At 32.7% G+C, this 144179-nt stretch overlaps 4 protein-coding genes across 5 annotated transcripts in view; 2 read left to right on the top strand and 2 right to left on the bottom strand.

The window, feature by feature from the left end:
* The window catches only part of LOC127708730 (uncharacterized), a 10411-nt gene extending 5289 nt beyond the window's left edge, over positions 1-5122 (bottom strand). The window contains exon 1 of one of the 2 annotated variants that reach the window (XM_052213854.1): positions 4994-5122. The gene's annotated coding sequence lies outside the window, so the exon portion shown is untranslated. Of the gene's footprint in view, positions 1-4850; positions 4966-4993 lie in introns of those variants that run through there. The other variant, XM_052213853.1, reaches the window with a different exon arrangement.
* Positions 5123-6890: 1768 nt separating this feature from the next.
* On the top strand, positions 6891-14398 carry LOC127708697 (NAD-dependent protein deacylase sirtuin-6-like). Its single transcript, XM_052213814.1, has 7 exons — positions 6891-6956; positions 7302-7483; positions 10527-10766; positions 11160-11246; positions 12413-12750; positions 13310-13503; positions 13869-14398. The coding sequence occupies exons 2-7, from the start codon at positions 7360-7362 to the stop codon at positions 14059-14061; spliced, it is 1176 nt and encodes a 391-aa protein (XP_052069774.1). The 5' UTR covers positions 6891-6956; positions 7302-7359; the 3' UTR covers positions 14062-14398.
* Positions 14399-50840: 36442 nt separating this feature from the next.
* Positions 50841-95476, top strand: LOC127708646 (A disintegrin and metalloproteinase with thrombospondin motifs 3-like). Its single transcript, XM_052213690.1, has 23 exons — positions 50841-51187; positions 53410-53437; positions 55076-55389; positions 59764-59866; positions 62262-62425; positions 62899-62982; positions 66533-66674; positions 70239-70344; positions 72424-72567; positions 73191-73323; positions 73971-74081; positions 74742-74887; positions 77129-77192; positions 77544-77652; positions 78192-78328; positions 80468-80594; positions 81645-81734; positions 82063-82229; positions 83335-83473; positions 86088-86220; positions 89138-90329; positions 92114-92252; positions 94669-95476. The coding sequence occupies exons 1-23, from the start codon at positions 51152-51154 to the stop codon at positions 94782-94784; spliced, it is 3924 nt and encodes a 1307-aa protein (XP_052069650.1). The 5' UTR covers positions 50841-51151; the 3' UTR covers positions 94785-95476.
* On the bottom strand, positions 95468-140623 carry LOC127708711 (uncharacterized). The gene is made up of 4 exons (XM_052213829.1): positions 140202-140623; positions 103891-103995; positions 100359-100496; positions 95468-95781 (listed from the first exon to the last, which is right to left on the bottom strand). Exons 1-4 carry the CDS (start codon positions 140620-140622, stop codon positions 95471-95473), a joined length of 975 nt encoding a protein of 324 aa, XP_052069789.1. The 5' UTR covers position 140623; the 3' UTR covers positions 95468-95470.
* Between the last annotated feature and the right edge of the window lie 3556 nt (positions 140624-144179).

Genomic DNA, 144179 nt, shown 5'->3' with positions numbered 1-144179 from the left:
AATACACTAATTCAGGTTTCATTCTTTATCAGACCATCGTCTTGATCCCACTCATCCTTTGGTAAATCAGGTACACCCTCCGTTCATTGGAATCATTTAACAAAAAGTAGATGTATCCAAAGACAATTTGGGCAAATATTGCCTTTAATATGTTTATTATCTCCAGTGATATTCGAGGCCAAAATATTTGAAAGTCCAAAACATAATACAAGCATTGAAACCAAAAAGGACCAAAAGTAAAGCCAAATCTGGACAAGGAATCAGAACTTTGTATGAAGAAGATACATACATTTGAATCCGTTACGTTACGAGTTACGTTTGTTTTATAATTAAGGCGAAGTGTACGTAATTGCACGCCTCTAGCGGAATTTAGGATAAAAAACGTGCGTCGTTAGTTACGCGGGTTATCTCACCTACTCCAAGAAAGGAAAAATGGGCACATGAAAGAAAAATGACTTCGTGCGGTCTATCATGAATCCAAACAAGTATTCATGTGCTATCTCAAAACTTCAAAGAAATTATTAGAATGACTCCAATCAGAAATCTGAGTATCCTATTGTGAGTTAGTCTGACTTTATTACCACTGTTTTTGTTTTAGACACGCAGGAGCAGGTACACAATACGACTCGTGTTTTTTTCAACAGAAGGTAAAAACGCATAAACAACAAAATTATAACCAAATAAACAAATAAACCAGTGACAATTCTGCTTCTATTCGTATCAAATTCATTAAAATCAAACCAGAATTGACCCCACAATATTTTTTGAAAAACCATAGTTTTGAATGAAATTCACAGTGTAGCGTAAAATTGTAGGTAACGAATAATTATATTGCATTTGAATTTGTGTGTTGAACAAGAAAGACGTTGGCATGTCCGTTTTTATGCAATTGAAAATTTTATGATGTTTTATATTTTATTATTTATGTAAAAAGTATAAAAGATACTAAGGGGTAATCGACAACTAGTACAACATAATGAACATTTATAAGCCGAAGGCGAAGAAAAAGCCAACAGCAAAAAAAAACCATCAGATTCCGTCCACAAAACATTACACACTCAGAAACTAAGAATTGAGCACTATTACATTTATCTCAGAATAAGTAAAATATATGTCATCCAAATCTCAGTTTTCAAGGTGCAGAAAATAAACAGGTGTCTTCTATTCCGTCCGCAATTTTTGGGGAAAGTAAAATCTGAATTTAGAACCATGGTTGAAACTGAAACTACACATGTATGATAAAAATAGAACGTGTTATTTTTTCTTTATCAAATATCAATTTCGAAGGGATAGCGAAATATGTTTTCTTTTGTTGTGCTTTTGTGTATCATTCAGCAGTAGTATAAGGTAGGGGAAGAAGGGGTAGGGGTGAAGAAAATAAGGTCTACAATGTCGGGGCTTTTTATAACCGACTATACGATATGGATTTTTCTCATTGTTGAAGGCCGTATGGTTGCCTATAATAATTGCTTACATCCACATCATTTAAGGTAGCTGTCTAAATGTTGGACGATAAATTTTTCTTAAACTTCTGTAAAAGACTTCTGGGTCAATGTAATTTCATCAAATTTCAATATAAAAACTGGGGATCACGGACCTTGTTTTTTCGTAATAACAAATTGAAATTAACGAAATTTGGGTTATTTTATATTGTTAATATAGGGGAAACTTAAGTTTTCCTTATTGCGGAAACATTAAACGATAGAATTGGCTAAAATTCGATGAGAAAATTGCTTTTCATTAATAACTCCGAAATATCAAATAAAAATAGGGGGTCACGGGCCTTATTTTCTTGAAAAAATCCCCAAAAATTTTAAATATACTTTACGACACTTAATTTTTTGATAGTTCAATCTTTAAATTTCAAGTTTTAGGTATTTTGTTGTATATTAAATGATACTTGGTAAAATATTTTTAAAACAAAAAAGTATTTTTGCAACATGATCAGAACGGACGCTCAGAAAAAGACACCCGATCTACCTTAAACTGTGGCAGATAGTTGTCTCATTTGCAATCATACCACATCTCCTTATTTTCATATTATATTAACAAAACTGCAATTCATTTGCATTATATACAGGGACAAGTTATATCAAAAACTCCGATCTGTTTTACTTTGCTAAAATTCATATGCGGGTTCTTCTTTTGACCTTATTACAGCCATAAAAATTCTCAAGATAATATGCAGATGCAGTTTTCTTATTTTTTGGGAGTCGTGCATGTGGATATTCAACAAATAATGGTACAAGAAATTATTTCCTTTTTTACTTAAAATCTCCAGCAAACATTATATTATGCTTTGTCGTGTAGTTAAAGAAAAGGGAAAGCGATCGAGACAGGAAATTTTTCAAATAAAATTGCAGAGTTGTGTCACGTGCACGTGTGTGAACCTGACAAATAAAATGGGTTTTGTGCGCAATACCTCGAATAGCGCCGGAAATGGTGAGGATGAAAAGATGCAGCAAATTATATACACTTTTTTAAAATACAAACATGCAGAAATAAGATTTTAAAAAAGACGTGTATACGCGATCCCAATATTATAACCGATTATTAAAATACGTATAGAATCATTCTGTCAACGCTGTGTTAACCGGGACAATTTCAAACTTGATATTTGATTCATAATTATTAGAACAATACAATATAAAAATAAGAAGATGTGGTATGATTGCCAATGAGACAACTCTCCACAAGAGTCCAAATGACACAGAAATTAACAACTATAGGTCACCGTACGGCCTTCAACAATGATCAAAGCCCATAGTCAGCTATAAATACAAGCATTTCAAAAAAGATGTGGAACCCTGTCTAATTAAGAAAAGATGGAGTTAAAGTCTATACAGTAACTTTCTTTCACTTGCAGTATATTTATTTGCCAATTTGCTTTTTTTTGGCAGCAGAATTATCCTTAAAAATACTCAGTTTATTTCCTTATCAATTGATTACGCTTGAGCATTTGCAATAATTAGGAAAATGGGTTATAAATAATTCGTAAATATAAATCAACATGTAGACATCTTATACGTTCAGGTATTTCACATCCAATATTTTTTGGTAATATTCTTTACAAAGCACAAAAAAGTCGGCATTCACCTCAAAAGCTAACCAAAACTTTAAACAGACTTATTTAGAAAGGATATAGTTACGATACTGTTGTCAGGTCATTAAGGATTGCATATTTTGATATTAATATTGATTCACTCATAGGGTCTTTGCATCGGAAATAAACACTATTATTCTAAAACCAGTTGTTGGCATGATACGGGTTATGTTCTTCTCATATATTTTATGATTGTATGATACTAAACCCCTAACGGGAGGGATTGTACTTGATTTTCATATGATGAAGACATAATCTTTCAATCAGTTTAATTGAGGTCTGGAGCTGGCATGTCAATAACTGCTAGTAGTCCTTTGTTAATTTATGTATCATTGTCTTTTTGTTTAGTTTCTTTTGTTACCTATTCTGACATCGGACTCGGGCTTCTTTTAAACTGAGTTATACTGTGCGTATTGCTATGTGTTTCTTTATTCTACATTGGCTAGAGGTATAGGGGAGGGTTGAGATCTCACAAAACATGTTTAACCCCGCCGCATTTTTGCGCCTGTCCCAAGTCAGGAGCCTCTGGCCTTTGTTAGTCTTGTATATTTTTTTAATTTTAGTTCATTTATATGTTTTGGAGTTTAGTGTGACGTCCATTTTCACTGAACTAGTACACAATTTTATTTAGGGGCCAGCTGAGGACCACCTCCGGGTGCGGGATTTTCTCACTGCGTTGAAGACCCATTGGTGGCCTTCGGCTGTTGTCTGCTCTTTGGTCGGGTTGTTGTCTGCTCTTTGGTCGGGTTGTTGTCTCTTTGACATATTCCCCATTTCCATTCTCAATTTTATACACACTCACGATTTTGTTTCGACACTGTACGGTATAATAGCGTTATAGAGTTATATCTATGACGTTACAGTAGACATCAATAACGTCGCCGAATGTTTTTTATTCTTTCCGCTAAAAATCAAACTTCCACAGGATATAGCTTGAAAACTAGCACGGTTGCTAAGGACTTTCTTTGCACCAATGGGTTCGTCGTTCATTTTTGAATCGCATATCGATTTTTAAAAAAATTCTGTGGACCAACGAATTAGAAAATCTTGATAAAGTAAAAATATCTGCCGATTTTTATGATTTTCCCTATATATCCTTTGTATTTTTGGCGTATCATGCTGTTAATTTCAACAGCTTGTATCTGAAAAACGAAAACGGTTACCCCTTTTTTTATTTTATTGTCTGATGTATTTTTACAAGCAGAATCCACATGTAAAATTAAAAAAAATTCTGTGGAGTAGTTAATTACGTACACTTCGCCTTAAAATCTTTATAATGATAAATAAAATTTACACAATATAAACAAGTTGAAAGTAAAAAAAACACATTTTACTTCATAAACAGAACTATATCCAGTAAACAACACATACAAATTAACATAATCAGGAATATGTCTCCATTAAGCGGATGACATATTTGTATAGGTATTTACAATGTTTTAACAGGATTCTAAGAGCAATTCAACCAAACATATCATACTTCCTACTAATGGATGGAGGGATGCTGCATAACGGTAAACACATTGCAACATTCGTATGACGAATAAACCAAACCATAAAGTAGGCAGCCATTAATGGTATAATGGTTAAAACTCTATCGGATTCAATACCGTTTAAATTCTTTTCACTATATAAATGTTATGGTAATGTCTTATAAAACGAAAGATTATTTTTCTCTTGTTACCTGCCGGTCTGTTCTTTCTATATACAAACACATTTGCAATCGTGATAAATTAAGGTGACATACCTGAAACTCTGTTGTCTAATTATGAAGATTGTCTTCTAATAATTAAACCTGAAATTATTTTAGCGGTCATGATATAGAACAAGCTTAAGGAGTCATTTAAGCGTGCAATTATTCCAGGTGTTTATAGTTACTTTGCAATTTACCTGTAATATTTCCGTCTCGCGGAAAATATAAATAATATGCCGGTCAACTCATTATTCTAAAGATACCGGATAGAGCACTTTGACATTTGAAACTTGTATTTACAGAGCTTATGCTGCATTGTTATATTTATACCCACTTTTAATTAAATATTTTGCTTAATCATGGAAGGGGGGATAATTACGTTGCATGAAAAACAGAAAACATTGTCAGTCCGTAATATAATGATGTGAGAATTGTTGAAAACAGAGGAAATAGAAATTTTAGTTTTAACAATATTTCATTTTTCAAAAGAGCATAAATTACAATTATTCAATAGAAATACAGGGATTCGAAAACAATAAGAACTTATATGTAAGTTCGCCTTCCTTAACAAAATACAACGTGAAGAAACACGCTATATTATATGTTTGTTTTGTGGTTTGCCAGTTATTCAGAAGTATATTTGATTGAAAGATGGGATCAACTCATTTCTAATTGTGGACTTAGCTGTGAATATGATGTGTAGGTCTATATATGCTCGACAATATAAAGTTCAACTACAAAGTTTCAAAATATACATCGAAATAAAAATCAAAAGATTTTTACACCAAATATCCCTAGCTGTTTCCAAAATAAAATCTTGTACAAATCGAAATTTTATCTAGGCAATAGGAGAATGTATGATAAGTCCACATTTTTGGCCCCTTGAATTCGAGAATCAATTGATTTCAGATGTTAATAAGACATTATTCCGTTACTGTATTGGCGTAGAATATCAGTGTTTATAATTTTGGTTATCTTATATATTTGCATTAGGGCTCCAAACTTCTTACAGTAAGTACAAAACATCAATAAAACACTGCAAAAATAGCCTGATTTTAAGATCTTTTCATTAATATTTACGTATGAGCGACAGCTTTACCCTAAAAGATATTTTGCTATGAAATTTTACAAAGATGTTAATGCTTGTAAAATATATTTTTGTAAATAGATGTTACTTATATATATTTTGAGCAAGAACCATGCGTGAAATGACCGTTTTAGGTCAAATACGTAGAGTCATAATGACTTCTGTAATAAAGTGTCCAAACTATATTAATCTGTTCCTTTGTCAATAAAATTAACATAGTTTTTTCAAAGGCTTAACTCAATTAACTGTTTTTGCTATTACAGACCTGTGCCAAATAATGGCTCTTATCTGAAAAATAATGCTCAAATATAATCCACGACTTACTGGCGTTAATAAGCTACATGCCTTTCCTTCTGTCTTTTAGTAAGTATTAGATAATAAGCAATGCTTGATTTATATTACCAATAACAATTTTTAATATGTTTTTTATCGACTGTCTCAATCAGAAAGATTTTTAATACATTTTAGATCTAAACTTCTTTAACTTTAAGTGGGATATACGCATATTAAAATGCCCAATCTAGATGTATCTGATATTAAAACTAAACAAAATATAATGTACCTATAATTTGTCAAATAATTTGTTTATCCATGTTGATATTCATCAAAGCTATGATCCGCAAAGGGGGGAAGGTAAAAAGGAGAAACTCAATTTGGGGGATCAAAATAATTTTAAGGCTGCGTTTTCAAAATGACCAGCCGTCACCCATTGTATATCAATGTGCTCAGAGTTTAGGAATTTATAAATTTTTACCTAGGGAAAAAAGGGGGAAGGGATTTCCCAAGCAAAAAATACTAAATCCCTTAATCATAATCACATAGATATACAATGGTGTGAATCTTCAATAATTTGTGCTTTTTATACTTGAAAAAATATCTGATTAATGAGTCATGTATTACGGTTTCCAATAAATAGATATTATGATATCCAAGATAAACTGACGTCACTGGATACTCAGGTAAGGTATTAATAGTAGCATTACAATTATATCTATTAATAAATATTACACCGAATATATTATATATCGAACTATATTTTGATCTGAGAATAGAACACATCGAAAGACTTGAGTGTGAGTATATAATTGTTATATGGCGAATATTTGTTCCTCAATATTAAATTCCACAATAGTTGCTAAATTAAAAGTTAGTTTGGAAGTTTAAGAAGATTCGATAGGTTGAAGGAAACTAATGAGAATATATTTGAAAGGATATACATACGTATTATGTATACTAAAGACAGGTAGTGTGTTTGTTTATTTTTGTCAATACTCGCTTAGTGAAGGATAGTTACTTCGCATTTTTGCGAAAATATTATTCTTTAGTGCTGCTTAATTCAATTATTCTTCAAGTTCATTAAGCTCACTAAAATGATGACAAGCTTTAAAATGGTTCACTTAATCTCCATCTTCTTATAGACATCAAGAAATTACATCTAACGAAGTATCAGCACACGTCTTGCAAGTGTAGAGAAAGATGGCATCAAACGGAGCACAGGTGAAATGTTCCTACATTAACTGCGACCAGGGAAAAGTTCTAAATCCTGAGTCTGATAGGGCAGATGTCAGAGGTTTTCATGTTCCGAAGTCTGGAAGAAAAGGTATGTAAATTAGTCTCGGAAGCCCATACCGGGTTGACCGAGTTGAAGGGTGGGAAATTTGGACAGCCATTGGAAAATCACATAATAATAATAATAATAATAAATTCTTTATTTAAAGAGGGTAAACTCAGTTAGTTACAATAAACTAATCTTCCCTGAGGCCCTCACGAATGCTGGATAAGGGCAGAAATTTTACCTTGCAACAATCATCTACGGATATTTCAAGTGCGTATTTATACATCCCGTATCATAAATCCCACACTTTTTGCGGGGTAGTCGTACGACTCAGACGGAGAAAATGGTATAGTTTCTCTATTACACATGGCTATCATATCGTGGTAAAAAGACAAAACAATCATATAATAGATAATAGAAAACCAGGAGTAAATATAAACAGCCTATAACGCTGTAAGTAACAAAGCAAGAAGTTATTTCATAATTTACATAAGCAACACGACGGGTGCCACTAGTGGAGCAGGATCTGCTTACCCTTCAGGAGCATCTGAGATCACCCCCAGTTTTTGGTGGGACTCGTGTTGCTCAGTCTTTAGTTTTCTATGTTGTGTTTTGTGTACTGTTGTTTGTCTTTTTGTCGTTTTTCGTGTTTTGTCATGGAATCGTCAGTTTGTTTTCGACTTAGGAGTTTGAATATCCCTTTGGTATCTTTCGCATCTTTTTTAGCAAAAGGGCTTGGTAATCCAAAAAAATATAATTAACCCTGTAGATAGATATATAAATAACTTCACATTAAAAGGATTCAGAAATCTGTCATTTTCATATGGACGGCGGGATACTTGGAAATTGTGTAACTCCAAAGTAAATATAATTGTACAAGAGAAAAAACAAGTTTGAATAATCGATGTGTACGTTCATAAAAGAACATGTAATGCAATCTTCCATATGTACTTAATGGAAAACCTGACGGGGAAGTATATACGAATCCTGTGGAAAGTGAGAAGTGGGTTAAAAGATTGAGAAACTGAAAAGGGAAGTGAAATTTACGGATTCCCTTTACTCGATAGGATAAGATTATACTGTTTTACACCATGACCTAACTTTCTATAACCATAACCGAAATCGGAGCTTAAGGAAAGGAATTGTGGAACTATTGACATCCACTCCTTGTCCACCACCCTACATGTATACTAAATTATGAAAATAGAATTAAAATGCATTCTTAACGGACTTTAATGTATAACTCATTGTTCTTGATGTTTTCTCAAATTGACAATCTAAATAAAATATAGAACTCGGATTTCGTTATACTACATACTCGTATAACGAAATCCGAGTTCTATATTTTAATTAGATTGTCAAATTGACAGAGCGATATATATACATGCACACGTATAAAAATTGCGGTTTTTATCCAACGCAATCATAGGTTTGAACGTTGTTTTCAATTTAAACTTGTTTATATATATATAGCGCGTCGGATACTGTGCAGGCGATTTGGTGTCACGATATCTCAGTAGCATGAGTTCGAATCCCGGCGAGGGAAGAACAAAAAATTTGCGAAAGCAAATTTACAGATCTAACATTGTTGGGCTGATGTTTAGACGAGTTGTATATACAGAATGTACACAGCCATGTATCACCATCACTGCTGGTGATCCGATGGATAAATCTGTTGTAGAGTTGTCATTGGTTCAGACGTACTTATAACTATAATTATTTCTGTGACTGTATCTTACATTAATTTGTAGGATCCTTTACAATAGATATTTCAGCTGATCTGTAACAATTCCATCTTCATGCCTTATATATCATGTACTGTATTACGACGCTAGATTAAAACTGATGAGGAAAGGTAACACCCGGCCACCGAAAGCTTTATTTTGAAGCCTAGGCGGTCGAGTGGTCTAGCGCGTCGGATACAATGCAGGCGATTTGGTGTCACGATATCTTAGTAGCATGAGTTCGAATACCGTCGAGGGAAGAACAAAAAATTTGCGAAAGCAAATTTACAGATCTAACATTGTTGGGCTGATGTTTAGACGAGTTGTATATATATATGTTTCTCTAATTCTTCGTCAATTTATCCCTTTCTACACCCATTGTATACAGTGGTAGAATCTATATATATATATATATATATATATATATATATAGGATTACAAGTTACAGATGATTTCACATTTTCTATATTCTAAATAGGGAAAACGAATCATAAAAAAATAAATTGATGGATAAACATAATATTTTCCTGTTTTCAGTTCCTAAATAGGCTTCTTTGACCTCAACATCACTGGCAAAAGTGTACCGAATACGCCATTGCTCTCTATTAATTTAGATAGACACAATTATATTACGATTTGCTTTTATTGTTTGTTGAGGTTTTTTTCTAATCTTAAGAATAATAAATTGCAAAGGTGCTAAGCTTTAAAATAAATCATATAAAACTGTGGGGTACTTTTATTAATTAAAAAAAAAACCGCTGAAATATACGTTTTTGTGTTTCAAAATTGTCACTGTAATTAATATGTTCTGTCTACCTTTTGCTTGTTTGAACACAGTTAGGCCTATGTGTGAAGTTCGTTTCATTCTAGAAAGTTTGAGATACTCAACAGTTTTATCAATGGCCTAGTGGTCATAAAGTTTTGAGTACGATTATCGTCAGAACCACCTGCTTCTGGTCAGTTAACACCGACAATTCACTGAAAACAATGACGATCTTTTTCGTAAATTTTGATTTTTCACTATGATCGCAGCTTCGGTCCACTTACATTTTGAAAATACAAATATTTCCCAGGAATGATGCACAAGTCATAAGAAAACTTTTAACATCAATAATTCATGTATTTTACCAGCACAAATTTAAAATGAGAATGACAAAACGACAGTAGAGGTTCAAACTTTAAAAAAAAGTGGGTTTTACGGCATGACAACTTTAACTTATACGAAATTTTTAGGGTCATTTGCTGATATTCATCCCACCATGTCCTCTGTCGGACTTTTATTTTCTTCACTTCCACGCCACTCTCTTATTATTACTTCCGAGTCCTATATAACAATTAAATAATCACATTTTTGCTTTAAACAGGAATGTTGGTTGATTGGACAGACGACGGATCTGCTTCATTGCATCTCTCCTGTTGGCGGAAAATTTGCAGAGCTGCCAAAGATGAAATACCAGAAATAAAGTTATCTGCTAAAGAACAAGAGTTAGTGAAAGAGGCAAAGAAAACAGCAGAATTTCATGACTCTGAAGCTCATTTTCAAAGCGAGGCTGTACGTATAGCAGCGATGTTAAAAAATGCTAGTTACTGTATAGGTTTTACAGGTATTTATAACTGTTCATCCCTTATGTCAGTGTATCTGCGATTTAAAGAGAATGTATATATACATAATGTAAAAATTACCAACATGAAATTTTCTTTTAAATACATTATAAATTCTTTTGCTTTACAAAAAGTTTCTAAATGTGATTAATAAAGATAAAACAAGTATCAATAAATATATAAGTATAGGAATTAGAAATGTTGTATAATTGCTAGTGAGAAATGGTTTTGCTTTTGCCAAGTTTTTTTTCAACGATTGATCAGTAGCGTCCAGATACATCATGGTTCACAATATGAAATATGATTCCATCAACATTTTATATAATATAATATATACATTAATAAAAAATAATCTCACTATAAACAAGCAAACATGTGCATGTTTTATATTTCAGGTGCTGGAATTTCAACTGCAGCAGGGATTGGTGACTTTAGAGGTATTCATGGCAAATGGACTAATAATGACAAAACTAAAGACTATGGTAAGAAAATCGTAATTTGTCTGTTAGAATTTAGAGTTTAAATCAAAAGTTAAAGATCACTACTATTATTCTCTAATTTTGTAACGTAATTTTTGAAAGTATATTAATACAAATATGTAGGATGTATTTTTTATACAACCGCAAAAAAAATTTGCGGTCGTATATTGGTATGACGTTGGTGTCGTCGTCGTCGTCGTCCGAAGACACATTGGTTTTCGCACTCTAACTTTAGTTGAGGTGAATGGATGTCTATGAAATTTTACCATAAGGTTCAATACCACAAAAGGAAGGTTGGGATTGCTTTTGGGGGTTATGGTACCAACAGTTAAGGAATTAGGGGCCAAAAAGGGGCCAAAAATAAGCATTTTTGTAACTTCCAGACATAACTTGTGTGTTAGTGTATGGATCTCTCTGGCATTGTACCACAAGGTTTCATATCACAAAGGGAATGCTGGGATTGATTTTGGGGGTAATTGCATCAAAATTTTAGGAATTAGGGGCCAAAAAAGGGGCAAAAAACAAGCATTTTTCTAGTTTCATGACAATAACTTGTGTGTAAGTGTATGGATCTTTCTGAAATTGTACTACAAGGTTCCATATCACAAAGGGAAAGCTGGAATTGAGTTTGGGGGTAATTGCCCAAAACGTTTAGGAATAAGGGGCCAAAAGGGGGGAAAAAATAAGCATTTTCTAGTTTCCAGACAATAACTTGTGTTCAAGTGTATGGATCTCTCTGAAATTGTACTGCAAGGTACCATACCACAAAGGGAAGGCTGGGATTGAGTTTGGGGGTGATGAATCATAAGGGGGTTCAAAAAATTTGGGGTTTTTTTTTTTCCCTTTTTTTTCTTTAAAATTTCCATTTTAAATTGGTTATTTCTGATTTATATATAAAAGCAAATAATAATGATATGGTTTGAATAGGTAAATTAAAATTTTTTAAGTTCTTAGACCACATTCATTCTGTGTCAGAAACCTATGCTGTGTCAAATATTTAATCACAATCCAAATTCAGAGCTGTATCAAGCTTGAATGTTGTGTCCATACTTGCCCCAACTGTTCAGGGTTCGACCTCTGCGGTCGTATCAAGCTGCGCCCCAGCGGAGCATTTTATTATCTTTCGAACCAGGTAAATTTTCAGTTGAGATGAATTTCCCTTTTTTCAGGTTCTAAATCTGCCTCATCAGGTCCAGGAAAACAAAACCAACGAGGTTATCGCCTTCCAACTTATACTCACGAGGCAATTTGTAAATTACTGGACATGGGAATTATGAAATACTTAATCAGCCAGAACACGGATGGACTTCATAGACTTTCTGGTATTCCCGCACAGAAGATTTCCGAACTTCATGGGAATGGTTTTGAAGAGAAATGTGAAAAATGTGAAACAAGACGTATGCGCAACACAAACACAAGATCTACTGCTCAGAAACAAAAAGTGCCACCCCGTAAATGTGAACGATGTAAAATTAACCACAGAACTGGAAACATGTGTCAAAAACCTGTAGGCATTTACTTATAAGTATATTTGAAATTTGTTTTTCTAATATTACAAATAAATTTTTGATGCAACCATGATAGTGGAAAACGTGATTGCTGTTAGAAAGTGTAAGCTTGTTTATATACATTTTTAAAAAACGTCAATACTCAACGCTGGTAGTCAAATTGCCAGTGTATAATATCGCACCTGGCTTGTCTGAAATATTTCCCCAAATACTTGGAGCTACCAAATGGAGCATCAAAATTGATATTATAACACACTTAAAGCTCAACATAATAGAACAAGGAAATGAATTAACGTAAAAATACCAGTCGATTATAAAGTGACGCAAGATAAAGTACCGAAGGCCAGTGTAGTTGTACTTTATACCACACCTGTCTGTCATATCATCATTTAGAATCGTTTACTTTTTCTTTATACAAATATTTACTGTCACTGATGGTGTTTAATAACAAAGCAAAATCACAGCAGAATTTTTGATGGAATAACACAGTTGAGTTTATTTAAAATTGGTAGTCCATCTTCATTGCACGGGTAATATTTTATATAATTTGTTTTATAGGGTTGTGGAGGCTACATGATGAATACTATCATAAATTTTGGAGATTATTTAGAAGGCCCGGTTTTACGTTCTGCAGAGGACAACGCAGAGAAAGCTGACCTTGTTCTTTGTTTAGGGACAACCTTGAGAGTAACTCCTGCTTCTGATCTTGTTGCCATGGGAAAGAAACCGAGCAGACTTATTATTTGCAATAGGTAGCTAGCACATTCTGTCTAATTCGTTGTCTTTCAAGTCTTTTTGGATATTTGTAAATTAAGACATATTTTTGATGAAAGTTACAGGAAACAGATTTATAGTAATTTTAAAGTAATTTTATGCAAAAGCGGTCGTACATACTAACTGGTGCAATGTGAATTATCGTGCTTGAGTTTTAATCTCTTGTTATTATTTTTTGTAGCTTTCTACTTTTTGCGAAAATAATATAGAGTTTTGTATCTATATACTCTTGAAGAATCTAGAGTTGAGGTGAAGTTTACTTAGCGTGTAATGTTCTCAGATTGATCTAAGTAAAATTTGAATATTTTATCTTATATGTAAACATTTCACTTTTTATTTACAGACAAACCACCCCTTATGATGACTATTGTACTGAAACAGATAAAGACGGAAAACTGATAGGTTCTCGGATGTATGGCGACTGTGACCGTCTGATGAGTCTGGTCATGAGGATAATTTTAGGTGAAGATGCAGCAAAGACTTGGGAGGATGATAGGGATCAAAGAATTGCTACATACGACTTGTCAAGAATGTAGATACAATTATGTTATGCTTTTTGCAATATTTAAGCTTGTGTTCAAAATGAATAATAATTCCAATATATTGGAAAGACAACACGAAGAACATTCTAATGTACTTGTTTCAACAGAGGTACGTGTTTTTAACAGAAATAGACGTATACATGGATGCACTGCCGCTTATTACCTTTATAGATGATGATAATTTTACACACCTTCACATGTTATAATATATACATGTAAATGTTAATTCACATTTTGTCATTTACCTTACTATTTTCTTAATAATTGAATGTGTAAATCACCATCCTTAAGGATACACATGTTTGCCATAAATACATGCAGACCGCATAAACACTTTTTGTTGTATTTGTATTGTGATACAGTGCTGTCATCGTCTCTCTATAAACAATGATTCTTGTGCGATAACCGATCATCTAAAACTTTATATGCACAATAATCCTTGCTTGGTAAGGAATGGTTGAATTGCAGTTAGATTGTTACACGAGCCTGTTTAAAGCAAGAGGACCATAGGATTTTAGATATTGTTCCACTTATTTTTATATGAAACGTTTACATTCCAACTTTGATTGTGAGATTGGTATGATACATGTAACACTTCATAAATATGTAGTTAAGCAGCCGATCTAAATCTTGACTGCCTCAGGAAATGTTTGGAGAGTATTATAGGCTTTGAAACTTTATGTTCAGCATTTAAAAAACCCTGTCGTACCCTTCCGTTGGAAAAAACTGGGTACGATTTATATACCTCATGGTTTCTTGGCGACATACAAGCATTTTTGTGTGTGGTTTGAACAATAAATACATTACATACAGGGATGGCAAAAATGATCATGACATTATATCACGTTATGTGTTTTTTTTTTGCCTGGGAGTACATCAGTCATTACCGAAAATAGTTATATTTCTGGATGATTTTGCGTACTTTTGTTTGTCTTTTCGTCTTTTTAGCAATATTGGTTTGTGTTTCTTCAATTTGAAACTTCTGTTTGCTACAATTTATATACTGAATAGCACTCTTGATATGTTTGTAGCACAACGAAATTAAAAGAAAATGGAATTTAATTAAATGCACCAAAATTTTCGGATTTCGATCATTTATTTTCGCCCGCAGTGCGCGAAATCAATAAATACTGAAATCCAAAAGTTTCATTATATATACACGAACAATAAACATATTATACAAATGTATGAAAAATAGTTTCAAAGAGAAATCAAATAAGAATGTTTGTATATATAATTATTTACATGTATTCAGTTTAAGAAAAAAACTGTTCGGGTCCATCTTTGAAATATATAACATATATTCTCCCAGTAGTTAAGGCATATGATTGTGTAACTTCTTTTTTTATATGCACGGTATGAATCGAATGTGGATTCTAAAAAGATAAATAAGTCGTAGCCAACAATTGTTTGCCTTTTCCACAATTAGGACAACACCGAATGCGACTTATCACTGAATGTTTACTTGCCATTGTAACATGACGGGTGCCACTAGTGGAGCACCATCTGCTTACCCTTCAACAGCACCATCTGCTTAAACTTCTGCAGCACCATGGTTTTTGTTGGATTCGTGTTGCTCATTCTTTTGTTTTTGTGTAACATTTTTATACTGCTATTTGTTTTTTGTCGTGTTGTCTTTTGTCTTATCTTCGAATTATTATTTTAATTCCCCACTTGGTATTGTCTGCCTTTTTTATTTTAATTTTAGAGTACATATAACCGAAATCCTTCTCATGTTGCAATACCTCAGTATTCCTATTTCAAAAATTTTAACAGATTGGAAAAAATATTTGTAAACACAACAATATTGGCCATCTATCTTACAGCGTTAATCTGGGTATTCCGTATCTCTGCAATGGGTTACTAAACCTCCATGCAGGGAATAAAAGTTTAGCAAAAAATATATCAACAATATACCAAGAAGAAAGAAGAATGTTTTTTCGATCTGCAATTTTCAAGCATTAAAATTAAGTATACGAAATTTAAAAAGATATAACAGAAGGAATGACTTGTTTCAGATGAAGTTAGACTTTATAAAACAGGGACATAACTGTCCTTTGTTCCGAAAAAATTGTTTTCCATAATGGAAAAAAGGATGTGATATAGTTATAAAAGGCATAAGATCCCTATCAGAACTTGACAAAACCAAAAGTAAAGAAACGACACTTTTATTGCTGGTCTTCCTCTGAAAGGCACAGTGAGGTGTTCGACATTGCACAAAAGATAACAACTCCTTTAAAATTTAGAATTTGAAAGGATTTTCTTTCATACGGATATTTATTTTTCTACTTGTTCAGGGGGAAAACTAATCTGCAGTGCAATTTCAAGTAAATTTATTTATCTTTTGTTTTGACATTTATCAAATTCATGCAAGTATTGTTGAAAATGAATCCGGAATTACCTACTAGAACGGTTGTTTTGCGTATCTCTGAAAAATTCGATGCAGGATCAGTAATAACTAAAACGGTTTTTTTTTATTAGTATTGCTGATTAGTTCACAATATTTTGTTTTATTTTAAACGCTCACTCCTTTGCACTCTGGAAGATTGATCATTATTGCCTTTACAATTGAATCGTTTTGTTATGGATTGCTTAACAAGACATTGACATTTTCCTTAAAGGCATTAAAAGTCGCAATTCTACTGCACGCAGTACATCTGGCAAGGACAGATCAGAACTTCTGGCGCTCCTCAGTAGGTTTAAGTTGGGGCTTCGTGGAATTAAACAATCAAGTTAAACATATAGTGTAGATTTGTGTCCGAAGTCGCAGGTCTGAGTGGTCATCTCGTTTTTTAATGTGAAGACTTTTGGCCCTTGAGCGGTATTCAGAATATTTGCATTTTATCGTAATGGTCAAACACACATCCGTACCGCGGGTGCAATTAAGGCGTTTAGTGTGTTTATTTCAAATTTTAATGGAATTCGTTTATAACCACGATTTTGATTGGACGACGTCATATATTTCGATTGATTGATTGTTGGTTGATTAACGTCTAGTGGCAAATATTATCTGCATGTTCAGGACGAGAACAAATTAACAATAAATACAATAGGTAGATGCTTTCAAAGCGGCCATCCAGGATGAAGGTCAGGGAAGTTTAAACTGCCACTGGAAAATGAGGGTATATTGGATAAGGACAGACATTTTGCTTTGCAACAAGGCCACCTACGGACCCTTCACAGAGTTGTTGCGAAGGTTTTTAACGTACAAAGAGCGTGGCACTCTCTCTACATGAGGCATCGGATTTAACGTCCCAATTCAGACCGGACCGGACGTGACTGCGTACTTGCACATCCCCCACAGTCAAACGGATGTCCCACTTGACAAGGGTTCGGGAAATGATTAATTGATGACATTTTTACACCGAAGTAATGAGTGAAATGGAATATTTTAATTTTATTTTGTATTTGAATGGAGATAGCTGTGTATGGTATTTTAATCTTGCCCTATGTACGTAGATAAACTCATCATAGATACCAGGCTGAAAATGTACGCCAAACGCGCGTTTCGTCTACAGAAGACTCATCAGTGACGCTCGAATCGAAAAAGTTAGAAAGGTAAATTGAAGTACGAAGCTGAAGAGCATTGAGGACACAAAATTCCGAAAGGTTTTGCCAAATAAAGCGTAGGAGATAACTGTATTTTTGTTTTACCTACATTTGTACTGGAACATAAACTATACTATACCCGGTTATTTGTATCAGATTGAACACATTTCTTTAGAGGTCAAAGTATTGGTGTGTAAACTGGGCAATTAACTCACAAACTGAACAAAAGTGTGAAATTACAATATTTACAGTTATTTCCAAAATATAAGAGATAAGGAGGACTGCTCTATCGATACATTCACAAATAGTACGATTCTATATAACGGAGTACTTTCAACTACGGCGTAGAAGTATCTGTATATGTATTGGTACGTGTAGAATCCTATTTAGGCTTTTATACACGGCGGAGAAGAGCGCCGTTGTTATGGGCGGTGTTTCTGTAGCACGGTCTTGAATGCCTATACAGAATCTGCACGCACAACTTTATCTGGCAGTTGGTTCCAGTTTATAATTGTTTCCACAAAAAAATGTATGTTTATATTCTGGCTTATTGCTGTCTGGCACTTTAAGCCTTCGGGTGTAGTTTATTATGTGCCGTTTAATTATATTGTGTTTCAGTTTGTAAATACTTTGGCTTTGATAGTTCTTTTCGGTCTTGCTGGTGTGATAAAATTGTCGGCTCTCAGAGCCGTTACCAGTCCCCCAACCACCTTGTATATCAGGATCAGACGGAGGCTGTGTTTTCTTTCCTCTAGAGTCGCAATATCTAGCTGACGTCTCATGTTGGTTATGGACCCTGTTTCTCGACTCCCGTAGCTCTTCTTGGTGAATCGTATGCTTTTGTTTTGTATACGCTCCAATTTGTCGACATACCCTTTCATATATAGGTTCCAGATGGTTGCGCCATTTTTAATTGTAAATCTTATTAGGGATATGTATGCTGCTTTTCTACACGCTTCTGGAACGTTTCATAAGTTCCTCCTAAGAAAGCCCAAGGTAGCGTTGGCTTTCTTGCTGATGTTATTTATGTGGGTACTCCATTTCAGGTCGTTTGAGATTTAAAGTCCTAAGTATGGATTCACTTGTACCTCCTGTAGAATATGTTTATAGAGCGTGTAGAATTTGTCTGTTTTTTATTGATGGATAGGACATAGCTTTTTTTGGTGTTGAATCGCATCCCCCATTTGTCGGCCCAAATTTCTAGTTGTTCCCAATCCGATTGAAGTTTGTGGGGGTCTTGGTCAGTTTTAATATAGTTCTGTATAATAGGCAATCGTCTGCAAATAGTCTTACTGGTGATGTTACGCTGTCTGGCAGGTCATTGATGTGGCAAAGAAACAGGATTGGTCCTAAGACGGTGCCTTGAGACACATCAGAGTCAACTGATGTTTCGCCGAATATTTCCCCTTCCACGATGGTGTGCATTGATCTGGTAGTCAGGGAAATTGATAGCTATTTGTGTGTATTTCCTTAGATTCTATAATGGTCTAGTTTGTGGAGTAATTTGTTGTGTGGTACTGTGTCAAAGGCTCTGGAGAAGTCTTACATGGCTATGTCGATTTGGTGTCCCTTGTCATGCTCATGTAGAAAGTAATTGATGGTAGAAATGAGTTGTGTTTCGCATAATTTATTTTTCTCCAGATGTTTTAAAATGTGCCTACATATGACGTGTTCTAGAATTTTGCTGGTGACAGAAGATAATGATACAGGTCTATAGTTCTCTGCGAGGTGTTGTCTCCTTTTTTGAAGATACTTGATATATTTGCATCCCTCCAGTCTTTTGGTAGTTCACCTGTGTCGAGCGAGCATTGCATTATGAGTTGTTCAGCACATTCTTTGAGTATGCGGTTTGGAATGTTGTCGGGCTCAGAGGCTTTGTTTGGATTGGTGTTTTTTAGGAGTTTCTCATGTCCCTTTTGGTCAATCGTTATTGATGTAATATTGTTTGTTTTGGCTCTTATTCTTGTTGTTTGTAAGTTAGTGTATGATGCTGTTGTAAAGACTGACTTAAATTGTTCAAATAGTAGTTCAGCTTTTCCTATACTATCGCTGATGAGGTTAGGCCCCTTTTTTAATGGTGCAATTCCTCCAGAGTCTTGAAGTTTTGATTTGATGTACATGTACTTCCAAAACGGCTTTGTATCGTCGTTATTCAGGCCCTCAAAGATGTTTTGGTTGACAAATTCGTATTCTGCTTTCCTGAGTTGTCTCTTGCTTTCGTTTTGGTAAGACCTGTAGTTGGACCATTTGTTTGTTTCCATGGCTTTTTTGTATAGCCTGCATCTTTTCTTCAGCATTTTTCTCTCCTTATTTTTGATCCATGGGATGTTGATCCGTGATCTTATTTCGTTATTAGGGATGTTGGTGTTCATGGTGTTTTGAAGCTGACTTTTGAAGGTGTTCCAAAGTTGCTGTACCTCAGTTTTTTTCTTTGACCTCTTCTAGTGTGTGTTTAAGGTCTATGTTAATTTGGTCCCATTTTTCCTTCATATATATATAACATTTTCTTGGTGAGTTTTTTTGGTGGTGAACTTTCCAGGTCTGATATACCTGGGACAGCTTTTGATTATTTAACTAGAGTTGGGTTTGTTACAAATACGAGATCTAGGAGGTTTCCTTCTCGGGTTGAAACCGTGTGTATTTGTGTAAGGCTGTATGATTCAGCTATGTCAACTAGTCCTTGTTTGATTTCTCTGTCTGGTCCATGAGCTGTTGCTATGTCCCATATGATGTCAGGGCAATTGAAAACTCCTGCTAGTATGACATTGGTGTTCCCATTGGCCCTAGACTTCTCTAGTGATTTTTGCAATTCGTTAAGGTGTTTTTGATCTCTGTGTGGCATATAAAAAGATCCAATTAGCAAGTCTTTATTGTTTTTAACTTTTATCTTTACCCATTCAATTTCTCCATCGGTTACTAATGATGGTTGTTCAACCGATGTAATTGATTTCTCCACGAGCACGAATACGTCTCCTCCAAGGATACCTCCGTCATTTCTATTTATGTTGTAGTTTGATGAAAATATTTTGCTTGACAATATAGCATCTTTTGTGGGATTTTATCTTGGTTTTACTTCTTTAAGTCATGATTCTGTGGCGCATACTATGTCTGGTTTTAGATAGTGGAGGGAGTGCTGTTTCAAACTCCTGTCGTTTATCATTAATGCTCCGACAGTTTATTGTCATAATACAGAAGTTTGTTTTCTCTGGAATCTCGTATGGGTTGCTACTAAGGTGTGATTGTCTTGGGTTTATTGATGATCGGGGCTTGATTTGTGATGATATGTTTCCACTCTTTGGACTGCTTGACTTCAGCGGGCTGAAGACTGTTGGTATCGAGTCCATGGTCGAGTCCAATCCCGTTATTTGTTCGTATATATTTGAGGTTTTAGTTCATAACTTCTGACGGTGAATGAGCTTAGGTTTATGCTTTTGTATTTACAGCAGATCCACTATACATTGGATTTTGAACAAAACTCAATGCAAGAGTTGTGGTGCCAGATGTTACATCCATCGCAACATACTCCTCGACAGTTCCATGTGACTGGATACTTGCAAAGTCCACAGGGGTATACGTTTTTTTTTTTTTGCGGTCCAGGATTCAATTATATGTCTTCACTTAAAGTTATCTATAGTAGGAGCAAATATTTACTTTTGGTGTTACAAATAGGTAGGCAAATTGGTCATCTACCGGCTGGGTGTAGTTTAATATTTAGTATTTGTTGGATCAGTTGTTGGCGAGTCCATGATTTTGTGTTTTGTGTTGGTATAATAAGTAGTGCGTATATGAAAATAAAGGTCTCTGCAAACATGGTGATTCACTGTAGTGTTGAAAAACCCACGCTGACTAAATATGTCTGTATTGATCTTATGTTGAGGATTTATTTTATGTATAGCTTCCCAGCAGTCTCTCAGGGTCTGTTCAGAGATTTTCTTTAGCCAGTTCTTTGCTAATAGCTCGCCTGGGTGTGTTCCATCCTGGTCTAGTCCGAATTTGTAGCTTCTCTTAGTTATGAGCTTCCTGTCTTTCCCGCAATGCTATTTGCTGGTGTTACTGATATCTGAGGAAAATTACGGTGAGTAGCTTACTAAATGTCTGTTTATTTCTCGTATTTTCCCGTTCAGTGTGTAGAGTTATCTCTCTAGTTCAATGTCCTGTTCTCCAAAGGAACTTGGATTTTTGTGACATTGTTTGGTATTCCAGTCTTAAATCGAGTAGATCGGTGTTTCTAGGATAGTGACTTTTGATCCTGGATATTTAGTTACTCTTTTGATAATTTCTTCGTATTTCTCTTTTGTCTTTTGCGATCGATATATTTTTTTTTTTTTGAGTGGTTAAGTTTCATGTTCCAAGCCATGCAATAGCTAAATGTCGGCGTGCCTTATTAGTTTCTTTGCGATGTTTTTCTTCAAACAAGTAGTACTCTGTTCAATTGTTAATCCTCTTTTGGTCCACAAAATAATGTCTCGTTCAGCGTTGTGTGTTACATGGCGGTTTATGTTGCCTATACTATCAGTCAACACGACAGGTTAGAGTTTCCTGTTTCTTTCTGTAATAAGCCTGTGTTTGCTTAGTAATTTATTTAATTGTTTTCTTATTTTCTCTGTCATTAGATCTGATAGTGGTTTGTTGGTGATTGGGTCGATCTGTGCTGACAAGATGGCATCTGTTTTTATGTTTTGACAAGGTGATATGTTGGGGCTGGGTACCGATTTACCAGATCGTATTTAGCCAATGATATGCATTTTACTAGTGTTATTGGTGTTCCTGTTACTAATTTCTATTAATAATTTATTGGATGTAAGAAATATGAAAAATCGAATATTATTTTCGGAGGTCTGAAGGTTTGACTTTCCCTTCTTCTTCAGCATAGGAGATAAAAAGTCGTTTTTTTCCTCGCCTTGACGAAGTCAAAAAGTGAGACTTAGGTGTGCTGTTTACGACGGCTGCGTCAACAATGCATTAGTTTGTGATTAGGTCATTTTCTGGGGAACCACTAGTGATAGATCAATGATATTTGGGGTGCAGTTGAATTAGCAATGACACATCTCATTTCCATTATTTGGCCCCGCCCCCTCAGTTATGGTCTATTGACTTCGAAACTTTTGCTGACTTTACATGTATTAGTTATTGATTAGGTCAGTTTAGGGGAAACCACTAGTGCTAGGTCAATGATATTTGGTATTTAGAAGCATTAATATGGAAATTGCATCAGTCATGGTCTATTGAATGTTCAGCATAGTTTACGTGTGATTAGATCAGTTTAAGAGGAACCGCTAATGTTAAGTCAATGATATTTGGTATGCAGTTGTATAAGAATTTGCAAGTCTCTTTTCCGTGATGAGTTTATGGCCCCATCCCCTCAGCATGGTTCATTGACTTTGAAACTTTTAAAATGTTTACAAATTAAAGTTTGTGTTTATGTTATCTTAAAGGGAACCAGTTACTTTGTCATTGGTATTTGATATGCAGTTTTATAAGCATTGGCATTTCTCATTTCAATTGGGTTATTTGGTCCTGCATCATAAATCAAGGTCCATTGACCTTTAATGTTTTGCATAGTTTCATGTTTAAACATTGCCATTTGGATTCAATATTTGCATTATACTATCAAAATTACAAAAAGGCGAGACATACCTCTGTGTAATCAATGTATATCAATGTGGTAAATATAAAGCAGTTTGATTTTCCGTTTTACGCATTTTTAATGGGCGATGGAACATGTTACACGCTTGAGTTATCTTTCGTTTACCAAAATACTAGTAATATACTTTATTTACCTTGTCTTAGAAAACACATAGCTGAGAGGGTGATAGATCAATTTGTTACCCTAATAAATATAGTCAACTGAGGCGAAGCCAAGGTTGACATTGTTTTTCAGGGGGTAACAATCTGCTCTATCACACTCTAGGCTATGTGTTATTTAATTTATTATACAGAATGCTCTGTCGTTATTATCTTTTATATTAAAATTTGAAAGTAATCAACTATGACGTCATGTAGTCATTAAAAAAACAACAAAAGTGAAGCAAGATGTATTTTTTTATGTTGATAGTCTATGCATAAAAAAGGTCTGAGGCTGAAACGTAGAACTTGAGCATCGTCTTTACAATTATTGATGCAAATTTAATTCACTGTCCTATAAAATATCGATTTTTGATTGGTCTGCCTCGTATTAACCAATCAAAATCTTGCATTCTAACGTGAAGTATAATAATATGTTTTGTTCAATATCACGTGAGACAGTCTCAACCAATTAAATACTTATTTATTTATTAAATTTCTATATATAGTGGAATAATTTTATTTTGGATGTAACACGTCTTCTGATTGACTGAAAGTTTTATTTGTCTATCAGCTCATAGACATAATTTTGCCATGTGACTGTGACGTTATCAACATTTTTTCATGATATACTCCTTAAAAATTGAATTTAGAATTAAATTATAAGGAATGACTGTAATATTTCTTCATAGACAGAAAATATATTACAGTCATTCCTTAAATAAATGTGAAGCAATATGTATTAGAACAATGCCCTCATTATTTTGACGATACTAAAGTTATAGCAACACGTGTACAAACACTATAACCGAATGATGTATTGCATCATGATAATCACATTACTTTTTGTAACACACTCATAAACCATACGTATAAATAGTTTCCTGCTTGTTGTTTTTAAAGTGCCATGATAGATAATAGTACAAAAAAAAACATACAAAAACAAACAAATAAACGGATAAAATCGATGTAAAATTACCACAAATCATCTTTAACTAAATATTATATATACCAGAAATAGAAAGAAAAATTTAACAAGCAATTTTCTAAACAATATGTCATACTCTAAACCGCTATTCCGTGTTTAGACAAAACGAGTCGTGAATGATCTAACAGAGAACATTAAATATCCATCTTCATTCCATAATTCTCAAAATAAAAGACAAACACTGACAAGTCCTGACTTAGGCCAAACGCATAATCTAAGGCGCGGTTTATAATCTATAAATACCGATGGTTTATGACTTTAGGTATGTCTTAGGAAACTTTAAACAAGAGCCATTTACCAATCCGCTATCGATTATGCCTAATCACTTGATACTACTCAGAAAAGTATTGAAACAAGAACAACATGGTGGTTGGCACCAGGAAGTAGGACTTGCTGACTCTTCTGGAGTCCAAGTGTTTACCCCTAGTTTTTGGTTTGGTTCGTACTACTCAATCTTTAGTTTACTGTTTAATGTTTTGAATCCTGTTTTACTTTCCGTCTAAGTGTCCTATGTTTTTCTTTGTATTATGGTTTTTGAAAGCCCCCCCTCCCCCTTTTGGTATTTTCTCACTCTTTTTTTTCTGTCTTATTGTTTATTATTGTCAATACGGTAAAGACATTAAACTATACAGCACAAGTGTTTTAAACAAAACACACCTGTTTAAGATAACGCACGACACCTATCACCGAATTCTAATGATATTTATAGTAAAGTTCACGATATATAGGAACCTTACGGATATTACGTGTGGAGAAGATATTTCTTGCCCTTCCTGAGCATTCATCATCAATTTTTTTTCTGATTTAGTAATTGTAAGTCTATGTTTTCTTGTCAAATGAAAAGTTTCTGTGACGATTATTTGCCTTGGATAGGCACGAGATATTTGCAACTGGACGTTAAGCAAAAAAAAGGAACTAAAACAACTTTGCAAACGACACCTACAGAATCTTCAAAGAGTTGTTGCAAACGTACATGATTGTGCAAAGATTGTGGCATTTTCTTACATGAGTCTTCGGATAAAACGTTCCAACTCAAACATGACGGAACTGCGTATTTTCACACCCCACACGAATGCCACTTAGCAATGCCACTGTACCAAGTTACAGTATGACATTTGTTTTCCATTCGTTTGATGTTTGAGCTATTGACTTTTCCATTTGACAAGGGACTTTCCGTTTTGAATTTTCCTTGGAGTTCGGTACTTTTGTTATTTTACTTTTTACACATTGGGTATGGTTGTCCTGCGATAGAATGTTTGGTGCTGGTCGGTTTGTTTACATTTGATCAGAACGACAATAAAACAACAAATCTTTTAATTACTTTTTCACCAATTTCTGAAGAGTAATTCGTGAATAACATTAAAGGTACCAATTCTATTGCGCCAGATGCACATTTCGACAATTAATATTTTTTTCTGCGATGCTTAGGCCAAAATTTAGAAAATGCAAAACCTAATACAAACGTTGTATCTTTCCAAAGTCGTGCGAATTTGTATGGGAATTGTCCTGTTACTGTGATGGTGATAAGAGAAAATGTCTTGGTAAAAAGTTGCAAATTTCCAAGACTGTTGATGCAGAGCATCTTATAAATGATAGAAAAGACTTCTAGCACAAATTTTGACAAGCAGCAGTATACAAAAACACAACATGGAAAACTAAAGACTGAGCAAAACGTACCCTAACAAAAACCAGAGTGGATCTCAGGTGCTCCGTAAGGGTAAGTAGATCCTGCTCCACAGTATTTAGAATATAATTGCCTAATGTAAGAGAACAAGGAGAAAGGCTGTAAATTTTCTATAAAATTTCCGCAGTATTATCATTGAAACACGAAAGGGTACACAATCCTTAAAATACAATACAGTTATCTCGTAAATATAAGGGATTAGGAGGGCTTATAAGGTAATAGAAAAATGCTGTTTGTTTATTTTATTTTCATACAGTTTATTAATTAATGCATGTGTAGTCTATTGTAACAACGGTGACTCATATATCCAAAAGTCGGGTCTTAGCGATCAAGAAAGGTTTTGTTAAGAAAGTGAATCAAAATATTGCATAAGTTAATGTCCTAAATCTAAAGGAGGTCACTTTGAAAACGTGATATCTAATAATCGTCCGGAGAAATATTTGAAGTATCCCACGCTTTCAGGAATATTGACAAGGAAATGCTTGCCTTTTCTAAGAACATAACAGTTAAGCAATAATTGTATATAAAATACTTACAATAAACCATACATACATTAATTAATAAACTATATGAAACAAAATAAACAGCATTTTCTATTACAATACTTTCCTCCAATACATTTACAAATAGTACGATTTTATATAATGGAGTACTTTTAATGACGGCGTAGCAATACACGATGATAAGTCTTTTTGTATATAAATGTGGTAAATAAAAAGCAGTTTGATTTTACGCTTTACGTCAAAGGGCGATGGCACATGTTATGCGTTTGAGTTATCTCTCGTTTACCAAAATAATATACCTTTATTTCTGATATTATGTTTTGTTCAAAGTCACGTAGAAAAATTTCAGCCAATCAAAAAGTTATTTAGTACTTTATAAGTATTTACATACAGTGGAATAATGTGAAACAATATGTATTAGAACAATATGCCCCTCATTATTTTTACGATAAAAATCTTCCCATAAAAAACAGTGTTTTACAGCAACACTTGTACAACACTATTAACGATGCAGTATTTTTATTGCGTCATGATCATCACAATACTTAATTGCTAATTGACGAGACTAACACATCCATAAAGCATACGTATAAATTATTTCCTGCTTATTATTTTTAGAGTGGCAGATTACTAGTACAAAAACATCCAAAATCAAACAAACAAACGGATAAAATCGAAATAGAACTATCACATTCCTTAGTTTAAATAAATATTACCTATACTAGAAATAGAAAAATTTGACAAGAAATCGAGTACAATGTGCCAGAGACATATAATACATATCTCTGAATGTGCCAAGCTCTAAACAGCCATTCAGTGTCTAGACAAAATAAGATGTGAATGATCTAACAGAGAATATTTCATATCTATCTCCATTCCATAATTTCCAAAACATTAAAAAATATGTATAGACAAACACTGGTATAAAGTCCTAAATTAGCCCAAACACATCATCATAAGGTGAGGGTAAGAAAATATAAATACCGATGGTGTATGAACTTGGGCATGTCTAAGGACACGTTTACATGTACCAATCTGCTATCAATTATGCCTAATCACTTGATACGACCCAGCAAAGTATTTTTAAAAGAGTAACCGCGACAGTTGTCACCAGGAAGCAAGTCCTGCTGACTTTTCCGGAGTTCCTGTGTTTTTTGGTTTGTTCGCGTTACTCAATCTTGAGTTTACTGTGTAATGTCTTGTAGCCTGTTTAACTTTCCTATCTAATTAAAATATTTATCTTAGATTTCGTAATGCTCATATGAGCCTCGACGAGTACGCGAGTTCCGATGGATCTGAATTTTAATCAGATTGTTTGACTTTCTGTCTTTTTGACCTTAGTGTCCTTTGTTTTTCTTTGTATTATAGTTTTTGAATGTCCCCTTGGTATCTTCTCATTCTTTTTTTCAAACTATATTTTCGGCTGCAAACCTTCCCCCATTTATTTCCGATTATTAAGTCAGTTTGGAAAAGGCACTTAACTACTAGTATACAACACTTTTTTTTAAAATAAAATAACACAGGGCACTTATTACCGGATTCTAATGATAATTATAATGAGGTTCACTGTGAAAAGTAACCTTATGGATGTTATATTTGGAAGAGTTATTTCTGACCCTCTTCAATATTTTTTTCAGGATAATATTTTGTAAATGTTAGTCTATGTTTTCTTAGCAACGGGTTTGTATGTTTAAAGTTTCTGATTGCTGGTTACAATTGGAATCTAATTTTGGCAAAACCATAATTGAGAAGTTTCTGGGAACAGGACCTGTCTGGACACCGCAGGGGTTTAAAGTTGCAACTTTGCTTATTTTTCATCTTTGGATACTTCTCAGGAATTGCCTACGGAAAAGTTATTGACAATCTGGGGTTAGATTGAAAAAGTTTGTCCATATACTGTAAATTCAGAAATTATTGCGTGCATTTATTATTGCGATTTTGTCATTTTAAACTAAAATGCGATTTAAATTTTTGCGATATTGAGAAAAATCCTGTTTAATTCATATAAAAAAATTTCCAAATGCGAGTTTGAATTATTGCGATTATAACCCTGTCGCATTTTTCGCAATAATAAAACATCGCAATTATTTCAGAATTTACAGTATTTAAATCATCTTGATTAATAATCACCTGGTGGAATAATGCACCTCTTGTGCAAAGCGGCGTGCCAATGTGTAAGTCATCTATCTGTTATTGGTCATTTCCAGGTTTGAACTAACCTATTGTTATTGTTATTGTTATTATAATTCAATAGGTCATATCACCACAAATCACAAAATTTTCATTGCATATGCTTATTAGATAACATTATTCAGACGACCTCAATATTCAATTCTTATCCATTCTGTCCCTAAAATACTGAAAAAAAAACAAAAAGTTTCTGCACAGCCCAATCCTTACACATGATTGATACTGATGTATGTTATGAAAATCAAGAACGGTGCAACAACAATGGCTTAAATATTTCACATGATAGATATAACTGTATTAACAGGATAAGCGCTTATTCTTGGAGTTCGGTATTTTTGTTATACTTTTTAATACAATTTAAGTTATATTTATTGACCAAGCAAATCGGTATGTCATTTAATCTGCACGGCTCGGGTAACCCTACTTGACCTGAACGACGTAGGAGTTTCTCAATTTTTAAGTTTCTTAACGGTGTTTTGTAAGATATTGTTTTTGTTGGTCGCTTAAATATATATAAAAAAAGGATAAATTGAACAGAGAAGACGAAATGAATAAAGTTGAGATTCTTTCGACAACACCAAAATATTTTATTGAACTTCAATCTGTATATTAGTATCTTGTTATTTTACTGTCTCTGTGTCAATCTATAAAGTTTGTCCATAATATTTTTGTTTACTTGATTTTTGCATTTCAGATGCCATTATGGCTATTATATATATATCATTTTATTTACATCTGCACTTAATGTCCTCTGGCCTAATGATAGTACTGCGAAGAATCAGTGTGTATCATCAATTTTACAAAGACAGTTTGCAATAGGTTATCAGAAAAACAAATAAATAACGTATGTATCATATCATGTACGTAAGTGCTATTATGAAGTCTTTGATATACTATCTACCATAAAATTATTGAGACAAATATACTATAAAACACATATTTGCTTACATTTCCCGTCACACATTGGAATTTATCTGCAATAAATTGATGTCTGTCGGTTCGTCAATTTCTTTTTCTTAATCATATTCGATGTTCCAACTAATAGACTAACTATAAAAAAAGGAAATTCGGTATGTTTGCCAAAGTGACAACTATCCACCAATGTTCAAAAGACGAGAATGTAAACAAATTTAGATCACCGTACGGGCTTCAACAATGAGAAAATCCCATACCGGATAGTTAGCTGTAAAAGGCCCCGGCGTGACGAAAAGTGATATGATATAAAAATCAGAAGATGTGGTATGATTGCCAATGATACAACTATCCACCAAAGTTCAAATGAAGCAGATGAAAGCAATTATAGGCAACCGTACGGCCTTAAACAATGAAAAAAAAAACGCCTTCAGTTTAGTCGGCTATAAAAGTCCCCTACATGAAAAATATGAAGCAATTCAAGTGAGCAACCTAACGGCATAATTTATAACAAAACAATTTATGGTAAACAAATATGACAGACATGAACCAACGACAACCACTGAACGACAGGTTCCCGACTTGGGACAGGCATATTTAGAATGAGGTGGGGTTAAACATGTTTAAAGACGCCATCCCTCCACTAACCAGGGACAGTGGTGTAACAGTACAACATAAGAACAAACTATAAAAATCGGTTGAAAAGGGCATCAGATCGATACAAAGCAGAAAAACATCTAACAAAAACACAGACCGGACTTGGCAGGGTATTTATACATTCCTAAATGAAGTTGGGCTAAACTATAAAAACTGTCTTTTATTCCGAGTGAAAAAAAAGTGTGTGATATGTGAAGATCCCTATTAGAACTTGACAAAACAAAAAGAATATTCTTCGACATTGCACAAATGCTCAGAACTCTGTTATAGATAAATGTTTGAAGAGGTATTTCTTTTAAACGGCATATTCATTTTCTAGTTGTTCAAAGGAAAACTTATCTGCAGAGCAATTTCAAGTAAATGTAGTTATCTATTGTTATTAATATTATCATTTTAATGCAAGTATTGTTGAAAATGGACCCAGAGTTATACCTAGTGGTCTGGTTGTTTGACGAATTTATCATTCCATATATCTGAAAAAAATATATTCCGGATGAGTATTAATACACTTTACAGATACTTTTCAAATAGTTTTTCAATAGTGTTGCTGATTAGTTCCTAATATCAAACGACATCACATTTGCTTGTTTTATTTTAAACACTCACTTGTAAAAGATTGATCATTATTGCATTTACTATTGAAACTTTTTATAGTGGATTGCTTCACATGGCATTTACATTTTCCTTAAGTACAGTAAATGTAACAATTCTACTATACGCAGTGCTACTCAATAGGTTTAAGTTGTGGCTTCGTGGTAATAAACGAAAATTAACAGATATTGTAAATTTTTGTCCTAAGTCGGTTCGAAGAGGTCATCTCGTTTTTTAAATGTAAAGACCTGAAACAAAAGTTATATATGTCATGTGTAATTCTACTGTTAAGATGTCTGTGACTAAGAGAAGCCACCATTCCGAATTCCAGAAATTGTGTGTATGTTTTTTTTTTTTATTGATAAACAATTTAAAAGTAGTCACATTTTTCAACTAAAAATCTGTTTGTCAAAATTTATTCTCTTCTACGACTCTTTTTACAAAACTTTTTTTATACGAGTATAAAAAATACTCGCTAGTCCTGAACATTTCAGTATAAGACCTTTTGTGAAAATAGTCGCAGAAGCGTATACAAAGCCTAAAACATTGTGTTTACTTGAATAGGAGAAAGCTGTATTGTTTTTTAAGCTTGTCTTACGTACGTAGCAGATAACTGTATTGTATTTTACCTGCGTTTGTATCATGAGGATTAAACAAAGTTTTTCTAGAGGTTATTAATGTGTAAACTTGGTCGATTAACTCACAAACTGAATAAAAGTCTGAAGGACTTTTTATGTAAAGTGTGTGAATCAGCGTGCCCAGTACATCAACCTTAAAATACAATACAGCTATGTCCAAAATATAAGGGATATGGAGGACTTCTCTTCGATACATTCACAAATAGTACGATTCTATATAATGGAATACTTATAAAGACGGCACAGCAGTATAGGAGATGATAAGTCGTTATTACATATACATGTGATAAATATAAAGCAGTTTGATTTAATAAAGGCAACAGTAGTATACCGCTGTTCGAAAGTCATAAATCAATTGAGAGAAAACAAATCCGGGTTACAAGCTAAAACCGAGGGAAATACATCAACTATAAGAGGAAAACAACGAAACAACAGAAACAATGAAGTGAACAAAAAACAAAAGACAATGCAACACACACAGAAACAAACTATAAGATAAAAACTACCATTTAACGTGTTACGCATTTTAATGGAAGATGGAACATGTAATGCGTTTGAGTTATCTCTCGTTTACCAAAATAATATACTTTTATTTTTCCTGGTCTTTGGGAGATATTATGGTTTGTTCAGTGTCACGTGGGACAGTGTAAACCAATCAAAAACTTATTTATTTAATGAGAAGCAATATGTAAAAGTGCAATGCCCTCAATATTTTTACGATAACCATCTTTCTAATAAAATAAAGTTATAGCAACACTTGTACAAACACTTTTAAGGAATGATGTATTTGTTTATTGCGTCATTATAATCACATTACTTAATTGTTAATTGACGAGGCTAACACACTCATAAACCAAACGTATAAATTGTTTCCTGCTTATTGTTTTTAAAGTGACAGGATAGATACTGGTACAAAAAACAACAACAAAAAACAAACAAATAAACGGATAAAATCGATGTAAAACTACCAAAGTCCTTCTTTAACTAAATATTATATATACCAGAAATAGAAAGAAAAATTCAACAAGCAACTTTCTAAACAATATGTCAAGCTCTAAACCGCTATTCCGTGTTTAGACAAAACAAATTGTGAATGATCTAACAGAGAACATTAAATATCTATCTTCATTCCATAATTCTCAAAACATTAAGAAATAAATAAATACAAACACTGACAAGTCCTGACTTCGGCCAAACGCATCATCCGATGGTTTATGACTTTAAGTATGTCTCGAACACGTTAGACAAGAGTCAAGAGCCATTTACCAATCCGCTATCGATTATGCCTAGTCACTTGATACTGCTCAGCAAAGTGTTTTAAAAAGAGTAAAACGACGGTTGGCACCAGGAAGCAGCTGCTGACCCTTCTTGAGTCCCTTTGTTTATCCCCAGTTTTTGGTTTGGTTCGTGCTACTCAATCTTTAGTTTACTTTGTAATGTTTTATATCCTGTTTGACCTTCCGTCTTTTTGGCCTAAGTGTCCTATGTTTTTCTTTGTATAATTGTTTTTGTAAGCCCCCCCCCCTTTTGGTATCTTCTCACTCTTTTTTCTTTAAACTAATATTTTGGCTGTTCATTGGATTAACAAATCAGTTCTGAAAAGGCACTTAATTGTACAATACTGGTGTTGTAGAAACATAAACTGGACCCCTGCTGTTGTTTCGCTCTTATCTACACAAACCAAACCTTTAACATAAGATAACGCACGACGCATATTACCGGTTTCTAATGACAATTATGATGAAGCTCATGGTGAAAAGTAACCTTATGGATGTTACATTTCTTGCCCTTCCGGAGCATTCATTATGTATCTTTTTTCGGGATAATATTTTCTAATGGTTAGTTTAAAGTTTCTGATTGCTGGTTGCAATTTATTTTATCTTCATCTGTCCCATACAATTATTTAACACACGATCAATTAGACTCTTTTGTTAACAAAAACATTAATGGGAAGTTTCTGTGACGATTATTTGCCTTAAATATGCACGAAATATTTTCAAAGGGGGTTAAGAAAATACAAAAACAAAACAAAACGAACAAGTCATCACAGGCTGTTTCCTAGTATCGATAAACTTGAAAATCATAAACGGCATTTTCTTAAATTAAAATATATAAATAAAGGTATTGGTTTTATTAACTTATCTAGTATATTCAATGACTCTACCATCCATAGCCAAATATCTCCATATTTTGATAATACAGAACCACCTATTATTTCGTATTCGTACAAAAAACACAGCAGAAGTTTGATTTTTAATTATACATCAGTAACATCAGACGTCAATATAGAAAATAATGCTCCTTCCACTTGAGAATGTGAAACATCTAGTTTTAGATATTTTCCCTATGGTCATGTCATTACAGGAGACCTCAACATCGTTGAAGACCGTGAGGTCAAACTTTTCTTAAGAAAGGACCTAAATATCGTCCTTCATCTATTATAGATTGGAAACAGTGTTGTCAGCTCATTAACGACGCTCTGTCTGCCTACTGTAAAAAATTGTGTAAACGTGAAAAATCTGATAAAAAATCTCTAGACAGTTATTTGAATAAAATTATGAATACTGTTGATATTCGTATATTTCATTTTGAAAACAATTCTGAAATAAATAATAGGGTTCATGATATACCCATTTCTAGAATAAAAAAATAAACTCCAAGTACTCGCAAAACGGTTTGTGTTCGTACCGGCGGACAAAGCAGCCAATAATGTAGTGGTGTGGCGCATATACTACAAGGAAGTTCTCCAAAACGAAATTATCAATTCTTCTACATCCAGGTCCGTACGCTCCACAGAGAGTCAAATTGTAAACAAGCATATCACTGTCACTACCCAGCTCAAAGCCTCTTCCGTACATTTGAAAGTCCCGACTATGTACTGGTTACCTAAATTACACAAAAAAAACATTTAAATTTCGTTTCATGTCCGCATCTAGTAAGTGTTCTACTACTAATCTGTCAGTGCTTCTAACTACCTCCCTTACTACTATCAAAGAACTTATTATTAACTTTTGTAATAAAGTTTATGAAAATAAATTATTTTTGGAGTGTTGAAAATTCTTTAGAGGTTTTAGATAAAATACGTGCTTTTGATGGTCCTTTTAATTCTGTTGACAGTTATGGTTTTTTTACTCTCTACACAACACTTCCACACAATCTTATCAAGAAAAAGTTTTCATATTTAATTAAATGATTTTTTTTTAAATCTCATTGCAAATTTATTGCTGTAACTCGTTAAAAGCCTTTTTCTGTAACGAAAAAGGAAAGTATGCTAGATGCGCTTACTGGAAATGTGAAGATATGATTAAAGCTTTAAATTTTCTCCTGGACAACATATATGTACGTTTCGGCGATAAAGTGTATCGACAGGTAGTAGTTTTCCTATGGGCACTAATTGCGCCCCTTTAATAGCAGATTTATTCCTGTATTGCTATGAATCACAGTTTATGGCCAAACTCAGTAAAGACACGTCATTGATACATTTGGTTGAAACATTCAACAATACCTACCGTTATCTTGATATTTTTTCGTTAAATAATAAATAAATAAATTTGGCTGTACTTGTAGAAAACTTATCAAAAACGGTATTTCAATTCCTAAATTTTACGGTAATATTGTACTATAAGCGCGGAAATCACTATGTGATCCGTGTAAATAAACCGTTTAACCAAACTTATTAGAAAAGGTTATCCTATTAATGTTGTAATAAGAACTTTGAATATTGTTTACATTGGCACTAACATCGATTTTGTCATCAACAAAATAAAACATGACTAAATTTGTATTTATTTCAAATGGTTTTGGGGATGCATAAATACACATCCACGTTAATTTTCTATTTAGGGATTTCTTTATCTATATATAACATGATACATATTCATTATAAGGTTAAATCCTAACGATCCTACTGCCTGTTGATACCTTTATTTTGGCATTGCACAAGTCATGTTTTCTTTGACTGTCCATGGCGTTAAAACAATAAATCCCTGTGATGTGCTTTAATTGATTTTTGTCTCTGATGCATGAGTTTTTATTGTTAATTGTTTTTTGGCTTTTAACTAGCTTTCAGTAACTGCGAGTACTCTCAAATCGTACTTTCGTGTTAATTTGACCTGTTGACACAATTTGTAATGCATTTCTGCAATTCAGTGTTTACTTATTTTGTGTTATATCTCGTCTCACTATTTTTGATATGTACCACCTTTGATAAGTATTTAGTATAAAGATAAATTTTAACTTCTGCACTCGTACTCTGAACAACAAATTTATTTATTTTGTAAAAAATGTTTACTTCCGTACTCCTAACAACAAAATTATTATATTTAAATTCACCTGTGTACGTTGTTTTATTTAACGCCGTTTTGTCCCAGGTAAGAGTTGTCTTATTGACACTCTTCCTACATCTTTTTAATTACTACCTGCAACGTCTATGATATAGGCACCTACGTTTTAATATTGTATTTATATTGTGTCATAGTTCAAACTTATTCGTTCCGTGTATGTTTACTTGTTTGTGTTTAAATGTCTTTTTGGTCAAGTTAAGCCATTTCAATTGATATTTTATAGTGTGTCTTTTTATGTTGTAATGTTACACTACTGTCTCAGGCTAGGGTGAATGTTGGAGCCTGTTAAAACGATTAGACCCGCTGCATTTTTATGCACCTGTCCTAAGTCAGGAGCCTGTTGTTCAGTGGTTGTCATTTGTTGGTGTGATTCATACGGCAAAGTTATTGACAATCTTTGGTTCGATTGAAATCGTGTGTCTATATCTTTAAATCATCTGATCACTTGGTGGAATAATGCACGTTTTGTGCAGAGTGCCAATATCTAAGTCATCTATCAATTATTGGTATTGGCAAGTTTGACAAAGAAATTTTCAAGTTTATATCAATAAATTAGTAGTGTCGCATACCGTAAAAATTAGACAAAATAGTTCGCTGATGAAATATTTAATTTCACGACTTGCTGTATATACACTGTATATTGTGGTGGCGGATAATGTTCATTCATATTTTTCAAAGGATATAATGTGTTTTAATGTGTACAGATACTTTTGATATCATTTATCGGTCTCATCCGAGTTCTCCTAGACCGGAGGGAACTACGAAAGAAGAAGTTGCCATTTCAGTGTGTGACTCCTAAAAAGTTATATTATTCTTGAAACAATCTTTTTTTTTATTAAATAATATTTTATTGCTTTAATCAAGCAATAGGATTGGACACAAGTTATTACAACTTATATTAAGTCCTCTCCTTACAAATACACTACACATATATGATGACAGCAAACACATACATAATATAGCGTCAGTTATACATGACTGGTATAACTGTGTACTAACAGGATAAGCGTTTATTTTCATACAATTTATCTACAATTAAAGTAGTTGTCGATGACCTAGACCAACCAATCATACAAAATACAAAAGTTATGTCTCCAAAAATGCACCAGTCACCAAAGGACCAACTCCACAACGAGAGTCGCTGATATGAGAACACGACTTCGTCAACTTTCGATTTTAATTTTCTCCTTTTTCCACTAGTTGAGAATGAATGAACTTTTCACCTGAATGGAACACATTAGTTGCTCCGAAGTTTTAAACGAGTTCGGGGTTGCTCAGTTTTTAGTTTTCTCTGCGGTGTTTTGTAAGATATTGTTTTCTTTGGTCGTAAGAATAATATATATATAAAAAGTATAAATTGAACAGAGAAGACGAAATGAATAAGGTTGATATTCTTTCGACAAGAACAAAAATGTTTTATTGAACTTCAATCTGAATACTAATAGCTTGTTACTGTCCCTACGTCTATCTATAAAGTTTGTCCATAATGTTTTTGTTAACTTGATTTTTGCACTTCAGATGCCATTATGACTATTATATATATATTATTTTATTTACACCTGCACTTAATGTCTTCTGGCCTAATGATAGTACTGCGAAGAATCAGTATGTATCATCAATTTTACAAAGAAAATTTGCGATAGGTTATCAGAAAAACAAATAAATCACGTATGTATCATTGCATTTACGTAAGTGTTATTGTGAAGTCTTTGATATACTATCTACCAGAAAATTATTGAGACAAATATACTCTAAAACATATATTTGCTTACATTTCCCATCACACAGTGGAATTTATCTGCTGAGAATTAGTGTCTGTCGGTTCGTCAATTTCTTTTTCTGAATCCTATTCGATGTTCCAACTAATAAACTAAGTATAAAACTAGAAAATTTGGTATGATTGCCAAAGCGACAACTATCCACAAAGAAGAGAATGTAAACAAACAACTTTATGTCACCGTACGGCCTTCAACAATGAGCCAATCCTATACCGTTTAGTAAGCCTTAAAAGACCTCGGCGTGCCAAAAGTAAAAGAAAAGGCATGCTATATTGATTTGAATAGCACTTTCAAAATATATTGAATACATATATAAGAGATTTTACAGTTTAAAACTTTTGGTCTCGAGCGAACCTGAAGAAGTTTTTCCAGAAACTTCCGACTCATTGCTGTATATCTCAGTATTTAATTCTACGCTCGCGCTTTCTATTTATGAAGGATTGCTTGTTATTTACTAAAGGTCCAGTGGCAAATATTGCATGCATACTAGTAATCAGAACAAATTGACCATTAATCTTATTGTTAAAAAGGTTCTGTAAATTGGATTCAGAATGATGGGCTGAACACTTCGATTTCCACTAAGAAATAGGGGGCTTTATTTTATATATGGTCAGATGTCTTGTAAACGACTCCTACTGAAACTTCAAAGAGTTGTTGCAAAAGAACACGATTGTGCAAAGAGCGTGACATTTTCCTACATGAGGCATCGGATATAACGTTCCAATTCCAACATGACGTAACTGCGTATTTATACATCCCACACGAATACCACTTACATACTGGGTAAGGTTGTCCTGCGATAGCATGTTTGGTGCTTGTGGGTTTGTTTTCATTTTATCAGAATGACAATAAATCAACAAATCTGTTAATTTCTTTTTCGCCAATTCCTTAAAGATACTTCTTGAATAACATTAACGGTACCAATTCTACTGCACCAGATACGCATTTCGACAATCATCAATATTTCATCATTGATGCTCGGGCCAACATATTTGAAAATCCAAAACCTAATACAAACATTGTATATTTCAAAAGGCGTGCAAAGTTGTGATATTGTGCTGGTGGTTCTGTGTTCTTTTTGGTATAGTAAAATATGTTTTTATAAAAAATAAAATGGCAGGTGCATGACCACCACAATACGTGCAAATTACCACCCCATGTCTATGCATTGTAGTCATATAAAATAAAAGTAAAATATCCGGCTAAAACACAAACAAATTGATCCTTTAAATTCGTTTGTCTAAAAATAAATTCAATGATCTGCTATATGGCTCGCAGTTCAAACTGGGAAAGGTAAAAGTAATGATTATACATGGGAACATATGTCATCTTTTTAAAGGTTAGGGAGGGGGGCAGTAAGATATAAAAAATGTCTTACCCTATATGTAGATACAAAACATTATCTGATACACAAATTGCTAGCAATAGTTTTGTACAAAAAAATTTAGGCGAAACATTATATGCGGCTTTAGTATCATGGATCTCTTTGAAAAACGGCTAATTTCTAGGTGTACTCTTGATAATTTTCTTTTTATTTAAATGATCATTCTGATTGTTAGGGAACTTACCATACGGATTTACAACAACAGGAAAACTATAAGACATTTAGTGCACAAAATGTTTAAAGTCTTGCGCCGAAATTATTATATACAGTCCGCCAAAAGTTAAGCACCACCTATTTTTATTGCATCGAAACTTTTTTCATTAAAAAAAATCAGTTAATCCTCGAAAAAGAGAAAATATTCATGTAGCAAATTTGCTAACATATACCATAAACAAACCGTAGACTTAAGTTTGTTCACGTATGCAGGTTCTATGCATTTGAAATTTGCGTTCATAGAAATAGTGAAAATTACACAAATCAGAAACGGAATTTAAGTTTCACTGTGATTTTTTTTTTTACAACAATTAATCACCCAATATCATTAAAAGTCTCTACAAATAATCTTTGGTATGTTCGGCAAATTTAATGTCAATATTTGAATAAATAGGATGTGTAACACTCTCTCTTCCGGTACAGTTCCATAACACGGAGTCTTATACTCTGTACAAGCCTTCTGAACTTTAGTTGAGCAAATTTATTCCATTCAGCAACAATTGCGCTTCTTAAATCACTAAGATTTTGCAAAGGTGGATCTCTGCTATTGAGATTTCTACCAATGGCATCCAAGACATGTTCGAAAGGGTTCATGTCTGGAGACATGGAAGGCCAAAAGATAGTGTCAATGGCTTCTTGCTCTTTGTACTCTTTGTACTCGGTTACAATCATTGCCCTGTGTGGTCTAGCATTGTCGTACATGCACAAGGGTCTTGAAGCAAGTAGAGGATTATCAAAATGAGGGACTACAATGTTTCTAAGCACCAAATCCCTGTATGTCTGTCCGTTCATGTCACCCTGCAGAATATGCATACCCACCTTACAACAGTATGAGAAGAAAACCCATACTGTAATACCACCAGCAACGTCAGCAGTCGTTGGGCAAATGTTGTTTTGGTCATTAGCAGTTTTATTTCCACGACAAACTCGTATTCTGCCGTCTATTGGTCGTAACAGAAACTGACTCTCATTTGACCAATGAACATTTTGCCAGCTTCTCATGTTCCAGCGTCGTTGATCATTAGCCCTTTGAAACCTGATTATACGGTGCCTGGCTGTTAGGGCAGGTCTCTTGACAACACGACGTGCTCTTAGGTAGCCTCTATGTAGTCGACCGACCAATGTTTGAACACAAACATGACCACATTGACGCCAGTGGTGTCTAAGTTGTGGGGCAGGAGTGAATTGAGGGCTTTAGCACAACCAATAAGGAGTCTGTCATCACGATCGGTAGTTAAACTGGGTCTTCCGGACCTTGGTCTATAATTTACAGTTCCTGTGTCAACATGACGTTGTAAAAATCTGACAATGAAGGTGTGTTTAACATTGAAATGGTTACCTATGCAACTAGTGCACCTACCGGCATTTGACATGTCAATTGCTTGTCAAGGTTCAGTCACATATAACTTACCCCTTGCCATATCTCACAGTGACTTGGTGAAGGTCAAATTTCACCTGTACGCGGGACAGTAGGAAGATGATTTAAAGGCATCGAAACAGTGTATTCGAAAAAGTGCAGATGACCTTTAATAAGAAATTGCTTGGCGTGTTTATCGGAGTTTTTTTTTGTTTGTCGTAATGAATTTTCTTAGTGTATGTTATAGGCAATTCATAACACCAAACATAAATATTTTTTTCGCAATAGTTAAAAAAATATTGTCAGTTATATTTAGGTGGTGCTTAACTTTTAGCGGACTGTATATATACACTTCTGCTTATGCTATGTATATCTCCATGAAATCCCAATCCCTGTATGATAAATGATTTGAACTTTTAAATACGACTTTTGAATGTTTAATGTATACGTATGTGACATTGACTGTTATGAGCACAACATTCAACGTGTGTTATCTGTATAATATTATTAATCGAATATTTTTAAGGATTGGTGATTCGTTTAAGAAACTTGATCACATGTACATTTGTATTTACTCAGTTTGCACGCCAATACTGTTGTGTTTAGCTTTTCGTAGGTCAAAAACAGCATATTGCACAGGGCATACAGCATGTTTTTAACATGTTGGCCGCTGGACTAGCAAGACGTGTTAATATTGGGAGGTGAACTTTTGCCAAATGTTATGCGTTGAAACAATATTATGGATAAGTGTTGACGAGAAAGACTTTGAAATGAGAAGTGCAATCTACTACAACTTAAAGAAAGTAAATATATCTTTTTTGTTGGCTATTATCACGTTCAAGCATTTGTGTTTATAAATCAAATCAAATCAGCTCATACGTTCAAACATAAACATAAACATAAACAAACTCACCTGTACGTATTTACTTACCAGTTGTGAACTAGTCGTATTTAACTGTTTACCTACTCTTATGGACAAAACTGGGGATCTATACGGAAACTCAAGTATGAATCATGAAAAAGAAAAATAAAGCAGCAAAGCGAGCCAAACGTAAATTAGAAGAGGTTGATTCCACAATAACTTCAGACGAATCACAGTCCGCAACTAAAGCAGTTAAACCACCCAAACCCATAACCTCTACACCTGCTTATAAAAGAACTATGTTTTCCATACATCATCCACCTCCACCCGTACAGCAAATGCCACAGCAAATGCCACAAGGTGGTAGTAATAACAGCTATATTTCATGTTCACCACAAGGGGGATTCCCCCCTCCTTCTTGTACAAGTACACCCGGAACTGCTGTATATACACAACCTATTACAATGAATAGTAATATTGAATTTCTTCTGCAAGATGTATGTAACCGTTTGGACCGAATGGAAGTGAAAATGAACAAATTAGAAACAATAGAAAAATCAGTTTTAACTCTTGAAACCAAAATGTCAAATATGGAGGGTAACATGCTCGGTATGAAAACTTATATGGATAAAGTTAACAGGAGGTGCAGGAAGTCTCGGAAGAAGTAGATGGTATAAAATTCGTTGTATCTGAAGTTGAGGATAGTTACAAATTAATTAGGCAAGAAAATCAGAAGCTTAAAAGTGATATCGTTGACATACAGGCAAGATCCATGAGGGATAACTTAGTATTTGTGGGTATAAATGAATTTCAAAATGAGACTCCAGACAAAACGGAAGCGATTCTTCGTGAATTTTTGGTGAATGATTTAAAGATGTCTCAAGAGGATGCAGATGTGATCAAATTTGACCGTGTTCACCGCACAGGCTCATTAGAGAAAAAACCGCGACCTATAATTGCCAAATTTGCCGAGTATAAGCAAAGAGAGAAAGTTAGGTTTATGGCTCCAAACTTAAAGGGCACACATTTCTATATAAACGTACAGTACCCACCGGAAATTATTGCTAAAAGGAAAAAACTGTATCCTATTTTCAAGAAAAATAAAGATGAGGGACAAAATGTTAGAATGGTTTATAATAAACTCTATATAAACAATGTTTTGTACAAACCAAGAGGGATTGTTGAATCATAGGATGCAAAGGAGGTTAGACATAAACTTAATATTGTCTCATGGAATGTAAATAGATCATTAAAAAATAAGCTTGAAAATGCAGATTTTGTTCAAAATTTTGTAAAGAATGATATTGTTTTCTTGTCTAAATGTTGGATTGATGAAAATACTGATATAAATGATGAATGTTTTGGTAATAAATTTTTAATCAATTGTTATCCAAGAAAAAAAGGTAAAGGTGGTGGAATGGTCTTCTTGTACAACAAATCATTGCAAAATCATATAGAAATATTGAAAGTTTCTCATGATACTGTTATTTGGGTAAAGGTGGACAAAACTTTATTTATTGATAAAGGCACTGATGTTTATTTATGTTTTGTATATGTACCCCATGAAAATAATATTTTTTATGACAAATATGATGTTGATATTTATGATTGTCTGACTGAAGACATTGCAAGTTACAGTAGTTTAGGCCCTGTTGCTGCTATTGGTGATTGGAACAGTCGAATAGGTATTAAACCAGATTTTATAAAAAACGACGAACTTAACATTACGGTGAAAAATACCATTGATAATTTTATCAGCTATGATAGTGATGACGAAGAACTGATTCGATTTTCTGAAGATAAAACAGTAAATAATTTTGGAAGGAAACTTTTACGTCTTTGCCAATCTACTGGACTCCGTGTATGTAATGGTCGATCAGTTAGTGACAAAATAGAAAAATTAACGTTTTATAACCACTTAGGATCTAGTGTTATTGATTATGCATTGATACATAAAAACTATTCAAATCTTGTAAATGAATTTGTTGTTATGGACTTTAATATGTGGTCGGATCATGCACCGGTTCGTTTAACGCTTGAAATAGCCGATTCTGGTCTAAATAAATACAATTCAAATGATGATAAAATTTTTCATAGCACATACAGATGGGACCCGGACAAAATTGTGGAAATGAAAACTAGTTTGGTTAGTCATATGGACACAATGAGCAGTAATGTTGAGCAAATGGTGTGTACAGACCAAAGTATTGAGAATACTGTTATAAAACTTACTGAAACACTGAATACTGTCTTCAAACCGTTTTGTGAAAAACCTTATTGTATTAAAAGGAATAATACGAACATTAAAAGCAATAACAAATCACTGCCAGATAAACCGTGGTTCGACGACAGATGCAAGGAACTGTACTATAGATATCAATGTAAGATTAGGAGTTTTAATAGGAACAGAAATAATTTGAATCGCCAAATTCTGATAGAGTAAAAAAAGAACTACAAATCGTATGAAAATCGCGTTAAACTAAATTACTTGAGATATGAAGGAAACCAAATTGACTATTGGCGAAAACATAATCCGAAACAGTTTTTTTATGTCTTTAAAAAAGGAAAGAAGAACACTAATTGTAATTTAAAGTCGTCAGATTTTTATAATCATTTCAAAAACCTAACTACTGAAACCAGTCCTAATATAACCGATGATTTTGAAGCTGGTAACCAAGAATGTTTGTATAACGAGCTTGATGTGTTTATTACTCCAGAAGAAGTGTGTAAAGTTTTGTTGAAGTTAAAATGTAACAAATCGCTTGGTACTGACAATTTGTTAAATGAGTATTTTATACATTTTAAAGACATTCTTGTGCCTTTAATTGTACAATTGTTTAATGTTATTTTTGAAACTGGATATATGCCGAAACAGTGGTGTAAGGGAATACTTATTCCTGTGCATAAAAAAAATAATGTAAATGTTACTGATAATTATAGAGGTATAACACTAAGTAGTTGTTTCTGCAAACTTTTTACTACTATTATTAATGAAAGGCTCACATTGTGGGCTAACGAAAATGACATTTTAACTGATGCTCAGTTTGGGTTCCGACCCGGTCATGGTACAACTGATGCTATTTTTGCCTTACAATCAATCATTACTAAATATTTGGGATTGAAGAAAAAACTTTATTGTTGTTTTATAGATTATAAAAGTGCTTTTGACAACTTGAATAGAAATTTTCTATATTATAAGCTTGCAAAATGTGGTATTAGTGGTAAGCTTTTTTCAGTTATTAAATCTTTATATGATAATTCTGTGAGTTGTGTAAAGTTTAAAGGTGAATTTTCTGACATTTTCTTTGTAGAAAAAGGAGTATTACAAGGGGAACTATTATCACCCATACTATTTTCAATGTTTTTAAATGATTTTGAAAATGAGTTTATTAATAGCTTATGTCTGCCAGTAGATATAAAAGAACTTTCATTGTTTTTATTGACGTATGCAGATGACACTGTTATATTTTCTGAGACTATTGATGGGTTGCAAAATATGTTGAAATCACTACATAATTATTGTAAAAAGTGGAAACTTATTGTAAACACAAGCAAAACTAAGGTGGTTGTTTTCAGAAATGGTGGTAAATTAAGAAGCGATGAAAAATGGTTGTATAATGGCGAAATTATTGAAGTTGCTGATCATTATTTGTATCTGGGTGTTATGTTGCATTATAATGGAAAGTTTAATCAAATTCAGTTAAATATTGCTGCCAAAGGAAGAAAATGTTTATCAATGCTGTATGGTAAAATAAAAGATATGTGTTTAAATGTACAAACAAAATTGTATTTATTTGATGTTTATATATCACCTGTTTTATTATATGGAAGTGAAATATGGGGTTTTCATACTGCATCTGATATAGAAAAACTTCATATAGAATTTTGTAAAAAATACTTTAAATGTTAAGAAATCCACTGCTACTGCAATGGTTTATTCTGAGTTGGGAAGATTTCCTTTATTGATTTCTCGTAAAGTAAGAATAATAAAATATTGGATTCGTCTATTACGGACGAGAAATTGTATTCTTAGTGCTATATATAGTGACATGTATGATGAGTGTGTATCAGGAAATAAGTCATCATGGGTTAATAATGTTAAATGTATGTTACTTAGCTTAGGTTTTGGGCATGTTTGGTATGCACAGAATGTTGTATGCGAAGAAGTATTTTTAATTTTATTCAAACAAAGGCTTATAGACCATTTTCTTCAGGAAAGAAATATTTTTTTCGATTCATCATCAAAATGTACTATTTATAAACATCTTGTGGATAATTTTCAATTGCAGTTTTATTTGACAAAAAACTTAAGTCCACAATGTATTAGATTTTTAACTAAGTATAGACCGTGTTCACACAAATTAAATATTGAATATGGTAGATTCATAAAAAGAGCAAGAAATGAAAGATTATGTATTTTATGTAACCATGGCGATATCGAGGATGAGTTTCATTTTATTTTAAAATGTCCAAAATATGACAATATAAGAAAATTGTATATTAAAAGGTATTATTATACAAATGCATCTGTTTTTAAATTAGTTCAGTTATTGTCAACAAAAAATGTATCGGAATTGTCTAATTTAGAAAAATATTTGAAAAACGCCACAGATATAAAATTTTCATGACAATCCTCTGAATGATTTATACTATGTAGTCTTGCCTCCGATTGTATTTAGAATGTTCTGTTATGATATACATGTATATATTTATGATATACCTATAAGCTGTATTGCTTCTGGTTTGAAATAAACTAAACTAAAAAAAACTAAAAATACATTCTCTAAATCCCCAATTTTACATTGTTCATGCAATAGTTGTTGATTAATAATATAACAATTGTAGCCTTTGGTTGAGGTCAATACGATGTTATATCGACCTAGAGAAGCAAATCGACCTCGGACTTCGTCCTCAGTCAATATGCTTCTCTTAGGTCGATATAACCTCGTATCGACCTCATACAAAGGCTATAATTGTAGAATATTTAAAGTTTCAAAGTTGTGCGAAAGTTGCATGCGTACCGATTGATATTTTAATCTTAGAGAAGAAGGTTTATCTATTAGTTGAAATTTGGCTATGAACTAGCTTACGTAAATTCAATTACATTTAGATCGATAATTTGTGCCATTTTGCCATTCTGTTATGGTTCACATTCTTATTCCATACTATATAAAAATAAGAATACCTAGTATGATGACAAAAGAAACAACCATTTGTCAGAGACCACATGACGTTGGTGTAAGCATTTATAGGCCATCGTACGGCCTGCAACAATGAGCAAAACCGATACTGTATAGTAATCTATAAAAGGTATCGACAAGACAAAATGTAAAACAATTCAAACGAAAAGCCAATGGACTAATATCTGTGCAAAACAACATGCAAAAGGCAAATATGATAGAGACCAACAACAACCACTGAATAAACGAACCTTTGAATACCCTTATTCTAAAAGGTTGTAAATTTAACACTGTAATACGATCTTTGAATATTGCTTTTATCTGTACTGTACCAACATTGATTGACTGGTTCGATAGGATAAGCGTATCTAATGATAGATATAAAAAAAGGAGTCTTGAGTGAAATGAGACATATGTCAAATCTAATGAGCAAAAGTTCAATCGTTTAAATGTTGATTAAAATTTCGCACTCGGATATTGTTTTAATGTGTTTTAGTATGCTTATTTAAACTATTTCCTTCCATTTGTTATTCGTGAAATTGCAAACAAAAAACCAACACCATTTTCGTCTTTGGTTACATATTTTCAACGATCACCAGCACCTATCAGGACATCAGCGATCATCAGCACAGAACATTCTCTCGCAGGACAATCTTACCCACTTCGACTAAATGCGTATCTGTACCACTAAGCAATAGAAATTTGGACCAATTTCTTTACCACGGGTATCCAGGATGGTGCTAATTATATTATGGTTTCCTTTTTCTTTTTATCAAAATGACAATATATTTTCAATTCGTATATTGCTTTTGTCTTCATGGCAAAATAAGTGAGTAATGCCTTCTCAGTCAGTTTCGATACCTTCTTTCTTGTTTTATGTCAATAATTCTTAACAGATTTTGAAAGATCTTCTCCACTCCTGAACACAAATTATGTTTTCATTGTTTTATTATTCTAGAATAACCTTCACAAAGATTTAAGAGGGCGGTGAACTTACGGCAACTTACTGCTCCTGGCCTTGTTAGTCTATACCCAATCACAACACTGGAAATTATATCTTATTTTATATATGTATATATATTTATTTCTAATATGAAATCTCATAAATGTCTATAACAATTATCAAATGTATAGATTATGCGAGTTATATAATGCAGCTCTCAGTGTACACTGTTAAAAAATAAGTATTAACTGTTGTATGAACAACTATCTTGTCTATCAATTGACGGCAATACTTTTTATCTGAAGGGAAATGCTGACTTTTGATCGACAAAGGCGTTGTGCAGCTTATTTTTATTAACCTTCAACAACATGGTCATTATCATAAATGATCATTGGACCCGAATTTTCATTGAACAATGGTTGCTGTCTGTCGTGTTTTTTTTTCGTGTTTTGTTTATATTTAGCATAAATCAGGCCGTTGTTTTTTTTTGGGGGGGGGGGGATGTGTATGAACCCCATTTGTTGACATTAGGCCTTTTATAGCTTGTTATACGATGTGATCATTGTTTAAGGTCGTACGGTGATCTACAGTTGTTTACATCCTCATCCTGTGGTCTCTGTTGAATAGTTGTCTAATTGTCAATTATACCACATTTTATATTTTATATGATAAAAGAACAATTTCGGCCATTAACATGAAAATGTATCAAGGAAAATACCAATATTGTTATCGCTATCAATTGTTTCAGTTGTATTTAGAAATCTTAAACATCTTTTTTCTTCTAATATAGATATTCGGATCTTTGCTGACTCGAGACCCTAATTATCTATCATCAACATTTTATGTTTCTTTACTGCATTCTTTCACACTAAACATGATTTTTCTGTGCAAAATATAGCTTAAGGTTAGCATATATCCAACTTTTAAAAAAATCCACTTGTCACAACTCATTGAAAACCATTTAAAATCTAAAACCAACATGGAAGTCCAGAGGCCTTCTGAGATAAGGGATAGCGAACTCTTTACATATGGATTAATCTCTCCTTCAATACTATAAATGAAACACTATGGTGCTTCTACCCAAATGTATAGATGACGTAAACTAGATTTGTTATTACCTTTTGGAACTTTATTATAACTTCATAACTGATTTTGCTCACCAACTTTTTGTTTCGCGCATCACTGTCAAGTCCAATGATAACGAAGAGCGCGTATTGTTACAAGCACTGGGTCGATACCAATGATGAAGAGTATCACCCTCCCATTTGTCAGTAATCTTTTTCTGATAAACTGTCATTGATGTGGTAATTTTCTGTTATGAACTGTTCATAAAATGTTAACATCTTTTGAAACAATTTGGTTCTTTTACCCCAAGGAAATAATGTATTTCCCAGATTTCGCACAACTTTTAGGAATATATGCCATGAATATAAAGTAAAGGAAAAGCGAATAAAGTTTGAAGAAATGTACTAAAAATAAGGGAAATTATACATTGTATTAGATATTCTAGGAAAACTGAAGGGCGATTATTGTGGTCTCGAGCTTGATAGAATTTTCAATATTGATAGCTAAGAAGTTATTACTTAACAAAGAACATATTACTTAACAAAGAACATAAAAAGCCAAAGATTGATGGTAATTAATAAATTTCCTGAAGGGGTTGCATTATTTAGCACAATAACATTATTTTTAATGATCTGGAAATATACAAACAAACATGCCAATATCAAAGCACTGGCTATATGATGGAAAAACCATCGGGGTCTGTTAATCTACCAGCAACAGGACTAACCCGGTTCTGTTTTGCCCTTTAAAAAACCCTATTACTATGATTTCCGTGCGCACAATACGTGTTTCTTGGATAGGCTTCACCAGGTACGCTCATGATCGTAGGTTTATTGAGCCAAATTTGTTATCAGTTATCTGTTTGATAACATGAAAACAAAAAGGCCATATTGGAACAGCCAAAATGGGCTTATTGAAACAGCCAAAATGACCTTATTGGAACTGCCAAAATGGCCTTATTGGAACAGCCAAAACAGTCAAAGGTCAACGTTGACTGAAGGAGCTGCAAACTAAATTGAAGCATAATGACACAATTCTTTGAACTAGCTAGATTTCTACCACAAAATGTTTTATTTAAATTATGCAATGACATTTGACAAAAACTGTAATGACTGTCTGTGTTTTAACCTGCTGATTGTTAGTCCGTGTTAAGCAGAATTAACAATTCTACGTCACTATTAACTTTTATTCTTATGAGCATGATAAAAAGTTAGCAAACAAACTTTTCATTGCAATCAATATATTAGTAAAAATCGAAGATTTCATATCTTATACACACACACCCAACCAAAAATGATTATATATGTTCTGCAATTGCATCAAAATAAAGAAAACGTAGAAGTTGCTACGCACGATTTCAGACCTAACGCATAACGCCTAAAATATTTATTTTGTTAACATATTTCAATTGTTGAAAAAACCATCAGCTCGATATGGCAGTCACGGGATGATTACCAGGGTCGATTTGAAAAATGTTGAATAATAGTCGATAAGAATATTGAACTTATATTGTAAACTATTTGGCTTTTGTCAGAGAGCTAACAGTTGATATGTCTAACCTGTTATATATGACAAGTTTTCGTACATTCGTAAAGTCACTTTCCAATCACTTATCTGTGACCTGAAATAGGACAAGTACCGTATTAAAATGTCACATGGCAGTTTGTTTCCTTTGTATTTTTTTGTTTAAATTCGTTTGTGTTTTGTTTTGTTTTTATCTTGTTTGATATAAGAAGTACATCTTTGCAGGAAAACAACTTAAAAACAGGTACCATTTTTTAAACCTCTCAAATAAAATGTACTTTTCGATAGAACATTTGTTAACAACATAACGCACTTAAAATATTTGTGGATAATTAGTCTTATTTGCGTCAAACTTGCTGTAATTGCGAACCTAGTAACCTACATCAACTTTACGTTATCTTTGTTTGCACACACTCTGAGGCTGATTTTTTCATTACCAGAGATGAAATATCAATTCTGTCTGATGTTTTAGCCCTTAATTATATCTATGCCTTCTTGTTAATTTATATTTATTGTAATTGCGAACGTCACAAAGCTAACATATGTGCCTTTAATTAAGAAAACCGCAACATTCAAGTCTCGTTAATACTATTTAACGCAATGCACATACAAGTTGCGAAGAAAGCGTTTTACGCTTTTCCCACCTCTGAGTTAAGCACTGAAAAAACAGACGTCAATCCATTTTCTTTATGAACCCTGACAATTTCACAAGGATCACAAACATTTTATAGTAAACACTGTCTACAAGTGCACGTGGTTAAGATTTCTTCCGGATTCAGTACAGCTAGCTGTTCGGTGAATTTTTCATTGCACTTAAAACAAGGGTAATGTGCACAATTGACCTCTGTTAACCCGATAAGAAATGTGATAATTGAAAAGTATCACACTGTTCGAAACTTAATTATATTGCTGGACGCTTCAGATCTTACTTTCATAACTATGAACACTATTGGAATCAGTCTGGCTCTTTTTCAGGTAAGCTTCACATCTTGATTAATTTGACAATGATTTACAAATACAAAGGGAATTTCTGATCAACCGGTTTAATTATTATTATTATTATTATTATTATTATTATTATTATTATTATTATTATTATTAATTTTTTTTATTATTAAGATTAGTATTATTATTGTTGTTATAAATACTGTTGTTGTTGCCGCTGCTGTTGTCGTTATGCTATCAAATTAAAAACAATCAGTGTTGTTCAAGTTCAATTTGTTTTATTGCTGACATTTTATGCAATAATTGTTTAAAACCTTGACAAGTGTGGAAGCACCTGTTTCTGTTTATCCTCGGTTACTAGTAGAATCTCATTTGTTACGTTCTAATCACTTTCTAGGTTAACCGGCTGCAGGACTGCAATTCTAACTGTCGTATCAAATCTTTCTTAAAATGAAAATTCTGAATAAAAGGTCAATGACACTGCTAGTGGACGTTAAGTCCCCGAATGTATCACCAGCCTAGTAGTCAGGCTTCTGTGCTTTAATCATTATTCATGCATCCTCTTTGTAAATTTACTATTCAGAAAATGTTTAAATCCTTCGAATCAATAATGTTTTTTCCCCAAAATTAGATGATCATAACTAGATTTGGAACTATCAGTTTTCAATTCTCTTCAACTTCTTTATCAGTTTGATGTTTCTATTGTTTTGCTTAGCAACTAATAGTCTTGTAGAAGAAATGCGCGTTTGGCGTACTATATGCTAAGCCCGTGGTATCTTTGATTGGTTTTTACATGATCGAATATATAGTTCCAATTTATTTTATTACCTACAGAAGTTTCATGAAAATAAAACATAGGAACATTTAATACACAATGTTCAGTCTCACTTTTTTATCCACAATAAAGAATCTATGACAGATAATAAAAAAAAAATGTATACCCGTATTTTTGTATTGTCGACTCGAGCGCTACAACTGTTCACATTTACAAAGGTTTCATTCACTTTTAAGTCTTTGATGTGGATGGCATTTTTCATTTGTTTTACTTTTATAACTTTGAGGAGTAATGTACACTACATGTTTAAAATATATTCAAATGTAAGAAAAAATCACCAGACACAATTTACATCCTTATAGATATGAACATGACAGATGTTCCGAAAACAGTATATACTTATGTATTACTTTTTTGCAACTGTCCTCAACAATGTTGGTGTTGTCTAAATAATTAAGATACATTTCAACTCTCTTCTTTCATTTTCATCTCATAAAATGAGAAATCAACGAACAAGGGGGAAGTCAAAGATAAGAAGAAATATACAGTAAAATTCAGTGAAACTATCTATATTCGTGAATTACGTAAAATAGGGGACATAATTGTCCTGAACGCTTATGAATGTGCCAACAATAATCATTCTTGTGATCTCCATTTTATTTTCATTGTTTGTACAATATTTATATTCAGCTATGAATAATAACATAGTGATTTTTTTCTTTTTTAAGTAGAAGCAAACATTCATCAAATCCATATGGCGAACACATTTCAATGTATTGTTATAATTTTGTAGACCTCGTGTCAACCACGGTGAATGCTCAACCAGGGTTCATTCAACCTATAAATAACTATCATGTTTTACGATTTCCATCATGAACTGGTAAATCGTTTTAATTGTCAGTTTTCACTAGACAGAAATATGACAGGTGTGGCCTTCTGGGTATGCTATGTTTACTCTTTAGGAGCGCCTAATATCATCCCACCGTTTGTTCTAAATTCGTGTTTGCCATAGTTTAGTGTTAAGGGGTAAACGGTTATATAAAACGGTTTTTGTATGTCCAATAGATATAAGAAGATGTGGTATATATATGAGTGCCAATGAGTCAACTCTCCATCCAAACCTTTATGTAATTGTTAATTTTCTCCCTGTGAATTTCATTAATAATTCCATCGTGTTTGTTCTGCTTCGTCTTGTTGTTTTCACTTCCTTTTTCATTGTTTTTACAAATATTTTCTTCTTCTTTTAACTGACAAAGTTGACGACGTCGCCAACAAAAATCATATTCGTGCAACTCAGTTTTTAGAAATGTCTTCGATATACCGAAAGTTATTATCGATTTTTTTAAATCAGCAGATAAGCCACTCGTTTCAAAATAAGCAAATTTAATCATCTGGGGGTAACTAGTGCAGAGGTAGAATTTGTTTGTTTATCTTGTAACATGCATTCGCTTATCATTTTATTCTTTTCTATTTCCAGAGCCTGTCAATATTATGCATATGTATGGGTAAGTCTAAAAATATTTTAATTACATTGGTAACAATACCAATGTCTGATATATCTTCATAACCAGACCTGACTATAGCGTTGCTCTTAGAATTTAATTTAATTACAAACTGCTGTTGCTGTCAATTAGAAACGCTGAATCAGCATTTCATTTGACCTAAAACATGGCAGTAAACCTATGTATACATTTTATGCTTTGTTTATAAGCAACATCTAACAGTTGGTCTCTCCTGACTATCTGATACTGTCTAGACAAAGTAATCTTTCTTAATTTGATAACTAAAATGCAATTAATTATTTTTTAACATATCTTAAATATTAATACGGAATGGAACACGTGAGATCGAACTATACATCAAACGCTATTAATTAACTCAGAGGTAGTTGAAAATTAGATAGCTTTGAAATAAAGATTACATTCTTACAAGCGTATTTCAAGGCAATACACGTTTTTCTCATCTTGTCTTACGACAATTTTTGTTTCTAATCGTTTTATTTCACACGATCAATTCCAAGTCTTATAAATCATAATCATTGCATATGAATTTCCCTTCTATATTTTTTATACATACTCACTGTGAAAAATGACTGTTACATGTAACATGTACGATCAAAGTTGAGACAAAATCTTAGCACTGGTGGCTTTGGTGTTTGGGAGCCGACACTACACTGGCTAAATGTTTGACACGTCTTTCTGGTATCACTATCATCAGATATACCTCAGAACTAAGTAAATAAGAAAAAACTCAACAAAGATACCAGACTAATAACTTTTCATTAGACCCGCGTTTCGCCAAAAAGCGAAGTGCATAGAATGTGTGTGATTGTCAAAAGCAAACGAGCCTTAATAAGCTCTATGGATATTCAATCCCACGCCCTATCTCGAGTTATTTTATCAGAGGAATATATTTATTTCACATTCATTCTGTTATTGTTATTTCAAAGTTTTAGTATAGTTTATTATTTCTAATGGAATGAACTCAAAGGATAACGGTGGTTTAGGAAAATGGTCATTGGCGTCTCTCAGTAGCAAGATTTGTGATAAAATTAAGGGTCATCGATTTGGTCGTATTGGATGTGTAATATTCAGCCGGTCATGTCGTTGCCAGTTGAACACATGTCCCATGCTGGAAGAGTACCACGCTATCTGTTCCTTTGAGAAACGTTGCAACAATCTAACTTTTAGAGTGATTATCACGGTGACCAATCACAAGACAAAATCTTCGTCTCTACCATGCATTGCTATTTGTACAGTGGCCATTCAAATTTATCGCTCTTCAACCTTAATTGCGTTATTCATTTATCAAATAAACGTGATCTTGTTCTGTATATGAATCAGACATTTGGACGTTAAAGAAAATAATAGTATATATATCAATCAAAATTGAAGGTCCACCTTTCCTATTCATAACGACTCAGTTAAATTTTTATACTTTGTTCGAACTTCGGTAGAGACCACTTAAAGGAGAGAAAAAAGTGGTCTCATAAGACAAGTGGTCTTTTAATACAGGTTCAATCTATATAAAATGCACTACAGAAGGATTTAAAATTAACGATCTTATAACAAAGTTTTTTGCTTAATATAAAGGTGGTTTCTTAAGCAAGTTTTACTGTATAATATGTATATTTTGTTTTGTAGGATCACTAAGATCTGTGTGTTTAGATGAAGAACAATCTGTGATCATTCCATACATATCAAACAGAAATGGAAAATTTGTCAGTGATTTGAATAATTCCACATCATATCAATACCTATACATATCATTTAAATGGAAGAACGGTTTACATACGTTACAATTACAAAAATCTGTTCAGAGTTTATCAAATATCCATGTTACATGGGACGATGGTAATGAAACACTGTCTTCTAGTTTTCACGATGAATGTTCTTATCAAGGAACCGTAGTTGGGAAAGCTGGTAGTGTAGCAGCTGTTTCTATCTGTGATAACTTGGTACGTATGACTGTTAAGAATATCAATTTGTTTATAATATACAATTATGTATATCATAATGGCAATACAGCTAATAAAGGGACCGGATCTTTACTTGTTTTTTCGTTCTTTTTAGTTTTTTGAAAAAACAACAAGCAATTACTTTAGAATATAACATATAGGTTTTTTTTTTCATACAATGCTTTGATCTCGACTTATTGGTTCTTTGAGGAAATTATCTATAAATCAGAATTCGAATAAGAATAGCATAAAAGAGCATGTTCTTGAATATGTTTGGTTTGAAATATAAAAACTGTTGCAATGCATCATCAAATGGCATATGAATCCAACACACCCTTTTTTCAGAAATTTTATATGTAAACGTTTTAAATCATGTAAGTGTGCAAAATGTAGGATTATTTAAGTAAATTATGATGCTACGATATTGAATAACGAAAACAAAAATTAATATATATGTGGATAAATAATATCCTTCATCAGTAGCGGTTATCCAATGTAAAGTGGCGACCAAATCCCTGAATATCGTATTCAAGCTATAAATTGTTCGAAGGAAAGGTACCGACGCTTGTCTTCTGTAATCTTAAGAACTGTGAGAGTGCAGGGCGGGGGTGTTGCCACGAGTTTACAGAAGCATGGGTTCAAATCCCGCCAAGGGAAAGACAAAATTGTTCTACAGCAATTTTGAGATTCAGCATAGTTGGGCTAAAGTCGCCCAGTATAAAAAGGTCCGAAACAGACGTCACCATGGACACGGTGTCGTCTGATATGACAGGTGTCCCCTCATCACCAGACATGACAAATATCCCTAACATGACACATTCAGATCATCATACTAATGACAACGGCAATAATCTACGTACGCAGCCGTGTTCAGTTCTTCTACAAGATATTTTGGATTTTGATGACTCTGAACAACAATGTCTCATTTCGAAATGTGAAGCCACAGGCTGCAAAACCTGTGGAATTTTAATAACAGATGCTCAATTCACTAGCAATTTAATCAAAAAGTCTTATTTTACCAGAAGTTACGATGATCTGAATTGTAAATCAACAAATGTCGTCTACGGATTAGAGTGTAACCTTTGCGGATTGGTATACGTCGGTGAAATGAAAGGAAGGCTAAATAAACATATGTGCAGCCATAGATCAGACATCAACAACAGTGCTAGCGACATTGTTAACCAGCATTTTAACCAGCCTGATCATTCAATCGTTTCTATGCAAGTTCGCATCCTCGAAAAATGTACCACAGGACAAAAAAATCCTTATCTTGAAACACCTCTCCGTTGACAGAAAGAAGACTACTTGATTCGACAATTGGGAACTGCGACACCACATGATTGATGGTATAGGTATTATATCTAGTCCTTCCTGTAGCTCGGTGAATGTGATGAACATTTTCAATTCTACTCCTCGACGTAGACGCAGTCATGGTCATCGTCATTATACATCACCTACTCTGTATGATGTCTCTATTAATGAACTGCTGCCATTTATACAAAAGCCGTTAGGTATTCATCACATTCGCACGAAGCTTTATTCATTACCCCTTTCAAAACTTCATTCTCTGTACAACTTATGTTTAAAAACCACTGTTACAAACCCTCATTAAAACCAATACAAACTTACAGCTATCATTTCGGATATTGCAAGTCACAGACTTTTCAAACCAGTTCGCATTGGAAAAGATGAAAAAAAGAAAAGATCCTTTCTTAAACTTTTCTTTGCCAACAAAGGTCTCGATGCAATCAACTTGAGCAATATCCTTCATCATAAATTAGTTCACTCGAAAATACCTCCCTATTTTAAAGATCAGTCTGTACCTATCATTTCTTATACCTATACCAAACCAATTGCAACTAAAATTTTCACTTACAAACACGTGTTGCAGGATCTCAATATTGACGACTTCAAGTCTAAACCTCCTGATTGCACATGTGCTAGTTCCCCATTCATATATAATCGGGCTGGCCACGTTGTAACTGGTGACCTAAACATTGCCAATAACACTTCTCTGCGAAATGTGTTATCCAAAGGCCCGAAATATCGTGAGCCTGAATCCATCAATTGGAAACACAACTTCAAAATACTGATGGATTCAGTCGAGGATCATGCCAGGCAATGGGTTAAACGCGAGAAAGAAGACGTAGATACTCTTTCCGAATGGGTTAAAGGCTGTGAGGTCGTTAATACAAATCAGAATTAAGAAACTAATGTGTCTATTAATACCCATGCTACATCAATCTGTAAAGACCCAAATGTTGCTAAACACTTGTCCTACCTCCATGACAAATATGTTGTTGTCCCCGCAGATTTCGTTTTTGTGTGTAAATCACATTACATAAACTGCTTGATAAATGAACTAGGTATTGACAATTCACTTGGAAACTCAACATATACCCCCACGACACTTACTAAAGAGGAAATCCTGGATAATCATAGGTCTGTTCTATGTTCCTTTGGAATTTCAACCAAAGATGAAGAACTGGATCTTCCATCACTGTATTGGATACCCAAACTACATAAGTGTCCTTACAAACAACGGTATATTGCTGGGTCTTCCAAGTGCTCCACGAAACCTTTTTCTAAAGTAATAACATCAATTTTATCAGTAATCAAAGCCGGGCTTCATAGTTATTGTGAAACTACATATTCTAGAGGTGGCGTGAATCAGATGTGGATACTAAAAAATTCCAAAGATCTTTTAGAGTTCATACAATCTAAGACTCTTTCATCTTGCAATAGTATTAAACCATTTGACTTTTCTACACTTTACACAAGTACTCCCCATTCCAAACTAAAAGATAAATTGAAAGAGTTGGTCCTGCTTTGTCTCATAAAAAAGAATGGCCAATGTAGATACAAGTATCGGGTCTTAGGGAGGGATAAATCCTACTTTGTAAAAAATCACTCTGATTCTAACAAAAAATTCTCTGAAACTGACATTATCAAGATGCTTGATTTCTTGATTGACAACATATTTGTTACGTTTGGAGGACGTGTTTTTCAACAAACAATCGGCATTCCCATGGAAACCAACTGTGCCCCTCGTCTTGCCGACTTGTTCCTTTATTCATATGAGGCTGACTTCATACAGGAACTTCTTAGGAAGAAAGAAAAGAAGTTAGCAGCATCCTTTAACTTTACTTTCCGCTACATAGATGATGTTCTCTCACTAAATAATTCACAAATTTGGGGACTATGTTGAACGCATCTATCCCATTGAGCTTGAGATAAAGGATACAACAGATACAGTTAAGTCTGCCTCATATCTTGACTTACATCTAGAAATTGACAATGAGGATCGGTTAAAAGCATAACTTTATGACAAAAGAGATGATTTCAGCTTCCCAATTGTGAACTTTCCATTTTTATGTAGCAACATTCCAGCAGCGCCTGCATAAGGATTTTATATCTCCCAGTCAGTTGATACAATACTCCAGGGCTTGTATTTGCTATCATGATTTCCTTGATAGAGGGTTGCAGCTCACAAGGAAGCTATTAAACCAAGAGTTCCAATTGGTGAAGTTGAAATCATCCCTTCGTAAGTTTTACGGACGCCATCACGAGTTGGTTGACCGTTACGGAATATCCGTTTCACAGATGATATTGGATATGTTCCTAATGTCGTAACTACAATCCCGTCCCCTTTTCCCGAATGTGACCTACCGAATTAGAGCTATTACCGGGTTTGTACTAACATGAGCAACACGACGGATGCCACATGTGGAGCAGGATCTGCTTACCCTTCCGGAGCACTTGAGATCACCTCCAGTTTTTGGTGGGGTTCGTGTTGCTCAGTCTTTAGTTTTCTATGTTGTGTTTTGTGTACTATTGTTTGTCGGTTGGTCTTTTTCTTTTTTAGCCATGGCGTTGTCAGTTTATTTTCGACTTATGAGTCTGAATGTCACTTTGCTATCTTTCGCCCCACTTTTTCTGTCGATGTATATGTAAGTTGTGGTGTAGCACTTTTAAACTGTAGGTTATGCGATGTAGACTGTCATTTGAAGAGAGACACTCAACATACATATATATATTGATGTGAGTGCGAGGTGAGTATTATCATCATTTACAACTGACAAACATCTTATTTGCTAAGTTTTCCATCTATATGACTTCATACAACAATGTAAAAAGGTACAACTATTAGATTAAAGCGACGAAGACTAATATTGTTAGCCTTAATTTCAGACGAGGTATATACGTGTATATCATGTGTATATGTGAGTGTGTGTGTGTTAATCTATTAAATTTCTTTCTGTCAACTGTTTTGTGTAAACATTTTACCAGTAGCTTTCATAATATTCACAACAAGAAAAGTACTTTACTTACGCAATTTATAAAGATCAGATAAACAACTCTTTGTTTTTACAGAATGGCTATGTTTTGACAAATGGTTACGAGTTTGTTATAGAGAACTTAGATGATGATTACCACAAAACAGGTTTACACAAGTTAACAGCTTGTCGAGTTAAAGGTATGGAACAAACATATATGCGTCAAAAATAAAATAACAAACATTTCTGCGAAATAAATCACAACTGGGTTATTTTTGTAAATGTGTTTAACGATTCGCTTTCTTCATATTGTATTTGAACAAGAATTTAATTATGTAAAGTATAATCATTGTTTTACACTTTAACCATTATTGTAAAACCATAAGTTAAATATGTCTTTACAGCAATGATTTACAGACGGATCCAAAATGTGGATTTCAAGTTTTGAATTAAATAGTAGAAACAAAATACTTTCTGGATTAGTTCCTTATGGCACCCCACCCAAGATGGTGTAAAAATGTTTTCTCGTGTATGACAATGCATGACAAAAATTTATGTAGATTCTTTGTCTTTTGACAAGATGTTTCAAAGCAATGTAATTCAGAAGTCATAAATAAGGACTAACGAATGAGCAAAAGAAATTTTAATTGCGAAAACTTTCAAATGACACACATATTAAAGCACGTTTTGTCAAAACAAACTTTCTTTACAAAAACAATATCTAGAAAACTTATAAAAATTACGATGAATTAATAAAGAAAAAAAATCGATTTTATGGGAATCTTCTCAATTTTTTTTTTACTTTTGTCAAATTAAACTCTCTTTATTAAGCTATATATAGGACTGAAATGGTGAATATACCAATGAATGGCATCAGAAAAACTTTTCGTCTTTTGGAATATTTTCCATTGTTTTAAACTGAAAACATATTTAATTTTTCAATTTTCAAAGACATAACAAAAAATAAATACATTTAGCATTCGTTCAAGTAATCTAGAAACTGCAACCTTAATGAGAACATATTCAAATGTGTCTTTTGACGAGAAACCGGTATGGAGGAAACCAATTTGTTACCAATTCAAATTTAAATAGTATAATATTTGGCCTTCTATTAAAATTCTGATATATAAATTTATTTCTCTCTTCTATGAAATGTTAACAATTTATAATGTAATGGAATTCATCTCCAATGTTTAGATTGGATACATTACACTTTCTTTTTCCCTTTTTATTCATTGTCAATCAGGAATCCATTAATATTTGAATTATTTGATGTGTTGATCTATCTTATTTTATGTATTATAAGTCGGCAATCACGTGCAACTGCTTGCGTTTTTTCTTTTAGTTTATGCACAACGTTATGCATATAATATCATTTATATCAAATTTCAATAAATTATCAATTTTCTCATTTTTAGCCAAAGAATGCAATTAAAAATTGTGTGTGTCAACAAATATCAGATACTTGTATCAAATCAAATCATTCAAATAGACACATGTACTCAGATAAGAGACCCCAAGGGTTAACAAGGGTATGGATCTATAATTATCTGTTTGGTCTATCGGCAGTAAAACCCTTGCTAAAGTTGGGCGTCCGTTTGGTTGCGACGGATGTATAAATGCGCAACCACATACTGTCAGAATGCGGACGTTAAATCTGATGCCTTGTGTAGAGAGAGTACCACACTTTTATTAAGTTCAAGAACCCTTGCAATAACTCTTTGAGGGCTCCGTAAGTTGCTTGTTGTAAATCTAAATTTCTGTTCAAACATAATTTCATTTTCCAGTGGCATTTTGAAATTTCCCGCCCTATACCCCGATATAACCCTAATGCAGGACCATCCTATTGTAGTATTTATTAATTTTTCCTCGGCCTGAACATGCATGAAATATTTGCCACTGGGCGTAAAGAAAACAACAATCACTCAAAGATAAGAGACACATATTATAATTTTATAAAGCTGGGATTCTATAAACAAGGTAGTGTCATAAGATTTAAGAACGCCACAATTCTTAACAATATAATGTTTGCCTGTACCATACATATCTTTTAGTTTGGTTACTACACATAGAGAACAAATTATTATCAATTACCTTTCGCATTTAACTATTGATTCATAATTAAAGATGGACTAAACTACATCACTTCAATTACAAAAGAGTGTTTTTCTATTTTGTCACAAACCATTGATCTCTGAAAAATTGCATATGTTTTCTGATATATATATAATATACACCTTTTAAAATGGCAATATTCTTTTCTAATATATGTATGCCATTCGTATTATCATAACTAACCTTTTAGTGTGGATTTGTCATCACTATAATTCTTTCAAAACAATGATGAAAGAAAAGATATCAAAATATTTGATTCTCCATCAGATAACATTCAGAAGCTTTTTCGGGATTTTAGTGTAAAATACTTGGTATCAATCAACTTTTTTTCATTGCTGAAAACTTTTTGTGGTTAAAGTCAATTATAATTTTCCCAACATTTGACTGTTAAATCTTGTTTTTTAAAAAGAATATAAATTGCATCATTTCTAGAAAACAATATGACAAAAAGAAATAATTTCGCGCTTTTTTGATTTACAGATTTCAAATTTATACAAATGAAGACCAATAATAAAAGTCGTCATCGTAGAGAAGCTTCAGATTCCAAGAAATACTTAGAAGTCCTCCTAGCTATAGATCCGTCCGTTGTTAAATTTATTGGAAAGGAAAAAGTAGAAAGCTACGTTTTGACAATTATGAATATAGTAAGTATGAAATATAAAACGATGACTTGTGTAAATCATATTTTAATTGTAGAAATTTATCAAACATTTTTTAAAAAGTATATAATTACTCCAAAATTCAGATAATTAAACTTTTTTTTTAAACAAATATTCAATGCAGAGTTTGACATCTTAAATAAATGGGGAACATGTAATCACCTTTGAGATATATCCCAAAAAAACCAATATCAATACAATGGTATCTTTAAGGGGAACAATTAACGATCGACTGTCATAGTGCTGCTTTAAGCACTTTTGAATGAAAGTAGTTGCTTTGACCAGGTTTTACGGACAATCACCTGAACATTAATACGATAAACGTTGTCTTTCATGTAAAGCGGTTTCAAAAACATGGTTCACTTTGTCTTTCAAGTATCTCGGGTATATAAACATGGTCCACTTTGTCTTTCGGGTATCTCGGGTATATAAACATGATACACTTTGTTTTTTTTTAGGTAAATCGGGTATATAAGCATGATACACTAGAATCCGATATAGAAGTTGTTACCACCAACATTTTTCTTATGGACAATGCTGATGTAAGTATTATCCATATTTTTCTTATGACTGGTGCGACTGTAAGTAAGGCAGATATTTTACTTCTCACTAATGCTTACCTAACACAAGAGAGACAAAGAGATAGAGAGTACAAACCCCACCAAAGAGTCCGTGTGGTGTTCTTAGGTATTGAGGTACTGTGGATTCATTATTATTCGTTGGATACCAATTTTCGTGGTTTTCGTGGAAACAGGTGAACCACGAATTCAAATGTTCAACGAATTACAAATTTACTACCAGATTGCATGCAGAATATTTCAAAACCACGAAATCACATATCCACGAAAAGGCAAGTTTTGCTCAATCCACGAAAATTGGTACCCACGAAAATAAATGAATCCACAGTATTCCTGGAAGAAGTATTTTACTCATGGCTAGTACTAATATATGTTACTTATGACAAGCTCTTATGTAAGTACCATCATATATTTTACTCATGACTGGGGCTTAAGAAAGTGTCATAAATATTCTAGTTATAATAGGTATTATAGTGTTAACAAGCACAACAGCGAGTTTGAAATAACACACAGACTGCGTCGGGTTTGTTTCTGCATTCAATAAATTATTAAAGCAAATTGCACCTAAAATCAAACCAAATATAATACATTTTGTATTTTCATTTACTGCGTTGATTAATAGCGTTGGACATTGTCATTTTTTATTGACCTCCACTTTTAAATTTGCATTAGAGTTCGGTATTTTTGTTATACTTTTATGCTAAATCGTTTACTATTGTGAAACATAAAAAAGCAAGTATTGAATCAATTAGTTTGATAGCACATCAGTTTTTTTCTAATAACTTACGTCATTATAGATATGCTTCATAAACTTGAGATTATTATTTAAGTTTTAAAACGATAATTGTGGTTTACTCAGATGGTTGGTTTTGGTGCAAAGTGCTTCTGTATCAAACGAGCAAAACACCCAATACATGAAAAGAAGCGCGATGGGAGTTCTTGTTAAAATGAATAAAGCGCATTTTTTTGTAATATGCACTTACTGTAAGGTACGGATGCTTGGAGATCAATTCAACACAACAGTTACGTAATTAATTTTTCATTTGGATTCTATCATTTTGATTGGCAGACAATAATCACGTGGTGTTTTAAACACGTAAGACTCAAAATTCATGACTGCACGTGCTTTCAATGACAACGTTTAAACAATGCGTAGGAATATTTAAAGAGAAGCAAACACAAGCTTGAATTAACTCGTTATATTTCCTGGTTGTTAGCAGATAAATGTAATAATAAGGTTTAATTTCTTTTTCAAATTATTATGGCCTGGTTTTCGATGCATTTGTAATTGATTTGCGCCTCTCTACTGTTTTTACTACATGATGAGTCTTATGTAGACTGACCGCGCGTCTGGAGTACACAATTACAAGCCTGATGTCTTTGATGAGTTATTAGAGTACGTAATTTTTTTTTAGAATTATTTTACTTTCACATTTATCAGAAATCAATTGCAGTCTTACAATATCATCTTGGGAGAAGCGCTGATTTTAGAAATGAAGGATAGTCCTCATTGAATAATTCAGTTGATGTAGGGAAAAAAACATATCTCCACCAAAAAAAAAACAATACTACTTGTGAGACGTGATAGATAATATTAATATAAGTATATAACGCCAAGAAGAAAAGTTATGATTTTCAACCAATAGGTCAATGCCTCTGCTGTTGGACGTTTCGTTACCGAGGGTATCACCAGTCCAGGAGCCAACACCCCTGAGCTGGCATGAAATATCATTATACTTTAATTTTTTGGTAAATTGACTGTTCATAAAATTTTACAATCGTTTAAAACACTAAAGTTTTTTCTAGACCCAGACAATGAAACCCTAAGCTAGATTTTACCCATTTTTTTTTTTTGGTTTTCAATGCTCCTCAACTTTGTAATTGATTTGGCCTTCTAACACTTTTTTGATTCGTTCGCCACTATTAGTGTTGTGTCGTACTAAATCATAAGCTGGTATCTTGATTTCTAGATTGACAACATATTTGTTACGTTTGGAGGACGTGTTTTTCAACAAACAATCGACTGTACTCCTCTTTTTGTCGACTTGTTCTTTTATTCATATGAGGCTGACTTCATACACGGGACTTCTTAGGAAGAAAGAAAAGAAGTAGCAGTATCATTTTTCTTCACATTCCGCTATATAGACGATGTTCTCTTACTAAATAATTCAAAATTTGATGACTATGTTGAACGAATCTTTCTCATCGTACTTGAGTTAAGGATACAACAGATACAGTTAAGTCTGCCTCATATCTTGACTTACATCTAGAAATTGACAATGAAGGTCGGTTGAAAACAAAACTTTAACGACACAAGAGATAATTTCAGCTTTCATATTCTGAACTTTCCATTTCTATGTAGGAACATTCAAGCAGCTCCTGCATACGGAGTATATATCTCCCAGTTGATACGATATGTCAGGGCTTGTATTTCCTATCATGATTTCCTTGATAGAGGGTTGCTGCTCACAAGGAAGCTACTAAACCAAGAGTTCCAAGTAGTGAAGTTGAAATTGTCCCTTTCGTAACTTTTACGGACGCCATCACGAGTTGGTTGACCGTTATGGAATATCCGTTTCGCAGATGACAACGGATATGTTCCAATTGTCGTAACTATAATCCCGTCCCCTTTTCCTCGAATGTGACCTACCAAGCTAGACTTATCACCGGGTTTGTTCTAAGATGAGCAGCACGACGGATGCCACGTGTGGAGCAGGATCTGCTTACCCTTCCGGGACACATGAGATTACTCCCAGTTTTTGGTGGGGTTTGTGTTGCTCATTTTTTAGTTTTCTATGTTGTGCTTTGTGTACTATTGTTTGTATGTTTGTCTTTTTTTTTTAGCCATGGCGTTGTCATTTTATTTTCGACTTATGAATTTGAGTATCCCTTTGGTATCTTTCGCCTCTCTTTTAATAGTTTCATAGTGGTATAAAAGCGTTGATCGTGCGCAAACCTTAGTATGAAATTCGGAATTTAAATATACTAGATAGATATAGGAAGATGTGGTATGAGTGCCAGTGAGACAACTCTCCATCCAAGTTACAATACTTTGTGTAAAAATTAATATTGAAATTTTGTTTATATATTGGAAGCGTATCAATACACCCACATATAAATTTTAGTTTTGGGAGACCCTTAAACTATGAATAGCCCATTACATGTATTACAATATACACTTTCAGTAAGGTACGAATGTTACAAGATGCATTCGCCCTACGATGTAGATGTTTTGAAATTCATTGTTCGTTTGTACATAATAATTACATAACATTAATGTTTCATAAGGAATTGATTATTTTGACTAGCAAACGATACTAATGCTATATTTTGAAGTGGCCATTAACCCGGGTCCTATTTTTATTCATTTTATATAAGTTATATTTATTACCAAGTTACTATTTGCATTCATTCAAATTTTAAGAATATTATCACATCAAATTGTAAGAATATTATCACATCAAATTGTAAGAATATTATCACATTCTGTCATTTGTATACATATATTTCACAGGTAAAAGCTGTATATGTGAAGAACGATGCTAGGGTTACTGTGGATAGATTCTGTGCGTACATGGCATCGCATCCCCGGTACGCTGTAGGATCTAAACACGATGTCTCTGTAATGATAACAAGAAATGCCATCGGCCCGGCAGGTAAATATTAACATTATTTTGGAAAAAGATACTTTTTGAGTCCATTAGTTAATTCTGTAAGTAAATAAAGATAGAAATGAGTAAAAATACATACGTGGAATTATACTACAAGACATGTCAACTTATTAAGGAACTGAAAATAACTGTGACATATCTGAATATTTCAGATAAAAAGGGTCTTCTTTCTAAGGATGACTTGACACGCAATAATATTCACAAATATATTACGAACCGTCTCAGTATAAAATTTAATGGAAAACTTTGCATAATCATATGAGCGTATGGTACGATTGCTGTTTCTTTTGTCACGTAGTTCGTCGCAGACTTTCGTATAGAGGTAACTATTACATATTTATTTATGTTTGCTTATAAATATAGTTTTGGAAATAGATTATATTTTAGGACCCAATACAGAGATCTGAAAGGAATGTTTGCTTTTTATTATTTTGACTAATGTTTAAGCGGACAAATTCGCATTTAAATAATATTTAAGTTACCTAACTCATTCAGTTCATCAGCTGTCATTTATATAGATTTAATATGAATCATTTTTCATTCAAATTCTTATCAACGTGTGCTAAAAATTTGGTCAGTCTTATTCCTTCTGGAATAACCTTGTAAAGTTATTTCCAAAGACATATACAGTCATGTCTGCGATGCTGGCTCATTGGAGCGTCATTGTCCAAATATATTCAATATAAATACACGCCAACTTGAATAAACAAAACTAAAAATAAATTCAAACGAGGAAATATAAATTATTTCGTTTGTTTATGAAAATTTTATGTTATTCAGGATCTTCATATTCTCTTACAGTGTTATATATATATACAGGGCACTGACAAAGAATATGAGCCCGAAAAACAATTATATTATAATGCAGTACCCTGCTTTTAACATTTATTAGCATTCTGATATATAGTTTTTGTTCATAGGGTATATGAGCTCATTCACAGCCCATATACCGTGTAAAGGTAACCCGCTCAAATTGCATGATTAGCCGGTATATTTCACTCCAGTATATTATATGGAAATGTTTGGCTAATGTTAATCTCATAGTAACGAAAGGTCGAATTTAGTAATAAGCTAAGAGAGGGACTTGTTCGTAAAATTCCAACAAAGTTCTGTCTGTAATGGCATCCATTCAAGTTCTTTAAGCATATACATATTTTTTCAATATAAACCTATGTGCGGAATGAGGTTGGTGGCAAAACTAAATGTGTGTAGCTAGAATATACCATAGTGACTATAGTTTTTTTATATGTTATAACTTTATATTATAAGACAACAGTTTAATTTCAGTAGAAAACTTAAATTTGTTGAGTCAAATTGAATCGAATTTGCACCAACAGATATCCATACAGATATATAATTAGTGAATTAATTAGTCAGTAGTAACATTTACAGTTATATACTTCAATGTCCTACATGTATGTACGAGTCAGTAGTAAGATTTACAGTTCTATACTTCAATGTCCTACATGTATGTACGAGTCAGTAGTAACATTAACAGTTCTATACTTCAATGTCCTACATGTATGTACGAGTCAGTAGTAACATTTACAGTTCTATACTTCAATGTCCTACATGTATGTACGAGTCAGTAGTAACATTTACAGTTCTATACTTCAATGTCCTACATGTATGTACGAGTCAGTAGTAACATTTACAGTTCTATACTTCAATGTCCTACATGTATGTACGAGTCAGTAGTAACATTTTTACAGTTATATACTTCAATGTCCTACATGTATGTACGAGTCAGTAGTAACATTTTTACAGTTATATACTTTTAATGTCCTACATGTATGTACGAGTCAGTAGTAACATTTACAGTTATATACTTTTAATGTCCTAAATGTATGTACGAGTCAGTAGTAACATTTACAGTTATATACTTCAGTGTCCTACATGTATGTACGAGTCAGTAGTAACATTTACAGTTATATACTTCAATGTCCTACATGTATGTACGAGTCAGTAGTAACATTTACAGTTATATACTTTTAATGTCCTACATGTATGTACGAGTCGGTAGTAACATTTACAGTTATATACTTCAATGTCCTACATGCATGTACGAGTCAGTAGTAACATTTACAGTTATATACTTTTAATGTCCTACATGTATGTACGAGTCAGTAGTAACATTTACAGTTATATACTTCAATGTCCTACATGTATGTACGAGTCAGTAGTAACATTTACAGTTATATACTTCAATGTCCTACATGTATGTACGAGTCAGTAGTAACATTTACAGTTATATACTTCAATGTCCTAAATGTATGTACGAGTCAGTAGTAACATTTACAGTTATATACTTTAATGTCCTACATGTATGTACGAGTCAGTAGTAACATTTACAGTTATATACTTCAATGTCCTACATGTATGTACGAGTCAGTAGTAACATTTACAGTTATATACTTCAATGTCCTACATGTATGTACGAGTCAGTAGTAACATTTACAGTTATATACTTCAATGTCCTACATGTATGTACGAGTCAGTAGTAACATTTACAGTTATATACTTCAATGTCCTACATGTATGTACGAGTCAGTAGTAACATTTACAGTTATATACTTTTAATGTCCTGAATGTATGTACGAGTCAGTAGTAACATTTACAGTTATATACTTCAATGTCCTACATGTATGTACGAGTCAGTAGTAACATTTACAGTTATATACTTCAATGTCCTACATGTATGTACGAGTCAGTAGTAGCATTTACAGTTATATACTTCAATGTCCTACATGTATGTACGAGTCAGTAGTAACATTTACAGTTATATACTTCAATGTCCTACATGTATGTACGAGTCAGTTGTTACATTTACAGTTATATACTTCAATGTCCTACATGTATGTACGAGTCAGTAGTAACATTTACAGTTATATACTTCAATGTCCTACATGTATGTACGAGTCAGTAGTAACATTTACAGTTATATACTTCAGTGTCCTACATGTATGTACGAGTCAGTAGTTACATTTACAGTTATATACTTCAATGTCCTACATGTATGTTTTAGTCAGTAATGTGCTGTCAAATGTGTTCACTCAATACCAAGGATTCAAAGTTTCAAAATATCAAAATAAACGTTTTCCTACAAAGAGTTTTTTTAACTTCCCAGTAAGAATTAATTATTGATAGAAAGAAAAAACAAATGCACAGGTAATCTTAATGAATGAATGTCAGTGTGATTTTGGTATAGCTACAGATCTTTCTCAAATAGGAATTTGTCTTATAAAAACAATTCTATCATTCTTTTGAATAAATTATATCCTAAAATATGATTAATCTTTATTCCTCATTGTCTCAAGGTCTTGTTATATTGCTCGTATCTAGGTCACTATGTCTCATGCAAATTACTGTTGTTGGTTTTAATGTTCAAGATGAATCAGTTTTAGTTAACTTTTACGTTAATGCCTTTTCAAAGCTTATAGAAATCATAGACATATATCACAAAAACACTTAAACCATTTAATATTCAATTAATGACTAACAAATTGTCTAGGAAAGTATGTTAAGTATACTATGGTGAACCATTTGTAGGATATGCACCAATAACAGGGTTGTGTAACCCATCTCGGAGCTGTGCTGTCATCAAAGACGAAGGCTTTACGTCAGCTTTCATAGTTGCTCACGAAATAGCTCACGTGTAAGTAATTATTTGTTACGAGGAAAACAGTTATGTCAATAAAAATATATTTATTATGAAAATATAAGTTACAAAATGAAAATGATCGTATACATCTAAGCAAACATTTATAACAGTACATTTATCGGTTAAGGTTTTAAGAGTTGATGCCAAGTAAATGATATACATTAAAATTTACACCCAAACAGCTTTACAAAGAAACGCCCTAAAAGACATTTGGCAGAGATAAAAAATTTCCATCAAAGATATTCAAATGTGCGTTTCGTCTGCAGTGGTGCTAAAACCAAAAGCAGTGGTAAGAAATATTCAGCGTTAAAACCTTGGTAGGACAAACTATATCCCTGCATTGACAAAGCAAGTGAAATACGCACAGCGTATTGTGCCGGATCTGATAATATTTTTTACTTCGTAAATACATTTCATAATTATTGTTATAAAGGGTTTGCAAATAGGTAATTACATAAAAGCTTACGTAAATCAAAACAAATCAAAACATGCTCTTTCCGAATTAGCCTTATCATCAGGTTTTGTACTTCCAAGACCAACACGACGGTTGCCACATGTGGAGCAGGATATTATTATCCTTTCGGAGCACATGAGATCACCCCTTTTTTTGATTGGGTTCGTGCTGCTCAGTTTTTAGGTTTTCTATGTTGTGTTTTGTCTACAGTTGTTTGTTGTTTTTCGTTTTTTGCCATGGCTTTGCCAGTTTGTTTTCGACTTATGAGTTTGAATATCCCTTTGGCACCTTTCGCCTATCTTCCATAAGTTTTGTATAGACAGGGATACAGTTTTACCTTAGTGCTGTTCACCTTTTCAAAAAAATACAAAATTGGAAAAAAGTCAGTAATTTTAAAATGTACTATTCATTATCCAAACAAAAAAGAAACAAAGAAAATTAATCATTCGAATATTGGTTTTTCATATCTTCCTTTGTTTTATCTTGTAATATATATAGGAACGGACTTTTATTTTATACACACAGAAGAAGAAGTATACTTAACAACAAAATTATTTTCATTTACCTGTGTATAATATGACGCAGGTTTCTACAAAAATGATGATTTTCTTAAAATTGTTTGACATTTCACAGTGATATCATACTTTAACTTTGTTTAAACCTGTTTATTTACTTTTGACTTTAATTATTTATCCCTTGTAATTTTTTATTAACTGTGTATTTGCATTCAGGTGTCACAGGTCAAATTTATTCGTTCATTGTGTGTTAATTTACGTTTTTTGATTGAGTTAAGCCTTCCAATTGATATTTTATAGTGTGTTTTCTATGTTGTGATGTTATACTATTGTTTCAGAAAAGGTAGAAGGTTTGGTACCATTAAAACGTTTAATCCCGCTGCAAATGTTTGCACCTGTCCTAAGTCAGGAATCTGATTACAGTAGTTGTCGTCTGTTTATGTAGTTCATACGTGTTTCTCGTTTCTCGTTTTTATATAGATTAGACCGTTGGTTTTTCCGTTTGAATGGTTTTACACTAGTAATTTTTTGGGGTCCTTTATAGCTTGCTGTTCGGTGTGAGCCAATGCTCCGTGTTGAAGGCCGTACCTTGACCTATAATGGTTTACTTTTATAAATTGTAACTTGGATGGAGAGTTGTCTCATTGGCACTCATACCACATCTTCCTATATCTATTTACAAAAGAAAACTTGAGAGCACTTATGCTTATTAGCCAACACTTACTATGATGAGTTTATTAACTTACGCAAGCTGAATTCCACTTTTTACTTTTATTAAAGGGTAACATATAGATTCTACCACTGCATAGAGTGTGATCAAATCACCTTATTTTAATATGTTGGTAAACCGATTGGGTAATCCAGCGAGTTTTTCCATTAAAACCTATAGAAATGATTCAGGCACACTTGTGTTTAGATTTCCACAAAAAAGTTTAGTTATTTGATTTATTTCTTAATCGAAAGAAAAGCTTACCTCGGCTCTTCAAAAAAGGTGAGTTGAAGTAAATAGTAAAAGAATAAATTATAGTATAGCCTTAACATATTACTTTCATTTTGGCCTTTTTTTTTTGTTTTTGAAACAGTGATATTAAACTCATTTATTAGTATAGGTGTTTATCATGATGGTCACGGGAACGATTGTAACGGACGAGAATTCCAATACAGTATGATGGCATCTATGGTACAGTCAACGCTGCATCACTACTGGTGGTCACGGTGTAGTAATGAAAGAATTAAACAAGCTTTGCCGTATGTATTTTATCTTTAATTCAAAAGATTATTGCACATGCGATAATGCTGCAGCTGTTTATTTACAGCATATCGAACTTAAGTTCCTTCTGACACCTTGAATAATTACATTGAAGGTCATATACTAGTACTCCATGTGTTCTACTTCAATACAACTGCTGCGGAAATTTTCGTTTGTTATTTGAAATTTAAACCCCCAAAATGCACTAAATAATTCAACCAAATAGAAACTAATAAAGTGTCAATTGTTAATACTCATTTTTCAGTTATACCGAAACCAGCTTTAAATCCTTAATGAGATGTAACAACGGAGAAGAAAATGTATCTTTATCAAGAAATGTACGACGTTCAATTACTATGAGTAGAAATAACTAAAAATAACGTTATTCCCGGCCTTGAATTTCCGATCAGAATTTTTATGATAGAGGATTGCATTTTACAAGGAAAGTACTTAACCAGGGATTTGGCAATGGTAAAGAAACTTCGTCGACAATCTGTATTGACGCCATCAAACTTAGTCGTTTCGAAATGTTTGTCCCATTAAAAAATGCATAGAAAATTTCCATCTGACGAAGTGCATGAATAAATACATAATTTAAAGCTTAAAATTTTCTATTTTGCAGATATTTGACTTGCATGAACAACAATCCATTCAAGGACCCATTGAAAGGTGTAAGTGACCCTCTTGGAAAGGCATTTAATTTAGATGACCAATGCAGATATGAGTTTGGTAAAAATCATATGGCATGTAGATCGGTAAGCTTCAATACATGTTTTCACTCTATATATCAAGACTGAATTCTAATGACAAAACGAATCCGGTGACCCCTAAGATTTTTAGTAAAAACACTAAATATATAATTTTTATATAGAAATGAAGTTTAACGAGATCTAAATGCATACACTAGTTAATAAAAGTCCAAAATACCGACTAAGTACTATACTTTGCCTTAAGCAAAGTCTAAAAAAAAAGGTAAAATGCTGCTTAAATATCCTTCTTTTTCCTTCTTGACAATCAAATATGTTTGCTGTTAAAACCCATCAACAATACCAGGCTTATAATTTGGCACACTAAACGCGCGTTTCTTCGGAAAATGCCTGTTCCAAGTCAGGAATATGACAGTTGTTTTCCATTCGTTCCGATGGTTGATAAAGTCCAACGTTCGATTTTGTCAGTTTTTTTTACACATCCCCTTTTTGATTTTACTCTGGAGAACGGTATTTTTGTTATACTTGTTTTCGTCTACATAAGACTCTACAGTGGCACTCGAGTACGGAGTATTTCTTCTTGAAAGTTAGTTCATTAGTATTAATAAAAATATGATTCTTTTTATGCTGGTATGTATTCGAAAAAAAGATTAAATGAGTGTACATATATTTAGAAGATTTTTTTTAATTTCCAGTACTATGGTGACCTTTGTGATACATTGTGGTGCGCTGAAAGGTCTAACCAGAGACTGTGTAAAACAAAAAGAGGAAGGCCTTTAAACGGTACACCTTGCTCATCAGGAAAGGTATTTTACTCATATATGTTAAAAAAGACTTTACATTACTTTTTTGTTGCGTTAATAGCATAATCCTTTTGTCATTATAATCCCGCTTACTGAAGAGAGAATCTATTTTGTCATTTTTTATTTTTTTTTTTTTCACTTTTCATCAATGACTCTTCAATTAAAATAACTCAATAATTCACGTACAAGACATCTTCAATTCACTTTAGATTTGTACATATTTATCTGTTTTGGTAGAAATTTACCATAATATTACTAGATCCAAATTTAATGGAATATGTGGTCTTCTCAACTCAACTCTCTTTTAATGGATTCGATGTCAATTTTAGAGAATTTTTTTATAAAATTGGAATGTACAACACATACGTTACCCTTTGCTTTGGAGTTTCCAAAGAATGAAATTCTTTCCTTCCTGTTTTGTTTATTTCAGTATATTGAATATCTAATATACCGATATAACTTTTATTTTTTATAATTTTAATAAGAGTAATAAAGACCCGTCTTGCATAACTTTGAATTTGTGTATAAGGAAAGATCACCCAAAATTAAATCAGGATAAAATTGATGATATGTTGCCGATGATTAAATCATGTATGATTAGTTATATAATAGTTCAGCAACGATACTTTCCGTGAAGTTATTCTTCATTATTTTCCATCCTAGTACTGGTGCATGGATGGAAAATGTTCATACCATGGTCACAATAAACCAAGAGATGGAAAATGGGGAGAGTGGGAATCCTGGTCAAGTTGTTCAACTAACTGTGAAGTCGGTATTAAAGAGAGAAGTCGGAAATGTAACAATCCTAGGTATATATATTCATCCATATGCATGTATATGTTATTTTTAACTAATAAAGGGAATTTACTTTGCATGGTAATATAACACCATTACAAAAAGATAAACACTTGTTGGTAAGTGGCACAGAAAGAACGACTGAAATCATGATGTTTATCGCCTACTGCTTTCTTTTTTTTAATAGAATAAGAAGAGCAGGAGGATTGTAGTAAAGGCTATTTCTGCATCTTCGCTGTGAGTGGTGCTCGGAGATGAAGACACTCTATAGCATTAAGTGTGTCTACCAGTAGTTTGTTCTCCTTTCTTTGTCTAAAGCTGATTTGTTTATGTGAAGCAATATAATGAGAAGTAACATATCTGGCTTGATTTTCGTTCAACTGATTTACTGGTTTTTATAGAAAAAAAGCATTTCAAAATGCCTACAAATTCATACTTTTTAGTTGTCCGAACATTTCCTTACATAAATATGAACCTTATGTTGTATGTCGGTCTAAACTTTCATTCGAGAGAATAACTTTGTACACAGCTTCTTTTAGACATGTAATTTTTAGTACTTTAACGATACAATGCTGAAAATGTACTAAAATAATAACGAACTGATAGTAGTACTTTCAAATCGTTTTGCTTTTTAGTACCATAATGCTACACTACTAAAGTTGTACTACAAATTAAACGTACACGTTTTGGACCTCCGTATGGTAGTACTATGAGGATAAGATAAATACATAGTAAATCATGCTAATTGTAATTTGGTAGGAAACTTTACTATAAGTGTAACAACTTTAAAGTACTGGTCTGGCTTTGTACCTTAAATGTACTACACATTAACAAAAACCTGTTACTTACAACTTGAAGTACAAGTCCAGTACTATGGAACTATGATTATGAAATAGTACAATTACTATAAAAGTACTATATCATTTAGGTACATTTTCAGTTCTTCGAAGTAATAGAACTAAAAAAGTACATATGCAAAGGTAGATGTGTATAACTTGAGTGAACAAGATACCTGATTAAAATCAAATCAGCTTTAATACAACAATTATTTTGTAATAACTTTTTTTACGAACAATTGTAAATTACTATTCAAATTACAACACAAATTAAACAAACACGTTGGAATTTTATGAAGTTGGATACATTTCCTTGTTCATTAAACAAAATACTGGCATTAACATGTTTGATATTGATAAATGAATATCATAATATCATCTTGAAACTAGGATATCATAAACTTGTCGAAATTTTCACATTTACTTTTTTTTGGCGAAATTTGATGTGAGCAAAAATGAGTCGATAGTAATTAACTAATGTTCTAAACATGTAAATCCATTTAGAATGAACATATCTAGAGAGAACAGTATAACAGAGTTATTTTTTTTTTACATTTGTATTGTTGAATACTATGTTAATCTCTAGATGTCTTTTGGTTTCTTATGTCGTAAGGTTGATGTGTCATGCATGGACTTATAGCTACATTTTTATTTATATTTATCATATACTTTGCATTAATATGATAGTTTTTGCATATGTGTAACGAGCGGAAGTAAAGCAGCCATACATTCACACCATGGCTGATAAGCAGGGGCCTCTCGTGTAAATAACCCGTTACAGTGCCTCTCGTGCAAATTTCTTCCGGTATTTCTAGTGTCGTCAGTTTACAAATGATATCTGACACAAAAAGACATGACAGAGGGTGATTGGTTAATTAATGTTACAACTGTATTATTTGAGCAGTCAAGTTGCATTGACCATTTATTCATATGTCACAGTCACTCACCATATATCGCCTTGTTTATGACGTTAGCAATGCGTTTCTGTGAAGTTTTAATTTTATGACGTCAAAACAGAGTACCGGTTCGTGGAATTTTTTCGTCGTCCGCATCAAATTAAAAAAGGATGGTTTTTACTCCAAATATTTCATCTAGAATAGTTGTAAGAGTTAGTTGCAGTATAGAAAGAATAACCATACATTGTCTCAAAATATAAATTTTATTTGTACTCGACATCATGTAAAAACAATTTGTTGGAAGTATATGATAAAAAGATTAATACATGTCCTTTTCCATATCGGCCCGGGTATCATCCCTCGACGCATATAAGCCCTCGACTTATGTCTCGGGCTGATATGGAGGTCTCGGGATGATAACCGGGCCGATATGGAAAAGGCAGTGTATTAATCTGTATATAAAGAAATTGAATGTTAATCTATAAATATTCAAATTTGTTAGATTCTGTATTGTTCATTTTAGACCAGCATATGGCGGTAAACCTTGCGAGGGTGACGATAAAGAAGTGTATACATGTACAACTGGTGTAAGTACTAATGTTGCATAGGCTATTACATTTTTACATTTTTTATTGTTTGTTAGTAAATAGCTTGAAAAAGTACAATTTGTAAATTGTTTTTTTGAATTGTTGATTTGGCAATTCTTAATATCAAATGACTTCTGCCTTCTAATCTATATATTGGCATTAATTCGATACTATTCATGTTGTTTTTAAAGTGTCATCTCACTGGACAAAACACATTCATTTATTTGTTCCTTATTGCAGAAAGTCGAAAAAAGTCAATTGAAACAAAGTGAGATCCAAAAACCGTAATCACGTAACTTCGATGTATATCCGTTATAACTTGATACAATCGTTTTTTTTTTAATTATTTAGAAAGAATGTAAAGAGTACACAGATCTACGAGCTTTGCAGTGCTCTGCTTTGAATGGAATACCAATACGAGGACGTGCTCATACATGGCTGGCTTATCAAAAAGAGGAAGGTAAAATATTATTCCTCAGGGGGAAATAAAAAAAGAAGGAATCTTGAGCACTCACCACTAACATACAGTCTATATTGTACATATAACTAGATATTAGCATACACTTCGACTATCTCTCTATGAACAAAAATAATTTTGAAGAAACCTCTAAACTGATGAGTCATAAAACTTAGAAAGGGGTTGCATTACATATTAAACGATACTTCAAATAAACTTCAATGAGTCATACGTTTGAATATCCCTTTGGTATCTTTTGCCTCTCTCTCAAACAGTATGAAAATAAATACTCTTGGAAAAAACTGATAAAAAAAAATCAGAAATGAGTCAGAGTAACCAAAGTGTAAGGCTAGAATCAACAAAGGGTATTTAGAAATGTAGATATTGCAGAAATCCAGCTAAAAATTGCACTTCTTCACGAAACACAACGTATAAATAAGTCACAAATCTATGCTGTGTCAAAATTTTAAGCATTCTTATTTTGTGTAATTGATTATAAATAAACATACCATGAAATACCAAAGTTCTTTCCTTATTTCTAGAAAAAGATCAGTGTAAATTTATATGTCAGTCAAATGATACAGGACAAACGAAGAGTTTTGATGATATGGAGCTTGAGGATGGCACACCTTGTACCTATGAAAATCCAAACAACATATGTGTAAAAGGCGAATGCTGGGTATATAGACAATGAAAGCATGATATATTCATTATTTCAAACAAATTAATATTGCTTATTTTGTTACATGCTCCATGAAACCTCTATCCATGTATTTATCTATTTTACCACCAATCAAAACTGTACTTCAAAATAACTGTGAACCAACCTGTACTAGGGTGGTATGAATCAGACATGATTACAAAAAAAAATCGGTTAGAGTACGTGACGTATAAGGTTTTGTTAATTATTTGCAGTCTTACAATATTGGTGATTTGGAGTTTCCTATGTTCCAAAAATTCTTCTTTCTTTTAAATAATGGATCATGTACTCACAGAGTTTTGTAGACATATGTTGAGGAGACGAAATCTTTAAAATTGTTTGATGTTCAAAAATCATCCGATTTAGGTTTAGAAAGTTATGTTCGTCGGACAAAGCGGCATTACTCATACTTAACTGGTTATGGTTTTTATACAACGAGATGTCTTCTCTTTGTTACTGGTTAAATTAAAGAAATATATGAAAAAGTGATACTCAAAATCAGCCAAAACATATTTTGACATTTTTGATGCAGATCTCTTTTTATTAAAAAAAAATTGCTATTCCATTTTGAACTTTTGAGAATATTGTTTAAATGCCTAAAGCAATTAAGTTTGTATGTAATGGACATGAATATGTTGTTTCTTACTTTAAGATGTCGTGGGCTTTATTGATTATGGACGAAATCATGCGCATTTCTCTAATATTCCCTCTTTTGAAGAGACAGATAACAAAGGGATATTTAAACACATAAGTCGAAGACAAACTGGCAATGTCAAGGCAAAAAGGAAAGGAAAACGATGAAAAGACAAACAGTCCACAAAACACAACATAGAAAACACTGAGCAACGCGAACCCCACTAAAAAGCAGGGTGATATCAGTTGCTGTGGAAGGGAAGCAGATTCTGCTCCACATGTGGATCCCGTCGTGTTGCTCATGTAACTCTTATATGGTTATAAGTCTTATTCGGGGATGTCAGATTCGGAAAAAGAGGAAGGGGTTGTGGTTTATATCCATATCCATTGTCATCTGTAAAACAGATATTCCATAACGGCCATCTAACACGTAATGGCGTCCGTGTATTTTCGAAATGAGGACTTCAACTTTACCACTCGGAACACTTGCTTTAATAGTTAGCAGAAATCCTCTATCAAAGAAATCATACCAAAAAAACGATCTAGAATATCGTATAAACTGGGAGACATATACTCTGGATGTTGGCGCTGCTGGAATGCTGCTATTTCTAGAAGTAAGTCAAGATATGAAGCAGACTTCATTGTTTCAGTGATATCCTTTATTTCAAGTTTGATAGGATGGATGCCACATAGATGAATTGCATTCAACATAGTCAACGATCCTTAAATTATCCAGTGAGAGGACTTCATCTATATAATATGACGTAACAGGAAAATTCTAGCTTTTTTTTACAAGAAGCTCATGTATGAAGTCTTCTTCATATGAAAAAAGGAACAAATCGACAAAAAGAAGAGCACAATTCGTTTCCATAGTAATGCCGATAGTTTGTTGAAAAATCCGTCCTCCAAACGTAACAAATATGCTATCCATCAAAATTTCAAGCTTCTTAACAATATCAGTTGCTGAGATTGTTTTGTTTGAATCAGAGTGTGGTATTTTTCACAAAGTATGATCTATCCCTAAGATGGTTATTGTTTTTTTAAACTGAAACAAATTCTTTCGATCGGTCTTTAAGTTACGAAATTCGGATTACTTGTGTATAGGGTAAAAAAGTCAAATTAAATGATATATGCCATTGCAAAAAAAAAAAGAGACTATGTACCCAAACAGATCTTTCAAATTTCTTGAGTATCCTTATCTGATTCACACAGCCTCTAGAGTAAGTAGTTTCAAAATAACTCTGAAGCCCGACTTTCATTGCTAAAAAAAAATGTTTTTGTTATTATTTTGAAAACAGATTTCGTGAAGCACTTGGCAGACCCAGCAATATGACGTTGTTGGTAAGGACGCTTATATTGCTTAGGTATTCAATAAAGGAATTAATTTGTCTTATAGCCATTTTGAGCACACATTTTCACAATGAATATTGAATTTTTTCAAATTTATTTTGAATGGAAATTTGAAAATACGCTATTTTGTTGTAGAAAGTGGGATGTGATGGACTGATGAATTCAACAGAAGAATTTGATGATTGTGGTGTGTGTGGCGGTAATGGTTCCGACTGTAAACTTGTTAAAGGCACATACGAACGAAAGTTTTCATACGAACGGTGTAAGTTAAAATTTAAAAGAAATCCATACTAACTAATAAGTACGCACATGCTTTGTGTGTTTATAATACATATTGAAATCGTCATCTTGTATTAATTTTACATGAATGTAGTACACAAATATGTGATATCCAGCCGGTAAATAACAGATAAACATGGCAGTGAATATAGTCGAAATTACGTCATCTGTAATATTATTGTATTAACACTAAGGTATCAACAACAATGCGTTTTTCGTCATATTTAGGTTTTAAATCCAGGCTCATCAAAAACAGTAATTTTGAAAGTGAAATATGAATGGTTTATATAAAACTGGATAAGAAAGTTGTCCCCCTGGTATTTTCTAGTTCTCTATTTTTAACACAGTGACAGTAAGTGGTCGGGACGTAAAGAATTATCCAAACACCATTCTATTCCGGTGTCATTCTGTCCTTCTTGAACACACAGTTGTTTAAACTCGTGGTAGTGGCATTTGGGTCGTTCTGACGCATTTAGTAGAATTTTTTCTTATGAATATTTATATAAGTTCAAAGACAGTAAATAAAGTCATCATAGATACCAGGATTAAAATTTTGTATGCCAGTCGTGCGCTTCGTCTACAAAAGTCTCATCAGTGACGCAAGAATCTAAATATAAACAGTTAATTCCAGTTATGACTATATCAATAAACATTCATGTCAACACAGAAGTGCTGGCTACTTGGCTGGTGATACCCTCGGAGAAGAAACCTCCACCAGCAGTGGCATCGACCGTGTGGTTGTAAATAAACTCGTCATAGATACCAGGATTAACATTTTGTAAACCAGACGTGCGTTTCGTCTACAAAAGACTCGTGAGTGTGTCAAGTTTTTTGTTGTTGGTAAGATGGAGTTTTTATGCATCTTGCAACTGATTTTCATATAGTATGTTCAATGATTTTTCTGTTCGCAATTGTTGTTTATTTTTCCGTTTGATATCCAATATTTGGTTACGTTAAAATAAGTTATAAGGGAAAGTGCTTTCAGCTTAGTAACTACGTAAACAAAATTTTGTATTTTAAATCTTGTTTTTAGGGCCACCAAGGTATGAAAGAATATTGGTATTACCAGCAAACTCAAGAAAAATAGTTATTACTGAAGGAAAATCAGCGTCACATTTTTTCGGTAAGTTACATGTTTTTGAAATTTTTTAATGAGTTTTGTCGTATATTAAATGAGTTATATCATATTCAACATGCTCAAACAGTTTGTTTGTTACTTATGCAGTTATGAAGAAGCTATTGTACTATTTCGTGGAATTTACGAAAATTTGGATTCATGTTAACACCTTAATATCCATTACTAGTATACAAAAGAATGTACAGATAATTCTTTATATTAAGCTAAATATTAATGATAGAAATAACAGAGGAACAATCAGAATTGCTGTTTGGGAAAATATTACATCTATTCAGAATTTTTTTTTGGAAGTACATGTTATTTTTTTTTTCAGCGGTAAGGGACCCTGCATATGGAATATATTATTTAAATGGAAACAGACGACTTGCGACTCGTTCAAAGAAAATTGCAATGAATGGAGCATGGTTTGAGTATGACAACAAATGGAACCGTGAATCCTTAAAATCACTGGGCCCTTTAAGAAGACCGTTAGAACTAATGGTATTTTAATTGTTTTCAAACAACTTTAAGAATACAAAATAATGACGACTGTATAATATATGACCTTTGTTGCTCCTTGTTTTATTGTTCATTGCTCATTTTATACTGCTCTGTGCTCAAAATATCAGTGTTGAACTATGCTATTCCTTATTTAGCAACTTTGATTCAAATTCCCGAGGCAAATTTGACATAATAAGTTCTTCTATTAAGTCCTTATTGGTTTAAATGTCTATTGGTGTGCTTTACTAATAATTTACTTTCTCAATTTGATATTTTTCTTATGAGGTAAGATCAAAGTCAGCAAATTCAATACTTGTACTTTAGTTTGTGGAATTGTAATACTGATTCGATCGTAAGGTTTGAATTGAATTGTAAGATATGAGAAGTGCATTTTTCAAACATATTTTTGATGACTAAGTTCGTAAACATTTATTAATTAAAAATTTCTTCTTTGCCCGGTGAATACTGTATTCGACAATCCATCCAATTCTCAAGCACACTTTTATCTATGGTACATATGTAGTTCAACAATATATAAAAAGTTGTTCCCCAAAACTGTTTGAACTACTAAAAGGCAATCAACAATGAAAACAGTGAGACCCTCAATCATAAATACAACAATACTAGAACTTTAAGAGTAAGAATCTGAAACGAATCCACCATAAAGTCTTATGACATGCGTGTTCATACAGCTTGTAAAAAAGAAGGTTGTGTATTGCTGTGTGTTTGTTTATTCTACATTGGCTAGAGGTATAGGGGGAGGGGGGAGATCTCACAAAACATGTTAATCCCGCCGCATTTTTGCGCCTGTCCAAAGTCAGGAGCCTCTGGATTTTTTAGTTCTTGTATTTTTTTTTTTTTTTTTTTCATTTATATGTTTCGGAGTTTAGTGTGACGTCCATTTTCAGTGAACTAGTACATATTTTTGTTTAGGGGCCAGCTGAAGTCAGCCTCCGGGTGCGGGATTTTCTCGATGTGTTGAAGACCCATTGGTGGCCTTGGGCTGTTTTCTGCTCTTTGGTCGGGTCGTTGTCTCTTTGACACATTCCCCATTTCTATTCTAAATTTTATTAAGTTTCATTTCGATATTTATTCTATATTTTAGATGATGCCACAGAACAAGTATCAAGCAGCAAGTGTAAACTATGAGTATGTTGTTAAAAAAAACGATTTTACCTTTGAAAAGAGTAAATATAAATGGGTGTATGATCTTTGGACAGAGTGTTCTGTAACGTGTGGGGATGGTAAGTCCAATAACCAGTAAAAACTAGTTAAGGATACATTATCTATATACCAAGGTAGAAATTACAAAAGTATTACGAAACCAAAAAGACATAAATATAAACATCTGTATTCCGCTCAAGTTGTTTAAGGATACTTGGAATTAGAAAACGGGATATATGGTAGTGACTCTGAACACAACACGAAATAAATAACAAGGAAATTCTCAAATTTTAAGAGGAAAAAACAGCAAATTAACAACACTATTGATAAAATGACCAAAAAGGAAAAACGACGAAAAATCGAAAAGACCAATAACTCATTTATTGGACGACGAGTCTCGCATTCGGTAAGATCACAAAAGAGGAAAAGATAGCGGGATTCTTTTTACGAGGGGAACATGTATGTGGCACAGATATTTCGTAACGGTCAACACAATCACAATGGCATCTGCACAATTTTTGAAGAGATGACTTCGACTTTACCATTTTGAACCCTTAATGCAAAAGCTTCTTTGTAAGCAGTTACCCTCAATCCAGAAAATCATAGTGGGAAGCGCAAACCCGGGAATATCGTTTCAGCTTGGGAATATATATCCTCCGTATGCAGTCACTGTTAGAATGTTGCTATACAGAAAAAGAAATTTCATAATGTGGACATTTTTTCAAGTTCGCTGGGATAGATGCAGTCAACATGGCCACCAAACTTTGAATTATTCAATAAACGATTGATTGAATTTTGTGTGCTTTACGTTCAATGGCAAGTATTTCATGCATATTCAGGACTCTAAATGAAAAGACAACATCTCTTAAGTGGGACATTAAGTTAAAGGTTAATATAAAAATAAGGAGATGTGGCATGATTGCAATGAGACAACTACCCACCAAAGTTCAAATGATGTGGATGTAATGCCAGCTTTGTTTTCTTTTTCTTGAGTGGCTCCCGTATGAAGTCTGCCTCTTACGAATAGAGAAAAAAGCTGGCAAGCAGAGGGATAGAACTGATTCCAATAGGAATGTCGATTGTCTGTTGAAAAAAAGACGTCCCTTAAACGTATCAAATGTGTTGTTAGTTTAAAAATCCAGTATCTTGATTATTTGACTTTAAGATGAAGAACAGCAATAAAAGCGCTGTTCCTTTTCTGTTTGTGTTTTTTGCAGTGCATGTACTGATTTGATTTTGTGATGGATACACCTGACCCATATCCTTTGTTTTTCTATTAGTTAATCATGATTTTTTTGTTTGAATCAGGTTTTTTTTTAAGTATGATTTTCCCTTTCCTAAAACAAAATATGTTTGACCAATCAAAGTTTGACTAATTAGTTCAGTCTGTCCTTAAGTTTAGAATGAGAAATGCTTTGGTCAAAAGTTTTTATACTATTGCACGAGGAGATAAACTTAGGTTGTATGCACTCTAAGTGATCTTTTGAATTCACACCGTTTTGATTGCTGATAAAATACATAAATGTTTCTAATTTAGAAAGTTTTCCTGGAGCATTTGTCAGACCCAGTAATATATAATAGTTTGTAAGAAAACTTATGTAATTTAGGTATCCAGTAGAGTGGAGCAGGATACAGTTCTGCATTATTGGTGGTAATTCCAAAGGAACATAAAATCGACATATGATTGTTCAAGAAATTTCGTTTAAGTATATGGTTTTGAGTGTACAAGTGAACTATCAACAATTAATTCCTCTTTTAGGCAGTTAATGGGATTTACAACGAAAAATGATGTTGTATGCGGCTTTGTCTGCTGGGACATCAACAACTTTTGTCATAGAAGCCGGATGAGTGCTGAGCCTTTTACCATTTGAAATGAGTATCTACGTCTTCTTTTTCACGTTTTGTCAATTTTCTTGCACACTCCTCGACATAATCTATAAATATTTTAAAGTTGTGTTTTCATTTAATGGATTTCGACCCCATTGGCTTCACATCCCAGCAGCGCCTTCATTTGGATTATAAATCTCCCAGTTGATACGACATTCCAGGGATTGTATTTCCTATTATGATTTCCTTGATAGAGGGTTGCTGCTCATAAGGAAGCGATTAAACCAAGAGTTCCAAGTTGTGAAGTTGAAATCATCCCATCGTAAATTTTACGGACGCCATCACGAGTTGGTCGAACGTTGTGGAATATCTGTTTCACAGATGACGACGAATATATTCCAATTGTCGTAACCACAATGCGGTCCTCTTTTCCCCGAATGTGACTACCAAGGTTTGTACTTACATGAGCCACACGAAGGGTGCCACGTGTAGCGTAGGATCTGCCAGGGCGTTGTCAGTTTATTTTCGACTTGTTAGTTTGAATGTCCCTTTGGTATCTTTCGCCTCTCTTTTTCGTGAGAAGAGTTGTCAGTGAAAACGCCTGATGAATAACATTTATGTACTGTTGATCTAAAGTATTTCAATATTTATGACAATTTTGACCATGATTATACGATTAAACCGAAAATCTTCAATGTTAAACAGAATCATTGTGCCACATGATTAATGAATATATATAACATTAGGCACATACATGTATATAATAATGTATTTTTAATGTTTTTACGTTTCTGGTATGTTTCAAGTTAAAATACTCAATAAACCAACATGTAATCTTACAGTTTTAATATAAATCAACTATTTTAGGAACACAACATATCATGAATAAGTGCATAGACAAGGACACGAAAGAATCTGTCATTGACGACCGTTGCATATATGTAGGCAGCAAAACTGATGAACCAGTCAAATGTGAAAGAAAAGCTTGCAATGCAGAAACGTGAGTTAAATCATGAGTTAGGGGATAGATACATGATATTTGCTTACTCTTTAATTTAGTTTCCCTGGATATATCTGTATTTGATCTTTATACAAAAAATTACTTTGCACAAATTGTTCTGTTTGTAAAAGGTCTTTGTTATGAAAATAAAATTAAAAATTAAAATATAACAAAGTATGTTTGATTAAATGTGTGGCCTTCAGTCGTTAGATACCAGTTAAATAGAATAGTCTAGACGAAGATAGAAAAGAAAAAAACGTCCACATGATTGAAAAGTTTTATTGTAATAATATCAAAATGCCAAAAGAGAATTGAATAATCAGCCGCACATGAGTAAAGGTAAATAATTCTTTCAGGATGATCACATTTTTCTTTATCTATATTAGCTTACAAATACTGCGAGTAGGTGTTTGTAACCGTGTTATACAATTCTGATGAAAACAATGATAACCCCAGCTTATTGAATTTGATGTTGTAAAAGGAGATGGGAAATATGTTAATAGGAAAACAATCCAAAACAAATGCCCAGAACGACTTAAGGTCAAATTTCTGTCTTTCATAAAATAACGGATCCAATTTTACGGCATTAAGAAATAAGTGTCTGTATTTCAAGCTTCCAGAGTCTCGAATCAAAATAATTGTGAGTAAAGTTATGGGAGATAATCAAACATATGTAACCACCACCATTTTCTTTAAAAGGAAACCAAAATGAAGACAACAATATGAAAGTTTCTGACTTGATATAAACACATAAATAAAGGCAACAGTAGTATACCGCTGTTCAATAGTCATAAATCGATTTAGCGAAAAAAAAAATACATAAACGTGGTTCAGCTTTAATCTCCAGCAGTATTTTACACATTTTCTGAGAGGCAATTTTGATTGTAGGTTCATTTTAAGAAATAATCCTTAAGAAACGAAGGGAAAAATTAAAACAGTTTTTTTTTAAAATAACAAATCCAGATCGGATGTGATATCATGTGATCATGATTGGTTCCAATGAGACATTCGTTGTATCGCCCTAAGGTAAAAGCCCGTAATGATTGCAATGGTAACAGGATAAAACTAAACCAAATATGTCTAAGATCATTTGACAGATAGTAAGTTGATAATTGAATTGACGATATCAATTTAGGCTAAATTGACATTGAATGACCAGTAAATGTGCCAATTATTGCGTTCTGTCAAGAAAAAACCCTTGGCTCTCCAAAAGAGAATCAAATGTGATATATTTATGCAAGTGAATTAGGTATATTGCTACTCAAAAAAGTAAAATTTACAAGTTCAGTGTTATCGGACATTAAGTTGAATAAAACGTAGTTTTCAGGCAAAAATATTATCTACAGGTTAATCGGGAACATTCATAAATGAAATGAATGTAAAAGAAAAACTTAAGTTTTCTGTGCATATAATTTATTCCACATTTATTGGAACATTTATTCCACAGCTATTGAATTCTATCATACTCATCGTTTGGAAGTATTTATAAATACTTGGTCGATACACTACTTGTGGACGTTTCTTCTCCGAATGTATCACCCGCCAAATAATTATTATCACATGAAATATCACTGATGCGGTTATGTGTGTAAATTTACTGTTCATATAATACTACAATCAATCGATCGCGAAACACTTAGGGGTTTATTTCCCTCAGGCATAGACTCAGACAAATTTGACAAATAATTTATAAAATTCTTGTGTTCATTGCTCTTCAACTTTGAAAATGATTTGTCCTTTCAATAGTTATAATTCGGATCACTGATGAGTCATATGAAAACAAAACAAGAGTCTGAAGTACTAAATAATAAGCCATGCATTTTTAGTTATTTCTATACATGTAGGTAGAAAGAATAGAAAAGAAAGTGAACACAATATCGTTATTTAATTAACTACAAAAAAGTTACTTTTCTGTTTTTCTCAAGTCATTGGGTATTCTTCTCTTCTGGAATATTATACGTACAATAGTTAATATTACAAACGGATAGCTTAAGTATTATCAACAGAATACTAATTACAGTCCCTAGATCCTATTCTGTCTACAATAGTTTTGTCAATTGGTACAGAATATGTACTTTGGTGTAATTCAATAATAGTGAGGAGAATAAACGATAAAAGATCAAAGGAGAAGAAAAAGGAAGATCTTACCCCAGTGATCCCATGTATCAATTCAGTTTAACACCCTGCATGCAATAAATAAAGCATGTACAATTCGTGTTTTTCTCACCTTATTTATTAATTGTGTCAACGTTTAATCAAAGTTATATCCATATCAAAAGAAACTTGTTGCATTTATTTCAACATTTTGATATGCTTTAATATGTGTGAGTATAAAATACCCATGTAATGAAAGATTTGTCTCAATAGAAATGAACAAACAATGAAAATATCACTCTATACATTTTGTTTGTATGAATCGCTTTTCTGGGTTTACATTCACTAAGAACATTCAAACACAATAATCTTAAAAAAAAAGATATACTACTTCTTGAATAAGCGACAATGAAACACAACGGGATTATATATTTCTTAGTTTTAAAGTTTAGACTTCAGCTTATTTCACTGATTTCAGTTTTAATATTGTTTCCCCCTTTCTTGACGTGCAGCCAATCATCTTATTCAGTCTAGGGCTTTCACGTATCTCAGTTTCTTAAAATGAAGTTTCTAAAACTGAGTAAAAATACTACTCCACTAAGAAATTAGAAAGAACGACTGATATTATCGTTTCACAAGTGCTACGTTTGACTTCACAACTTAATAGATAGTTGCAATATCTATGCAAGTATACAATGAACCTTCATAAGGCTTCATCAGCGGAGAACATAATGCATGTGTAAGGCTGTAAGTCTTCTTTTGTAAGTAAATGTACAGGTTAATGTATACATGTACATCATTTTAGTTTCAATGTGCTTTTCAGATATGTCTGGGCGATGCAACTTACCTGGACAAAATGCTCTGTCACTTGTGGAGAAGGAATACAGACACAGGAATACACATGTGAGCACAAAACAACTGCAGGTACTTTTATACAAGTGGATGTTTCTTATTGTGACAGTACATCATCTCCAAATTATACGCAGTCATGCAATGAACACAAATGCGGCTTTTATGAGTGGGAATCAACAGACCAGTGGACAGCATGTCCGATTACATGTGGATTCGAAGGATGGCAGTTCGAAATTTTCAATTGTTCATTTGTAATGGGCGATGAAAGAGAAGTAGCTAATGAATCCTTTTGTGACGCGATTTTGAAGCCAAATATTACTAGGGCTTGTCGATTAGAACCATGTTATCAGCAATGGTACCAATGGGGATTCAACAACGAATGGACAGAATGTTCAGCCACTTGTGGTGAATATGGAATACAGTTTCCAGTTTTTTTCTGTGAGCAAATTGATTCTCATGGCTTTGCAGACATTGTCAGCCTAAAAATGTGTGACCATTTAATTCCACCAGAAAACAGTACAAGTCCATGTAACCGGGATTTTTGTGTGTTTGAATGGTTTGAATGGCATTATGAGGAATGGAGTGAATGTTCGGTCCCTTGCGGAAATTCCGGCTTTCAGACTAGAGACTACCATTGTAAGAGAATGTACTCAAATGGCACAATGGAGACCGAGAAGATATATATGTGTGATGATTTGCAAAGACCTGTGTACAAGAAAGACTGTAGTGGGCCACCATGTAAATACAGTATTTTCCGTTTAAATTACAGTGAAAAATGGGAGGAATGCACGGCAACATGTGGTGATATGGGAATACAGACTCAAAAGTCATTCTGTCAGGAAGTAATGCCAAATGGTACTATAAATGAAGTTTCTATACATATGTGTGCTGATTTAGTATCTCTAAGTGAAATTCGAGCATGTAATAGAATTGCTTGTATACAATATAGATGGACTGCTGCTCCATTTTGGACCAATTGTACCGCTCTTTGTGGTGATGATGGACTTACATACCAGATGCATTACTGTGATCAAGTAAAAGATGATGGATCTACTCAGTTTGTGCATTTTGAACATTGCGCTGACGTTCAGATGCCGTTTGTATCTAAAGAATGCAACAGACGTCCATGTGATCAGGAATGGATATCAGGCAACTGGTCCAAGGTATAAAATGCATACTATCAATAGTGCACTGATTAATATTGTGTACTAAAAAATAAAATATGATTTAAATATTATTATTGCAACTGTTATCTTCCTACATGAATTGTTGAATGTGTAAACTGCATCAACAAATCATTTAGAAAAATAGCAAATTAAGTTATCGTGTAACCTTTGTATTGCAAAGTTTCAAAATTGAATACGTTTGGTCATTTATCTGTCTCCTTTTTCAATTTTATATCCGCCTAACATCAAGAATTAAAATATAATCAAGGCAACCACAGTGCGAGAACGGGTAAAATTTGTTTAATAATGAGTAATTACGCATTATAAAGAGCTGTGTTTGGCTTCACATTCGTTTCAAATTAGATGATAGTGAAAAAACTGATTGACAGCGTTTTTGTCATAATGTTTAATTTACTAAAGAGATCTTGAATAAAAGTCATAGAGGATCTGAAAATTCAATTAGAGAGTATTCAGCAGTATGATATCATATATCTCTCACTTACTACCAGCTTCAGTAATATTCTACTTTACATGAACGGAACATTGACAAACCTAAATACAGGAGGATTTCTGTGCGTGTTTTCCCTGTTTACTATAAATAAACTCATCATTGATATCAGGATTGAAATTTAGTATTTGCGCCAGACGCGCGTTTCGTCTACAAAAGACTCATCATAAATATATTGGTATACATTTTAGCATATTTATGATGCGAGCTTGCGCTCGTGACTAGTGTTTTCGTATAGGGTTTATATATTTTGGTTTCCAAAGGTTTCGTTGCCACGTAGTGTATTGCTAGTTTGAAATACTTTTTACTTGACAGACAATTTATCGTATTTTCAAGATATCATGATAACGTGTTTTCCTGATAATTTTGGTAGACTTGGTGTTTTTGTACTTTATGAAAGGATTTAACTTTGTTAAACTTCAAACATTCTGTCGACACGTGAGTGGATTGCGCGGTGAATAATGATTTTATACACCACTGGAATTGCAGCTATTGCTATTGTTACTGGCAAGATTAACATGATATCTTATATCTGTTCCTTAGGCCGGCATTGACTGTTCTTTAAGTGCCCTCATACGTTTTACTGTTACTTGATTTGGTTTGTTTTTTGTTTGGATGTGTGTGTTTGTTACTTTGTTTTTCTTCTTTTTTCGATGTTGATCATAACTGATTATGGTAATTCCAGAAATAAACTTCATTTCTAAACGGTTGTTAGACGACACTGACGACCCATGAGAGTCTCGCACGGTCGGTTTCTAAACAGTAAGATGATACTTTGGGAGCAAATGTACAAAAAAAATATAACAGCAGCATCAACACACATTACATAGAATATACGAGACGGCAACTGTAAATAAATATGGGTGAAAAGGGGGGGGGGGGGTAGGTGACGTACTGTTTTCTAGCTACATAACTAAAACAAAAGCAGTACAATCTATTAAAAACATATCAGATGTATTCTCCATTATAATTATTTTGAATAACTTAAAATCTCGTCTGTAAAATACATTGTAACCATAAGATAAAATGATATAAATGTCTTTATATGAATGATATGTTACACGAATAACTTGCTTTTCGGTATCATAATCTTATCCATAATGATTATTTGCAATTAAAGAAAGACAATTAATCCAATGCTATTTTACGCGATTTTCACTTCTTCATAGATAATATATTCTTTCCATTTCTCCAATTTAGGATGTAGTATGTCTTTTATTTGCTGTTCCTGTCATGCAGTTCTTTTCATTACTAAATTTGAGTATAATTTCAGTGTTCTACAACCTGTGATAAAGGTGTTCAAAGACGACCTGTAATTTGTGGTGACCCAGAAAATACCAATGACGACTTTTTGTGCCATGGTGATCCACCATCAAGTATTCAGGCTTGTAAAATGGAAGCATGTCCATTAGGTACTATATATTAGATTAAGACATATAATCATATAGAAAACTGAAAAATATACATATATATATAATATAATATTGTAAAAATCAGATGCCATGATCATAAGGTAGATGGAGTTTGGCAATAGTCTGATCTACGATATGCTATTATGAATTTTTGCCTTTTATGGATTTTACATTTTGCAGACCTACAGCTCGTTTTTATGCAGCTAAAATTCTTTACAAAAGAAATACTTAGGTGTAATTATAACGTTTGAAATATAAAAAATGTAAAACAAAAATACCGAATTTCAATTCAAAAAGGGGAAGTCCATAAAAAAACGCCAAAAAAATTAAAAGTTAGATATTATCAAACAACGGAACGAATGGGAAACAACTGTAATTTTCCTGACTTGGTACAGGCATTTTCCGAAAAAAAAATAATGGATTTAACCTATTTTATAGCTAGCTTAACTCCCACCTGTTTGACAATTGTGTATAGTTCCCTTATATTGACAAAATTAGGTGAGGAACACAAACAGACATAATACGTTAATGTGACAATAATTTGGATCCAGCCGCAAAAAACAGTTTAAACATACATCACAGAAATACAACACAACTGACTAAAATATAAAAACAAACATACAAAGAAATATAACAAAGAAACAAACAAAAAAGTAATTGATAACTGATATAACTATAGTAAAGAGCACATTAATTCCATGTCAAATTACAAAAACAAAATGAGGGCTATTGTTTTGTATTAACATAAAAATCAAATACAACGAAACCGTAAATCTGTTTCCGTCAAATTGACCTTAGAAACCCTTTTAGTTTGAAAAAAAAATGGTAACCGTATGTAGCCATCGTTTATTTAAACCTTTACCACCAATTAACAAGACATCATATCCGTGATTTTAATAAAAGTTTTCAATATTTCTGAATTCAATACAATCTGCCTAATATAAATTAAGATAAATTCAAGAATCCTGGTTTTGATTTGTCGCAATAGTATGAACCATTGCATTGCAAACAATTCTGTCAAAATTTCAGTTGCCAGGTCTAAAAAAGACAACAATTTTCAACTTCTATCCTCTCTTTAAATTTTAAGTGTTTCAAATTATTTAGAAGAGAGTTTGAGTTAGGACTTCGATGTTTAAGATTATAACTATTAATTTTTAAGTTAGATATTCTTAAATGGATACTTCAAGAACCATTAAAATCCGCTTTCTTTTGTCTAAGAAAGTTCAGTCTATGTGCAATTAACATGAACGTAAGCATCTTTTTTGATTCCCTCTGGTATTGAAACAAATTGAAAACAATATCACTAGTTGACCATATTCTATACAGTTTTGGCTGTTCTGTGTAGACCCATTTAGTTTTAAGGCTTATAAACGTTTTGTATGTTTGGTTTATCTCGAGCGTACCTAATGAAGATTATTCTAGAAGATGTCGTATGAATACGGAAATATATTAAACGGTTTTAACTAACACTGGGTTATTACCACATTCGTAGGCTGATGGTATATGAGCACATGGGGTTGCCAATCACCTAGAAGCCAATGCTTTGGTACCGGCATGAATCAGATGATACATTTTGACTCTAAATTTTTAGTCATAAAATCATGATTGATTTCTCTCAGTAAGTTAGGGTTGTAATTTCATCACGTGAAATAATCATTTTTAGCTAATCTGTTAAGGCCCTTAGTATGCTACAAAACATATTTATGTTTTGCTATTTAAACTTTTGATTACCTAATTGAGATTAGTCTAGAAGCACGTGTTGTGCGTAAAAAAAATCATACCATATTCATTATGGACTTAATTCTACTGGGATACTATCATTCCTGAGCGAACCATCCTCTAAGTAGTCGGTGTTTCTGTATTTGCAAGATTTAAATGATACATTTTGTCTGTTAATTTCAGTTTCATAGATTTATGCATTTGACAAAAAACATAGGCTACAATTCCCTCGTGTAAGGTTGATCACAATTCCCTCGTGTAAGGTTGATCACAATTCCCTCGTGTAAGGTTGATCTCAAGGCGAAAGTAGTTTACCGATGTTGATATCTCGTAAATCGATTAAGAATAGTGGACCACAGACAAAGCGCTCTAGAAAAGGTCAATTCGCTATCAAGTACACACAATGATAACTTATTTATATCCCTTTCTTTTTATTTATCCTGATAAATATGATAATTACATGCATTAAATGTTACATCAAAAACTACACGTTAGAGATATATACCAACTGTACCTGGTCCGTAACAAATCGGTAAACCTCCATAAAGACAGGTAAGTCGAGTTGCAATCACACTGAAGTTATACCCCATATCTACTCTGTACCTATTATATTTAATTCATCATAATTTTCTACCTGATAAATATACAACATTTTATGTTAGATATAAGTAAATATTTTGATGTTATCTTTACACAGATGATGCAACGTGTATTGACAAGCTGTCCTTTTGTGGAAGAATGGCTTCTAAACGACGATGTGCCTATCGTGGATACAGAGATAGATGCTGTGCATCTTGCTCAAAATGGCATTAAACGCATGCACATAATTTCTTTAATATTTTATGTTTTAAATTTGATTGAATATATTGTATACATTCATTTTTTTTTATTTTTAAGCAATGTTAAATTGCATGTTAAACAAGTCTTATATATGTTCCATTTATGAATATGCACTGTTCATCAAACAAATCATTTGTTTGAAAAAGCATAAAGTTGCATATATATACGACATAATATATTAAACAAAAACCAATAATTCTAACTCTGATTTTGATAATTAAACGAGAGCGTGAGAGAGAGAGAGCGAGATACAGAAATGTTTATTTCCTTAGAAGTATTTAGCGTTGATAGCAGATCTTCGCTAGACTCTTCTTGTCAAGACTAGCTACACATGTTCAAATACAACTGTCTGCTGTTTAAGACCTTATTTTGAATGAAAATGTCCTTTTTTTTTTTTTGCTGTTGGGTTGTTGTCTCAATGAGGTTCACACAACATCCCTTTATCAAAATGTTAATATTAGGCAACAATGTTTTAAATTTGACAAATATGAGTTGTACATATATATCTTTGAATCCTGTAGGTATAAATCGTTTGTGAATAAACATTTAATACGTAAATAAATTTATTGTGATATTTTTTTCTGTGAGTAAAAAGTTTGTGATATAAAATAATGAAACCGTGCAAAAAGAAGACCAGATTTAAAAAATAAAACGTTCTGCTACAATTCTTCATTATCTTGTATATACGACATATATTCGATGCCTTGGTGAGTTCGATGTTTTACATAGTATTGTGTTCCTGGTTTTCGAGCATTTTGCGGATCTTGTGCTTTGTAAAGCCAAACAAATGATGACGTAAAACACAGAAACACACAAATCCAAGCCAATACAAATGACCAACCAAAACTGTAAGTTCTGGATTCATTTATGATTTTTTGAAATGGTATTAAATAACCACTCAAAAGCTCTGATTTGCGTAGTATATGAGATTTCCCGTGAAATAAGGCGATTGCTAGGGTCAACAACATACCTGAAATATAAAAAAAAAAACATTATATATTCTTTAACTGTCAGCATGTCAGTAACTGATAGTAGTCCTTTGTTAATTTATGTATCATTGTCATTTTGTTTAGTTTCTTTTGTTACCTATTCTGACATCGGACTCGGACTTCTTTTAAACTGAGTTTTAATGTGCGTATTGCTGTGTGTTTGTTTTTTCTACATTGACTGGAGGTAAAGGGGAGGGTTGAGATCTCACAGGGCATGTTTAGCCCCGCCGCATTTTTGCACCTGTCCCGGGTCGGGAGCCTCTGGCCTTTGTTAGTCTTGTGTGTTTTTTTTATTTTAGTTCATTTGTATGTTTTGGAGTTTAGTGTTACGTCCATTTTCGTTGAAATAGTACACATTTTTGTTTAGGGGCCAGCTGAAGCCCGCCTCTGGGTGCGGGATTTTCTCGCTGTGTTGGAGGCCCGTTGGTGTCCTTCGGCTGTTTTCTGCTCTTTGGTCAGGTTGTTGTGTGTTTGACACATTCCCCATTTCCATTCTCAATTTTATTTGATGTGAAAAAAAAATGTTATAATGAATCCTAGTATATCTATGCCTTTTAGTGGTCCGTCATATAATAGAATCGGTGTCGTGGCAATAATATGGACACTATCAAGAACTTCGTTGGTGTTGGTTTGTGTATCAGTGTTTTTGTGAATGTATAAGAAAATATCTACTATTTTCTCGTTTCGAAGTGGTAAGCCATTTAAAATTTTATTGAAAATTGTTTTTGCCGGAAAATATTTGTTTTACAGCTTTTAATTATCAATATATTTAATTGATAAATATTGCAAGCGAGCTATTTGAGCAGCCAAAATGCATTGACCGTAAAAACCTTGGTATTATGCAGTCACTCGAAAGTGTTTAATGTGTTTTTGTAGAATTTTATAAACGGATTTTTATGCCGTCAGCTTCCAATTCACAATTGTTGATTTTTACCGAAACTATTTCATTTGAGAGGGTCCCAGTTTCAAGTTTTGCATCACAAAGAGACAGTTCATGGTCTCAAAACATAAATTGTATTAGTACTCTTCGAATTGAATTAGTGGTATAACATGACAATCAATCTGAGAAAACCTACCACTAAGTATTAACAAACCGTATGAAGAATCGTATTCCATAGTTTTGGTTACATTTGATAAAAACTTATAGAACAGTACAATTTTTATGAACACCCGATTTTTATCATTACCCTGTGATATGGTAATAAAAATAATTTGAAGAAATGCAGTATTGTACGTTATATGACTACCATGATCGTTCTTGAGAAGCTGTTTAAGTATAAATGACATGACGTGTCGTAGTGTAATGACGGAACATATTTATCAAACAGTGGAATATTTAGGGAGTAGTAGTTTACTGATGTTCAAATCTAAAAATTAATTAAGAAGATACAAATCAAGGTAACGACTAGAACCTGAGGTAATCGAATGAACTCCTAAACGAGCTAGATTGGTTGCGTTATAGTGGAATCTAAAGATATAAGACCGCAAAAACATGTCGCCAGTGATTTGAGAAACATACACATCGAATCGGTCAACCAATTACTAATGGTGACCTTAAACATATATGGTGTTTATTTCAATTGTTCTCCCAATTACTAAATCAGTTCCCTCTTAATTAAGTTTGTATTGAAATAAACATGCGCGAACGTAACATTAATTGAGATATGTAAACGTCATACGATGGGGCACAGATTGTGTCACTGCTGAGAAATAGTAGGTTGATAATCGGGAAGCTGAAATCATCACGTTTTTAATAGATCCTAGTCGTCCATTTGTGTCAATATCGACAAAATGTTCAGATATGAAGCAGAACTTCAAGTTACACTAGTAACTTTGGCTTCAAGTTCACTGTAATATATGGGATGCAAATACTCAGTGGAATGTGGCTTGATAACTGATATAATTAATATTGAAATTAAAGAATTTGGCATATACATGCTCTTCTGTTCGTCTTTGAGAAGGTTTTTGTATGATTTTTGCTTCATATGTATACAAAAAACAAGTCAATTGGTAAATATGTGCAATTACTTCCTATTTAAAAAAATAACTACTGTTTGTTGAAATACCAATCCCCTATCCTCAACAAATATGTATTTGTGACGATTTTCTTTGGTGTATTTATTGTTGGAATCAGTGTTGTTCTTCACAAAGTAAGATTTTACGTGACTTAAAAACAAAAAATGAGTATCTACGATTCCAAAAGTGTAGAAAAAACATTATTTTATGACTAGATGTAGACGATCTTTCAATTGGGCATGGGGAATAGTAGTTTATGGTGTAGAACAATAAAAGGTTTTGATATCATTGCAAAATTGTTATGACTGCGACTATATTAGTAGGTCTTCAGAATTTTAAAGAATCATCTTTGATCGACACCACTGCTAGAGTATAGTAGTACCTCATCATATTTTTAATACCGTCATTTTCTGGTTGGTTGATAAAGTTTAGCGTTTGATTCTGTCAGGTTCATGGACTCCTCCCTTTTTTAATTTTACCTTGGAGTTCGGTATTTTTGTTAATACTTTTTTTTTTACTGTAGAGAGAATTATAGTTGGAATTATAGAAAGATATTAAGTTGTTTATCTTTTTATTTGGATTTTTGTGAAGTAGTGCCAACTTTAAAGGTGGTAGATTTTCATCGTCCTTTAAATCATGTAAACGTTAATATCAAATACCAAAAGGACGGATTTGTTATTTTCTTAATTCTACTCTTTCGTGAATAATGAAGATGTATAAATGGAGTTCGAAGGTTTGCTGTGAATTTCAAGTATTTTTGTAATGAATTTTGCATGTAAAACAATATTGTCTGATGTTTTGTCTGTTGGATCAACAACATTTGTGTCTTGAAGAGATGACAAGCGTCCACAATGGTCTTCTTTAAGGGTTATTATCATTTAATAGCAGTGGGTCGATGTCACTGCCAGTGATCGTTAGTCCCCGATGGTATCATTGACATGGAACACCTGAGATCACCACCGAATTTTGGTGGGGTTCGCTTTGCTTTGTATTCAGTTTTCTTCTACTAGTATGTAATGTTTTGTGTACTGTTGTTTTTCTTTTCGTCGTTTTTCGTTTTTGCCAAGGAATTGTCAATTTTTTTTTCGACTTTTGAGTTTGAATGTGCATTTGGTATCTTTTGCCTCTCTTTAAGCATACCTTACTAAAATTTCCTGTTAAAAATTAAGTAATCATAAAGACAATGTTCCAACTCCTTCAGGCAGAGTTGACCTTAGATGAAATTTGGCTATTCTGTTCAACTTCTTTTTGGTCATTAAGCTCAAAAAATGTCTACGTTTTTATACGCCCGTTTACGGGACGTATTATGGAGTACCGTTGTCCGTCCGTCCGTCGTCAATATGTCGGACAATAACTCAAAAACGCTTTAACCAATTTGCATGAAATTTTGGTGAATTGTTTATATCGATTGACGTGAGCTCCCTTTCAATTTTCATGAATTTTAGATTTTACGTTTCCGAGTTATGGGGTTTTATTCATTAAAAAAAGGGGATTTTTCCAGTTTTCTGACAATAAGTCAAAAATGCTTTGAGCAGTTTTCATGAAACTTTGGTGAATTGTTTATATCTATTGACGTAAACTCCCTTTCAATTTTTATAAATATTAGATTTTACGTACCCGAGTTGTGGGATTTTATTCATAAAAAGGGGTAGTTTTCGGACAGTATCTTAAAAGTGCTTTGAGCAGTTTTCATGAAACTTTAGTGACTGGTTTATATCTAGTACAATAATCTCCCTTTATTTTTTTTTATAAATTTCTGATATGACATGTTTATTATACATCCCTGGATTTCAAATATTTCGATTTGAGCGTTCCTGGGAAGGGATTACCATGAAAGGCGCTTCGGTCAAGTGTTATTTTCATAATTCGACAAGGGTTAGAAATCCCTGTTGTTATGGTACATTGTAGTTTTGGAATGCGCATCTGAATGCATGACCGAACATATTTGATCTAATGTGTTCATTTTATATTCATCTGGCTTGCGCTTTACCAATTTCTGGCATAGCCCCTTACTGCATTCATCAGTAACCTGAAATATTTCATCCACTTGATTATCTGGGGAATTCTATATTTGAACCTTTGGCTATTCAACTCTCAAAGTTATTCATTGTTTACGATGCCTAGGTCCTTGGTTATAACAGGACCAGCAAGACTATAGTTGTATGTGAGCAATCGGGAAGTTTTATGTAGTCGTAAGAAATTACATGTGTAATTTTATCTTTGAAGAAATTATGTTCTGTGTATTATTAATATTAAAGGTTCCAATGCAAAGCCTTATAATCGAATTCTACGTTTTTCATTGAAAGTAGTTGTCATGGGTATGAAAATCTAGAAACTAGCAATATCAATTACTATTGCAACCAGTCTGTAAACAGAATTTGTATTAATAACGGAAGTGATTTTTCATGGAAGAAAAAAAGCCTCGTTCGATTGTTACTCGATTCGCGCGCGCGCGTGTATTTGTGTTTGTCATTTTCACAAACAATTTGTGTACTCAAATATGCTATCTGCTTATAGTAAAATTAAGTTAAATTGAACATACCTGCTGTCAGAGAACAAATTGAAGCCCATACAAACATTTTCAAATTTTTGCCTAAAAGTCCGTATCCTCCCAACACTAATCCAACTACCATTGATATCATACATAATAAGGCAAAGGCACATGCTGCTCGCTCTAAATCTAAAACAGAAAACATGAGCCAAATATAATTCATTTATAAAACAATAATGTATATATTTATGGATTTTAAAACAGATAAGGATGTATAATGATTTACAAGAGGATTAAAAAAAGTGCAAAAGATAGCAGAAGATACCAAAGAGATAGTCAATAGATATAAGAAGATGTGGTATGAGTGCCAACGAGACAACTCTCCATCCAAGTCAAAATTTATAAAAGTAAACCATTATAGGTCAAAGTACGGTCTTCAACACGGAGCCTTGGCTCATACCGAACAGCAAGCTATAAAGGGCCCCAAAATTACTAGTGTAAAACCATTCAAACGGGAAAACCAACGGTCTAATCTATATAAAAAAGAGAAACGAGAAACACTTATGAACCACATCAACAAACGACAACTACTGAACATCAGATTCCTGACTTAGGACAGGTGCGAACAATTGCAGCGGGTTTAAACGTTTAAATGGTACCAAACCTTCACCCTTATCTGAAACAATAGTGTAACATCACAACATGGAATATCAATTGAAATGGCTTAACTCAATCAATAGACATATTAACACCAGTGAACATACACTGAAAAAACTCATTTGACGAACAAGAACTGACAATGATATTGCAAAAACGAGGAACAACGACCAAAGACACACATCAATCTACAAAACACAACACGGAAGACTGAACACTGATCCCAAATCAGTTTATACATAATATACCATATGTATAGTAATGATGGAAGTGGAGTAATAACGAAAAATCACACGTAAATCGCTGAACTACAAATATGATTTCATGACCAAGTGAATCCTGTGAAACAATAAATCTAAATATTACATCGAATATATTGATCATGAATTGTTGACCCAAAAAACTGAGAAACTTGGATTTTTTACAATGAAAAATGTGTCAAATGTTTGGAATTACTTGTCTTAGTGACGTTAGATTTAAAACTTTTATTTGAGTGTCATATGTTAATCTGACATAGCCTCTACTAAAGAAATTTTAGACAATACACTATTGATCTACGCATTTTATATTATCTAATTCTTTGATAAGACATTTAAGCATGACAATTAGACCAAGGATAACTAATGTGTCAGACAGAACATAAAAAATGAGGCATCTTTATATACCAGGATACTATTTAGATATTGTATCATCTGAAATATAACATAAATACTGTCTTTGATTAAGGTATTTGTTTGGTTGTATTGACTTGTGGAAAGCTGATGTTCAACCTACATGTTTTATGTCAAAACGTTATAAATGCTACGTGTACCTTAGAAACAAACATATAAATGAGGGAGACGAAATACCTGATGGGCACTGACAAACCAGAATCGAATAAAATCAAACAAAAATAAAAACGACGAAAAGACAACCAACAGTCCACAAAACATTCAACAGAAACTGAGATTGAATAACTGTAAACCGGGGATTATCCTCAGGTGCTCTGGAAGGAAGAAGCATTTTTGCTCAATGTAAGCTTCAAAGTAACACGTGTAAGTGTCGCATAAATGTCGCATATGTATTATTTTTTGTCTGTAGCTTTTTTTTATGTTGATGAATAAGCTCTTCTTATATTAAAATTACTTGTTCGCATTAAATCCTTCAATTTACTTCTATTGAGATGTATTTATGACTTTTATACAACCCGTGAATTTCTAACTGTTGTAACGCAAGAATATAAAAGGTTAAAAATAAAGAGGCGAAAGATACCAGAGGGCATTCAAAGCTCATAAGTTGAAGAGATACTGAAAACGCCTCGATAAAAAACGAAAGACTACCAAGTCAATAAAACAGTACATAGAAGAATAATTAAAGACTGAGCAACACAAACACCAACAAAAACTGGGAGTGTTCTCTTCCACCAGTGGCAGCCGTTATTTTGTCATGGTAAGTACAAATTATTTGACAAATTGCATTCGGTTATTTGAAGAAAAGAGGACAGGATTGTGGTTATGAAATTAGAACATATCCGTGGTCATCTGTGACACAGATATTCCATAATGATCTACCATGTCATAATGACGTCATCAGAACTTTTGAATGGACAACTTTGAAACTTGGTTCAATAGCTTCCTTGTGAGCTTCAACATCATATCAAGAAAAGCATGATGTACAAAAGCAAACTTTGCAAAATTATATCAACTCGGAGATATATATACCCCATATACAGGTGATGCTGGAATGTTGTTCCATAGATTTTAAAATTTCCAAATTCGGAAGCTGAAACCATCCTTTTTTGTCGAAAAGTTTCGTCTCTTACCGACCGTCATTGTCAATTTAAGCAAGACCTGTGGCAGATTTAGTTGTAGCTCTGTGTGGTATAAGTTCAATAGGAAAAAATGCGTTCAACATCGTCCCTAAATTCGAATTGTTTACTGAAAGGACATCATCTAGATTGTTGAACGTAAAGTGGAAGGATAATTCTAGCTTCTTTTCATTCTTTCTTAGAATGCTACTGTATGAGTCTGCATCATATGAAAAAAGGAACACTTCTGGAAGAAGATGAGTACTTTGGTTCCCACATGAATGTGGATTGTCCTCCAAACATTCAAATGTGTTGTCAATCAAACAATTAAGCATCTTCATGATGTCTGTATAAAATAATTTGTTTTTTGAATCACAGAGGTTTTTTCAATGTATCTTTAACCCTACCTTAAACAAGATAATAGTATCTACGATGGCCAATCTTTTTATTAAAACATGGTTTGACTAACTATTTGAACCTGTGTTTAGGTTTAGAATGGGGAATACTAGTGTTAAGGGTAGATTAATCAAATGTTTTTATACTATTGCAATTGGAAATAGACTTAAATTGTATGCACTCTAACAGCAAAAAGTCAATTTAATCGTACTTTTATTTACACATGAATACATTCCCCACAACAGATAAATTTCACATTTGTTAACATTTTTGTTGAATAACAACAACCAAATGATTGTCGCAGAGGAGATATTAAAGTGTTAAATATTCTTAGCTGAGTGCAAAAATGTCAGATTAGTATACATTGATAAGTTTTATTGACGGGAATAGAAGTACAAATATGTATGTTGATTGAATTCAGTTCGCCTTTATTTTTACCATTCGGATGTTGGTGGGTTTCAATCATTAATGTTATGTTTAAGTTACAAATCAACTCGTCTGGAAATAAGTTTTTGATGGCTAAATGCAAGGTAGCGTTTTTTTTCTGTTGGTTAACTTAGAACTTGATAAATTCTATTTTATCTTACACATTTGGGACTGTGGAAAACCTTCTGAAATACTGGAATTAAATTCATAATTGTTTGTACATGGAGAGAGAGAGAGAGAGAGAGAGAGAGAGAGAGAGAGAGAGAGAGAGAGAGAGAGAGAGAGAGAGTTAATCTACTGTGACAACTAATATCTTACGAGCTACATTTCTGGAATGTTGTGAAAATGGTATGTCTCTTCCACTAAGATATTCACACTGACTCGTTCTCATTTCTGTAATAGACAAACGTAGGCGGACTCCGGCTGAAAAAAGAATAAATATTTGTTTTATCATTGTTATCATTACCATACGGGGGAAGGGGTATATCATTTTCCTCTCGCCAATTCGAGTAAATTAATAACAAAACAAACAAGCACTCGGAATTAAAATTTTATTTATTAGCAATAACATCTGTTTTCAAACTTTACATTTCGGTCTATGGTTTTATATCAAGATTTCAAACATTTACTTCATTTCCTATATATAAAGTTGTTTGCATCATCGTCGTCATGAGATTTTTTGTAATATTTCATTGTTTGTATCTACACACACCATCACCATTCCCTTAAATTACCTCTACCTTACGATAATAGTACTTTAAAACGGAATATAAAAACGCTTTGATAAGATCGCCTTTAAAGATGTCCATGTCTACTACAAAAATATTCCAAAAATAAAATCCATATTTAAGCGTGTAATAAAATTGGATTATTGTCTTCTCTAAAAAAAAAAACATCAAAGTTTTCGACATTTATAAACACGTGCATAGAAATAATAAGGCTTCTTCGTTGATTAACATCGTTAAATTCTGAGAGACAATTCTTTAAATATTGCACAAAATGATAAGTCACCAGGGATTCCCTTTCTTACTGCTGCAAATCTTACGGCAATAGGGAGAAAGCTGATAAAACTCAATTTGAACCGTTCTTCAAAAAGTGTATAAACTTGGTTGATTATAATATAATATGTTTGGTCGTTACAGTTCCTATCCCAAGTTTTGACTAGGTTATAGAAATATGGTCATCCCTTGGACCTTTCTCGTTCCTGTAGTAAATACCTTAGGCGTCCGTTCGGCTGAGCGATGTGTATTACTACGTAGCCACATCCGGTCGGTTTGGGGACATTACATTCAATGCCTCGTGCAGAAAGAGTGCCATGATCTCTGCAAGTTAAAGAACCCTTGCAACAACTGCCTAAGGGGTTTAGATCTGTATGTGGCCTATTACAAGAAAAAATTGTCTGTCCTTATGCCTCATTTTCAACAGGAGGTTCAAATTTCCCAAATTTTATCCTGGTCGATCCCTACTTGGCAGATCCCACCAACTGTAGTCTTCGTTAATTTGTTCTCGTCCTGAACATGCATAAAATATTTGCAACTGGACGCTAAGCAAACAACAATATATTAATTTATAAAGCGTTACAGTTCTTTTATAATAATAAAACTTTTAAAAAGTTAATGTCTAGATAAGTTTTTTTGTTCGTTTTGAAGTTAAAGTGTTCGATTTTTTGGTATTCCTATGGTTTTTAACTGTGCCTCTTTTATTGGGTTTTTTTTATTTGTTGTTACGAATCTTAGTTAATGAATATACATATGTTCGAATATACAATAATTACTGTGTATCGTTGCACAAATCTTAAGACTGTTATGCATATTGTATATAAAAACTATATTAACGAAAATACAGGCAAAATCTTAAATATTCATATAATAAATTTATCGATTATTTTCATCTCTATCATGTAAGATAAACATTCAAACTCAAGATGAAAATGTTGATTCTTTTTACTCCTTTCTATTTAGGTTTCCACCATTGCCGATTTTAGAATGTAATCAAAATTGATATTAGAAGTTAATACACTGTCATTCAAACTGCTGTAGAACTTGATTAAATGATGAGTTGTGAGACATGCATTTAATATTCCTTAATTTAGATGTAGATAATAGATAATAGAAAAAGGAATTAGGTTTAAATGTGTTATGTAAATTTAACTTGAAGATTGTCTGTGTAGGTACATCTCGCAGACGTATGAACACCATTTTACATAAATAAATATATCTACGAAGAATACATGATGCATTCTATAAAATCTGTAACAGTAATGGTTATATGTATGAAAAAAACACTCTATTTTGTTATATTATATTTCTTTCTTTTTCGGATTAAATTGTCTGGTCAGGCAAATGTAAATCATAAAAATAAGACATTTTAATATCTCATGGGGTTTCATTATTTATAGTTGTGTAAATAACTAAGATCTTAAGATAAAGGTCTAATATTTACCAATAACAGATTGGGATTTACTTCTGGTGTATGTAATAGACAGGTTTCTCTACTTTTTGACAGGAATGTTGATAAATATAATCAAATGTTGTGTTTCTTTGTAAATAAATATAAGAAAAATAAATTTGTGGAAAGCTTCAATGAGACAACAATCCAAAAGGACAAGCAAGTAAACATGTGTAAAGGTCAATGTGAGTTCAATGGTCACAGTAGACTAGTCAATATGGCATTCAGCCAAGCCATGATTTAAGATTTGAGAATACATTTCAGAATAAAACAAAAAGGCGATCAAAACCAATAAGTCCAAGAAAGGGAGACATGTATCATGTACCTCGTGTGATACCAGATTAGGCTGTAAGACCGACAACTGGACTTTCATACATGGTGCTGAAATCACACAACTAAAATATATTTAACATCAAACCGCTAAGTTTTACTGATAATCAATTGCTTGTTTGAGCTTTTGATTTTCCCATTTGATAACGGACTTTCCGATTTGAATTTTCCTTGGAGTTCGGTATTTTTGTTATTTTACTTTTTGCAAGCAAGAACAAGACCTATTTTGTAAACTTTTTGAAATATATGTTATTTCTTTTTCCTGATGAATTGGTTGTCATTGGCACTAAAGTAAAGTGTTGATTATCCCTATCCCTTGTGTCAGTCATGAAGAGCCTCTATATATACTCGTCTACTAACATAACACTCAAGTCGGTAAATAATATTGTTAGACCACTTTTTCTTATGCCAAGATAGGACTACGAGTTTCCAGTCAGATGCCCGTAAAGATAACGTCGTTCACAAAATAGTATCCATGGTAACTAAAATGGCTTCAACTAAGCCATAATATGCTCTTTTACCTTTATATTGTATAAGATATCAAAGGCTTTTTAGCAGCCGATTACCAACAGCACTATTTGATCAATCTAGTGTTTACAAGTAAAGACAGTGTTACAATTAAAGTAAAATTTCAAAAATCCTTCAGACACCCTAAAAGCACTGAATCAATTATCCGCATCAAATATGGTAAATCTTACTTTATGAAATTTACACATAACATTAACGTTCGTTGGGTTTAGTAACAATCATTATGTGCGAAAGAAAGCTAAAAAAGATGTGAAAGATACCAAGGGGACTTCCAAAACTTACAAGTCGAAGGGAAACTGACGTTAAGTCAAAAACGAAAGACGACGACAGGACAAACATTTGATACATTTGGAGTTCTCGCTAAATATTAAAAAAATCCGATCTACTGCAGGATTTTGTCCGGTGTTGAAACTTGTCACGTTAAGCTTTTTGAATGGACACTTATTGTGGTTCCGAAAGGAAGAGGTAGATGGTTATCTGACTCTTGAAATGGTAAAAATGACAAAACGCTTCAATAGGGTTTAAACTTCTACACTTTAGTACAGAAATGGCAAATTGGCCGACCCTTAAGTTTGATGTGAAAAACATGTTGGAATTGACATATTTTGCGCAAAATTGCCATTTTACAAAACTAGATATGAGATAAGGGTTTACCCACAACGACAGTTTACCACATTAATCTGGTAAGGCTCCCGAAAAAAAAATTTTTTCTCGGTGTTTTGGGCGGTTTTGCATTAAATTCAATAAGTTTGAAAAAAAATGATCAATGATACCGGGCTAAATTTTGTTCGCCAGACGCTCATTTCGTTTACGAATGATTCACCAGAGGCGCACGAATCAAAACAGTTGAACTCATATCAACGACGAAGTTGAAGAGCATTGAAAACCAAATATTCCTAAAATGTGCGCTAATCTTTCAAGTCATTAAGCAAATATGCGACATAATATAAAAAAAAATGGATCTAGATATATGACAGGGGTTTGTCTTGTGACATTGGAAGGGTGTTATTCGATTAATTTATAAGAGTTTTTGATTTCGAATCCTACAGTTTCCTTTGTTAAACAGAACTTGTTCTCCAGATATCAATTAAAAACATCTCCACCCACAATCGTTTAACTTTAAATATAATACAAACACTTTGATTGCCTCAAAAGATCAATACTAATTTTCCAAATTCAATTAGAATGTTAGAAGCTGTTGTAATGTATGATGAGTTCATGGCACGAATTAGCATGCCATATTGTTTCATCTTCGTTTATATCGACTTATAAACTTCATTCACCAAAAGTTACTTAGACTTTTGAAAGGCGACTGAATGCAGATGTCAGAGTAATCGAACTGAATAAACGTGACTGTGTTTAATTTGTGATAAATGAGGGAGATTGCTTAATAATCTGTTGTTTTTAATAAATATCTCCAAACTGATATAACGAGGTGTATTACAATTTAAACAAACAGTGAATAAGAATAGAATATATTGATGTAGACACGAAATATACCAGCAAACGAGTCTTTATTGATAAGTTCTAATTCGTCTTTTCACAGATTTTCTATTTTACAACTGTTTAGCATGCGACTGTTTCTCTAAATCAACCCAGATATCATTCTTCGTCAGGAAAAATAATAAAGCATTCGGAATATATTATCCATGATTGATTCTGCTGTCAGCTATCATAAAATGTATCTAAATGTTACTAAGACTGTCAAAGAGGATCGGAGGCATGACACTATTTGTCATAAACTATAGATGCCTATAAAATTATCTTTAATTCAGTAACTATTTCGGGGTTATTGATAGCAGAAATAAATTATAAACCTACATTGAGCTAAAAAAGACAGAATTTGGATCTATGTACGGTCAATAAAGAACAAATTGCCTAAAAATAACACTGTTAGAAATGAAATGAAGCTATTCTCAGAAATCGGTTTGAGCAAATTGGAATGTCTCATTGATACAAGTAGTACTGATTCATAGTTTGTATAATCTTGAGTTTTGGTAAATCTCTAGGGTATTTGATCGAAACTTTTCATGAATTATAAGAAAACAGATGACGGTAATTATAGCCCACATACAAGCACCGCACATAGAATAAAGTATCGTCAATCAATGGAAGACAACAATTCTTTATATACTGTATTTTTGTTGTTACCATAAATGGTAAGATCATATACAGAAATCAGTCTATCACCACCACACTTATAAAATTAGAGGACGTGTGTCATATTACGTTTTATGCTTCCGTTTTGTGTTTATGTTAACCATAATGCAAGAGCGTTTACAATTGAAAAACTAAATTCATAAAATTTTATCACTTGAATAAAATGAATACCAACAAAAAACTAATATGAACATGTTCAAAAACTGTTTATTTAAGCTTAAAAATAAATTTAATTTGTTATAACTATCTTCTTGTGAGGACAGATTTAAATCTGCTCTTAAATCCGACTGAGGACTATCGATCACTGCTGAAGAACTCTGAACGACTGTCAAATGGCAGAGAACACTGTTCTTTTAGTATATGATGGTTGTTATTTTTTTTATCTTATTTTGCTACATTTTTATAACGTCGTTCATTTTATCTTTTTAAAGTATTATCTAAAAGTCAAGGTCATTTCCTTCTCTGTTTATATCACGTTTATTCTCGAGGTTCATTAGTCGCACTAGGTAGTATTTATCGACTTTTTTCATTGCTGTTCTGAAAATTACTATAGATATTACATTCGAATGCATTTCAATAATAAATCAAAATAGATAATTACAGTTTCTGCTCTATCACCCCATCATGTTAATGAAAACTTTATTTTAACATCATTAATGATTTAACTCTTCATCATTCTCATTTCCACAATGAACTGTTTTATGCATGTAAATGTTTGCATATCATGTCGCTTTCTGTGATAAATGTCTGGAGGCATTTAGAAATACCCATATGTAATATTAATATGACTATGTCATAAGTTATAACGATGTCTCATTAGAAATGACATTAGTAATAATTGTCATATTTTCTCTAGGGAGTTACAATAACTAGCATTCATCTTACGTTATTCACGTCAGCCATGTAGATATATTCGTTAAAGTCAATAAATCTTCAACTGCCTTTATATGTGAATATTCTGTACATCCAGTACGATTTAAATAAATCCGCTGTCGATATTATAAAGACTGACGTTTATAAGCAGTAGTACGTGAAACATAATAATGTGGAAAAGATGATACCAATTCTTACCAAAAATTTTATATACCACAATGACCACCAACAACAACTTGTCGAAGATGGAAGGAGCAAAAATTCACATGCTAAACTATTTATCATGGTACCTAAACAATCCTTTCATGTATCTAGACCATATGTCGTTTAAGTAGACCAACACAAGATTAGCAAGTTGTATTTGGAAACTATCTTGAAGATTATCCGAATTTGACCTACCGATTTAGACTTATTACCGGGTTTGTACTAACATGAGAAACACGACGGGTGCCACATGTGGAGCAGGATCTGCTTACCCTTCAGGAGCATCTGAGATCACCCCCAGTTTTTGGTGGGGTTCGTGTTGCTCAGTCTTTGTTTCAATGTTATGTTTTGTGTATTACTGTTTGCCTGTTGGTCTTTTTCGTTTTTAGCCATGGCGTTGTCAGTTTATTTTCGACTTATGTTCCTTTGGTATCTTTCGCTTCTCTTTTACCATTAACTTAAACATCGAAATGACATCTAATCAACTAGTAAGCAAACTTAGGTGATCATAGAAATTGGTCTTTGGTATATCCGCTAAAGAAACAAATGAAACGAAAAACAAAAACATAAGTTATAACACTGCTTCCAAGTCAAATAGAGACATTGTATTACTACAATAGTTAACATTGAGTTGTAATGATTTGGGATCTCTATTTTTTCTTATTTCACTCTGTGTCTCTCGGTGTGTGTATCTGCATGTCTTTGTGGTTTTGCATAAATCAAACAGCATTAATAAAGCTCATTGTATTTGTCTTTCTTACTTCTTCCGAATGGAATAACACAAATGATATGGTCTTTTTCACATAAAACAAATATATATGTCAAAGATTGTTACCCTTTTCTGATCACTTGAAAGAGTTAATAATTGCAAAACGTACTCATAAATCGAAACATGTAGAGTGATTCAATATCATTCAGATTTACCCATTTTTGGTATAAATTCTATAGTTTATGGTATAAATTTAATTTATGATCACGAATTAAAAAATGGGAGACATTTAATTCAAATTTGTAATTACGGATTGCGAAATATGATCTATATTAATTAACAAAATATATTGATATACGTACATCTTGCTGTTATTTTTCAGGAGAACCTGTCAAACCCTTACTTTTCATGTTTTAGTTGTGTTTTATGAACTGCACTCCATCTTATTTTTTCTCCAAATATTTGATACATAAATGGGTTGTAAAAACATAAAACAAAGAAAGACACTACCATGGCAAAAAAATATATGAAAAAACTAACAACAGCCATTAAAACACTACACAGAAAACTACAGATTGAGCGTAAGAATATCCTCAAGAAAACGGGATTGAACTCGGATACTCCAGGGAGGAAGGGGGGTAATGTTTCTAATATTTATATGTACATTAATACTGTATACAGCATTGAATGTTTTGTTAATTTAGTTTCAAATTTCTTGTACGTTATGAAAATCTGAACAAAATCACATGAACCACCTTCGCCTGAATTTCATATTTTTCGATAATCCATGGAAAGATCTTTTGCTTTTGTTCTGATTATTATTTTTTTCTTCCGCCTAATTTTTTTTCTTGCGCAGTATTATTGTTTCACAAAATGTAGCTTAGATTTTTGGTATATGATATCGAACAGTTTATACGCTTTTAAAACTGACCCTGTTTAACCGAACACTTTTTCTTGTGAGAGTTATCTCCCTGAACACTGTTTTTCTTGTGTTCACTACTCCTTCGCAACCGTAAAAGATTACGACAAATTTATTTTACCAAATTGTTCGTTACATCTTCAGAATTAGGATGATCATTTGAACCGAAGACTTCATATAAGAGTTATTCCCCTTTATGCATTTGATATAAGTGATATGCATAGGTAAATTTGACGTTATAGATTTTGACCTTTGCTTTTACTTCATATGTATACATGATAAAGCCGTGGGACTTTTTGCATTAGGTTGCATGCCATATGACCTCGAAAAAGCCAAACCGGAAGTTACCTTGTGTAAACCGGAAGTAGCTATTTTTTGTACTTATTTAATATAAAAGTATATAGAAACATATGTTTTTGGAACCAGTGTCAAGTAAACTATCAAATAATAGTGGAAATTACATTTTTCAAACCGGAAGTAACATAGTATCTCCCTTTTTTCAAACAACAGTGTATAGAAACCATAGATTTTTGGAAACAGTATACAATAATCTATCATTTGACACTTGAAATGACATGTTAAACTGGATTTTGTTTTGTTTTTTTTCATATCAAATATATCGTTTTGGTTGGAAAGACCTTCAACTGTTCTCTGAACAATTGGTCTTTAATTCTTTTTTTTTTCTTTTTTAAGGTCGTTTTCTATATGACGTTTACCCATGTCTCCTTTTTCATATTAAAAACGTTTTACTCAAATCAATAAATGACGCAACGACCTTACAAAAATACGATTTCGAAAAAAATCAGTGATTATTTTTTATATGAAATCAATACGACTATGATGACGCTGTGATTTCTATTTTTTAACAGTTCACAGCATATAATTCCGGATAAACTAATAGAGTGAAAAATCATTAGTCTATATTTGATATGATACTGATTGTAAGATCTTAAAGTATTAGATGGAAGGGAGAATGTTTCGAGTTAAATGGAAAAAACAGAAAGGAAACATTTATTTCCAAGGAATTTCTTATATAAACAACCATCTTTTAAATTTACAATAAAGGATGCGACTGAAGTATAGAGAATATTTTGGTGGTATATTTTCTTTGCTAAAGATATAAATACATGAATTAATAAAAACCTGACTTGCAGATTAAGACCGTTGAGCTACATTCCGTGGTTTGTCAGTTTTTATTCGACTTATGAGTATTGGAGTTCCCCTTGGTATTTCGCCTCTTTTTTCAGGAACGGTCGGCATTCTTGGATATCATTTAGTAGTTTTACTCTTGCCTGTGTTTTCTGTCACCTGTAGGCCTATACAGATATTTTTTTAGTGAGTTGTGTTTTCTGTCATCTGTAGGTCTATAACATACATTATTAAATGAGAATTCTGTTATCTGTAGGCTCATTACAGACATTATTGAGTGAGTTTTCTGTCATCCGTAGGCCGATTACAGACATTATTGAGTGAGAATTCTGTCATCTGTAGGCTCATTATAGACATTATTGAGTGAGTACTCTGTCATCTGTAGGCTCATTATAGACATTATTGAGTGAGTACTATTTCATCTGTAGGCGCATTATAGACATTATTGAGTGAGTACTCTGTCATCTGTAGGCTCATTATATACATTATTGAGTAAGCATTCTGTCATCTGTAAGCCTATTATAGACATTATTGAGATTGTTTTCTCTCATCTGTATGCTCATTATAGACATTATTGAGTGAGTATTCCGAGTGTCATCTGTAGGCCCATTACAGACATTATTGAGTGAGTATTCTCTCATCTGTAGGCCTATTACAGACATTATTGAATGAGTTTTGATTTCTGTCATCTGTAGGCCCATTACAGACATTAACGTACCTGTTTTCTATCATATGTAGGCCTACTTCATACTTGAACCTGCGGTTTCTGTCATCTGTAGGATCCGATTACAGACATTGTAGAGTGATTTGAGTTACGTGTTGGTATTGACAAGACAGGAAGTATAAATGAGTGCTGTGGCTAATTGAAAGTATAAAGTATATATATATTTTGTTACATCTTGTGATCCGTTTATTTGGCAATCGCCAATGCGGGTAGTCAGCAGGGTTTAAGAACATCCGTTGTTCGACCTGTTAGTCAAATACGTTTTGTTAAAATATACTTTTTCACTTTTTTAATTTTTTGGAAAATGTTGTTTGTGCTGTATTTAGACCCCTCTACCAACAAATTTGTTTTGCATGCACACGTATAAAAATTGAGGTTTTTATCCAACGCAATCATAGGTTTGAACGTTGTTTTCAAGTTAGACTTATTTATATTTTTTCGTTTGGGCTTGTATTATATTTGCCTTCGGGTTTATATGATCCGTTCATCCTATTTCGACTCTTCAAAATTCAAGAGTCCATCCTAAATTGAGGTAAATTATATGGCCTTCCATATACCGTTTCGATTCCTAACATCACTGAAGAGACATTAATTGTCGAAATCCGGATATGGTGTGCAAATTTTTGCACCTCATGTTTGCGGTATACCATCTTTTCCGCAAGTTTTTTGTTTTCTGTTTGGTATTAAATTAATAATAAAGATCCATTTTGTTGCATCTTGTGATCCGTTTATTTGGCAATCGCCAATGGCAGTCAGCAGGGTTTAAGAACATCCGTTGCTCGACTTATTAGTCAAATGCGTTTTGTTTAAATATACTTTTTTCACTTTTTTGGTCTTTTGGAAAATGTTGCCTGTGCTGTATTTAGACACCTCTACCGAGAAATTTGTTTTGCGTGCACACGTATAAAAATTGCGGTTTTTATCCAACGCAATCATAGGTTTGAACGTTGTTTTCAATTTAGACTTCTATATATAGAAACAAATTTCTTGTTAGAGGGGTCTAAATACAGCACAAACAACATTTTCCAAAAGACCAAAAAAGTGAAAAAGTATATTTTAACAAAACGCATTCGACTAACAGGTCGAACAACAAATGTTCTTAAACCCTGTATACAAGTCTAAATTGAAAACAACAAGATGTAACAAAATAGATCTTATTATTAATTTTTTACCAAACAGAAAACAATAAACTTGCGGAAAAGATGGTATACCGCAAACATGAGGTGCTAAAATTTGTACACCATATCCGGATTTCGACAATTAATGTCTCTTCAGTGATGTTAGGAATCGAAACGGTATTTGGAAGGCCATATAATTTACCTCCATTTAGGATATACTCTTGAATTTTGAAAGAGTCAAAATAGGATGAACGGATCATATAAACCCGAAGGCACATATAATACAAGCCCAAACAAAAAAATATAAACAAGTTTAACTTGAAAACAACGTTCAAACCTATGATTGCGTTGGATAAAAACCGCAATTTCTATACGTGTGCATGCAAAACAAATTTCTTGGTAGAGGGGTCTAAATACAGCACAAACAACATTTTCCAAAAGACCAAATGAGTGAAAAAGTATATTTTAACAAAACGCATTTGACTAGCAGGTCGAACAACTGATGCAAAAATTTGTACACCATATCCGGATTTCGACAATTAATATCTCTTCAGTGATGTTAGGAATCGAAACGGTATTTGGAAGGCCATATAATTTACCTCAATTTAGGATAGTTTCTAGAATTTTGAAAGAGTCAAAATAGGATGAACGGATCATATATATATAGCGAAGGCAAATATAATACAAGCCCAAACGAAAAAATATAAACAAGTATTTAGACCCCTATACCGAGAAATTTGTTTTGCATGCACACGTATAAATACAAGTCTAAATTGAAAACAACGTTCAAACCTATGATTGCGTTGGATAAAAACCGCAATTTTTATACGTGTGCATGCAAAACAAATTTCTTGGTATAGGGGTCTAAATACAGCACAAACAACATTTTCCAAAAGACCAAAAAGTGAAAAAGTATATTTTAACAAAACGCATTTGACTAGCAGGTCGAACAACGGATGTTCTTAAACCCTGCTGACTGCCATGGCGATTGCCAAATAAACGGACCACAGATGTAACAAAATAGATCTTAATTTTAATCTAATACCAAATAGAAAACAAAAAACTTGCGGAAAAGATGGTATACCGCAAACATGAGGTCAAAAATTTGTACACCATATCCGGATTTCGACAATTAATGTCTCTTCAGTGATGTTAGGAATCGAAACGGTATTTGGAAGGCCATATAATTTACCTCAATTTGGGATTGATTCTTGAATTTTGAAGAGTCGAAATAGGATGAACGGATCATATAAACCCGAAGGCAAATATAATACAAGCCCAAACGAAAAAATATAAACAAGTCTAAATTGAAAACAACGTTCAAACCTATGATTGCGTTGGATAAAAATCGCAATTTTTATACGTGTGCATGCAAAACAAATTTCTTGGTATAGGGGTCTAAATACAGCACAAACAACATTTTCCAAAAGACCAAAAAGTGAAAAAGTATATTTTAACAAAACGCATTTGACTAGCAGGTCGAACAACGGATGTTCTTAAACCCTGCTGACTGCCATGGCGATTGCCAAATAAACGGACCACAGATGTAACAAAATAGATCTTAATTTTAATCTAATACCAAATAGAAAACAAAAAACTTGCGGAAAAGATGGTATACCGCAAACATGAAGTGCAAAAATGTGTACACCATATCCGGATTTCGACAATTAATGTCTCTTCAGTGATGTTAGGAATCGAAACGGTATTTGGAAGGCCATATAATTTACCTCAATTTGGGATTGACTCTTGAATTTTGAAGAGTCAAAATAGGATGAACGGATCATATAAACCCGAAGGCAAATATAATACAAGCCCAAACGAAAATATATAAACAAGTCTAAATTGAAAACAACGTTCAAATCTATGATTGCGTTGGATAAAAACCGCAATTTTTATACGTGTGCATGCAAAACAAATTTCTTGGTATAGGGGGTCTAAATACAGCACAAACAACATTTTCCAAAATAACAAAAAGTGAAAAAGTATATTTTAACAAAACGCATTTGACTAGCAGGTCGAACAACGGATGTTCTTAAACCCTGCTGACTGCCATGGCGATTGCCAAATAAACGGACCACAGATGTAACAAAATAGATCTTAATTTTAATCTAATACCAAATAGAAAACAAAAAACTTGCGGAAAAGATGGTATACCGCAAACATGAGGTGCAAAAATTTGTACACCATATCCGGATTTCGACAATTAATGTCTCTTCAGTGATGTAAGGAATCGAAACGGTATTTGGAAGGCCATATAATTTACCTCAATTTGGGATTGACTCTTGAATTTTGAAGAGTCGAAATAGGATGAACGGATCATATAAACCCGAAGGCAAATATAATACAAGCCCAAACGAAAAAATATAAACAAGTCTAAATTGAAACAACGTTCAAACCTATGATTGCGTTGGATAAAAACCGCATTTTTTATACGTGTGCATGCAAAACAAATTTCTTGGTATAGGGGTCTAAATACAGCACAAACAACATTTTCCAAAAGACCAAAAAGTGAAAAAGTATATTTTAACAAAACGCATTTGACTAGCAGGTCGAACAACGGATGTTCTTAAACCCTGCTGACTGCCATGGCGATTGCCAAATAAACGGACCACAGATGTAACAAAATAGATCTTAATTTTAATCTAATACCAAATAGAAAACAAAAAACTTGCGGAAAAGATAGTATACCGCAAACATGAGGTGCAAAAATTTGTACACCATATCCGGATTTCGACAATTAATGTCTCTTCAGTGATGTTAGGAATCGAAACGGTATTTGGAAGGCCATATAATTTACCTCAATTTGGGATTGACTCTTGAATTTTGAAGAGTCGAAATAGGATGAACGGATCATATAAACCCGAAGGCAAATATAATACAAGCCCATATATACAGCTAATGAGTTTTAAAGGCATACATAATTTCCTAAAAATCCGAATAAATGTTTATTTTTGCTTTAAAATGATTTTTTTTCAAGTATATATAACCGTTCGCCTTCTTGATGAAGAAAAAGTTGTATTCTGTATATTTAATCGTATAATTTTTCAAAATCTTTTTGATTACAGGCCAGATTGCAATAACAAAACATCTCTAGTGTTTTAATCCCAACCATAACTGTCAGACAATTCGTATCATGTCTAAATTGTTGACTTGTATTTCAGATATAGTCAAGAGAACACCGGCTCCCAAATAACTAATCACTGACAAATCGAGGACAACATCATCCTTAGTCTAGATATTGGTTCTCAGACTGGCTCATGGTAATTTATATGATGAAGTTTTCCTATTTATTCCATCGCGTTTCAACTAAGAAGTACATTTTGGAACAATTAATTTTGATAAACGTCAGATTTCTTATTGAAAACAATTTACTCTGCAATATTTTCTGTTATGATATAAATTTGTAGTATTAAATATTTCATATTGATTTCTATGTGAAATAAAAATGTAACTTTTGCCATTATTTTACTGGTCTTCCTTTATAAATACATGTATACCTATAAAGTGCAGCATTTCTGAAGAGTAAAATATATTGTATCTTGATCGATATTGCATTCTGTACTTTCTCTTTAAAGTTTGGTACGTACTAAAGCGATGTTCCGAGTAAAATTATTTTTGCAAGCAAGCAAACCGGATAAAAACGAGATGACGGAAAATGGCATTGCGTCCTTACTGCAGGCACCACCAATGTTGCTGCCATATATGTACTTATTACTAGTATATTATAAAAGGGTTATTGCACTAATATTGGGGAATATTGTCCATGCCGTACATCATGATGCACTGGGACAATAGTCCTAAATATATAAGAGCAATAACCCTATACTGTTCTATTATTAAGATACAATGTACATCAATCTGATAACAAACCAGACGGGAATACACAATCGCCTCTTGTACAACTGCCGTTTTACACAATATATCTAAACTTTGTAAATCGATTACATTAACAAATGGATATTTTTGATATATTCGTACATTGTCTACATAGAAGAATGCTAGAATAAGTCATACAAAGAACAATTGAGTAAACTTTCCCTACATTCATATTAGTTATTCCGATTTCCCCAGGGCAGAACTTGTCACGTATAAAATAAGAAACATATGTCACTTCCTAAATCAATGTCATCTAAAATCAGAACATCCAGTCTTAAACAGAAATCGTCAGCCTCATACATTTTGTTTAATGTTAGTTTTTGACGTGACATTTCTGGAAGGAATGGAAAAATTCATAATTTAAATAAATTCTAATGTTTTATCTCCATGTTTGAAAAGAAAAGCACAAAGAGGACAAGCACAATTAAAAACAATAAGTAGAAGAAGAAAGTCAAAACCATCGACAAAAGAAAGAATAAAAAACACTAAATGGTATATGGTGTGCTTATTGTTGAAGGCCGTATAGTGGTGCCATATAGTTGATAATATCTTCATCCTTTTGTCTCTGATTGAAAGTTGTCTTACTGGCAATCATTCCACATTTTGTTTTTTTTTTAAATATGGCGATCTTATCAACATTTGCATTTTTTGGACATGCTGGTAGTACCCATTAAGAAAATTTCTATAAATTTTAAAGATGTTGTGTCCTTGATGGAACAGATTTTTAATCTTAAAGGCGCAAGTTTCGTGTTGCTCATTCGAAGGTTGTTTATTTTTGTAGAGTGTTGTGAACTTTTGTCTCTCTGTACGTAACACGCAACATGCGCATTTAAAGATTAAAAATCTGTTTCACCAAGAACATAAAATCGTCGAAATTTATAATTTCTAAATTACCATCATGAAAAATAGCTGTGGTCAAAAACAATCGCGGTTCGTTTAGAACTGTAGTTTGTTCCAAAATTAGTCTCGATTCGCATGATTTGAAGGTGCTTAGTGTTAGTGAAGGCTAAAGTTCCAAATAGTGTTCAATTTACTGCTTCGATAATGTTGAACTATGATTGTAAAAAGACGTGGATTTAAGCAAATGTAGGTCACAGTACTGTTTCAACAATGAGCAGAGCAAAACCCTTGATTTATAACAAATCTTTCTAATATTGTCCGTTTAAAAAATTTTAAATTATAAAGAAACTAAGGTTTCACATCCCTCAGGAAACCTTTACCTTAGATTGATTTGGCTATTTTGTTTAGGTCCTATGTGGTTATCTAGCTTTTTAACTGTTTCGGTTCTTATACATCCTTGGCTTTCAAATATTCGGCTTTGAGCGTTCCTGATGAACGTAAATCCAGAAAACCGCTCTGGACGTATGAAATTTATAACTTGTTGTTTTCAATTTTTTTTTGTTTCATCTTTTTTACCGTATAGTGAACTATCTATCTTTACCGGACCCATATCTATCTGACTGGTAAAATAATTACATGACCTTGCGGAACAAATAAAGACGGTTTGTTTGAAATACGGTACATCATGGGTAAATCAAAAGTACAACCAAATTGTTCTTTGGTCATGTTTCTACTTCCTTGTACTTTTCACTCAGCTGCCTTGGCAATGTTGAAAATATATACAGTTTGCTGGCTTATAATCATATGATCTCCAATAGTGAAACAGTAATATTAAAATTAACATAGCGTTCAAATATTTAACGACACTTTCCATTACTCAGATAAACATTATAACATTATTTTGCCACTTCAGGGAAACTTAAAGTAGACGACTCTTTTTGTTCCAATTATATTTGTAAGTAATTTTGTCAACACAGTTAAATTGGATACAATCTAACAAAGCCGAATTGAAAACAAATTTAACAGTTTGAAGCCGGTTTGGGAAATATTTATTGACTAATTAGAAACAGAAATCCATGACATCATATTATAACATATTACTAACAAACCATTTCGCAAGTTTCGCCTACAGAATCTGTCATCTCGTAAGTCACTCCTACAGAAATTATTAACGTGACAAACGTAAATTGCAAAATTTTTAATTTCATTTATTTCATTTTTTTTATTCCATTTTGTTTAATTTTTAATTTTGTAAACATTCGCTTCAAAGAAGCTTTACACGCATGTCAATTCGCAATGCATTTTAATATTTAATATTTTTAAAATTAAATGTAATACTTGATATGGAAAAGCTTATCACACTGTAATTTTCCAATAGATATAATTTAGTCAATATTAATTGACAATATATCATTAACAAAACCAAAATAAAGCCATTTTCTTTTTAGAAAATTCCAACCATTCAATTTCACGTTATGTATGAATGAATATAAATGTTTATTTATCAGATTCAACAGTATTTTTGTGTCCCATCATATCCGGGAAAATAAAGGAAAACAATGCATCCATCTCCATCATACCCGTGAAAATAAAGGAGTTCGATACCCCCGTTTCCACGGTAACATTATTAGGTTTGTCAGTAATAAGGATGGTAAAGAGAGGTAATTTAGTGTAACGTTGTGTCCGTTTTTTTATTTCAATTGATTTCGTCGTGTTTCGTGCAAATAGGTAACATTAATTTATTATAGCATCATATTTTTTCGACTGCGTTTGAGACCTTTATTAGTTAAAACTTCATTTTGAAATTTGTCTCTACGATTTGTGCTGTTTTAAACTAAGGGTATATATCTACAAAGCTTTGAAACTATCCACGTCAAAACAATTAGTTGTGCATCAAGTAAAAGCATGAATAACGAAGCCCCATTCACAGTGCCCATTCATGAGATGGTTATCTGCAATGTTTTTAGGCAAATAATACGTAAATTTGACAGAACTTCGGATTTTTATGAAATTCTGTATATATCGTAATTTCATTGAGCGCATCTTAGTATCGAAAAAGAACAGACATGAAAGATTTATATTTTCAGAGAAACAACCAGTTGAAACATTGTAATATATATAGGTATAAATCAATTAAATGCACCTAAATAGTGCTTTAAAAATTGTTTAAATTTTGTTTATAATGATGTGCCATCGATATACTCCTATGATCGTTTCAGTATTAATATGTGGTCAGCGGATATACTTTTTCAGTAGAAATTAACCTACGTATGTAGTGTGATAAAACAGACAGCACAAATGAAGTCAGTGACCACCTATGATGTTCATATGTATACGGAAATGTTAACAGCAACGCCAGTTATACTTGAACAAACAGGGTTTTCTGCCCAGTTGTCAAGTACACGACTAATGTTATGAAAAAAAAATTAACTACAGAACGGATCAAACACCTGATAACTTTTAATATATAATTTTTTGTTTTCAATTTCAACAGTCAAAATGATTTACATATCTATCATAGCTTATTGATAATGAATTCTTGTATTCTTAGTTGAAAAAAAAACTTCGTTGTTAAATGATATTAAAATTTGCAGCGTGACAACGATCTCTGTAAAATCAACATACTTTTATACCTTTTCCTTTGTCAGTAAACGAAGAATTCGATATTGTTAAGGCTTATGGGAATAGATGACCCTTAAAGAGCGTAATGGAAAATATATGTCTTAAAGACAAACCCGTCTATCTGACTGTGAATAACAAAGTTTGGAATGAGATTATCTTTAAAACGATAGGGAAAAAATACATATTGTTTACATCCTGGTCATTGGCAGATATTAGTAATCATGCCACATCTTAGTTTTATATACATGTAATTCAAAAGATTAAAGATAGTGATGTCTCCGGGTTAGACGGAATTTGTGTTTAATTTTTATCTTATTTCGTTTTCATTTGGTAATTTCTGTTTCTTGACGAAAAAATATTTCAACTGCAAACAAAATAACAAAAGCCATGAGTCTGATATCGTACAATTAACAGGCCATTTTATTTACGGGTGATCTCTGATCCTAAGACATTTAGCATTATATATACAACAACAATAAGGTCAACTAAATTTGACCAAAGCATATTAAAACATGAACAATACATAAAGTTCTTATTTGTTGACACATGATAATAAAAATGTAAACAACACTGTGACAAAATTTGATTCCTGTTTTCCAGTTGGTCAACAACAAAAATGATTAAATCTACTTCTTAAACGTTCTTGTATTCAAATTTATATAGTTAAAGCAGATATTTTATATAGGATTTTAGGTTGGGTCCTTGGATATAAAACTAAATGACCCTCGATCACAAATATACATATAAACACCAACTACTTATCAAAGGTTTTAAAAATGACCTATAGGACCTGATTATCTTTTAAGGACACATATAGATAAACTTCTTTTTAATTTCCGGTAGTCCATTTTTATGTCGCTTCTAGTAGAAATGCCGTAGAAAATAAAAACAGCTAATTGAAGTAGTATTAACGTTTTTCATTTAAGACCAACATTATACCATAACAGCCAAGATATTCATTTGTCTAAACCTCACTCAGGGACACAATCAAAAAAACTAACTCAAGAAATAATATATCTTTATGATATTTTAAATGTTAAGCTGACAATGGTGATGAAAATTTCATACTCTGATATTTTCTCTGCGAAAATTAAGAAATAAAGAAGTAATAATTGTCTTACAAAGGTCTCCCTTGGGAAATTCACTTTTAGACTTTTTGAACTATTGGTAAATAATTCTGACATGGCAAGTTCAACGTAATACACAATGCTATTGTTGTTGCCATCTTTCAAAAAGATTCAACAGTCATTTGATATAATTGTTGGACGCTTAACGTTAATCTAATTAATGAACTGGGTGATTAATTATCTTTACCATAACACACGAATACAACAGAAAAAAAATGAGATTTACAACTACAAACGATAAGACATTCGATAAAATCCGATCAGAATAACAAATATAACATCAAAACTAAATACATGAATTTTGGATAGAAAAGTACCGTGACACGTCTTATAGCAATGCGAATTCACACTCAGCAAAACAGTCACAATCGTGAATAAGTCACGTTCGGTAATTAAAAGATCAGACGACGTAATGTCAAACCACAATCTAACACGTGGTAAAAATGTCCTTAGTTAGTTTGGACAAAGACACATCGTATGGATCGACCAATTCGTGAAGGTGTCCGTAAAATTTACGGAGTGTCACTTTTAATCTGTCCTCCTCATAACTTTGTTGGAGCAGTTTTTGCGTTAGGAGCACACTCCTGTATATGAAGTCCGTATAGTGTGAACATGCACGAGCATAACGTATCAACTGAGATATGTAAACACCATACGAAGGGGCAACATTACTGTAAGCATTTATCTCCTTCTCTAACTAAGAGCTTCGATTCTTTTGTTCTATTTCAACTGGGTTTTCGCCTGTGTATGAATACCTCCAATGAAAGTGGACTGGAACCATGCGCCATTTAGGCAATGCTTCGCCATGTTTATGAGTTGTGTGACACAAAATAACGTGACTATAAATTGTATGCATCCGAAGCGTTCTGGATTAAGCTTCATTAGGAACACCCAAAACCATTGAAACCCAAGGAAAACGTGGGGAGCTATATAACTAATAAAGGTTCTAAAAGAATAGTAAAATCAATCTAATATGACCGGACAATTTGGAGTATGCAGTGTGAAATTAGTTTTTAAACAACATTTTATTAATTCAATTGTTTTAATGTATCTTCAGGTTTTGCATTTATTTCATTTCTTATTATTCTTGACTTTGTAAATTTAGGCATAAGTGTTTTACACGGATATTGTGTCATAATCTTGGACAAAGGACTTAAATTCATTTGCTCTATTCAATAAATTATTTATTATCTGTGACAGTTTGGACAATAATTTACATATACGTGTAATACACTAATTACTCTTTTAATCTATTGTTATTTCTATTTGGCATCTGTTAATCTGCTTAATCCTTTAATTGCTTGTGCTTATATATATTGATATTGTTCGTATGTTACACTACATTTAGTTTGGAGTTTGTTGTTCGGTCTTGCCGGACTGCTAAAATTAAAGTTTAAGGAGCGAAATATTCCTTCTTGATTTTACATAGTCGGAACGCCATTTTACCCGGCTACACTAATGTCAAATTTTCCTGGGGGTTATATTTTAAGTTAATACATTATATAATTACGCTAAAACTAAGGCTGTAACTCCACGTTGTGTGACAACTTAAATCGGTATTATAGGATTAAACGCCTTTTTGAGGGAATTTATTAGTGTATAAACTGGACCAAGTCACTCAAAACATATCATTCCATTAAAAAGGCGCTTTATCATTATAATTCTTTAAAACTGGAGATACGGAATTTAATTTCCCCACAATCACACGTAAATCGTATATTTGTGTCATTGAATTGGCCTGGCGCATGAATATATTTTTTGGTTAATGCTATCTGAAAAAAAAATAAACTACAAAAATATCTTATTATCACCCAAATGAATGTTTTGTGTTTATTATATAATTCAACGATGAACGCAAAGTGAAAATGAATATTTTTAACGTCGAGCCGGTTTGTGTTACTATCGCCGCCATCTTGTCTACATTGGTTACGAAAAGTAGTTACGTCGTCTATCCAAAGATAAATAACCTCAAGAGCCACTACCGGAAGCCCTCTCGAACAATCATATAAAAGTATTCCCTAATATGCAAATCGTATAAGAATTATCTTACATTAATAGCACGCCTGTCTGGTTGACGGGTTCACTTGATATGAATATGTCGGATTACCTGTTTCCCATCTTACACCTGTCGGGTTACCTAACCTATTTTTGTTACTGGGAAACTACAATAGGTAGAACATGTCCTCGATCATTTATGACACAGATATTTGTAACAATTGTGCAATCTGTATTGGCAACAATAGATTCTGCAAACCGATTACTTAAATGTACAGTCAAAAAGACCTTTTTCTCAGTAGCAACCAACACAATAAAAACCAATCTATTAGCATTTCGTTGAAGCTACATATAACAATACAAAATAAAATTATACATTTTCTATCATAATGATGAAGTTTTAACAAAATATATAGAATTTGGACGTACTACGGCGGCAAATAATCCAATGTTAAAAACTCATCAATTGCACTTCTAAGTGCAGATAAAATTGTTGATAAACCCGTCTTGTCACGAACAGTTAGATCAACAGGCACGCTAATTGACAAATACACGTTAAACATTGGGAAAACACATATTTATATTGCAAAGACAGAAAAGCAAATACTGTCTAGCATTACATTTGCCTCGTGAAGTTTGAAAGGTCAATTTGTATTTTTTGCACAAAGTTACAATATAAATCATGTCAATGCTGAAGCTCTGTCTATACGATAATATATATTTTTGAAAGAGCAAGCAACTGACGCTGTTAAAGAGTTTCAGGAGAATGAAAAATTAAGGCGAATGAATGTCCATTTTTCAGTTATAATCAATCCTGATTTCAAATATATCCAACAAAATGGATATTTGTATGCACAGTGCTTGTAAAACAATGGGAAGATATACATTAAAATTAAATCAATATATTACTAAGCTTCTTGGTTCTAATCGCGCAGAATACAACATGTCATGTCAGATTTCATGGAATATGATAGATTTATTAACTGGTAAAAAGCAATTTTTATCAGAAGTTATTAAACCATTTCATTTCGATTCAGCTTCAATTAGAGTACTTCTTTATGGAGTGTGAACCGTGATGAAGTAGGTTTTTATACAAAAACAAACGAAACTACAAAAGAATTTTCATATCTGTATAGTTTACCAATCAAACAGACCTTTATTTAATCAAGAATACAAAAGCTAATTTGGAAGATGATCTGACCAAAGCTTGTTATCGGGAAGTGATCATTTCTAAGTCGGAAGGAATTGTTATTAGATCAGATGTAGCCAGCTGAGTCTTGAATGGACACGAAACGGAATACAAGCGATGCTTCACTAAATCAAATTAGACAAAAATGTCACTTAATAAAAACTATATCACTTTTCCTTTCAAGATAGGTCTTTGGTATTGTTCTCTGTTAATTTGTCATTGAAAAGACAGAAAGTATGATTATGCATAGCTATATTGTAGTTTAATTTGAGGGAAGTAACTTTTAATTACAAACATTGCAATAAAATTAAATTGAAAAAATCTGTAATCCAACAACGCAGTGTGTTTTAAATGTTAATGGAAACAATCAAAATTATCAGATTGGGGACATATTTGATGTCCTGTGTCTGCCAGTACCAGATTAAAGTGTTCAATATGACTATAAGTTCTAACCGTAGCATGCACGGTGTAGTGTGTGATCAGCCCTTTTTATAAATTCAGATTGAGTTAGTTCAGGAATAACTTCCTAATTGGCTAAAACCAATAAAACTTTTCAAACATCGAGACACAACGTACTTTTAAAGGAAATAAAAGAAGATAAAAACAAACGAAAGATTTGGCAGGAAACTGATCAGGAATAGTCCCCAGCAGAATAAAGTTTAAAAGTCCTTTTTTCAGCAAACACATTTATATTACTATCCGTTTTGTGTATCGTTAGATATTTAACGTTCAAACACTATCGAAGAACAGACAGACATGTGCGTCCATAGTAATATCTTTGTATTTAACTAAGAAGCTAGGGGTCAACAAACAGAAATACACAAGAACAACACTAAAACTACACAATGAACAATAAAGTCATCATAGATACTAGGCTTAAAATTTTTCACGCCAGGTGCGTGTTTAGTCGACAAAATACTCATCAGTGGCGCTTGAATATAAAACAGTTAGAAAGGCCAAATAAAGTACGAAGTTGAAGAGCATTGAGGACCAAAAATTCCGATATCGACCTTATTTAAAACTGGAGGTCAACATATGTATATTGAAAATGATTTGGAAAGTAATATGATATGCTCTATGTCCATTTCGAAAATGTATTTTTCGGTAATGGAGTACTGTGTTCAAAATAAAATATAAGAAAAAACAAAGTATCAAACCCTGAAGAGCAATGGACCGGAAATAAGAAAAAGAGACAACAAAACAGATAAGGAGCATATACACACATTGAATTTTAATAGATTTTGTATCGTTTTGTGTTAACTGGAAGCCAATTGTTATACTGAGACCGTCAAACTATTCGTTTTAAAACGTACTGTAATGTTTCTGTAATTTACAATTAGATTGTCGGACTAATTGTGGTAGTGTTTCTTAATAAGTGATTACTTAGTCCTTCATAGTTATTAATTTGTTGGTATGACCCCGAAACTGTGTCGTCTTGAACTAGCAGTGAAGTATAATCTTTTGTTCCGTATTGAAGCCATCACTGTAACTCTAAGATCTGTTAAATTTGAAACGTTTATGGTTTCATGGGTATGCCCGTAAAGACAAAGTTTAAGTTGAGATATAAAGGGAAGCCACTGGAACGATAGCACTAAATTTTAAATTATGATAAATAGAAAAACTGACAAAATGATTTCCATTAAATAAAAGAAAAAAGAAAAAACACCATGGGCAATAAAAAACAATGAATCGAAAAAAAATTCTTGAAATAGTAAATTGTACTATGATTCTAAACCAATAAAATGAAAATAAGACGTCCTCCTAGTGCAATAACAATTGAATGCAGACTAAATCAAAAAGACGTCCTCCTAGTGCAATAACAATTAAATGCAGACTAAATCAAAAATGTATATCAGGCAAATAAGGTATAAAGGGAAGAATGGATATTTGATATCAAAAAGATCATCAAACTTAATACCGAACCTGTCTAAATGTAAAAATCAGTTTTTCATGTAAAAATACAATTTATATAATAAACACAGTCCGTTCATTTTGTGTGTGTGTGAAATTATTATCATACCAGTTTTTTTAAAAAGGACACATAAAGTTACAATTGAATTCAATAGTATCACATGTGGGTAAAATCTTCAGCTCTTTGCTGAATGTGATGTGGTTGGAATAGAGCGATTGCAATCAACGATGGTTAAAATGAATTTACTTAACTTTCTTGCATCTTTGCTTTTGGTTAAGGACTGTGCTATTCTTTTGTAGAGTATATAAGAGCTTTTGATAGTGTCATATATAACAAATTATGGCAAACGTTAGTCAGATGCAGAATAACTGACTTATTATTAAATGTCATTAAATCTATGTATAACTCAATGGTAAATATTTGATTTTTTTTAATGTACTGTTGTCCTAATGCAAGGAGAATCATTACTCCCTCTCCTGTATTCGTATCTAATGATATGGATGTAGAGCTTGTTACACAGAATTGTAAATCATATGAACTTTTATGTAAATCTTGTAATTGCATATATGGTCTTATACAGTTAAAGTATGACTGATCTCCAAAGGGTGATCGATGCAGTAAATTTCTATACACATACATTTGGGCATCATTTATCTATAAAATTGTCAAAAATAAAATGTAGATTTTTAGAAACAAAGTAAAAAATAGATGAGATGAGTGATGTTATGTAAATGGTCATTACATTGAAATATGTTATGTACCTAGACATCTTATTTTATTACAAATACTCAAAATGAACAATAAGAAAAGGGTTAAAAGTTTGTTTTAGCCTATTTGATAAAAGATAAAATTTTATTATTACAATAAAACGTTGTTGTCGCTATCTGATACTTATATGAGGGTGGTAAAGGGTTATTTTCGTGCAACGTGTTTTGCAATTTTTATTTCACGTGCAGCCGTGAAAATGGTTCGTTATTCACCGTGTTTCTTGAAATCGGTAAAAAGATCAACGTGCAAGAAATTTTTAATTGTTCGTTTATCGTGAAATGGCAATTTCATTTCGCGTTCTTCCGTTTAGATACCCCCCTTTACGCCCCTCTTATATAGCAAGCATACTAAATTATTATTTAGAAGTATTGGATTCCATGAGGCACCAAACATTAAGAAGATTTGTCTCTATAATTTAAAACGTAATCTCAAAATAAAAATGAGTACTGGTCCTTATACGGTTTATTGTGAATTGGGTAGATATGTAGCATAAAGAGGCTAAAATAAATGATGAAATGCTTGAAAGAAATTGTGTTAAACAAAATGAAAAACAAAATTGGTGTAGCAAAATGAGATAATGAGTTTAGATTGTAGCTTGTACAGAAATTGTTCAATTACAATTGAAAGCAAGAACGTTATGGGCATTTATTAGTGAAGTAGCCGCTATTTTGAAAAAAATCTAAAGTAAATATCAGTTTTATAGATAAAAGTATATTAAATATGATTTGAAATTTTATTTTGTTCGACCTGTAAACTATATATTTGTAAATACAGCATATCTGTGCATAATGAACCATAGACACAAGCATATAGAATTATAATGTTGATCAAACTAATAGATAATGTCCACACTGTTACACTAGTTCTATTGAAGATGAATACCAATTTATACTTGAATGACCAAAATAGATTCAAATCCAGAAGAAGTATATTAAAAAGTATAACTGGAGAAATCAATCGGAATACATTCTTATTCAGTTGCTATCTGTCATAAATATCAAAGAATTGAATAATTTCTGCATTTTCTTAAATCGACTAATAAGGTTTGAAGTTAACTGTTTGTCTATATTACCGCTGTCTGATCTCAAACGGGAGCCATAATCAGCACTGTGTGAATGCCACATTATACGTGTATTCCGAAATTGTGTTTATATCATTTGTGCTGCTTTATGCAGACTTTTATATCGGCCTAAAATGTCGATAAATGTAACTGTATGAATTGAATCTTAATTAATGGTTGCTTCCAAGGAAAGATGATTCATTTAAGTTCTACAATTAATTTTTCATTGTTATTTATGTTGTCAAACTTTCAAAAAATATCGTTAAAGAAAATAGTTTCCATCATTAAGTTATAAAGCTTTTACAATTGTGAGGTTTTCGCACCTCTTGAGGCCAAGCAATAAAACACATGTTCATGATTTTAGTCTACCACCATATTGCATGAAATAAATTATCAGTAAAACTGTGAAGCTTATGTGGGCTTGTAAGTCTAGTAAGTCCTACGATTGCCTTCTCATAAAATAATAAGTGTATAAAATAATAAGTGTATAAAATAATAAGTGTATAAAAAAGGAAGAGAACATTCTAAGGGATTATCAAAAATCAATAAAAAAAATGAATAAAAAAAACACGTTATAAATTGCATGCGTCCAAAGCGCTTTTTTGTATTAAGGGAGCTACCATTTGATTTTTATGGAAAGGGGGGGGGGGGGGGGGGGCTAGGATGAAATTTGAAAAAAATAGGCAGGACAGGAGTTTTGAGTAAAAAAAAAGGCAGGATGAGACACTTTGCCAAAAAAAAAAGCAGGATGACAATTTAGGTTAAAAAAAGTCAGGATAAACTAATAAAAAAAAAAGGCAGGACCGAATAGAGTGAAAAATAAAAAGGCAGGACTGAATAGAGGGAAAAATAAATAGGCAGGACAAAATTTTTCATCCTAGCCCCCCCATAAAAATCAAATGGTAGCTCCCTAACTTACACCAGGAACGCTCAAAGCCTAATATTTGAAAGCCGAAGATGTATTAGAACCGAAACATTTGAAGAGCTATATAACCAAAAAGAACCTAAATAAATAGCCAAATAAGGTTCATTAACCTTTAATAAGAATTTATTTTTATTTGTTAAACAAATATCAAAAAGGAGATAAGAAGACACATTTGTATATCACTACATAACCAGATGTACATCGCATTATTCTTGTTATTGGTTTTGGTTTGCGGCTTACTTCTATAGTAATTGTGCCTTTCGCATTATCTATACCCTTTTTCTGTTCAATAAAAGAACATAAGTAAGAAAGAGCCCTCTTATATCTAACATGAGGGTTCCCAAATTGCACCAATTTTGACAGTTTTCTCCTTCGATTAATCAAAAATAGAAAACAAATGTTCATTCTGTGATTATTTTGTATATGCATCCTTATTATACTATATAATAGCACCAATTTAATTTTGAATCCATACTGAATCATAGAAAAATGGGTTTGAACCAAACTGCAAACGATTCATGAATCTGTAATGTGGGGTATCTAAACTGCACATATGCTTTACTACCACACAGTATAAATCGAATAACTGATGTTTTATTTTTTTTCCCACATTTTGGATCAATTTAACAATTGTCCATGCTTATTATATAGATATAAGAAGATGTGGTATGAGTGCCAATGAGACAACTCTCCATCCAAGTCAAAATTTATAAAAGTAAACCATTATAGGTCACAGTACGGTCTTCAACACGGAGCCTTGGCTCACACCGAACAGTAAGCTATAAAGGGCCCCAAAAATTATTAGTGTAAAACCATTCAAACGGGAAAACCAATCTATATAAAAAACGAGAAACGGGTGCGTCGGCATAGTATAATTTAAAGCTGCTTTGTTGCAACATATTTCAGAGATTAAAGGTAATACTAATACATGTATGATATAATTATGCTTCTCAGTTTATATGTTATTTAAAAATTAAAATGTCTTCATGACGTCTATTTATATCTACTCTGTTTCAATCACATCTGGTCATACAAAGAGTAGAGGGTGTTGGGGGTTGTCAAACATCAGATCAAGATACTCAGGATTTAAATGTTGGGGTGATGTCTTAATGAACTTATTACTTTTTCGTATAAAAATCAAATCTCTTAAATGCCTATAATGATTAAGAATGAATGTGTTTGTATTGGAAGAATAATTAGTACATCAGTATACAGCATAGAACACTAAGGGAACTAAGTGTTCTTCGTTAAACTGATCGAACAATAACATTGATTCATTAGCTAACTAATTTCAACGCACGGTTTCCAAATTAGTAGTACTTTTTTTAATCATGTAATAAAACAGGAGAAAATTCATCTATTATTCATTTATAAAATTACGTAAGAAGTTCAGATTTCACAAACCAAACATACTGACTTTTCTGCTTTCGAAGCGCTTATCTTGATTTACCTTGATACAAATTACCCGACCCGTAATAAGAATTGAATGCTTTTTTTTTTGTAATTTCATTGGGATGTGAAACGTTGACAGAAGCACCTTTTGTACAGCTTTCACTTAATATGTGCGCAAGATCAACGCTTTTACAACCGTATATAATTACTAAAAAAGAAGCATTACATTCTTTTAATTACATTTTTAAAACACTAGTATAACCACGAAATAACAAATTAAATTGATCTTTTCGTTTGCTCTTTTATACATTGTTTTAACGGTTTCACGGAAAGCACGTGCAGTCATAGACGTTGCATTTTATTAGGAATTAACACATAACCTTTGAAATGCTTCGGTCAATCAATATATAGAACCTTATGTAATGTAATTATAGCCAAATATTCTTTGGCAACTATATAACCAACGAAGGTTAAAATGAATTGACAAAATTGTCTTAGATCGACTTTCAAATTGCTTTTGGTTAAGAATAACATGGTGAACACATTAAAAAAACTATACAAACTCTCTATTCTCATATTTTGTAAAAGAAAAAAAGATAAATAATCTAGTTTAAAGTTGATATTCTCAAAGTTTGTATACGTATTTTGTTTGTCAGAAATATATTTAAACATGCCAAAATCCATATTAAATATCAAATATAGAAAAGTCTTAAGACTTGTTCGGCAAAAAATAACATTTTATGATGGGATTTAAATTGTTTTTACGTATTTTTTGCCTCTGGGTATTATATAAAATCGAAATATGTTGTCATATTGTCAAATAAATTTATCAGAGATGTTGAGTAAATCTCCCACAGGAAAGTTCAATATAGAATTATATGATACTTTAAAGCCATTAATGTGCAACTTTAAAGAATGTGTACATTTCTAGTCAAGACGGACATTTTACTTTAAAATCGTACTTACACTGCTTTTGTCTTCGACTTCAACTTCAACTTCGTACTTTATTTTGCAGTTTAATTTTTTTGATTCGAGCATCACTGGGTGAGTTTTTTGTTGACGAAACGTGCGTCTGGAGTACACAATTATAAGTCTGGTATCTTTGATGAGTTTTTTTTTGTATGTTTATCATATTTTTATTTATATTTATCTTAATTTACTGTAAGTGAAAATAGAATACAATTACCCAACCCAACAACTATGATGATGATGATGGATGGCTGCTTAACGTCTAGCTGCAAATTGATATGCATATTCAAGACGAGAACATGTTAATTTTATATGAAATTTAGCCCTGTTTTGTACTAGACCGACACACTGAGCCGGATTTTTAACGTGCTGGTTCACAAGGTAACAGTCCGCAGGAAGACATGTCACCTTATCCGGACACATTATTCTGACTCCAAGCTAACCAGTCTTTGCTCTTACTCCATAATGTCGCGTGCTTAGCGAAGAAGCAGCAAATACCAATTTTAAAGTCTTTGGTTTGACCCGATCGGGGTTCGTACCCACGACCTCCCGTACTCGAGGCGAACACGCTACCACGAGACCAGCGAGGCTGTCAACAACTATGTAAATGATATTCAAATATTTGTTTTTATATTTACTTTATGTTAAGTTATATACTAGTATATATATATTTAGATGTACGTCTAAACGAGTGACAACTCTACGACAGATCCATCCATTGAATCAACAGTGAAGGTGAAACACGGCTGAAAACACATGTTATATTCATAATTACTCTAATTATAAGCACAACAATGTTAAATCTGCAAATTTGCGGAAGCAAATTTTTGTTCTTCCCTCGCCGGGATTCGAACTCATACTATTGGGATATCGAGACAATACCACCTGCACTGTGTCCAGCGCTCTAGACCACTCGGCCACCTAGACTGAACTAAACAATTCAGCTTTCGGTGGCCTAGTGTTTCCTTTCCTCGTCAGTAGAATTTAGAGTTGTAACACAGTACATGATATATTAGGCATGAAGATGGAATTGATTGCAAATTAGCTAAATTTTCTTTAGTAAAGGAGGGACGAAAGATACCAGAGGGACAGTCAAAATCGTAAGATGCAGTCACAGAAATAATTATATGATAAGCACGTCTAAACAAGTGACAACTGTACGACAGATGAATCCATTGGATCAGCAGTGAAGGCGATACACGGCTGAAAACACATGTTATATTCATAATTACTCTAAATATCAGCACAACAATGCTAAATCTGCAAATTTGCGGAATCAAATTTTTGTTCCTTCCTCGCCGGGATTCGAACTCATGCTATTGGGATATCGAGACAACACCGCCTGCACTGTATTCAGCGTCTATACCACTCGGCCACCTAGACTGAACTAAAAAATTCAGCTTTCGGTGGCCTAGTGTTACCTTTCCTCGTCAGTAGAATCTAGAGTTGTAACACAGTACATGATATATTAGGCATGAAGATGGAATTGATTGCAGATTAGCTAAATTATCTGTCGTAAAGGATCGTAAGATGCAGTCACAGAAATAATTATATGATAAATACGTCTAAACAAGTGACAACTTTACGACAGATCCATTCATTGGATCACCAGTGAATATATATCAAACATCTTTTGTAACATTGAACTACAATGTATTAAAATTGAAAGGAATATAGAAATATCTTAACGATAGTTCACATCAGAAGGTCACTGTTAGATCCTTATGAGTAAAAAATGTCCTAGTCTAAAAATCCTGTTATCATAAAGGAGGTGGCTTATCTATGAAATACCTAGGTGAGGTTGAAATAAAATTTAGAGATAATAGGAGCCTAATGAAAAAGAAACGACAAATACAAAAGAAAACACAGGCGGTTTGTTAGGCTATTTTGATTTCCTGTGGAAGCTATGGCTCCAGATTGCTATATTAAAACTTGCTGATATTGGTCAAGTTTTAATAGTCAGTCTTATAAATAAAGTTCTCAAAAAGATACATTATAAAATAAGGAGATATAATATGATTGCCAATGAGACAACTATCCACCAAAGTCAAGATGACGTAGATTTATGCAACTATATGTCACCGTACAGCCTTCAACAATGAGTAAACGCAATACCATATAGTCAGCTTAAAAAGGTTCCTACATGACAAAATGTGAAACAAATCAAACGAAAAACCAACGACCTGATTATGACAAAACAATAAACAATAAACAAATAGGTCTGACAGCAACCAACGCCAACCACTGAATTACAGGCTCCTGACTTGTAACAGGCACTTACAGAATGTAGCGGGGTTCAACATAATTGATGGTGTTCAACCCTCCCCTAACCTGAACAGTGGTGTAACAGCACAACATAAGAACTAATTGTAACAATAAGTTGGAAATGGCTTGACTTATCAGATTGGTTGTAAGCATAAAAAAAAAACACAAGTACCCATCTAAGAGTACTCACAGTTACTGAGCTAGTTCAAAGCCAATAACAACTAATAAATGAATTGTGTTCTGTCAGACTAAGATATCAATTAGTACACATTCAACGAATTTAATGCACAGACGTCATAAACAGTTTGATAAAACTTGACCTTGTGCGATGCAAAAATATAAGTACATAATGTCGACTGAAGGACCATCAGTTTTCATAACTCTAAAGAGTTATACATATTTAGTTATGTTTTAATTTATCAAAAACAAACTGGCAATATACAACTGGAAAAGAATATGGTAACAATTTAAGCTTAATCCATGCAGTAATACAACATTGGCAAAAAATGGGTAAATTTTGTTGATGATGCAGAAAATATTTGTTTTTTCAAACTATCTTGTTGCGAAATAGAATTAGTTTGCTTCATATCTATTTTCAGAAGAAGAAGAAGTTTTATTCGATTAGGCTACATATTATTAATGCAAACGTGAATGAATAAGGCATGACTTAACGACATGCCAAAAAGATGAATAAGTTTTGAAACACCTTTAATGATTGAGAGAAAATGTACATGAATCAAAGTTCACATTGTATACCAGTTAATAACCGCTGTGTCATTTTTTTCATTTTATCAGATTTTTGGATGAAGTCAACCCGACATGCCTTTGAAGAAAATATTAAATTGGTGCAGTTTTCTACACGTTGCTCGACAAGTCTTGACAGCATTAAGGTGGATTGTGTGTTAAAAAAAAATGTTAGCTTGAAAAAAAATTGATATATCCTTGTTAATGAAAGTTAAATGAACTTAATTTAACCAACTGTTCATCGTATTAAGACGTCTACAACTTTATCTTATAGCTATTTATTTTTACTTATACAGGGTATGCTTTTTTTTTGTCGTTGTAAATAATTCATTTCAAAGGGTATGGAACCCCAATGATTTTATTAAAATGCTTTATGTTATCACAAGATTTCACTGTAAATGTGTCTGTTTTGCTTCATGGGAACAAAACTAAATAGGTGAAAATATTCACAGAAAGTGATCTCTTCAAATGAAATTCTTAAAATCTTTTGTGCAATTTTTCGTTTTATTCAAATACAGTTGTAGTGCCGTTGTTATGTAGTTGTTGAAATCTTATTAAAAACATATACAGGGGAACTTTATCAAAACATATACAGTTGGAACTTTATCAAAAACATATACAGGGGGAACTTTATCAAAAACATATACAGTTGGAACTTTATCAAAAACATATACAGGGGAACTTTATCAAAAACATATACAGTTGGAACTTTATCAAAAACATATACAGGGGAACTTTATCAAAAATATATACAATTGGAACTTTATCAAAAACATATACAGGGGAACTTTATCAAAAACATATACAGGGGAACTTTATCAAAAACATATACAGGGGGAACTTTATCAAAAACATATACAGGGGAACTTTATCAAAAACATATACAGGGGAACTTTATCAAAAACATATACAGTTGGAACTTTATCAAAAACATATACAGTTGGAACTTTATCAAAAACATATACAGGGGAACTTTATCAAAAACATATACAGGGGGAACTTTATCAAAAACATATACAGGGGAACGAACTTTATCAAAAACATATACAGGGGGAACTTTATCAAAAACATATACAGGGGAACTTTATCAAAAACATTTACAGGGGAACTTTATCAAAGTCAAGGTTCTATTAGGAACTGAATTTCTGATTTTGAAATTGTGAAGTAGTAAAGCCATAACAAATACAATAAATACATATTTTGATGAGCATACGTCTTGCTACTGTAAACAAATGTTTTATTGCGTACTCACAGCATAGTTGGTTTCTAAAGACTGGATCTCAAAATGAGTTAAAACATTTTCCAACCCAATCGTTACAATTAACATAGACTGCAGTTAACTACAAACAAAGGTCATTGTCTTATGCCTTAGTAATGCACTATCAATAAGATCGAGTTACAAAGTGTCAATCATTTACGGATAATAAATCATCATTTACAGCGACATGTGCCAAAGTAGAAAAATGCAGATATATTGCACCAGAAACATTCGATTACTCGATCCGAAAATAGAACAACTAAAAAATTTGGGTTCATACTTTTCAACAGCATTTTATGATGTCATAGAAAATAGTATGACGCTGATTTCCTTGACACGTGTTTCTGGAATAACATGCATCAGGTTTGATGTCAACATTTTGGAAGTCAAAAGATAGGAAATCTGAGGAAGTAGAACCAACCATGGATCTATGAACCAACATAGCCTTTAACATGTTTAAAAAGGCTTAAACAGAAGAAACCAAAATCATCCAAAGTCAATTTTGTCCGACAAAGTTGCAATCTAAGTTTTAGTACAATTATATATATCATAAGCTGTATTACTTATAAATCGATTACTTCTTTATCCCTGATATTATGTAATATGATCGTGGTATGTACCAAGTAATATGTAAACTCCAACGTACCGTATGTATGCAATGTCAGCCTTATTTTGTCTCGAACATGTTCAAAATAAATGTATCATGTTACAATTTCTCATGTAAACACTATACTTTTTAATGCAGTTACTTCAAAGATTTCAGCAGATTTTGTATTGAATCTTTAAAAACATTCGCGAGATGATGGACTCTTTATTAGTGTATACAAAACATATATTTAAATTTAAGTTTACTTTTATAACATGCCTAACATAAATAAAAGATTTGAGAGTTTTATCAGGTGTATCGGCAGGTTTTAATTTCTCTCATGTCGATTCGAATTGCAATCATTAGTCTATATACGGATATAAATCGATTACAGTTGTTTTAGGTTAGACAAATATACTGATGTTGAAACGAAAACAATCAATCAAAGCAATTAACAGGACTTGGTTAAGTCAAACCTAAACTTTTTAATAGTGTGAAAAAAATGTTTACACAGTAGATTAGAGATATTCAGTTGGAGGCTTTACTGCGTCGCATGGTTGATATTTCTGATTTACGTTATGGAATCCTTTGATGATTCGTTTTTAGGAGATTTTATTTCTTGCAATTAGTAGACCTGTATCGGAATCAAGAATTATAAACTTTAATGTAAATGAATGGTGCAAAAAAAATGTATCACCAGCTGTGTCGAATCCATTCATAGGCTGATCAAATAAAAATCAAAAGTGAAATAATTATTGTAACGAATGCAGTATTACAATTTACAATTACTATCAGAATTAACAAGGGGTCAAACAAATTCCATATATATATAATGAGATGATAAAGTACTTAACTGCACTAGAGACTTTGAACGATTTAAAAGAGACTAGGTTAATCGAAACTTATCAAATTCTTAAGTGAAAACATAGACAATTGTTTTATTCATTTTTTTTTCAGAAGCAATTAAGAAAACATAATTATATAAAAAAAAAATGATTCATTCGAAGCACTTTTGTGGAATAACTGTCACCAGGAATGCATTGGTCTAAATGTTTGAAAAGCTAGGTACATGATGAATTGTATAATCTAAACGTTTATGTAAGCCTTGTCTAACGAAGCCGAAACCTTTTTTTTTTTTGTGAAACAAATGTATTTTCTGCAAATTTATCAAAATGTATCATAACTTTTTTTTAATTAGATGGAACATTAGTTTATCGATGAACAAACGAGTAACCTTTACTAAATGCACATTTAAAAGAGATGCAAAAAATACCAAAGAGATTTGCAAACTTGTAAGTCGAAAACAACTGACAATAACATGGCAACAAACGAAAAACGACCAAAAGACAAACAATAGTATACAAAACCCAACATAGAAAACTAAAGACTGAACAATACGAACCCAACCAAAAATCGGGGGTCATCTACAGTTAAAAGATTACATTAAGAAGTTATACAGGTTAAAAATTGGACAATGAGTACCTGAAGGCACACTTTAAATATTTTAATGAGTATAACGATGATTTCCTTCGTCCATAAAGTTCAGTACTAGTAATTTAACGTTACGGGATATACGGACTTATCTGAAGAACGAAATCATTTGACGATAGTTAGGCATATTACATGGGAGTACCAATTAACAATTGTTAAACTTCATTTGAATGTTTTTAAGAAACATTTGATAATTGTAAGAGCTACTTGTTAATTGTTACTTCAGTTGATGAATTTATCTGACCATTATATAATGCTTGATATTTTAAAACGAGTACAAGTGATCAAATATGATAGTATGATACATAGTAGTTTCCTATAGAAATGACAAAACCATAACATTCCAGGTGACAATTTATGTTACGTACTATGACATTTAAAATTAAAAAAAAATAAATGTGTATTGAAATTTAATAAAAATATTGGTATTTCTATACATATTTTTTACCTTCTAATGCATCACAATCCCTGAATAGGTTACCATACTCTTGAAATAATACCACCATCCCTCCTTCTAATTCGGACGTTATAATTGAAGACTTTTGTTTCTGCATACTTGTGTTTTCAGTGTCGAGTCTGAAAAAGTTGCTGACAAATATTGGCGGTTGATATAAAGTTTCTTGTTGCAATAAAGGCTCCTTTTCGTTGTTGAACTTTTTGATATTTTTTCTTTTATACCAAAGCAGAGTATAAGATTTTGTATCACGAGGTAACATAATTTCAGCGTTTTTAGTTTGATATAACGTTGAATTTAATAAAGTTGAATTAAACCCTCTGTATTCCCAATAGTCAGTTGTCATTGAAATAATTAATAAAACAGTTACATTTCCTGCAAATATCAAGCTACTGTAGTTACAAATTTTCACCATCACAATTTAAATCCAAAACCGTGATGACGTTTTTGACACACATAATCCTGGATCAGTGTCTAGTAAAAATATGACTTCATTACAGCAATGCATCCATTTAAGTGCTTTCTGATCATACAGCTAACAATGGAATAAACAAATGTTTTCCGCCTCTGATAATAATATCTTAAAAGATTTTATAAATTGAATTTGTTTAATTGTAAATCAGTAACTGACAACATTCAAACGTTAACAACTAAATAATTCACACTGTCCCGTTACACTGTAAGCTGTTCGGAACAGTCAATTTTGAGTGTCGATAGAATTACTCTTCAGGGAAATTCTTTGCATTGTCACATTATGGTTCAAGCTTATTAAAGAATTTACCATCGCGTTATTTAGGGTAAACCTATTCTCTGTTGTGAATGATTTTATAAAACAATAACCAATATTCGCAGCGGACATGTAGATTGTGGTTTGAATCAATGATTATCATAGAAATCCAGTGGTTTATTGATATCTCAGGAATATATCAGTCTATTATAAAATAATGTGTGAGAAAGATGAAATATGTAATTGAATTTACCCCTCTTGTTTTCTTACTCGGTTGTAAATCACTCTGTACAAGACAAGGTTTGCTTGGGTTTGCGCTGTATTGTAACTAAAAATTGTATTTGCTTCCTTATTAAAACAAAAATCCTATCTTCGATGCCTCAAAAGAGATTGTCGATAGATCAAAAGATGTTAATAGACATTTGCTTAGTTTATGGAAATAGACAAACAAATTTGTTTCCCCACACAGTTCTGTCTGTGATGTGGTGTTTCTAATAACTTTTTATTACTTTATTACGTGGGATATGTACTTTAAATCATGTATACTTTAATATCAAATGCCCGTTAAAAGTTTGAAGATGGCAATACATTTGCTTACTGTTTTATTCATATTTAAGAAATGCATCTTTTTAAACTTTAAAACAACACACAAAACCGGTTAATGGTGCTTAATAAAGATGCTGAAAACTCGAAATTTCAGTATTGACAAAGCTTAGTATATCTATATCGCTGAAATCCTTTCTACTTCCAAAGTTTAAAAAGAGACGATCTTATTTTATGTTAAATCAGTGGCGTAGCTGAAGTGTAGCATTGTTAGCATGTGCTTGCAAATATTTTTTTCAATTTTCAATAATAATTTTACGATCGTTCAGCTTTAATTATTTACACACATACATGGGTCCGCAATGCTCTTCAACTTCGTACTTTAGTTGGCTTTGTTAACATTTTTATGATTCGAGCGTCACTGGTGTCTTTTTTAGACGAAACGAGCGTCTGGAGTACAAACTTTTAAGCCTGGTTTCTATGATGAATTTATATATAATATAATTTGAATATCATTTATTGGTGCAAAAATTTTCATCACTGGGAATGCAACATACAGACGAAATTATGAAATTGTGTTCGTACAAAAAAACAAGCAAGCAAACAAACAAACAAATAAAAATTACTAAATATAATTTGTAAGACGATATTGTTTTTCAATCCGGCCTTTGATGGTGTCATCGATAGTCACAACAATTCTCGCCTTTTCTTTCTATTATATATACATGTACGCTTTTTATTATTTGGTCTAGTTCAAAAGGTGTCCCGTGAATTGCATATATAACACTATCCATAATTGGCTTCAAATTGAAATACATAATGAAGATTTGTAAACAAGCAACCACTCTGACATTATGTTGTATTCAGATCATCTCCGTTACCAGAAAAAAAACCTTTTGTAAACAAGCAATCATTTTTTTTCTTACGCGGCAATACTCAACACCTTAGCTATAGCTTCCTGTAGTAAGGAGCAAACTTTGACTATGCTTTCCTAACTTAGTGTAGTCATTAATTTTCTTGTTAAAATTAGTTGTCATCCTTTTGGTAGCTGGACCGTGCAAGAGATTTGTGTTTTATTTTTACGACATGCTGTCTAGATAGACACACGCGGAGGTTTATGCGCAAATAAAATTGGTGTTACCCCATCGCATTTTGTGTCTGTACAATGTCAAACTGTTTGAACCTTAAGTTTTCCGATGTTGTTTAATTTTACCTCGCTCAATAAGATCCTTTTCCGGGTTTAGCTTTACTTTTGGTCCTTTTTGGTTACATATGTTTTTCAACGTTTGTATTTAGATTTGGATTTTCAAACATTTTGGCCTCGAGCATCACTGAAGAGATATTAATTGTCGAAATACACATCTGGTGCAAGCATCACTGAAGAGACGTTAATTGTCGATATACACATCTGGTGCAAGCATCACTGAAGAGACATCAATTGTCGAAATACACATCTGGTGCAAGAATGTTGGTACTGTTTAATGTTATTACTCCCACTGAGTCAATACTTTTCTCTGTGGACCGTTAGTACCCGAGGTAGCTCAGTACTTTGGTACTGTCATTTTAAAAAAAAACGGATATTGTTTCATTGTAATTTTGCTGTTATAAAACCTAGGAAATCATTCGAAATTGAGAAATGTGCCTACCTCATGCACAGCTTTGGTGTTAGTTTCGGGAACTTTTTATGATTTTACCTTTTCAGTTTTAGCTATACTTTTTTTTTAATTTTTCTTAAGTAAATGATGATGAAGACTTGTGTAAAAGTTGGGAAAGTCAAATGTTGTAATACTTTTGCATGAGGAAAGGGACTTTGATTGTATGTAGTCGTAACAGATCTTTGAATCTTGTAAACCTATTGATATTTACACCGCCTATAAAGTAGGTAGTTTCATAATACTTTTTACAGATAGTGTAGATGTCAGTAAGGAGAAGGTATTTTTGGAGTCAAATTAGCCCTAAAATCAGAAATTTTTGAAACTATATATATATCTCTGAATTTCAGAATCAAATTCTTAATTCTTAAATAAAATATAGCAGTTTTAGTTTAAGATGTACTATTTTTATAGGATATAAAGCCATAAAATGGCAGAAAATTCAGTGAAATACCAAAATTAGTACACTCATGACTATAAGACTGGAACATGCTTTGAAATAATATATTTTGGGCGACCCTTGTGCTGTCAAAATAAGCCTATTTGCAAAAAATCTTTAGCTTTTTAGGTCATGTTTTGTGATTTTTTTTTTTCTTTTTCGTCGTTTTTGTTTCTTGCCATAGCGTTGTCAATTTATCTCTACTTTTGAGTTTTTAATTTCCCTTTGGTATCTCCCGTCTCTTTTTTTCTGTTCTGCCAAACAAAATACACGGTATTGTTTGGTACATTGTCTGCAGGTACAGTAACATAACTGTAATAGAGAAAGGACATGCTTCAACAATAATCGCGTCATTGAAGATAGACAATGCATTAGTGTTCGTGTGACATTACGTTTTTCTGATTGTATATTAATCAACAATTAGACAACTTTAGCCCATTCACTTTCAGGTTTTGCTCAATGTCTGTTATAATCCTCGACAGAGCCATTAGAACTGCAAAATTATGTTTCCAATTAACGGATTAAGGTTGAAGAGTTTTAGGTCCTTTGGCTTAAGCATTTCATAGAAAGATTTTATTGACAATGTTAAGATCGCCTGTTATGATATGGTC

Source organism: Mytilus californianus, unplaced genomic scaffold (genome assembly GCF_021869535.1).
Source record: "Mytilus californianus isolate M0D057914Y unplaced genomic scaffold, xbMytCali1.0.p SCAF_7, whole genome shotgun sequence".
Taxonomy (NCBI): Eukaryota; Metazoa; Mollusca; class Bivalvia; order Mytilida; family Mytilidae; genus Mytilus; species Mytilus californianus.
This window is presented reverse-complemented; position numbering and strand designations above follow the sequence as displayed.

Bases quoted from the DNA above. Each gene is read 5' to 3' on its own strand.
- LOC127708697 (XM_052213814.1), top strand. From the start codon at position 7,360: ATGGCATCAAACGGAGCACAGGTGAAATGTTCCTACATTAACTGCGAC. The intron at 11,247-12,412 runs GTAAGAAAATCG...CCCTTTTTTCAG, and splicing joins TGACAAAACTAAAGACTATG to GTTCTAAATCTGCCTCATCA. The intron at 13,504-13,868 runs GTAGCTAGCACA...TTTTATTTACAG, and splicing joins AGACTTATTATTTGCAATAG to ACAAACCACCCCTTATGATG.
- LOC127708646 (XM_052213690.1), top strand. From the start codon at position 51,152: ATGAACACTATTGGAATCAGTCTGGCTCTTTTTCAG. The intron at 70,345-72,423 runs GTAAGTAATTAT...CTCATTTATTAG, and splicing joins GCTCACGAAATAGCTCACGT to TATAGGTGTTTATCATGATG. The intron at 90,330-92,113 runs GTATAAAATGCA...GTATAATTTCAG, and splicing joins TATCAGGCAACTGGTCCAAG to TGTTCTACAACCTGTGATAA.
- LOC127708711 (XM_052213829.1), bottom strand. From the start codon at position 140,622: ATGGTGAAAATTTGTAACTACAGTAGCTTGATATTTGCAGGAAATGTA. The intron at 100,497-103,890 runs GTAAGATATTAG...TTTCTGTTTTAG, and splicing joins ACATTCCAGAAATGTAGCTC to ATTTAGAGCGAGCAGCATGT. The intron at 95,782-100,358 runs GTATGTTCAATT...TTTATATTTCAG, and splicing joins AATTTGTTCTCTGACAGCAG to GTATGTTGTTGACCCTAGCA.